The sequence below is a fragment of the Cygnus olor genome, chromosome 3, assembly GCF_009769625.2.
Source record: "Cygnus olor isolate bCygOlo1 chromosome 3, bCygOlo1.pri.v2, whole genome shotgun sequence".
In the NCBI taxonomy this organism is placed as follows: Eukaryota; Metazoa; Chordata; class Aves; order Anseriformes; family Anatidae; genus Cygnus; species Cygnus olor.
The window spans coordinates 80,472,368-80,604,172 of NC_049171.1; the positions used below are offsets into that span (position 1 = coordinate 80,472,368).

A 131,805-nucleotide genomic window follows, 5' to 3' on the forward strand; every position below is an offset into this window, starting at 1 on the left:
CCAAAGTTCCCTTTCCCAGTAACGGTTTGGAGACTTGCTCTCCTCTCCCCGCTACAAGTGAACATCTGGCTACTGCCTGGCCTTCTCTTTCTCACTATACATCTTCAGAGAGATCCCCAGATTCACCACAGAAATCAGATCCTGTGCGCTGTCAGATAGGCCTTGCCCCATGAATCTCTCCCAGACGTTGGCTTCCAACAGCAGTATCTTTGCACCCTCTGCCAGAACCGTACCAGAGATCCCACTCTTCACTTCCCACCAGCACTCTCTTCCTCCCCTAGCGATCTTTCTTTGCTCCATGAATCCAGAGAGGAGTTGCTGCTTTTCCACCTTTCCTCAGCTCAACTAAGTTTTCAAAAATAAGTGGATGGCTGGGAAGATAGAAAAAATGTCTGTTTAGGGACATCACTTCAAATTTTAGCCTCACATCCCCGGAGAAGGAGGGACACGTGCACACCTGTACAAAGTAACATACCTTAGGTTTCCCACTTCCACTCTCATAGCCCCTCTCCTTCAGTTTAGCAGCCACATAATGTAGCCCACACAAACAGAACTTCCCCACTTTGAGTATTTTAAAAGATGAAAGACCTGAGAACCAGCAGAAATGAAATTGGAGCAAAGCGATCAAGAGATGCCTGAAAGAAGAGAGGTGAAACTAAGCCAAAACCATGGTTCTACCCATCTCAGTTTGATACAAAGATCTGTTTATTACCCAACAATGTGACATTGTATACAAAGACAGTGTGGAATGTGACATTTACAGAAGTTTCAGTACATCATGCACACATACTATTGCAATGTTACTTTAATAGTTCCAGAATGTTAAGCTGAATAAATATTCCTTGCTTCCAAAAAATCTTTGATTTTTACATAAAAATATATAATATTGCACTCTTTACAAGGCCAGCAATTTTGCATATTGATTTGTAACAAGTGGAATTCTACCTTAGAAAAATAAGCCTTTGTGAGCAACACCCCAAATCAAGGAGCACGAAAGCACCCCCAAACCACGACATTTGTATTTTGTCTCTTAAATAAAGCACATCACTTCAACATGAGCCAAGAAGCTTTTCAGTCCGCATTTGGACCTTACATTAACATTTAGACAGTAAAAAACATGACTAAAGCCATCCCATACAATGCCACGACAATATATGCAGTTTAAAACTCAGTTCATACAGCCCCTTGCTTAATCGAACTAAACATCAGCCTTTGTTGTCATGGACCAACAAGACTTGAAGATTTTCTGGTTTGAAAAGTTCAAATCAGGAAGTCGCAAGAATTTCTGTATAGACCATTTGGAATTTTAGAAAGAAGTATACAGATTTCTTGTGTGCATGCTTTCCATAGTGTGACAATTTCATATACAGCATTTGGAAGGCAGGTGAACCTTTAACATAAGACAGCAGTTTGTATGGCAATAGGGGAGTATGTCGATGAGAAAGCAAAGCTATTCAGAAGAAAAATGGAACTACATTAGATTTGTGTAGCATTCTCATGTTTTCCCATTCACATGACTAGCAGGCATCATTCATGGTGTCAGTCAGGTTTAGAGGTCCTAAACATCAACTGAAACGTTAGGTTTTGATCTGGCCTAAGAATTCAAATTTGTTAAGCCTTTAACAATTGAGGCTTTTTTCCTCTCAAAAATAGCACCTAGGAATAAATAGCATATTTGCAGAGTGTATCTGTATATACTGTTCTGAACTACCTGATGCCCATGGACATGGATTTAAACATTTGGATTCATACATTTCACAGTGTATTGAAGTTCAATGACACCGGGAATAGGAACACATCTGTGCCTTCTCTAATGCCTTTTTTAGAGCTCCAGAAAATAAGCTGCGTGTGTATAGTGCATATGCAGTCTGCCACAAAATCACATAGCTTGGTGCTACAAATTTAGGGAGTTAATCCCACATGGAAAAAAAACAAAACACAATGTAACTATTGCTTCATGATGCTATGAGGTGTCTGCCCATCATTAAGACAAATATTTTGTCTGTTGTAAAGACTATTATGCCATCTGAACAGAGAAGACAGCAAAAGTTACAAAGAAAGATAAATCAAAAATTTCCAACATTACAATACCATAAGATGGTGCTAAAAGCACCTACTAAGTTCTTTGCTTCTCAAAAAAGCAATTTTGAATCATCTTGGATTTTTGAGTTTTCGGTCACTTATCCCGGAGCTAACTACACCGCCCTTAACTAATCAGATATACATATGCTGACATTTTAATAAATATTTACAGAACTTCACACTGCTGATATTTTACAGCATTGGAGGGAAATAAACATTACTGATTCAATTTTTGAAATACTTGTTTCCAAGAAGTGATTTAAAAAAATATTACATTTTATATTGCAGCATTTTGACTTGTAGATTTATTTATACACCACTGCTGGTATTGGAGTATACAACCAGAGCCTCCTGGTGACCTTGATAGGCTTCAAGTTTGCGCATGCACAGAATTTTACAACCGCCTCAGACTGTTCTTTTTTAAAATCTAGAGACATTCTGGAGACATTCAAACTATTTCAAAATCTAGTTAAATAAGATTCTTTAATCTATTTTGGATTTAAAGTGCATCAGAGACACGAGTTAGCAGCAAGAAGTCATCACCCAGCTGCATAGCTGCTAAGGAATGAGTAGAACATGGGTAACTTCAGGCGCTGCTGGTCCTTGCGACACCAAGCTATAACATTTCCATCACTGTTAGCCGTGAACAAGTGATGTCCATCACAGGAAAATGTAAGGCTGGAAAACAAGAGGAAAATCTATTTTTATATCAGATTTGGCTATATAAAATGCTAGAAGACAAAAATTAGTTACGAAAGACCCAGTGCACGCATTAACACAGTAATGTTTGCACATAGCTGGCTGCTCAGCATTGTAACGAAACAGGCTGAACCACAGCTTCATCCAGCACTTCAACGTGCCATATAATTTAGTACTCATTTATTTGCAGCATCAGAAGAAGTAGGCTGCCCCTTCTATCTCTGAAAGAAAGCACAGAACAATACCCTCTGAACTTACTGGCTGACAAAAGCAAAAACTAAATCACAGCACAGGACTTGGTTCAGTTGGGCATTTCTTGAGCTACAATGGTACTGACACCCTTCAGTCATGCCGTTGGTAATGTTAGAGAGCATGAGGGTCAGCATTCATTTTCTGTCACGTTTAAGCAGAAAACTAAGTTAGTTAATAGCTCTTAAATTTTACTACCAAAAAGCTTTCTGAAATAGCAGTTATTGCCATGCTGCTATTTATCAGATGGTTTTCATTTCTAGAAAATAGTGATTAGTAGTTTGGATTTTAAATGTTTCAGTAATGGTCACAACAAAATTCTTCAGAGTGATTTGTACCACACTAACATGAACTCGATAAAGTTTCGGCAGAACCCTGCAAGACCTCTGTGCAGGGTACTGTACCTCTAGGGATAAAGATTCCTTCCTTTGACTGTGTTCTGAAAGCATGTTGGCATGAGAATAATTCTGCTTATATAAACCCTCCAGGGAACGCTAGTAGGCAAAATTACATAAGCACTCTAAAATGGCAGCTGCCACGCTTCTGAGTCTCCTTCACTCCTTTCTCTGTTTTCCTCCAGTATCAGAAAATGGTCAGGGGAAAATGCAGTCCTTTCATTTATTTCTGAGGGAAGAAAATACTCTTCTATTTGAGTTTGCTGACGTTAAGATATTATCTCCTGATTTTTGAACAGATTCTGTGGAAAAATATTAAACTTAATAAGAAGGGTAGTATTGTTCAGCTCTCAAGGGAATCCTACTAATTTCTATCTGCTAGCAGCAGAACATAGTTATTACTGTCATTACAAATACAGTACACTTGTGCTCATTTTGCTTTCATGAATAATTAGTAGGATTGCATGGCTCTTTTTAAACATGGGTGTTCACCTCTTGTCTTCATGTCAAATCCATTTTCAATACTACAGGCTGTTTTTCTTTGTTTTGTTTTCCAAGAAAAAAATCCATTTACTGTATACGTAAAATCTGTTTACCTTACAATAGGTTTGGCTGACTTGGAAAATGTTATTTCCCGTACTGGCTTCAAGTCCCATGTACTCCACAGTCTGAAAGAAAAATCAATTTTCCTTCACATTTATCTCTGTAATTATTTCAGTGATAAACACAATGAGTTTAGTAACTACCTAATATTATAAACTGGACAACAGCTTGTCCACCTTCTTTAAATATCATACTGGTTGTTTGGCTACATGCTATCGAACCACGAACTTAAGTTATAAAGCATTTTACTAACTAAAACAAGTTTCAAATGCTTACCTTACAACTCCATTTTCAAGCCCCCCTGCAATCACATTGACAGATACTCCTTCAGGCTGGTTAGAGAAAGCAACAGAGCAAATACTTTCCCTGCAGTGTACGTGTCCCACGAGATCACCGTTAACTGTCCAAAGTCTCAAATCACTACCCCCTCCAACTGTAAGAGAACACAGCACATCAGTATTAAGAGATAAATCTGTACCAGAGTTAGGCCTATGCAACAGAATATTTAGCCATATTTATAGCCACTGCAAAAACGATTCAGAAGACATCACTTCATATATACGGAATGCTGTACTTTAAAAATGAATTCATGTAGTATTTTGTATGACCAATGTTCATGTATTAAAAAGGAAATCATACTATCTTCTTTAAACTGCTTTCTCATACCCTGGCTTGCATTTAAGCAAAATACTTGAAATACTAAGTGCAAGTAGCCTACCTGGTTATCTGGCATGATATATATGTATGTATATATATATAGTGTGTGTGTGTATATATATAGGTAATATATATAATATATATATGGTGTATATATATATAAGTAATGATAACCCAGCTACTGCTTTGTCTTGAAAGGGATTGAAACACATGTCCTTTACCAATTAAAGAATACAATATTTTCCAGCAGAAGTTGGCTTAAGAGCTACAGAAATGGATGAGTTGTAAGTCTCCGTGTCAGTCTGAAACCTAAACACAATGTTTCTGAAACCCCCAGAATAATTTCCCCTCATTTTTTAATACTATAAACTGTGCTATCTTGCCTTTTTTCCCCCTTCAGATTTGGAATGGCATTTGTTTTAATTCAGTTTATGGAGACCTACAGTAAGGAAAGCTGGCTAAAAGATATGTCATTATGTAAGACCTATCTTACTCCAGGCATAACAAAGGAAACTGGCTAAAGCAAAATACGAATTCAGTCAACGATCATCTTCCAACAATAAGGATAAACAAAGTTAAGCTCTCTTCCTTCATATTCTGTACTTCTTGGATCAACAGAAGAAGATTGGCATTTCGATGGAACCTATTACCCAACCCCCATGTCAAGTTAACAGATAAAGTACACACAGGTATTCTTATAGACATCACAACATAGTGTGAGGTCTCTGACTTGGCCCTGCTTGTGTTGTAGCACACAGGCAGTCTTTGAGTCACTGAGCACCCTAAATTATACTCAAAAAGATCTTAATGCCCTAGTCCAGGAACAGCACTATATAGGAAATACAATATAAAAAACCTGCTCTAAAATAAAATTAGGCAGTAACACAGGGGCAGAATTATTTCCTTCTATAGGAGCCCTAATACAAATACCTACTCCACCTTTATTATAGCTGTTGTTCCTCTTTGTTATACGCTGGTTTAAAGCAAAGCCAATCTGGTTGCTTCTAGCAATATGGAAACATTTAAATTAAGTGATGAACAAAAATCCTGTTACTCAGCAATACACTGTACTCCCCTTAAGATCTGTACCTGTAACAACAAATCCCTGTAAAAATGAAAAGCAACTTCACAGAATTTAGGTCTCCCAGAAATCTGTTCAGATTTCAAGTCCTTATCAAGGGACCAAGCTGTTTGCTTCCCTAACTCTCCATTTCACTCTAACACCTGCCTAATAATTCCTGGAGAAATTCATACACTAGTATGTAAAAACCAGAAAAGCACTCCTATTTGACCAAAAGCATCCTCAGACGATTAATACATACTCAACAAATATAAAAGCAAGTCTCATGATTTATCTGGTCTGCAAGTTAGAAGCCTTGACTGCCAGATATACCTGAATCACAAACTGTTGCAATATCACCAGTTGTCTCACTAGCTGAAACTGCCGTCACAGGACTCTTGTGTCCAGACAGACTCTGGACATAGCACAGCCTAAAAAAAGAGAGCAAAAACCTGAAGTTCAGATTAAATCATTTTTGAAGAACCTTTTCCTACATTTAAGACATTCATTTCAACAAACACTCTGCATAATGTTATTTTTCATTTTCATTCTAGAATTCCTGCATATTTCATGTAAAAAACCACTAAGTTGGCCTTCACATGAAAGATATGTATGAAGTAAACTCAGTTAACATTGAAGTGTAAAGATATCAAAACACTGGAAAACAAGTACTTAAAATGTTGCCGGTTACATATATACTCATACCTGTTCAAATCCCATATAATGCAGGTTCCATCTTTGCTGACGCTTATCATTATACTGTACGGTTTGCACACAAACAAGCTTGTTACCTCTGCTGTGTGACCATACAGATGGACTTGTGACTCCATTTCTATTTCTGAAGGCTGAAAAAGAGCAAGATGAAACAAAAATCAAACTAAGATTTTAATGTCTATTTTCTGAAAAGGATAAACCCTAGGGACAAGTTTAATTCTTGGATTTCCAAAGATGATTCCCTTTTACCATGATCACTTTAGAATATTGTTATTGATTTATTACCCCAATGTTTTTACAATGATATGCCATATGCATCAATAACATTCAACTTTTTCTTCCAGTGCTCTACTCTAAGCAAACATTTTGACATAATTCAGTAACTTCAAGAGAAACTCTTCTGCTGTCAACTAAACACCTTGAAATCAGCTGGTCTGCTTTGTGCAAGACTGCTGTTTTTCCATGGTAGAGAAATTACAACCTCAGTATTTCAGTATTGAGGCAGTACTTTGAAATAAAGACAAAATCTAGCTCAGCAGTTAATACTACTGAACAACAAATAAAAGCAGCAAGTTGACCACCAAATAAGACAACTTATTCAAATTACGTAATATGAAACAATTCAGACATCTTGAAAATGGTGTTAGCTGAAGGAGCTGCTTAATCAGAATACTAATGCTGTAAGAAAGCCCGCTGTACAGAGATTATTCTAATCTTTGTAAAAATGAACATTTCTCTGCTATGTTTCCTTGCACATCAGAGCATGTTGTAGGCCTGCTATACTTATCCTGTACCCTCATACAAAAACAGACAAAAAACTTTAAAGTAGCGATAGACAGAAGAAAAATACACTTAACTATTTGTTTTTCTGTGCTAAAAGTGGACAATTTAAGCTGTAATGCTGCAAGAGTCAATACAGTTTAAGGCATTTTTATAACATTCGAAGTAGTATTTCCTTTTTTTTTAAACCATCTTAAAGACTAGGAAAAAAACATCTGACAACGTGGAGCTATGTTTTGGATTCTGACAACATGGCTCTTCAGATTCCTATGCTGACAACAGCAATGACAATGACATGATACCCACATTATGCCTATGCGTGAATCGGGGCAAAATAGTCATGTTTCAAGCACTGTGTTATAACAGACTGTTCACTTTATCACTGAACAGCTGACAAGATGCATACAGAACAGATGCTAGGAAGCACATTTGCATTCCCTGCAGCCCTGACTTGGGTAACTGACTCCACAACAGGAGCTACAAAGTTGGCATCAAGGTCAATCTGCCTGAGGCATGTAAAACTGACAATGCTGAGGAATTCAGCAAAGAGTCTCAAACAACATCTGCGCAGCTAAACAAAAAAATCACTTGTTTCTAGGAAATGCAGAGAACTTGATCATAAGCCTACTACTGGAGTTTCTTTTCCGCACGTCAGATGGCAATGAATTTCTATTTTAGTACTTTTTTTTTTTTTTTTAATTTCCTTAGAACTGGAATACAAGTCCCAATATAAGTTATTTACAAGTGGTGAGCAGTTAAGGTGCTCGACTTAAGATCGAACTGACTTAAGCTGGTAGGCTTCAAGTTCTACTTAAACTTTTAAAGTCAAAGCTGCTGAGCTCAGGAAGCTTGAGTTGCAGATCGCCAGAAATTGAAAGAAAGCCAAGGAAGCAATTGCAGTATGTTCACGTTCTTCCCAGTCTAAGCATCTGCTGTTTGCCACTGTTGCAAGTGGCAGCAGACTGGGTAGGCACAGCAGATCATACCAAACCTCCCCATAGCCCAGCCTAATGTAGTAAATTCAAGAGCATCTATAGTACAATAATACAAACGTGTTTGCCAATACCTGTATCAAGCTAAATTTGATAAATCAGTTGGGTTGTTGCTATGGATAATCACACAGGCATTCCTGAAAATGTCTGTCAAGAACGTTACAAACTTCGTTAAAACTGTGAAAACGAGTAGAAATTACTGCTAGAGAAAATCAGACAAGCTCCAAAACTCAGTCTGAATCAAAAGATGAATTTTAAGTTCTGTTTATATTTTCATACCATGCTTATAACCACATAGTATCTGGGAGATTTCTACTAGTATCTCAGCACCTTCCACTAGCACGTTGAGGAATGTAACTTGTATTACTTCCCTCCACACCACTCTCCCCCTCAGGAATATGACAAAGTGATGAGGCTTAGCAGTTAGTATATACATTGTGGTAACTCTCTCTGGTGTAAACACCTCCTGCATTTGAAATGTTGTTTACTTTGGGGTGATGCACATTCTAGTTTCATTTAAGGTTTTGAAAGGCTGACTCTTTCACAGGAAAAAATACCCCCAAATTTAGAGAGCTTTCCTTGTGCCAGAACACTTCAATTCCAAGCCCTAGCCTGAACTGAAAGCTCTGTGTAAATCAGTTACACATCCAGATGGTGAGGGCCAACTAGAGGCTAGCAACACATGAAAACAGCAACATAAACTACACAAGTAAATATGAAAAGAATATTTTACTATGTCAAAGAGGAACCTTCAAAAATAAATACTAACCAAGCACTTGATCTTTTTAGTAAGAGTCCTGAATATAACATTCCCCTTCTCTCACTTTCCCTGTTTAAAAAAGGCTATAAGAGCAAATAACTAAACCCTAAATATCAGCTCTGCCCAACAGAACTTACCGTATTGCTCGTGAATCTGTTCATATATGCTGTGATGACACCAGACTTACTACCTGTGAAAAGCTGACAGCTGTCTGGGACCCAAGCACAACTGGTTACCTTGGAAAGGCAAAAAGCCAGAAAAAAATTAGAACAGGAACTGCTATTGTCATTATGCCATAGCACTTGGTCCAAATGATTTCTATTGGTTATCCTAAGAAAAGCCATGTAAATACTTAAGCTAAAGAAGAAATCCAGGAGTTAAAGATATATCTGCTTTACATCATATTTAGTATTACTCCAGAAACAAAGCAGAAAATGCTGCATTGCCCTGAGTTCACAGCCAAAGAGCACAGTGAATTTTTGCAGATTTCTAGATCTACAACCACATCAACCAGAGTATTTTCAGTAAAGTCTCAAACAACACTGAAGTGAAACAGAAGTTATACAGAGTTCTTCAACAATCTTTTAGGCAATCTTTTTTTTCCCCCCAGAGGAATCAAACTATAGTGGAATTCTACTTCCAGTGAGGCGCATCTATAATTTTTCCTTGTTTTCAATTTTTCTTGGTACAGAATTTAGCTTTCATAAATTCACACCAATAATCCACAGAAGAGAAAAGCTACAAAAATCAAATGCATTCAGAAGGGATCTTTGCCTAATACATGAACACATCCAGGAACAATATCCACTGGAACAATGAGGGACCCATGCCAATGAAAGAGAATCCAACAGACTAGAATGAAAACATTGGACAATTGCATAAAGTTGTGCTTGGATGCTATTCCCCCCCAAAATAAGAATTCTTGCTTGCTATAGGCTTTGCAAAAAATGAAAGCAAGAGTAACTACTGCCACATCAAGCCACTGCATAGTTAAACTAGTAATATTCAATTGAAGACCGAGAGACTGATTTTTACCTGATGGAACTGTGAACTCTGGATAAAATTTACTGGAGGTTCACTCTGCTTGCTTTTCAGTCGTAAAATGTTATCAGCATATCCCCAGCTCAGGATAGCTGACCACTGAATATCAGTGCTATGCATACTTCTCACACCTGAAGGAAGGCATATAAAATTCTGTGTCATATATGCAACCAAAGGCTTTATCACTTTGTTAGTCAATAATAAAAAGTAAGGTCTGTGTTTTATTACCAGCTAGAATACAGAAAATGATTTCAAAATAAGATGCTTTCTGCTAGTACATTACAAATGAAGACAGCCTACAAATGAATAGTGTTTTTTTCACAGACTACGTAAACATTCAGCATTCTCCAAAAACAGCTAGAAGGCTGAACAAAGCTTTTGAAGCAGCATTGTATCTAGTAGGAATGGAGAAAAAGGGATGTTGACAGTACTTCCCAGACAGAGAAATAATTACTACTTATTACACTTCTTTGAAGAGAGTATTACTTATTTTTTCACCTGAAGCCTTCAACAGATAATTTATAAATCTTTCACTAGCACGTTACAAAGGAAAAAAGCCATGAGAACCTGTTTACACATTATCAATTAGAATCCCTTCAAGAAGTTTACCTGAGAGCAGAAGATCCTTCACCTCTGCTTTTTACTGCTAACTTTCCTCATTCATTACCTTTAAAACCTGTTTTTAATTATCCCTTCCATTGCCACATGTTCTTTTCCTGTTTTTCAGTTCATTTTGGACTGAATCTGCTGGTAAGTTCTAAAGTTAAAGCTTCATGCTTCAGTCACCTTAATGAAAAATAACTTAATTACTGGATGCCTATAGGTAGTTTTGAAAATTACAAGGGAAATCCATCTGCCAGGAAAGATATCATACATGTGGAAGCTGTTCTTGGATGTAATAAATCGATTTAAATTGATCTTCAGCAAAAGACTAAATGTGGGAAATTTACTGGGTAATAGTAGCATTAGATTTACAGATATTATGGTTCTGTTTTGCATGTGTTGTGCATGTAGAGAATAATCACAAATCCATACCTTGCTCCTTGCTATATATCATCAAAAGGCAAAAGTTGCGGGACAGACCGCATATAGCTTTAGTTGGCAAAGCCTGCAGAGAGCCAAACCTTTCTCCATGTGGCTGGCTAAAACAGACAACAGGATCTGGAGCACTGGGGGAACCAACATATTCTCCCCACTTCAAGCCTTTTATCCACGGCAATGGACTCTAAAACAAGCACAAATAAGGTTCAAATTAAAAATGTCATAAAAACTATTCAGAAAAATATTTCATTAGGAAGGGAGAAGAATCATTCATATCACACTCCCATAAACAACCACATGCCTGTCCTACACAACATGAAAAAGCAGAGGACAAAGAAGCACAGTAAGCATTTACCTACCCTAGGTTTGCATATAGAACCCAGAATTTGTTGAAGGCATAAAACTAATACCCATTTTCTATAACCAACTTAAATTCAGGTCTATCTTACTTTATGACATAAAACAGTGAAAAATATTTTCATGGATTTGTAATATCATTTCATTCATTTTCTATATTATCTTTACAATGCAAACATGGGCAATAACTTGCAGTTTAAGGAACAGTCACTGAAGTGTTTAGTAATGAGAACAATCTGGTGGGCACCTGATCTTTTTGGTACCAAAGGCCATCAGGTATCTTGATCAACAGAACAAGAGGATTGCTACATCTACGTGCAAATGTACATGCAAGTCTAAATTAAACGTAAAAAAATCATAGAAAATGAAGGACAAAAAAGGTTGAGGATACGATAAAAAGCACTGATAAGTTAAAAAAATAAGGCCTTGTAAAACCTTAGACTAGGCAAATTATAGATACTTCAGATAAAGTATTATTCTGTTGACAGTTGTTAGAAGCAGAGGTACCTCTGGAACGCCTTGTCTGTGGTAATACACCCTGCATAATTCCTAGAGAAGAACTTAAGTGTGCAGTGACAGTTATTACGTGAGATAACTGGATGCTGGGATAAAGGAGGTATAGAAGGAAGAAAGCAAGAACCACATTTATTTTGGTATACTACAGAAGGAGGGACAAAACTCATATACACCAGTCTAGCCCCTCTCTGGTGAGGATGTATGGTATGCTGAGTAGCGCCTCTATGAAGTGCAAGCCTTGCCAGTGGTAGTAGGAAGGAATGAGGGAAGGGTCTGGAGAATGAAATGGATGCAATTCCAGTAATATTATTCTGAAGGTGAAAGAGTATCTAATTCTCCATTACTCAACTTTAAATATTAAGGGTACAACAATTACAGTATATGAATGTTAATTGAACCATTTTGCAAACAAAATGACATACTGGATATATTATTTCTTTGGTGTGCTCTCTGGTCTCTCTGAAAGCAAACTGCACTAGTAACCCCATGGCAGCAGGGAGCTCTCCTTCCATGATGAGCCTGGATCCAGGTCTGGTAACATGTGCTGTATGGAATAGCTGGCGAGGCGTTTGCCCATATGTTTTTATCATCGTTTCAAGAGCTCTTCTCTGAACAGGATCCTCAACAGCAGAAACATCCATCCCAAAATAGGTCTAGAGAGGAGAAATGAAAGGAGGGGTGAGAATGAGCTTGTCCAATATTTCTTTGGGAAAAATTTATAAACACACATGCAAATTTAAGAGTTGGACCCATCAGTTCTTCAGCTGGACTGGAATCCATCCCACAATGGCTATCCTGAATAAGGAGCCCCTGAGAACAGCAACCTTTTCAGCTCTTCTTTACTGCAGATAACTACCACCTTGAGACATCCTCTGAGCTTTTCCTACATGTATTCCACAATTTCAGTCAAAGGTTTTCTTAGCAGACTTTTACTAATCTGTGTGAAAGCTGAAGAGTTGCTGATAAACAAAAAAGCTTTGTGTACGTCTTTACAATTAATTTATTAAAGCTCTGGTTTGAAATGGGAGAGAGGAAGAATCTCTATATTCCAGAGAAGTGGGAATTCTTCTCTACTTTTCTTTCTTCATAATTAACCATGTCTCTAATTGAGTACCACATCCTTTTCATCAGTTGCACTGACAAATGCCTTCACTGCTCACTTGAAAAAAGTGAATGCATTCACACAAATTTAATGTTTTAAGTTGCAGAAAATAACTAAATCAGTACTTAAGCACAAGAAAGGAAAGGGAAGCAAAGTATTTGGATGGGTACTTAGAAAGTAAAAGCCAACACTACCAAACATGACTGCTATTAGCTCCTCCAACAACTATGGAACACACAGAAAGCACATATCCACTTGAAACCAGGACTGCTGGGCTGACCAAGCCTTGTGATAGTAATGATTGAAGCTAATGATTGAAGCTTAAAAAATATATATTTCAATCTGAGATGTCAGTGTTATAGCAAGTCAGTGATGACACTCTGGAAGACTTTATGTTAATGAAGACTTATTTGACTCTTCTGAAATTAAACTTACTGGAAGAGAAATGCTTATTAGAGAGGCAAAACAAGATTTTTATATATATAGACTATTTTATATATATATATATATATATATATATATATATACATATATATATATATAAGGGAAGAATACAAATACTGAGCACAAGAGAAAATGAACTATTTTAATCTTACCAGAACCTGCAGCAGAGTCTGCCTAAATTTAAGGCTTCTTTTCAATGAGAAGGCATTAGACCCTACAAACAGCTACAAACACCAAGCCTGTATACCACTGCAAACAACTAACTTTTGAGAAGGTGTGAAGTGTAAACCCGGTACCTGATCATTCCTTATACCCATCTCTAGGCAAGAAAGAAATTCACACTAGTCCCTGGGATCTTCTCAGTTCTGCTTAAAGCCTTTTCTTATTCTTTAAGATTTTGTGAGCAAGTGAACTTGCTCCATGCTGGACGTTCTCCAAGCAAGTTAGACTGAACTTTTCCCCCATTAAGTTACTAAGTACAATGAACAAACATGCAGCTTGATAATAAATACTTACTGCAGGATGAAAGACATTAATGGCCTGAACAGAGGCTTTGCCTTTTTGTTTATAACCAAACACCAAGTCAATCCAGTGGCAGATTGTCTGGGAAACATGATCAGACTCCAGAGCCTGACGATGGATCAAGATGAACAGACGAGGGTCATTACGAGCCCAAGGTGGAAGATTAACATGGTTAACTCTGTCACCATTTTGACGTACTCCAAAATCAAAACCTAGAAGCATGGAAGTAAATGTTCCAACATTTTAGTTTATAGGGAGTTCAAAGGAGGGTTTTTATGAAGGCTAACTATTAAGCACAGTTATTGCTAATCAGCAAAGCAGTACCCTTAACAAATCCCCTCACACACATTCAATCAGATAAATAGGAAACACTCCTTTGCAGCTTGGAAAGAGTTTAAGAAATTTCCCTTATGTCCTACATAACAGCTTTTGTAGCATAACCCATAAATTCATGCCAGATTTCTCCCACATATCTACTACTTAGCATATTCAATCATGGGATATAAGTGTTCTCAGTTTCAACCCAGACTCAACCCTCTGGCTGTTTTGGGTATATATTTTTGGTATCCTCATAGTATACCTTCTCTGTTAACTAGAAAGTCTGGAAGGTAGAAAAATTCTGGAATAAGTTCCTTTACATCAGTCATCGATTCATACGAAGAGAGGCGCCACGTTGTATTGGTAGAGTGAAAAGTTCTGTCTGGGATGTCAAAACTTTGATCTGTAAGGAAATCCAAACCAAATTTGTAACATCAACGATGGACATAAAAACACCTGCACATCCACAACTTCAAGAAGTTTACTGCTCTGGAATTAGCTGAGAACATTTAGAATTTGTCTACCTTGATTACTAAGTGTAAAACAAGGACTGGAAGTCAAATATGATATATGTTTAGAATAAAAAGCTGAGCTAAAGTATAAACAAATACGATATACAGCTCTATTCTCTAGCTTGATAATTTCAGAATAGGTCTATTGTGTAAGCACATCAGATTTAATTTTAGTGATCTCAGCTATTTGGAATTGATACTATGCTAAACAAGAGGTACATAAAGCTTTCCTGGGTTGCTGAGACAAGATTCAGATGCGAAAGGCAAGTGAAAGCAAAAAGTAATCTTACCTTGATAAGCTAAAAACATCTTAGTAAACGGCGGCAGCCTCACTAGGAAATGAAGCACAGTTCCACTGTTGGAATAATGAGATCCATAGTGATATGGTTGGACAGGGGGCATTGGATCATCCTCCCGTGCTCCTTTACGGTACTCTTCTTCTAAATACTAGAAAAGTAGTGGGGAAAAATATCACAAACCTCCTACTTAAACTTCAACAGACAGCTTGCTTTTATCAAGTCTAATTGCTGAGATCAGTTAGTTAGTATTTCAACACTTCAGCTCCTCAAAAACCTGAGATATGCCCAACACCATCACTTTTTTTTAAAGAAAACTTCCACCGTCAACACCTACTACAGTATACAACTTCCTGAAGTAGCCATTCAGTTTTACCACCTACCATTCAAATAGATATTCCAGCAATTGTTCTGAATGCCCATTCAAAGTCAGTCAGTCTTCTAAAAAAAAACTTCTAAATTTTATTCGCAGTTCAACTCCATTTTACAGGTATTTAACAGGACTCTTAACTTATAGAAAAAACAGGCAGTTTGGCACGTTACAAAAGCCATGAAAATGCTGTGCTAACACTAGAAAAATAACGGACAATCCTATTCCCTGCATTCTAGTAACAAAAGTAAAATCTTGCCTACATTGTTTAGGAATAACACGAACTTTTAGAGGAACAATACATTTAGAAGTGCTTTAGAATCAAATAGACTGTGTCCAGAGACATGTGACCACTTTTACAATACAGCTAGGGATCAAAGTCTTGAGCTAGTTTAACTGACTTGCTGTCTGTTATTTATTACTTTTGCATTTTTTTTCCCTTTTATAACACTGCAGAGAAATTGTACCGTCTTTTCTATATTGCAAATACTGTTTTTTTCCATGTAAATAATATCCTAGACCATTTCAACAGACATAAGTTTTAAGGTCCAGATACAAATGCTTTCCAGCCCCAGCAGTTTATTTCCTACACCCTTAAAAAGGCAGAACAGCAAAAAACCCTGAAGAGCACAATAATCATAACAGTCCAAGTTAAAATAGTGGAGTACTTGAGGGAAAACAGTTTTTCAGTTATCTAACAAAAACATTAGCCACAAGTTTAATTGAAACCATGTCAGTGAAAAAGCCACAATACATTTTCCTGATCTTTAGAGATCTTTAAATGTATATGTTCAGGTGTAAGACCGTACTAATTTAACCTCCTAAACAGTACCACATGGAAAGAATAAATTGATTTATGACATCAGGTACAGGAACAATCACAGGTTCCAAACAAAAAAAAAATCTGAGGAAATATAACACACTGGAGACAACAATTCCATAAACAAAATACTGTGTGTCCTCTTATCATTACATATTTTTAAAAGCCTCCGTATTTATACATAGGAAAGACAAAAAGCAGGTATCTTAGTTACCTTGTAAGTATCTACGTAACGATCCTCTTTTTCTTTGGACTGCACAGCTATTGGTTTGACCAGATTTCTGTAACAGAAGTAGCATCCATATCTTGTCATTTTATAAATGATCTTTGATTCACACCATTTAATGCATCATTAGGAATATGGAAAAAATCACACAAAGGACAAGCAAAACAGCATTTTATAAGAGTTCAGAAAATAAAATGGACACTTCCAGTTAGTGCTATGGAGGCAAACTTCACAGGCTGCCCATAGCACACTAACAGGCTAGCAAGTGCACTCAAAGTACCTCTGTCAAATCAGAAGCATCATTTAAAAGCAAAGACTTTGTGCATTAATGTCAAAAGCAGCTTAACAGGAATTTATTATGGTGGGACAATTTATGTGGATCTATTTACAGTTAAGACAACATTATTTTGTAATTGGCCAATTTTTTTTATGGTATTATTTTCTTCTGTTTGATTTTTTGCTATTTGGCCTGGTAGTCTTTAGTCATAAATTTAAACATATGTCTTTTATTTAAAATCAATGAACTATCATTATCACTTCACAACAGTAGGTAAGTCCAATCTATGACATCCTGTGAATATATACTCACACCACTAGGTATTTTATTTAAACATCCTAGGTGAAGCAGCCACATACTGTAAAAAGCTCAAGTTATTATGGATGAATCTTAGCCTTGAACAGTTGCATTCATGTATATTCAAGACTTAATACAATGAAGTTAAATAGCTACACTGAATAGTCAGTTTGAGTATTTGGAAATAACCAGTTCCAAACATTTCATATTACCTATATACTGATGGATCATTTAGGTCCAGTGTTTCATTGGTGTAGTCGGAAAGTATAAAGGGAAATACTGGATATTGCATGAGATCATTGAAGGAACGGCCCGCATGTTTGTTTAAATGAGTCAGGTACTCAAAGTTCGTAATCTGTCCTGTGCACCACAGGTGGGTCAAAGCAGTAATGTTTCCATACTCCAAAAGATTAGGCAAATTGTTAGTTAAGATGTTGTGGTACACATCATCACGGACCTAAAAGAAAATACCAGATTTAATCATATAGTTTTAAAAGCTTCAAAAAACCAAAGCTTAGTAAGTTTCTCACAAATTCCCAGAGATCTATTGTAACAGAGTAATGTTTAGCATTACTAAGATTTCTTTAACATCTTAATACAAAGATGTGTTTTACACCATGATTTTGTTTGTCTGTCTAGAAGCATAGCTAAGCAGAGTTTTTTCCAAAGATATTAAGCAGAATTTATTATTAGTTCATGCAACGGATCTCCTTAAAAACTAATACATGAACATGTTATGAAGACAGCAAAATTCTTTGATATCTTATTATGCATTGGTGCCACGTTACCTTTGTATTATCAAAAGCCAAGAGTAAAGTTCTGCCATTTGTTAGAAATATTTCCACAGCGTTGTCTCTTAGCTGCCACCAGCGCTTATGAACTTCCTTAATTTCCTCATAGGTCCAAGAAAATGATGCTGGTTCAGTTTCTCCATGAAAACTCTGAGGAAGATGCAATTGAAAAGTTAACCTAAAAAGTAGGTTTTCCAAACGAGCAACTTTTCTTCAGTGAGACCAGTTTATAACCATAGAGCATATCATAAAGCAAACTTGGATAATTTTGCTGTGATGCTTTAAGACATTCTGGTGACTTTTTTCATAGATTTTTCCCATCCTCCCCTCTCCTCAAGGCAATCACGTATACTTCTCACAGCCACTTCAGTACCCTATCCAGCACTCCAGACCAAACATATTTCACTAGCACCTAAACTAAAATATCGGACAGCCAGACTGAGCAAAGCTTTGCCATGAATCCCAGTTCTGGCAGTTCTACAAAGAACAAAGCAGTAAAACAGCAAAACAGCTGGTAGCATCTTAAACCGGAGTTGTGTTTAGTGAATGCAAGGAGGAGCTCCCTGAAAATACTGTAGGACTTTCAGTAGCATAACCCCTAGCTCAATAATTCTTAAATGCCTGTTGGACATACAAAGTTGAATTAGGTAATACATCAGAGCCTTTGTATATCAGAAAGATAAAGTCAGCTTCTATTTCCTGCATAAAACATTTTTTCTTATATAGGATAAGGGGGAGGGGGGTCGAGATTAGAACATCCTATGTAATGAAAAATTTAGGTAACAGATACTGTATTCAGGTAAGAGATGCTGTAAGAATACAGCACAATTCATACATTTGGTAGTCTCTATACATCACAGTGATCCAGCTTCCATTAAGTTATTTCAGGTGCAGGCTAGAGCAAGTTCTATACATTTAGAGTAATGGACAGAAGTTGCAAAAGACTCCCAATCCACAATTCCCTCCCCAGCCCCAAGTTGCTGGATTTCCTCTTCCGTTTTCTGCTACTATCACTGACACCACAGCCAGGCACAACAGGAACACTGAACCCAAACTAATCAGTTTCGCTGGTCTTGTCCATAGACATCTAACTCTAGCACTCAGCAATCTCGGTGACAGTAGACAAAAGCTAGTCACTGTCACAGTTTGGAAAAGTTAAGTATGGACAGCGTGCTCTAATACTTACTGTATGTTCAATCGTGTCTGAAGCATTGTCCTCAACAAAATACATGCCACATTTCCCTGCAGGAAGAAATAGTTGCGAAAAGGTACCACAATATTACCATTTGTATACCGCACCTTAATTCATACAAACATTTAGCATCTAGGTGTTAAGAAAACTAAGAACAGTACCTGGACAAGACAGTACTTGGCTGACATAGAACTTATTCGACAACTTTTGGCAAGTACCATGCAACTTTAAAACTAACTACAATCCAAACACCGCTCATGCAAATGCCAAAACTGATATATAAAATATATTATACATGACACGTCAATCAACAGTTTGGTTACTTAGCAGTAACATTCCTAATAACATATTCAAGAACAAAAATGTTCTTTAAAAATTCAGCCAAGTATACACACACAGCAGAAATCGTAGACAAGGATATTTATGAGAACCAGGAGTTCTACTTACCTAGCAACAGTTCACCAGCAGTCTCTCTAGAAGGTGCTACACTGATGCATCTTCGATTAACTCTGAAAGAATTCCAAGAGTAGTATTGCTTACTTTTGGCGTGTACCTAAAACTAACAGCCTCAAAGGCTACAACTGAAGGACTATGACCCAAAAGGTTTAAATCCCAAGGAGGTAAAGAAAACGGAACCTCAACTCTAGACTTGCACACAACTGTATCTGTATTTAATTTATTGCATTGTATGTTCTCCGCAGTCATTTTAGGTAGGATTAGACCCTGTAATGGGCAGTAAATTAACACAACTATAGAGTTGTATAACAATCATAAAAGCAAGGAAGACAAAAGAATGATTTGCTTTTGAACACTGAGGGAAAGAACTATGAGATCTAGTTGCACTGCCTGTCCTGGATATATAAGCAACAAATAAGTAAAGAAATCCCATCAGACTGTCCCACAGAATACCCTGATCCCTTTATAACACCAGATACTATATGCTTTTAGTGATTTTTGACATCATGGAGACTGTGTTTTAAGTGTCAGAAAACCTACATATTGGTAGCTCTGATCCCTTGTGCATGTAGCAAGAAAACACCTTCAATTTGACAATAGTCTCTCAACAAACATTAAGAGAATTGAGTAAGGTGAGACAACGCAAGGACTTATTTTGGGTAGGAAAAAGTGAAAAAGGGAGGTAAACCTTATCAAAAATTACCTTATATGTTCACTTGCAGCTTTGTCCTTAACAGTTGAAGAATGAGAAGAATATGTTTTGTCTTCAAATAGGTAAGATAAGGGAGGTTTTATCATGCCTATTAAAAAAACAACTAATAAGACACTGGTATTCATTATTATTCAGATCTACTCTCTTATAAGAGGTTATAATTACCTTCCTGCTTCTGTCTGTCTGGAAGAAGGTATTTATTTGGAATAGTTAAGTAGCACCTCTGCAAGCGGCGCCTCTCTCTGTTTGGGCCCTCTGTTGGATCCAGTTGCCAAGAAGTTGGGTAATAGACTGGGTCATACCAGAGTGCTCTGAAAAATCAAGATATGAAAAATCAAGATATATATAGAGCCTAGCAGTAGAGGCAGTACATATTGTTATTCATTCAGTTTTTGTTTAAATGGCAGAGACAGAAGTTCCATGGTAGTAGCACTGGATAGTTTTTCGGCAACAAAATTAAGATGGAATATTTATTTTCATGTAGTTTATTTTCATGGGCTATGACACTGACTTGCTCATTATGAACTACTACTGTAAGACTACACTTACAGTTACTAATTCTGATGAAAATAGCAATATGATGCGTCCAATGCAATATTATTCTGAAAACTCAGCTATTAGAAGCTTCAGTTCATCAGTGGTAAAAGCACCATTGTTTAATTTCTTGTCAAGAGTTAACATCTTGCTCTATGAAGATTAGAAAACACAGTAGCTGGATACTAGAGGGAATGACATGAAAAATATTTCGTTTCTTTCTCAGTGTAATGTAAAATATTAAAAACTTCATAATATTCTTCATTCTATTAAACACAGCAAAAATGTGACTGACAAGAAAACAAAACTGTCTCAGTAACAAAAATACTACTTGGCTACCCACCCTAAAAAAAAACGAAAAATCAAGAGTATTTTACAGACCTTTAACAAGATGAATAAATTACAATGATTTACTTTTGCTAATGTCATCTACATACCAAGCACTTCTAAGTAGTATGAAGTGCACATCAGGCAGTAAGCGTCTCCCCCTCTCTCAGATGAGAAAACAACTTACCGATCATGTGTAAGCTGCTGAACAAGTTCCTGCCAATGTCTACTGGCACTGAGCTCTGCCTTATACATCCCCCTGATGTGCTGGATAACTTTCTTCCTTTCCATTCCTTGTGACAGAGAGACAGCTTGTGTGATGTCTCCAGCTATTTTGGAAATGTCTTTAGATTTTGTATCCAGACGTTGAAAGAGACTGAGGGAAAAGGAATCATGTTTTAAAATGTCAAATCACACTGAGAAGGGAAGGCAAAACAGCAAGAAATCCATATAAAATGCGATCTGTTTGGCACTGGATATCTGTAGTTCTTGTTACAGCAGCTACAGAGCAACACGGCCTATATTCATATTTTAATGAGACATTAATACCTTCTGCTTCTTAGCCTTAACAAAAAGATGATGATTGCAACCAAAGACAAGAAAAAACAAATCAGAAGATCAATTTATACGCATTAATATTGTGTGCTTTCATTACAATAAAACTCTTTAGAACAGTAATTTACTACTACTCATATTTCTTAAGTTATTTAACATAGTGAAGTCTTGTTGCTTATCTGGACAGACTTGACTAAGTTGACCTTTACAGACAGCTACAGTTGCCTTCATTAAAGCACACTGTGTGCATCTCAGCTGACTTTATGGTATGGCCTGGAATGTACCTGGAAAGAACCTCTTAGTCTACTACAAGCTATTTCAATTTGTGTTACATCAAGCACCAGACTGCAGAGCTCATAAAAGTAATTCACAGATACTTGCTGAATATTATATTGTATTCACTGAAGATGAGGGTTAGTTGCAAGGAAGTTATGTTTAAAATATCACAGCAAGAGGCAAGCTGATTGGACACATACAATGGCTGTAAAACTGGGGGTAGAATTCCAAATATGCAAAAAAGTACGTACTCTCAAGATTATACAACCTACCCAAATGCATATACCCACAATCAAGCTGTTTATGTAATAGTAATATAGCTGAAAGCTCCTATCCACGTTAATTTCAAAAATCCCACACATTTAATAATTACAGAGGTAATGGCAATGGTGTTGCCGAGCAGACAGCATTCTAAGGAAGCTCTTGCAGCCCCTTCAAGAAACTACTTACTTTTGTCGATTATTAGCCATTGTTTTCTCCCAGGCAGCTTTGTTGACACCTTCTTCCATCTCATACTTCTTCTGATCCTGAACAGAAGTTTTATGTTATTTCTCCAAGCTCAGAAAAAAAGGAAGCAGATGCTAAAGTATATGCCCCCAAAAAAGGGAAGACTGGTAGAAAAATCACTGTCCTGATACCTTCCCACCATTTAAAACCAAGTCTTCACTTGAGCTGTCATTTTAATATAAAACTACATCTAAATTTATTTTTTGCAGAAAACCAGAAAAATTCATTTTTCTCCAGGCAAGGAAGTACTAGTAACTTATTGTGAGCTCTCACTTTTGCTTTAAGTAATATGCTTAACCAAGTATCATTAAAATGAGCTTGCTGTGAAGTGTGAGCATGTTACAGAAATATTCATAACTCAGACAATGTCAACGAACATAAGCCATGCTCAAAGCAAACAAAACCACTGTCTTCATTAAAACTCCATCCTCATATATTAAATAGATAGCTGTCTTAAGTATAACTAGTTTTTGAAGTAAAGTTTTTTATTCACAAACCTCTTTCAAAGCTTTTATTAGATCTGGTTTGGGTCGTGTGCTCAGAGGAATGCATTTATAGCCACAACATTTTAAAGTATTCACAAAGTCTCCTGCTGCTAGTTGTTGTTCTTTGGTCATTTCATCATTGTGATTGTGCATTAACTCACATAAATATAGCACTAATTTAGGTCCATGCTAAAAGACAAAAAGAAAGAAGGGAGGGTGAGAGCAGAGGTATGGTCATTCTTAATTGTAAAATACAACACTGAACTTTTTTCTTCCTCCAACTATATTCCCTCTTCTGGTAAGCCTGGACAGGTTTCTTCTTCGTTTTCCTGTAATTTAAAGCTTTGATGTCCAAAGACAAACTGTTATAGAACTGGAAAGCACATGCTGAATGTAATCCTCCACATTATAGTTTCCCCCCAGCATCTTGTGACTTTTCAAATGGCTTACATGAGAGGTAAGTTGCTTTTTCAAATACTCTTGCAATCTCATCTACGCTTCAGGAAATATGTGCCAGTGGCTCCTAATTTTACCTTGTTTGATTAGCCAAATTAGAATAGACAAATAATGAAGTTAAGCAGACAGAGGCAATAAACACACTCCACAAGACACACCAGAAGCCACTGTTACCATATGAACTACTACTGGTCAAAGTGTTGATTTAATTCAATAATGTTCATATGATAATAAGTAAGCATCATAGGTTCATTCAATAAGTACTTTCTCTCCTTAGCATACAGAGACTCAAACTGTGGCACATCTTATTTCATTTATCCCATGCTTGCAGCTCCTAAAGATCTCAAACGGAAACGCTCCCGTCCAATTACAACTCCTAAAAAATGCTTTCTCTCAAACTTGCAGTACACACACAACCTGTTAGGGGGCATAATCAAAAATGTTTTTTCCTGATAAACCCAGAAATGCAGGGAGAAGCTGTTACAATAACACAGAGTACATAATTCCACTTTAAGAGTAAAGGCTAAAGAAAAATAGTGCTTTGCTTAAAGAACAGCAGTGCTTTGATTGATGACTGACGACCTCTTAAACTATAGTGGCAATCAGTTCTTACAAGTTTCAGAAAGTCTACAGTTAGAGTTCCAAGGCAAGGATAATCCCTCATTATCCTACTTTTTCAGGGCACATCAACTTCAAGCATCTTCAGTCAAATCCTTCATGTTAAAAATAGTATCACCTTTTGTTTTGGCATTGCACAGGAGATGTGATGTTTGATGCGCTACACAGTTAACATAGCCCATAATCAGAAATAACCACACTTTGCCTCTTACGAGGCAAATCTATCTACCCTCAGGACAATATAGTAATTGCAGAGATGCATGCAAGCATTTTATATGATGTGACTGTCATTATGCCACGTGTCACTAAAATAGCAGTGAACAACTTCAGCCACACGGTTCTAGATAACTGTACAATTTAAACCAGAAATGCGAACCCAAGTTCCACAGGCTTTTCTCAAACACTCTTGAGCTTACTTGCAAAGTTGGGCTAAGACAGTCACGCATAATCTCTTGATGGTTCACTTCATGGAGCAACTCCAAAGCCTGCTTTCTTTCTTGTAGTGGTCTTGCTGGAGACAAGATGTGCACAAGAAGCCTCCCAAGTTGTGTACGGAAAGCGTCCTTACATGACAAGAGGATTCTCTTCCACTGCTGCTTGGGTGCGTTCATTCTGCTGGTACCCTAAGTAAAGGGACATTATTATTTTACTTATTTTTTTAAGTCTTCTCAATGAGATAGGGCTTCCTTTTACCAGATTTCTTTACATTGCAAAACAAACTTACTGTTAAAAGCAATGTAAAAGCAATAAATGACTTCTCCACCAAAAACGGTGTTTAAACTTATTTTACTGAATTCTTATTTATTAACAAGCACTCTACTAAAAATAAAAGGATTTCCTTTTCTAGTAAGGTAATTATTTTCCCTTGATCTGCCAATATCAGCGATGCAGCTCCTAGCTAAACTGGATGCTCAGTTAGAAAGACTATACAACAATCTAGAAGATTAACATCATAACAGAAGGTTTAAAAATCAAAGGAGTTTTGTTTAATACATAGCTCTCATGTTAATCACTAGTTTCAGAATAATGGATTACTTCATACAAGGTTAGAAACTGGGCATTTGATTGAGGAGCTGGAGCTCAAAGGAATCAGTAGTCTTTGAAAAATTCTACAAGTAAGACATGATGGGAAGACCCCACAAACTTGATTTTCCAGAATTAGGGAGAAAATTAGCTTGAGCTACTTTTTATAAAGATGACTTCAGAGAAATAAAGATGCAAGAAGCAGCAAGTTAGTTTTTCCAATATAGTCATTTCAAATTACTCAAGTGAAAGCTAGTCATCTTGGAAACACTGACAGGCTAACAACTGTATGATAGAAAAGAAACTCTGACCTTTAGCAATAATTAAAAAGGTTTGCCACCCTAGTTACATCACCAGTATTATTTACATTTATATTATATATAAATCACTCAAATTCTCCTTTTTATGCATCATCTGTGGATACATAGCAGACCTCCTTTTATAGCGTCCAGAAACGTACCTCAAGATTTAAGGGGAAAAACAAAGTTGTCGGCTACACAGAAATCTATTCAACCTTTGCATACTCGTTCAAGAATCAGAATTTTGCCAAGTGTTATGGTTAAATCAGGACAGATGCATTTATTATTTCACAACTTCAGAGTAACTGGGAAGCTGAACAGTTTTTAACAATGCGTCAGCTGAAGTGAGAGGCAGCAAGCTTTTATGCCTAAAGCTTTCTGTCCATAAAAGTTCCTACTAAATGAACCTTATGAAATATGCTCTAATGGGGAAAACATCTAATTAGTAACTTACAAGGGATAGTTTGATTCCTTCCACCAACATTTTGAACATGTCTTTCAGAAAAGGATTTGTTCCGTTAGGCAGTTCTTGCTGGTTTTCTTCCTCAGGAACTTCCAGCTGAGATGCTGAAAGTCTGCTTTGACTTGTGGTTTCTGTTATACCCAGTACATCAAGGCACTCTTCAGTAGACGCTTAAATTTTAAAAGGCACAAATAGGTCAGTACCATCTCAACCAAGCTAATCCCATGTTCCTTCAAGTGGCATTAAATCAAATATCGTCTTTACCCCATTGTTTTAAGTATCAACCTGTACTCTTTCTTTCAATTCCCTTAGGTACCAGTTCATTCGGCATTTACAGTTAATCATGGAGCAGTTCAACTCTTTGTCCCACTTGCTAAACTCTTGCTTCTGGGGAATTTTAACTAACCCTCAAAGTCATCATGTCTTGCTAACAAATTTAGCCGTTTCATAGAAACACGCAAACTGATGAATTTTAAAAGAGAAACCAAGAGCTCCCTTTGTCAGACTTAGGTCTTCAGGTCGTAATTCAGGCAGCTTAGATGAACTGATGTAGAACTACAATAGCTAGTTCAGTTCATTCAAATACTCAGATTTGATTGTCAGTTACGTAATACTGACAGACAAATTACTGAGAGTTTGATGTTTTTATAGTTAACTCCATTAAGCCAATATCAACAGCATTACATTCTTTAACACAAACTCTCCAAAAGCAAGTATTGATTTTTCATACAGCACTGCGCTGGCAAAACAGAAATACACAAAAAATCGTACCTAAATAAATGAGTCTGTTAACAGCTAGGACAGTTAGCCTCTGTAATCTTTGTACAAATTCAGTCTCGGTGGCTTGGATAGGATGCTCTTGACTCATTCTTCGTTGCATCATCATGTTGAACTCCTCACTTGCTACTGAACGCATTTTCATCAGCAGAGCATCAGACTGAGCGAGTGAAAATTTTCTGGAACCTTGAAGCAGAGAAACATTAATAGCATCCTACTAAAACACAGGATTCATCATTCAATTACTGCTTTTATCCAAAGATTTTGCATTATTTCAGTAAATCAAGCATTTGAAATATGCTAATATTAAAGGGAAAAAGTGTCATTTGAGTGTTTGCCACTTTCTTTTAAGACGTTTTATATTTAAAACCATACAAAATTCAAGAAACGGCACCATAAAATGAGTTAGTCTCAAGATCAGGTTTATTGTGCAACTTTTGTATTCTTGTGCAAAGTAAAAAGTCACTCATTCCATTTTCACTGTGCAATCATGATTAAGGGTTGCAATAGTTTTTAATATGGTATTACTCACTTTTAATATCAGAAGCTAACTACCAACACAACTGAGGAGTCACTATATTAACAGCATATAAACAAATGCATTTTGTACCACACAAGAACTATTTCTATCTTACCAGAATACTACTTGGAAAAACAATTCTTGAAATGAACTGCTGAGCATTGATCGTACTTGATTCTTTTAGAAATAACTACAACCACACACATACCCTTGGTGCCTTACTAGATTCACTCACAAATATTTTCACTGTATTTACTGGACTGATGGAGAGGAGTCTCATAGGCTGACCATATTACAAAAAAGGTTTCCATAGAAAATATGGAATAAAAGATTTTTTTTAAACAACTGAAATACATCAGGTTTTTAAATTGTATCTTCTACAAGTCTTAAACGCAGCTTCATTTAAATGCAACATACAAATTAAAGTTCCAGCCAGAAGACTCCAAAAGCTTTAAAGAATGATTCACAAACCATCCAATACAGAGACAGTATTATTGTTAAACATAGAACTGTACAAATGTTTTACGAAAATTTCCATGGTAGAATCCAGCTCCCTCACATTCCCAACTGAATTTGCAGTGCCAGATGTTACTTCAGGATAATCACTAATTAAAAGCTGTGCAACAGTGCAATCCCCACATTGTAGCTGCATTCAAGTTAGAAGCACTTTTTTTTGGTATTTCATTACTACTGTGAAGTTAGGTACTATGAATTACCTTAAAAATGTTTTTACTACACAACTTTTCAATTGATATTCTCTTCCAAAGGCGGCAGTACCTGCCTTTAGAGACTAATGAGAAAGTGAACTGAAGTTTCAACTTCATACCCCCATTCTCCCCTTGTAATACAAAACCAAGTTTAAAATAGGTATGTTACACTGTTCTAAAGTATGTATTAATATATAAAGCCAATAAATCATTATGTATTTTAGAGCAGTGTAATCTATACCCATTTTGAACTTGTGTTTTCATAGAAAAAGCAAAACAACAGGTCTCATTTGTAGTATCACTAAAATTAGAGATCAAAAGTAGATATTTCATTAGTAGCACAGAGACAAGAGTACAAGTATATTACACTTTTGCTCCTCACCAGCAATGCCTTTACGCTTTTGAAACATTGCACGATGTGGTGCAGATAGGGATGGGACTGATCCAGCCTGCTCCTGAGCATCTTGGTTTGCTGTAGTTTTTATTAATTCAATAGCTGCTTGAAGAACTCTTAACTGCAGAGCAACTGCCATATCTACAGAAAGGGGCATATAAAGACCAAATGACATGATTTGCTTACAAGTCTTCAAGAATTTTTTCCAGATGTTTGTTAGAAGTAAAAGAAAAAGTGTCAGAGGTAAAATTCTTGATTCCAAGAAGTCACATTGAAAGTCATCTTATCGTTATACAACTGCATATGATACTGAAGTGAGTTCTTCTCACAGAGAAGCCATAGAATTTAATTACTAAAAAATAAGCTCAATGAAACTTTACAGAAGGTTTCTATTTAAACATCCCGACTGAATTTTTATGGTCATTGTTCATTCATATCAGCAGTACACAATTCTTTACCACAAGACAGGCTTCCGAGGAAGAGTAGTACTTTGAGAACCACTTAAAAGAAGAAAGATTCATCACCAAAAAATGTCCCTTCACCCTCAACTGGAATAGTAAAAGATCAGCGGGGAATGGATGTACTTCTCCAGTCCTGTGACCCCCAAAAATAAGCAAATAACTTACTTCGCATTCTTCTATTTTTACTGTTTTGAAGATGACCCAGCAGCACAATGAGGTCTTCAATAACACGAAAATATTGCGAACCCGAGGAGCTGCAGGCATGAATTGCAACTGCTACCAGCAACTGTTGTATGTCGCATGCAAGCAACTTGTAGTCATTCAGGGGAATGCTGCAAAGTTGTAAATCAGAAACATGACAATTCTAGCAGATATAACCTGTAAGACGACCCATTACTATTGCTCTTGCTACTTCTGCCAGCCATACCTGCTATATTGTATTTCATATGAAATTATTACTTCTGAAGGTATTACTGCTATAGGCCATAAAATTGTAGTCTAAGACTTTTTTCAGCCTTAACTTTTGCAAATTGAATGCGTGGAAAATCTTTGAGATAGTGTAACATTAGGATTGTAGAGAAGTTTTACTGGAAAAGTAATTTTTTTTAAATGAGATTTATAAGTTAAAGAACAGTTCTGAACCCTAAATTTCTCAAAAGGGTGTCTCAAGAAATTCAGTTCAATCTCCTTCTGTAACCATGCTGAATTAAAACTATTGGATGATACAGCAAATCTGGTTACTTCTTCAGCATATGAACTAATGAAATAAAGGCGCAAAAACCCCACCTCTCCTTCCTTTACTGTATAAAATTTCTTCAGTAAGTACAGAATATTTATAATTAAATCATTTGAGCTACTCAGAATCTCAAATATTGAAAACAGGCAGCACAGGAGGGACGCTTCTGCAGTTCTGACATTGTCAATAGATACGGTAGAATGCTACCATCTCCTGGGCCTTTATCTTACTTTCGGGAGAGTTGTATTAGGACAAACATCTGAAGTGCACACAGTATGACAAACTTGCATTTTGAAATGTCTTTTCACCTGAAAATTTACGGTAATCAAAGGATACTTTACAACCAGTGTATTCTATTGTTTAAACTAAGTATCTAAACACTAACTTTCATTTGGAGGTATAGTTAAAAGCTGAAGACTTCAAAAGCAGTTTATTTTGTACATGTTCACTACACATTTAAAAAAATTAAATAAGGATACTATATACTTCAGTTTTTGCTGCTCTAAAGGTTGTGTCTGGGTTATTTCATAGCAACAGATAAAGTACTCACTTTGTTTCCAGTCCATTAAGAGCAGCCAGTGTATTACACAACACATACAGCAAACCATTATCAAGCAGCAGGTCTGCAACTTTTGAGCAGGAATTTATAATTTGCAGCAGGAGACAGAAGCAGTTATGCAGCAGAACATTATCGTACAAAGAGTTCTCTATTAGACCCAGGACAGGAATGACACACCATTTTTGAAAAAGTCCAACATTCTTGACGTCTTCCAGATCAAATCTGTTGAAATAAATACAAGTCAGTCTAACATCTTTACATAGCAACCTAGTATATGCAGCTATTATAATTAATAATATATTATTAATGCTGGAATACCAGTCTACACTAGCACTTTGGCAAAGATGTAAATACCAATTTCTTACATTTCATTGCAGTACCACAGAAAACAAGAGCAAAATAAAACACTTCGTAAGGAAACAGTATCTAAAAGCATATGTAGTACTTCACCTTCCTACAAATGATCTTTTATGATGAAATTTAACAGGAACATTTTTGGAGTGAAGACCATGCCAACACGCAGAAGCCATTTGGTTACAAATCCCGCAAAGAAGGCAACTGGAAAGGAGCTTTTTTGAAGATTTATGCACTGCTTGCTGACTGTACTTGGATGCGTGTCCTCCCTGTACAATCATTAAGTAGTCAAACTAATTCTAAAATATATAAATTGCTTAGAAAGTCTGCTTGAAGGTAATCTGTTCCTGCCAATATGGGGTAGCTCATCAGTTCAAGTAAATAGCACTACTGTCACATTAGCCCTAAAGAAAAACAGGGATTTACAACCAGCACCAATCCAAGGAAACAACCAGCATCAAGCTTTTCCTTAATCACTTACTAAAGTCCAGTAGCAGCAGCCTAGTGATCACTGTTTAAAATTCCCAAGGATAGAAATCAGAGTTTCACATAGGATCAGAGAAGAATAGGATGAGTTAAACTGACTACAGTAAATTCAAAGTGCAAAGGCCTTCGAGGTCCTCTGAAGTGCTGAAGGTTTAGAACATCCCAGTTGACAGCACCCATGAGATGAAGTTGTTTATCAACAGCTTTAAGTGGTTTAATGCACTTGAAAAATGTTAAAGCAGCAGCAAAACATGTAAAATATTTCAAGAACTTTGCTTTATGGAAGGAAGAAAATAGTACTTAGGAAGCTATTACATCTTTGCCTTCAGCAAGAAACTGCACTACTTTTAGTTCAAATGTTAAGTTACAGGATACAAAAGCAAAGCATTACTTACTCTTCATCCAAGCCAACGGAGCGGCCAAAGAGCATTTCCAAAAAGCACTCTACAACTTCCTGAGTCCCCTGGTGAAGGTAGAGCTGGTTAGCAAGCAAGGAGAAGCCACGATTCTTTAGGAATTTCTCCTTCTGCTCCCTCCTTGCTCTGTTGAAATATGCATCCAACAACTAAAAATAAATACATAATTACAATATAAGATGTAAATATTTAACAACTTGCCTAAAGTTAGTTCTTGCCTACAATTTAAACAGTTTGAAATCAATTATTTTTAAAATTCCAGATTAAAAACTAATTGTTTTTACATTGCAACTCTGGTCTAAACTGCCTTGCTACACTTATCACAGCTGAATTTATTTATTTTTTAAACTCCAAAGACTATTCTAGGTTCCTAGTCAAGTTCAAGGGAGATAAAGTCACATATATAACAGGTACAGAACCACAGAATGGTTTAGGTTGAAGCAACATCAAAGATCTAGTTCAACCCCCACACGCACTGCCCCTACCATAGGCAGGGACACCTCCCACTAGACCAGGTTGCTCAAAGCTTCTTCCAGCCTGACTTTGAACATTTCCACAGTTTCTCCGGGCTACCTGTTCTAGTCTCTCACCACCCTTATCATAAAAAGATTTATTCCTCTGTATCTAGTCTAAATCTACAGATACATTCAAACTTGGCGTATTAAGCCTTCCATCCTAGTGTGTAAGCTCTCTGGCTTAGATCACAAACTATATTTATCTGTTGAAAGATTCTTTTGGCTTGGTGGTGTTTTGTTTTAAACCATGGGGGTGGAAACAGATTTTAAAATTCAGAAGTCCACAAAAATGAAGAAATTGTTAGTATTTTTTATTTTGCTTTCATGTTTCTGACAAAATAAGCTAACAACTAGCTGACTTCTTAGTTGAACACATTTTATATTGGCCTACTTTAATGACGCCTTGCTGTATGAGAGGAGATGGGTGGTTCACAAGAACTACGAGATAATCAGGTTGGATAAGTTTGTCCATCACATCTTCCAGCATGACATCTGGTAATATTAGGAGAACTCCACGCAAGAGGTCATATAATCCACAACAGACAAGCACAATACAGTCTTCTGTACATCTGAACACAAAGAAATGCATTTTACCTCAGTTTGTCTACAACAGGAAACCTTAAGAAATGCGTAACTGCTGGTTACTATTCGGGTGGACAGAGTGGGGGGGATTTGGCAAATGTTTAACGAATAGTTCTATTACCACTCTTTACTGATATCTACTTTTGACAATAAATAACAAGAGTGTAATGTGACCAGAATGCCTACATAGGTTTTTGGGGAGCTACCATAATGAGTTCACACTTCTACTGTAGGTAGTATAAAAATCCCCAATGTTAAGAGTTTTCTATGTAAATGTCAAATTTGAAACAGTATAATTCTGTAGACTACTAAGAGCTTAATGAATTGGTTTATTACAGCCACTAAAAACATTCCCTTAATTTTTCAGACTTATTTATGTAGGATAGTAATCAAGAACATTGTGAAATTAAAGACTTCCCTGATATACTGAGCTACTGTTGATTTATTTTTATCTTCTTACCTCTCATCAGAGCTTTCATATGTTTTTCGGGTATTCTCATTAGATGAGGAAAAAGCAAGACTCTCCCATTCTTCAGGAAGTACATTCTTGTCAGCAAAGCTTGGCCAGCGAGCAATGGCTGATGACCCTCCATGAACAGAAAATGCTAAGCCCAACCCTGCAAAATTACTCTGACTCTTCTGAAGTGAAGTCAGTCCTCTCAGATGATCTGGACGACGCAGCAATGGCTCACCTGCAGCACCACCTTCATTACATTTCAGGTCCACATCTGCTTCTTTACTCTCAAATACATTTTCAGATAACTCCTCTTCTTTTGGAATGTCTTCAAATGTTTCAGCAGATGTTAACTCTGAGTCACAAACTGTTTTTGCAGACTCACAACTGCTAAGGAAGTCTTCTTGTACTCTTTTTATGTTTTCAGAATGTCTTACAAAACCAGTTTTACCCTGAAGATCAATGTAGTCACGCTTGCCAATATTCTGCAGGTCATCAATGCTCCTTCCCAATCTTTCAATTAGTCTTTTTTGATGTACTTGAGGTGACGAAGTAGGAGATGCTGGTAAGCTTTTGCATAGCCTTTTAGGTACTTGATAACTTATCTCGTCCTGTACAGTAGCTGTGGAAATGTTTCCTAGAGAAATAAGGGTATCTTTAGCTTCGTTTATTGCACTTAAAACAGGCTTTTCCCTCACTGTTACATTCCACGTGCAAATACAGCAATGTCCAAACTAGTCTTATGCAGCAAAATTGATTTAAAAACCGGCATAGCTCAGATTTGGCCAAGTGATCAAGTAGAGATACTAAGCTATTATGCATCCAAAAACTTGGCAAGTGTCCTGGTTTCAGTTAGGACAGAGTTAATTTTCCTCCTAGTAGCTGGCAGGGTGCTATGTTTTGGATTAGAATGAGAAGAGCGCTGATAACACGCTGATGTTTTAATTGTTGTAGAGCAGTGCTTACACCAAGCCAAGGACTTTTCAGCCTCTCTCTGTCCTGCTAGCGAGCAGGCTAGGGATACAGCAGGAGCTGGGAGGGGACAGACCCAGGACAGCTGACCCAAACTGGCCAAAGGGGTATTCCATACCATCTGACGTCATGCTGAACAATATATAGGGGTGGCTAGCCGGGGTGGAGGGGGGGCCGGCTGCTCGGGAATAGGCTGGGCATCGGTCAACGGGTGGTGAGCAATTGCATTGTGCATCACTTATTTCGTACACATTATTACTATTAATGCTATTATTATTATTATTGTTGTTGTTATTCTTTTCCCTGTCTTAATAAACTGTCTATCTCAACTCACAGACTTCACTTTCCTGTTTCTCTCCCCCATCCCGGAGAGGGAGGGGGGAGGGTGAGCGAACAGCTGTGTGGTGTTTGGCTGCCAGCCGGGCTAAACCACAACAGCAAGTCATGGATAAATCTGAAAGATGCATGAACTGCAAAATAGTTTTTGCATGTAAGCGAAAGTTCCCCAGATTTACATTCTGATCCTCTCAACCAACCCTCAGTAGGAATTTATTCGGAATCACAGAACCACTGAGGGTGGAAAGCACCTCCTGGAAACTGCTAGTCCAACCTCTTCTGTTCGAAGCAAATTCAAAGCATAGGTTGCTCTATCTCTTTTGTAAGAGGCCCAATCTACCAACATGTTTCAGTGGATACTAGCAAACTGCTCACCTACTAGTTTTAACCTTTTTGCACTAAGGCATTACGTGTACTTCTGATCTGTAATGAATTACTGAATGTTTTATTTAGCATAGTAGTCTGCTTCTAAGGGCACATTTTAGCCTGAAGCAGTCCTACTTCCATAGCACATTACAGATGTCACCCATAATATTTTCAAGAGGGAAAGCAGTAAGTATGCCAGCCTGGTAGAGGATGGCTGCTGGTAGTTTAGGAAAAGGAGACTGAGTTGGAAATATTTTGAAAACTATGCACTAGTTAGTACTAGGGCAATAGTTTAGACTAGTACTGATGCAATGACAACGCATCAGAACATTTTTGTGAATCATATATAACAGAACATATGAGTACATATACACATGCATACACAAATACACTCAGCTAGACTGAGCTGCCCTGTACATAATAGAAAGGATCCACATAGCTGCAGTCTTATAGCCAAGCTTACACACATTTGCAGATACTGTATACAACTGCAAACCCACAAGTATGTATGTCTTGTCTAACAAGAATGCCATTTGAAATATTTTATCTAAACTTAAAATAAATTCATAATCACAACAAACACCTACTTTCACAAAAATTTATGATGAGCATTCCTCTGGCACACATGAATAGTCTTCATTCAAGTACGACAGTTTGGTACTATTGATATGAAAAAGTACTGTTTAGAAGAATAAGATTTCGTATATCATCTAAATATGGGAGAATGACCAACTCTATACACAACTCTGTGGTCTGCTCTTCATATCACTGCCTTCAGTAAAAGATTTAAACTAAGTTTTTGAACACTGAGTTGAAATACTATTTGATTTCCTAAGCAAAGCACCAACAAGACGCCAATTGTACAAGTATTAAGTTGGTTTATACTGAGTATAGCTAACTCATACACAATCTGAAATATACTGCAGTTAAATCCAAGATCAGAGTCATCTTCCATTCCTGTTTTGTATATACTGACAAACTTGCTTAGACCATGCATTTTTATTTGGAAGATATTTCTTATTGTTGAAGAGTTTAAAGGCTTAAGCGTAAGTTACATGTTTTATCTTTCATTTCACAGGTGGTTTGTCAATTGTACATGCAAATCTGTGTGAAGTGTGATTAAGAAATTATCCACTAAGGCTGAAAATACCACACTGGGACAACAACCTAACTGACAAGTTACCAGTGTAAACTAGTAAACTTACACTACTTCAACATCTATAGTAGATTTTCTACAGTAGATTTCCACTACTTCAACATCTGTAGTAAAGGAAATCAAAACTGATTAAAGCAGCAATTTTCACAGCCCTTGACTGGCTTAGCATGCTATATAATGAGACTGTTTCAATAAAGCTATTCACTCTTAATTTATATAAAGCATGTAAAGAACAAGTTATACCTTGGTTCTCATCTTCTCTCACGTAGGGACAGTATATATACCTGCAGTATAACTAAATGCCAATATTTTAATACTAAATTTAGATGAGATTAAAAATTATGCACAATTAAAGCACCAGCCTAATACTTTCCACACAGTCAAGATAGATGCCTATAGCTTACTATTTTAACTATTGCCTAGTTAAGGCATTCTCATATTTATCTAGCAAGCCTGTATAACAAAAGAATTTGTTTAGCTGTCCCACTTCACTGCCTGAGCTATCAGCATAGCAATTTTTCTCAACCTGAGAAAAAAGAGCAGTTGAGGCAGCCTGTTGCATTCAATTCAATTCTTACTATGCTGTTCATACACCAGCCTCTGAGGGGTGATGGTGGCAGTAGGGTCTTAGTAAGAAAAACGCGGGAAAGTAACACTTTAAAGCACTCTACAAAGAACTGTCAACGTCCTTGTGTGTTATTCCAGCACTGATTTACCTTCCAGTGGTAAAGCTGCAAAACCAGTTGGAGTTGTAACCACAAATGCTGAACTGTCTACCGACTTCCCACCACTGCTGGAATTTCTCAGGTACATAAGGGATTCAACTTTCTCCTGAAAAATTTGGCCATCTAGAATGAAAAGGGGAGTAGTTACATAAAAGCTTAGTAAGTTCACATTCTTGATATACTAAAATTCATATTCAGGTTACATTTAAGTTGATCACTACAGGCTAGTGACAAATGCTTGACTCACTAGCATCTGAGGAAAAAATTTGAGAACAGCTTTTGTTGTTTATTTTAGTAATGTATCTTCAAATTTTACTTCGGAACACTGAAAATATTAAGCTGTTCTAGAGTAATTATCTTTAAAGATGGTCCTTACATGCATACAGCTAGTAATAAAAAACATGGACTTTTTGCCATGTCAAGACAGATGACTGCTCAGGTTCATCTAATAAAGCTCTAAGTATTAAAAAAACGGATTCTACTTTTACTCAATTTACATCTATTTATTTTACAGGATAGATAAGAAATACAACCATACTGTCTTTGGACAGACACCAGTTACTAAAACTGGATGTGCACCTGCATCAGAAGAAAAATTTTCTAACTGGTCAAATTTTCAATCTTTGCATAGTTTACAGCTGAAGTCATACAATGCTAATGTTAATCTTGTTATTATGTTGCTAAATGCCAAAACATTTAACAAGCAGCAATGATTACATAGAAGTGGCAGGAAAACGCTTCTTAATTGTAATTTACATCTGGAAACAGCTTGGTTGCAGTTTTCATTGACTTAAGTTTATAATTTACATGGAAAATTCTACAAACATTATAGGACTCTTGTGGTATGATGCTATGTTCTGTTCATCTCCCTAGATGAACTTTCTGTAAAAAGTTTTATTTACATTGGAATTCCTGATAGATTCTCAGAAACAACCAGTTAGTTTTTTTTTTTTTTTTAATGAGATAGCCTTTCATAACAAATTTGCATTGTAGGCCTACTGACAGCTGCTTCAGATCAGCTTCATCTGAGTTCTAGTTTTAAGTGTTTACATGCAGCAGCAATAATTGAAATCCTGTGAGGTACACTAATAAATGGAATTGGGCAACCTTCATTATTTTTTAAACCTGTAGTGCAGAATTACTTTTAGTTAACTTGGTATCTGTAATATAAAAGCAAATACACACTATGAAACACTCCAGCTAAACTTTTTCACTAGAACCCCAATTACCTAAATAATGATGTTGTCTTTCTTGGAAAGAGATGCTCAACATGAATGCATCATTGGTGTGTTATAGTTCTCTGAGCCCAAGCTTCTGATGCTGCAAAAGCATATATATCTAGGACTTATCAAATTTGCATGCATTCATAGGTATCGTGTCTCTACAGGCAACTGTTATGTATTACATCTAGCAGCATCAAACTTTCAAGAAAGTTAAAGACAAACACCAGGGCCATTATCTGTAGCCCTAGACAGAAGAAAGCTCTCCTAGCAAACCAAGCAAAGTCTAACTAGAATGTCTTTCAATACAGTGAAATACTTTAAGTCAGTAATTTTGTCAATAAAGTTACGATATAGCAACCAAAAAAAGATATTTAGAGGGCAGTAGTCTATAACAGTGATACATATATTTATATACACACACACCTCAGTAGAATTTTATCTTAATTTCCATTTCTAGTTAAACGCAATATCTACCTATGTGCAGTGAAAAGTAGAAGTTGGTAGGATTGTGACAAACATATGTATTAGTAGGAGGGTGAACGGCTAAGAGGAAATTGAAGACCAGTGTCAGCAATTCCAGGTCTGGGGGAGATCCAAGCACTTCTTCAATTATTTTCACAAATGACCTACAAACCTCCCGAGGCAGGGATGCAAGGTGCCCTTCTTTATGCTCCTAGAAAGAAAGAGCAGTACAACTAAGTTATTTGCATTTTTAATTTGAGAGTTTAACTATCATGCTATACCAAGAGAACAAACAGGTATGAAGGCAGTTAGAGAGACACTTATTTCAGATCTAATTGCCTTCAGATTGAGGAAAAAAATCTTAACTCATTAAAAAGTCTGCAGAGATTTCAGTAAGATTTTGGTCATCACTAACTAGGGACATGCTTCTGAAAATACAGTAAGACAGTTCGTGTCACGTTTACTTTGTGTGATTTCCAAGAAGGTTATTACTAAAGCATAAAGGTACTAGTTTCTAAGGACAGAGAGGCAGGTGGTAACATTCTCGTATGACCCAGATATATTTATCAGTAATGAGGACTTGATTATAATGATAAAACTAGTGAGATGCACCTTAGGTCTGCACAAAAGGTTCACAATTCGTTTCAGCTCCTCCTCATGCATGGATTTTACAAGTAAGCTAGTGTCTAGGCTTTTGACTAGTAGCAAATGGCTAAAACCACTTGTTCCTTCTGTCCATCAGTAAAAACAGCATCATGCTCTCATTAGGGAACTGTATCAGTTTACAGCAACAGTACCTGTTGTAGAGGATGAAAGCGGTCTGGAAGCACTGAGGACAGTCTACTGCGTTAATTTTTTCCTATAACATGCAGTTCCATATTTTTTCATTAAGTAAAACTGAGTACTTGCCAAGCACAAAATAGGATTTCAAACTGGAATTACCTGCAGAACCTGGCAAGTTAACAGGAAGTGATGTACCACTTGAGCTTTCAACAGCTGTTTAATGTTAAACATCTGTTGGTGGTGGTTAGCTCTGATAAGGATTTCTAGAGCTGCTAACAGAGTTTCCCAAACACCTTGCTGAAAAACAAACAGAACAGGAACATAGCTTAAAATCTATTGCTGAATCTATCCTGAGAATAAAAACAACTAACAGATAAGGAACATAGTCAAATTAACTTAGTTTTACAGCTGTGAAAAAGATTAAATGATTGCAAACAGTCAGGTCAGAAGCAGAAACCATCAGAAAAGTTATGCTCATTACAAACTAAGAGTTTGCAATTAATCCCATTCTAGTGATTAAAGCTACGAAAAAAGATACGTCTTAAAATAAAGGATACACAAAATGTGTTTTAGGTAACATCAGATGGTTATTTTCAAGTTCGTTTGTTTTTTTAATTCCAGGGGGAAGCAGAAGGTTTTCCTCAGTCATACCAAGTTTCTCTTGGAAACTTGTTGGAATGGATGAAAAACAATCCATTCAACTAACAAGTAATTTACATACACTATGTCTGTAGATTTTAATACACTAAGGCAGCCTGCAACATTGATACTGGGTTGATACTGGGAGCTAGAAGCTACTACCAGCTATTTAAAGAAAAATAAGGACCATTAATTTTTAGATGTCGGTAATTACTAAAGTTTCCTAACCGGAGAGATTCATTTCAGAGGTCATAACACTTGTTAAATTTGGCTTTCAGACTTAATCTTTCCAAAAAGAAAGTAGTTACCTTTGCTTTAGACCATATCTTCCAGTCAAGCAGTAGCTTTTCTAACAATTGAACATCTTGGATAACTGCTGTAGAACCTGTGTCAAGCATGAATTGCCCATTCTCATTTATATACAGAATCTCACCACTGCAGCATCCTTCAAGGAGAGTCTTAAAGAAGCAGAGAAGGGAATTTAGAATAACCACAAAACAGAACAGTTGTCCTATCAGATTTATCAAAAACCTTTAAAGACGTATCAACCTTGTGGCAGGGAAGGCACAAATCTACCTGGCCAACTTGCAAAATAATTTGAGTTTAGTAACCTCACTGGATGCGTTTTAGATTCTCATAACACTAGTACACAATTTTTGAAAAATATCAGGTGTTTTGAGTACAAAATAGACATTTTTGAAGGACACTTTTGATCGCCTTGATCAGGACTTTTCAAGTGAAGCTTCATGACTTGAAAATTACAGTCACACCTAAGCTCTTAAATTGCAGTAAGCTCAGCCTGTATTTTATTCAAAGAATTTTGTCCTCCAAGAGACACCAGTCTGAGACTGACTGTTCTTCTCCCCATATATACATCAAAATACTTCTACCAGGTGTTCTCATGATCACTGTACAACTAGATTTCTCATTAAAAGCAAACTTCTCAAAGAGTTATTGCCAAGATGCTTCAGATAACCAGCAGTTCATTTATTTAAAGATGCACTAGCACACTTCTTGCCACTTATCCATCTTACAGCATGATGGTACAAATAGAACAAGGTTAATTCACTGCACAGAAGTTTCTCTACCTGGCAACTATATCTAAAAACAAAAATAGAATCCAACTTGCTGTTAATTGCTTAGGAGTTAAAGCTTACTTGAAAGTCTTTGCCCTCTGAGCATTTTTCCCATCCCCTTTGAAATCAGGATCTTTCAACACTTCCTTTTTCTCCGCTCACCCATCAGTAGTTTCTAGTTCAAGACAAAACAATCCTGGACTGAACTGGCTCCAAATCACTGTTCTACTTTTGCACAGACAGCTTCAGATGTAGAATTAAAGTCACGGAGAAGTTTTAAATTTGTGCTAGCATTAACAGCATCAGGTTTAAAGAATGCTCTACCTTCAGCATGCAAAATCCAACAATGCATTTTGGTTTGATCAACACTCGATGAATCATGGAATAACCATTACAATTTTTCATCTCCTGTATTCTCTGTTGATTGTATTTTGTTAAAGACAGTATAAGTTGCAGTGCTAAAGCTTGAGTGTCTTCACAGCTGCTGATCTCTACAACCTGAAAAAGGAAGTTTAACAGAACACTTTACATGAGAAACATTTAGAAAAAAAGCCTTAGAAATGATTTGTGGTAGTCTTAAACCATAACTTCTGGATTAAAGACTGTCAGATGACATACATAACCATTTTTGAATATGTATGCATATTCAGTGAGGAAGCTGCAGGCCCTGCCATGAGGCCTCCCCTCAGCCTGCTCTGCTCTGGGCTGAACAAACCAAGGGACCTCAGCTGCTCCTCATACATCTTGCCCTCTAGACCTTTCACCATCTTCATAGCCCTCCTCTGGATGCTCTCATCGTTCTGCCTTTTATTTTTGAATTTGCTTAAGCTTTTAATTTAAGGTTCCTGGTGGCACAGACTACTCCAGCATGTGATTGGAAGTGTCTAGATACAAGTTTTATTTAGTCCATAAAGAGACAATTTGATAGATGAAGACAGACCATCCTCCACTGTTCACCTCTAAGAATTCTTGCAGCCCAAGAAGAATTTTTTTTTTTAAAACCGAAAACGTAGAAGGAAATCTCACATGAACGTAATTTCAATTCCTACAGGTGTTCTTGCTGTGTAGCAGTTCATGCTGCTGCACTTAGTTATACAAATGTATGCTAGTATTTCCAATCATTTCTAGATTGGAAATAGCATTTCCCATCTATTGTTTGCTTTACTAATGCAAATAAGGGTCTATAGCAGGATCTGCAGCATGTACTGGGCACAAAGATGTATTACATAGTGAAATCTGAGGAGAAAATCCTTATTTGTGGTACTATGTTAAAATTTAGCAGGCAGTATCTCCATAACTAAGTCTCAACACCTGTCTCTAGTTTAACATGCACTGGTTAATCTCCATGTGTACTTTTTAGAAAACTGTTTCCACAGACGCATACAAAACACATTTTAGGTCTGCATTAGTATCCTGAGTGAACTAACACTTCAGAGACTCCTAGCATGGATATTTGGCTTTCCACATACAGGCCCTAGTAAAGCAGCAATTAAGTTAAGCTTCATAGCCTTAGTATTTTGGAAATTAAGATTTCTTGGACAGGTTAAGCCTTGAACATGGCTAATGGCTAAAATACTTCCTTTCAAAAAAAAGCTCTCAATTTATTAGATAAAAGGTCTGCACACTATGTAGTTATACACATCTTCACACTTGCATTATGAATATCCCATGTTTCACGTGTTAGAGATGCAATACATTTAAGGACCTTTAAAAATATTAATCAATACTCAGACTTTAAAATTAGAAACCAAAAAAATATGGCCAGCTCTACAATACTCCTAAAAATAAGTTATTTTGACATTTAGAAGCCCCATCTGTAAATCAGAACGCATCTTGTACGTACCAGCTGTATTATAAAAAGCATTACATAATTCAATTAAGCTTCCTGTTTAAAACAACCTTATGATGCACTCTTAGAACAGATTCCTTCCACAAATTTCCTTTAAAACGAAAAAATTATCACATGCAGACTTGTAATTAACATGAATTAGGTGGCTGGAATATGTTACTTGCTACCCAAGATCAAAGGAAAACTTTATACAGGAAAACATATGCATGCATTTCCCCTCCTCCAGCTCCCTTACCCTAGCAAAGAGGAAAACAAATGCACCAGTTCCTCCAATTTCATGTAGTATACCCTGGAGAGTTTTATATTCAACAGGCTGAAGTGTTTTCAGGTGATGAGAATCCAATACATTGCTCTGAACTTCTTTTAAACTGAAGGGTCTCTGAGAAGGAACGGTCTTCACTTGACCTTTCAGTCTAATAACAGGTTCATATATGGTATACTGACCAGGACAGCACGTGGTATAAACAACAGCAAGACTTTCCTAAAATGAGAGGTTTATTAGCCAAAAATGTAAGATAGTTGAACCAATTTAATTAAAAGAACGTATAGACACCTAACAGCAAGTAGCAGCAACTTAAGCAATTCACTTCTGCTTTACCATTAGTATGCACTAAGTTTTGTACAAACACTCATGTACTAAAATGCAACAGAACTCCTAAATTTTAGGAAATCTTTGTGATAGTGTTTTCTTAACTTCCTTGGCTGTAGCTAAAAAACATACACCAAGGATCAGCTTCCTGTTATCACCTGAAAAATAACCACAACTATTTTGCAAAAAAGGTAACAAATTTGAATGAAAACAAACATACCGAAATATTAGGAAGGGCAACAAATTTGCCTAAAAGTGGAAGAATGACCAAGTCCAAAATAGAAAGTAACTCCTATTTTTCAAAATATCTCCAAAACATTTAGTTTTAAGTCAGTTCTTCAATCAACTTTACCATTAGTAAAAGGGTGTCAATAGAAGATTTATACATAATTTATACATAAGGCTACAGAAGTTGTTTTTACTGATGAAAAGACTATACCAAAAAAATCAAAGCTCCTATCAGAAGTAACCAACTCATTTTCACAGAAAATGAAAATTGACTGTGTCTATTTATTTCAAATAGAGGCTAAAATAGAGTAATTACATTTAAGGCATTTGTTCTACACAAAAGTACAGGGATGAATTTTTCACTTGAATATATAGCTTTACTCTGGTTACTCAGTGTAGTACCAGTTAGTTTACCAATTGGCACTGATGTTTACATGGACTACATCCAGAAAGATCCTTTGCCTAAAGCTACAGAGTTGCTGTAGAACTATATCAGAAAATTCCCTCTAGTGGGAACAATTCATACAACAGGAGTTACCTGCACGAAGACAATTTTCCAAATGTAATAGAATTCTCCAAATGTAATATGAATCAAATTTTTATTCTTTTTCTAACATAACTAATATTTACAACTGCATGCATGAGGGAAGACGTCAGGGAAGACGAAAAAAACTAAGATCTGCTAAGCTGGAAGATGACCATTCAGTCAGGCTTTCAGCTCTCAACACCACAGAAGAATTGGGATGAAGTTTTTTGCTTCCTGTTGAAGCCATACATCCTATCTTCCCTGTTTTAATGCTAAAAAGTTAACTAAGCTAAGCTGTTCTTCGCTACCTCTATGCTAATGAGGTGAACAGCTATCCATTAATCCTAGGACAGGTACTTAAAACACCTCTAGAGGTGCCTGCTTCTCAGACAGACAAAATATACATCAAGATGAACTCTAGACAGGGTATACGGTGCAACTCCCACTGAAATAAGTGGAAAGACCCCTGCAGTAATGTTAATGAGAACTGGATCTGCTCCTGCCAGCTTTTAGGAAGTAAAGCATTTTAGGAGGCAGCAGAAAGTTTCCCAGGTTTTTAATCAGTTCTAGGAGATTAGGAACCATTTTTAAGTAGAACCTTACAATTAAAGGTCCAACATCCACTTCCTTTTTTGCCATGAAGAGCTCCTTAATTTGTTCACATTGTAGAATATCTTTACTTATGTACTTAGAGCATTCAGTCAACGTTTTGCCATATTTACAAGGCATTACAGACGTGAAGTCTGGTCCACACGTGTATAAGTAAAATGCTTCCTCTGGTCCAATCTTTGCACCTAAAACACAAAAAGGACATTAACTTCTAAGTATATATTAGAGCAAAGTTTATACCTTGACTAGTAGGCTTAAGAAGAAAGGCTCTCTTTGCAGGACATGCTGATCAGAAACAACCAGTGAAATCCAGCGCTAACTACTGTAAACCAGTGACTTCTGCCACATCATAGGCCTGATTATTCAGTTCTGTTGTCTTAATTTAATACAGACAGTTTTCCTGATTTGTTTTCAGTTGCCTTTGGCACTTAATTAATCAATTACACTGCTTTTTTTTAAACTGAAGAGTCATCTATTCAAGCCTACTCAGTTCTCAAAGAATAGCACGATTGCAGATAGTAATAACATGCTACAACACCATGGAGAGTTGATTAGAGTGAATCAAGGATCCAATAATAATAGTTCACTACAACCAACAGGTAGAAAAAAGTATAGAAAATGAAAGGTCAAATGACATTGTCTAGAAAGTGAAGGAAGGTTATCCCTCAAGTCACCTGTTTGTGAGAACGCATCTTCAAATGAAGCATCTCTTATCAGTTGCTTAAGACTGCAGAAGGACTGAAGTCTATGATGTTTGGGTACATGACAGCTGGATTGCTGTATATCCATTGCCCTCTGGATACACCAATTATACTGGCTGTAGCCAACTCAGACCATAGAGATTCACCAGGTGGAGCTTACATTTACAACAAGCATCTTACTGCCTGCCCAAATATGCCATCTCTATACACAAAGCACATAAGACACACCACGCACCCCAGCAGACTGATTTCAAATGTACTGTGGTTCTCGCTAGACCACTACACATGAAGAAATGCCAGAATTATAATCAGCAGAATTCAAGTCTTTGGGGCTAACCAAACACACAGAAGTCCTGAACAAAACCTTCTGAAGGGGAAGAGAATTATATTTCCAAGAAAACCCTAGAGTAACTTCAGCAGTTTCAGAAATAAGCATGTTTAACATAAGGCATTTAGTGGTTTGGATTTATTTTTCTTAAATATGCTTCAAGTAATTTGAAATTAGTAATTTAGAAGCAGGTATATGAAATCTGTTTTCCAGCTGGCAGAGACTGAGTGCTTTAAGAAAAAGCAGAGCAAATATCGCCATCTCTTCCCCCCCCTCTCCCCCCCCCCAGTGTATTATTTAAAGAATTTAAGATCACTGAAGTAACTGGAATTGCCAGCTACAGATCAAAAAAAGACAGACAGACAATAGTGGGAGAAGCAGAAGGACACATTAGGAAGTACTCAATACTGCAATGTTTGCTTACTTCCTCCCTAACACATTGCACTTGTAAATAATGTATTGTTGCTTTTACTGTAATAAGTGGCATTGTTAAGAAACAAGGTTAGGTCTTTGATCAGGAAGGAGGAAATAAAGACTTATGCAAGAAAAACAAAGAATACAAAAGTACCATTAAAGAGAAGCAGATTTCCAAGATCCCATCTGCCTGACAATCGAAGCAATTCTTCCTGAGATGATGTACAGTGGCCAATCATACAAAATGTTTTATTACTGTCAGATGACAAGCTTGATTTCCTTGGTAGTGCATAATCTAAGTTGATCTCACATTTCCTAAAAATAAAGTGTAAGTGATCAAAATTGCTACCTCAGGTAGTCAGCTTAGACTTAAAATAAATTTTAATATTTAGTAGATGAGAAGCCACGTAGTTATTGACATTAAATTACTGAAGTCATCTTCAACTTCTAGGCACCTTGAAACTCAGTTATATAATGGCATATATATTCAAATACTGCACAGGACAGAAGAAAAGGGATGGAGTTAACAGCTAGTTTTGCCATAAAGTTCCTCCTCCCCTCTGACCTCAGTGAAGAAGCAACCATACACAAGCTACACACACACACCTGAATGGTTATAGCCAACTTTCAAAATAGCAGTTCAAGAATTTCTACTATTCCTAGAAAAAAATGCTTTTTAAAAATCTATTCCTGGAATAGTGAATTCCTGGAAGTGAAAGACAACCCTCTCCTACGCTCCCTTTCTCCCCCTCTCCCCCCACAAAAAAAAACACACTACTTCTCAACCATAACTTCAGCCTGCACTGAAGTATGTTTTTAAGAAAAAGACATAGATGTAACTAGTGTACATTTTACCTCTGACCAGAAACCCACAACAACAGCTTTCCATGGATATTTTTCTTGCCTTCTGGCAGCTGTAAATATGTTATTGCCAAATGCTGCCACCTGCCCACAAGGAAAACATTCTCTGGAGATTCAGCCTGTGCCAGAAGACCTGCTTTCATCTCATCATTTGGATCCATGCACATACTATGAAAACAAAAAATGGAAAACAAAGTGTTTTCAAGTTTGCATTTTCAGCCCCAACTATGCATTGTATCAGTCACTTTGAGGTTTCATTTCTCATCTTTCACATATAACTTTTTAGATCACAGAATTATTTGTTTAGAATGCTCAGCATAATCTATGCAAATATATTGTTTCACCTTAGTTATTTAACTTGCTTGCATGAATCTACTTGCATTTTAGATTAGGATAATCTCTATTTTACAAAGAAGTTCAGTTCACTAAAAAATGCAAATTCTTTGAACCCTATGAAATAAAGTACACTAAAATTCAGACTTTAGATATGTTTTAAGGATCCAGGAAGTGAAATAATGCTAAGATGTGTTCAGAAGATTAAGATGAGGATTGGGATTGTCATAGCTATTAAGAATTTTCACATCTGAGGTATGAAAATCTACAGCTGCAAAAGCTTTTGCCTACATTCATACATTTACTGTGTCACTTTATTAATACCTTGTCACCTTGCATTACACTCTTTATGGCTAATCTTGCAACTAACTCAGGGCAAGTATTTATATATATCCATATGAAACATGCAAGACCTGAGATGTAATAATAGTCCTGTAGATTTGTATACAATAAACTTCACTTGATGTTTCCAGCATGTACAATTGCTCTACTATAAAAATTAGTTTTCTATTCTACAGCAGCATTCTCTGCAAGCTGCTACTAGAAGTTAGATAGGACAACATGTTTAAAACATGACTTTTGGACTAATACACCATACCGAAATATGAAAGCTCCAGTGTTCAAGTCTGCCCAGATTTGTATCATCAATGCTTTGGAACCCAATGAAATTATATGAATGCAGCCATCTTCAACAAGTTTGTCTCCCATGCTTAGGTATTCCATTCCTATAGACTTGGTTTCTTCTAGAAATATAAGCATGTTTATAAACAATTAAAATACAATTCATTTTTTAGCAAGCTAAAATGTGCATTTTTCTTCAGAGACTTACGTCTTTTGTGTATTGAAACAGAGGTTAACATTAACCACTTGGTATGTTTTTGTTTGGAATCAGATAAACCCACTAAACATGTATACATTCTAATTCAACAATAGTTTTAACACACCATTTCCTTTGTTGACCTAGCAGTCTCAGTGCACCAAGTCTTTAGACTTGGTTCTTTACAAATCATACTACCCTTTAAACATGATCTTGCATCTGGTATTTTTGTTTGGCTTTATGAAGCCAAAGTACAGGCCTTTTAACAAAAGCAGTTCTAGTAAGTTCCAAGATTCAGCCCCCCAACACAGTTTTTTTCAACTGCATTGAATAAAAGCACAGTAGACAGCATCCCAAGTGTTGTGACTGGGAGGCATTTTAAATACCTCAAGTAATTTTTCCTCTTATAAACTACAATACAAGAGATCCAGCTCAAAAGAGTTTGGGAGCTAGCAAGTCTTCAAAAAAAATTATAGAGAAGTGTTTTTACAGCTACTGGTATTTATAATGGCACACAGGGAAATTTAGAGGATTTACACTGAGTCAGCCTCAGGCTCTTGATGGATTTGAAACATCTTTTAAGTAAGAGTTCCAGTATTTAAATCCTAAATCAAAAAGATTTAGTAGCTCTCTATTAAAGAGAAAGAACACAAAAGCCACAACACAAAAGCCACTTGCTTCATCAACACAAGACCAATTAAATTGGAGTCTTCTCCCATGATCTTTCAGCTGCAGCATTGAATATTTCCTTCAACATAACATGAAGCAGAATAAATACATTTTACTGAATTTAAAAATTCAATGAAAACACTACATTTTGAAGGAAGTAGACATGAATCTAACAAAGATAAAACACTCCTGGCTTAGTTAAGTAAAAATTTCTAGCTTAGTTCTTATGTATATCTTGCAGTACACAAAGAACAATCAGAAAGGCTATTATCACTTCTGTTTAATATTCATCATAAGAAAAAAGCGCAACCCTTTGTATATGACATCAATTAGTAATAAAAAATAAACTAGAATCTCTCGGTGCTGCCTACATAGAAGCACGTACTACTATATCCTCACCTGTGCTATCAAAGCTGTTCTCTCTTACAGAGAAGAGTCTGCTTCTTTTCTTGATTTTCTTCCCCTTCTCTGTTGAGTTTTCTGTTTCATGAACACACTCCAGATGAAACCACAGTGAGACACTGAAGCCTTCAGACATGTGTGGCCAACAGTTCTGTCCAACTAAAGGCAAGTGAATTGGGGCTACATGCCAAGAAGAAAGCAGCTGGTGACTCAAATTTTCACCATCTGCCTCTTTCTTATTCTGTGAAAATTTTGCTCTTTTTACTAGTCCAACAGTTTTGCTGTTGAAAGTGCCAGCAGATTTTTGTGAAGAACTGCTACTCAAGTTTGTGCCATACAGTAAAGGGAAAGCAAGGTATTGCAATGGGTTCATATAAATATTAGTTTCTATAATCTTCAATACACCCTTAAGCAGTATCTCCTAGAAGAAATAAACCAAACAAGTAAGTAAGAATCAAACTGTTTAATACCATGTACTCAAGCATCATCTCTTCACTACACAGAACCCCACTCTTCATTTAAATTTGGATTCATGGTTTTCCCAGAGGTGGATTAGATATCCAAACTGAGACAATTACAACAGTTAGTAGCTAGATCAGACTGCGGCCCAACAGTTGTGGGGATTTAGTTACAGCAGATCAATCTTCAAGTTACAATGCCTAGGAATTAGCTGAACCACTGTAGGTGGCCATTGTGCGGTCCTACCTCACATTTCTGACATGCTAGAATAGAAGATTAATTTACACCTCAAAAAAAGACCACACCTTTTACTCCCTGTTTGAGGGAGTGTGAGTGCACACACAGGCCATCCCTTGGTTCTTACATAATCAAGCAGCAAAACTACCTGAGCTGTTAGGCCAACGTTTCCTTAGGTACATAGCTAATTATTGCAAGCTACCTTTGAAAGATTGACTTGTTTCCCAGTTTGGTGCTATTTTATGTTCCACAATAATGCTTAATTTCCATGTGTTTTTCTGTACAGACTCCCACACAAACCAACTGCTAGTTATTTTAGCAGTATATCCCACACAAGGAGTAGATTCCAGTGTTAGACAAACCAGCTTAAGTCAGTATTGAAAGTAATTCCTGCTGTTAAAGCAGCACCCATTCCTGAAATAGAGATGCTTTATAACTAAGGGAAAGACTTCACATTTTGCAGTATTACAATACTCTGTCATCTATAACCGTGATGTCCATCTGCTTAAGACAAGTCCTGTTTTCTTGTGCTAAAGAAAGGAGTTTCTAGTATATTCAACAACAGACTTCAAAATCCTCTCACTTCTGTCTAATTTCCCTATCACGTTTTGAAAATAAGTTATTTCAACAACCAACATTGCTCTTTAAAAGTCCTTATTTCCCAAAATACTTGGGCACAAAAGGATCCTTTTTTCCTTCTCAATTTTGTAATGTGCTACTGAATACATACCGTACAAGGTGTCTTCTCCAAAAATATCCTTAGGAGAAGAGTGAGCTCTTCTGAACTTATTTGTGAGCTCATCAAAGAAACTAGCAGGTCTACCAGCACCACCTGACATGCTAAAAATAAAGAGAAAATATTCTTGAAGAGTAATTTTGAAAAACTTCATAAATTTATATTTGATACAACTATGAGGAAAAATTAACTTGGAATTCAGTGTTTTGTGAAAAGATTTCAAACTCAGGAAGCAGCAATGATTACAAGATGAATTCTACAGTGATCTACCTACTTCCTGACACTATTAGCATTTAAAGTTCCATTGAACAAATCTAGATCACTACAGCAAGTTGGGCATCCAGGTTTGCAAAACCGTCTGAAAATCTAAGAAACGTATCATCTATATTGCAAAGGTTCTCCCCATTGAGCCAGGGATTAAGTCCTGGGATGGTTTACAGAATTTCCTGCTGTGGAACAACCTCATTCTGTGAGCTACCTTAGGACAAGCTTTTACTTTGCTTCCACTTTCTTGGATTAGCTAGGGTATTTTCTGACTAGAAAAACACAATCAAGATAGTACTAAATTTTGGGTTATAAAGAAATTTGAAATAAAAGCTTATGTTGTGATGGAGTCAGATTTAATCAGTGAGCTAAGTGCTATTTTTCCCCAAGTAGTGTTTGTTAACATTATCATCCTAGGTTTCTGGTTTCAATTATTCTGTTCAGATCTGGCAGAACGTACATAAATAACAGCTTCTACTAGCTCAGAAATAGCCCTGTATTTACACAAATTAGATATCCATCACAAGTTAGAGACAGCTGCATTCACACGTGCCAATGAATTCAGTTTGTAATGTTTTTTTGAATGTGAATTCACAATGTTTTGCCATTCCGTTGACAGCTAAAAAATTGGGGCTATGTACATTAAGTTATAAGAAGTGCTTAAGTAACCTAGACTCTGTACTCACCATGAAAACTAGATTCTGTTTGTGTCAGTATGTTCATAAATCCTCCCAAGATGTGTTTAACAGCACCCTGTTCAAAAAAATACAGGGGAAAATGTCACATCTCAAGAATACGCACCAGCTCAAAGTAGTAACAAGTATTTTTTTTCAAACAGTTTTTATGCACTGTTGATTTAAGTAAAAAATAATTCTAGTTGATTCGCATTGTTTTTTTATTTGCTAATGAGCACGCTTTCATGATTACAGTTCAATTGCATCATATCAGAAAGACACTGAAATCCAGATGATTCGAGAAAGAATCCTTTACCACTATCCATTCAGCAACTGAGAACTACTCCCTTGTGTTCTCACCCAGAACAGAATTAAAAAATTTGACAGGTTGTGACAAAACACATGTTGGTATATAGAGATGCAATATTGAAAGCAAATTTAACCTTTCCCCAACCTTTTTGTGCAAGGCTATTTTAAAGAGTAATTAGAAAGTCAGTCATTTACTTAAGAGCAACATCCTTCAGAAATGCAATCTTAAATAATGTCACCCCAAAGTCTCTTAAGTATATTCAAAGTTTCTAAATTGGTTAGTTCAGTAAATATATACTTGCTTTTTTAAAAACAAACTGAAAGTAAAAAATATTAGTCTATTAAGTTGTTTCACATGCTGAAGTTCGGAAAATTTGTACTAGTGATTTAAAGCTAGTAATTCACACTATGACTTGAAGTACCAAAATAGAACATTTTCTTCCCGCTTTAGCCTCTCCTCCTGCTTTCAGATTAACCTGTCAAGCAGTAACTTCACTTCTTCACCAAATTGTTATACAAACAAACGCTAAGCTTAGATTACTTATATCTTTTATTTCTGAAAAATAAGTTTACTAAAGCTTAGTTATTTAAAAGCAAAACAACAAGCTAGCCTTCAGAAATTCAAAATTACCACAAAGACATCAACATGTGCTTAACTGATTTATAATATAAACTTACAAGGAGCAAGAGTGAAATATTTTTCAGACATAGCATTGAAAGTTTCTAAAAGTACAGTACAAAATATACATGTATCAAACATGTATATACATATATACTTTATTTGCTTTTTTTGTTTTCTATATTCAGTAGCTTGATGGTTTCTAAAACCACACGCAGAGCTTTCATTATTCAACGGTTTTGGTGAAAACAACTGCGTAACTCAAAAGCTCTGTAGGTCAACTGTCTTTAAATACATTAGTTAAGTATAGTTTCTCGTAACTTTTTAATGCAATGCAGCTTTATTGGCAGTCCTTTACATTGTTTCAGGTCTTATCAAATGCCATAACAACAAGTAATAATATTTCTGAGTTCACCTTATTAGCTATATCGTTACTATAGAACTGAATAAAAGAAAATATTACATTTCTGAAGCATTGCATTTGTTTAATAACATTTTTACCTGTTCTATAAGCACAATGGCATTTCTCTCCTTCTGGCTGACAATTTCCAGGCAGCTTTGGAATACATGAGCAAGCACATCTAAATTTGCATTACCAGCTGAGAGCAAGTTCAATTCTAACATGCAGATTTCAGGATATATTAATTCTCCTTGACTGATGTGTTCAGTTAGGTCATTAAAATAACTTGAAGGATCAGTACACCCTGGTTCTGCCTTCACATCTGGTCCTGAAAGACAGTCTTATTGAAAATTACTCAGTTAAATACAGTTTGCAAGACTTAAGTAGAACATCCAAGGACATACTTTCTCTAATCTTCTCAAAGGTACAAAACAAAAAACAGTCACTAACATATCAGCAGTTTTTCAGAAGTTAGTAGAGCCTTCTATTCTGCTTCACATTTTCATATTTTCCTGCCAATACAAAAGGGCAAAGATGCAGTTTCTCCCATTACATGTTCTTGAACTACATGCCTTCATTTCCTGGGAACTACACATGCACACAGCAATGATGAAATACGTAACTCAAAATATGACAGTAAAACTCAGTGCATCAGAACCTGAGCTTCTATAAAGAAGCTATGAGCCTGCCAAGAAAGGGCATAAATTTAAATGATCATTTTTTATGTTAAAAGATTGGGGGAAACAGTTGTTTAGTGATGTAACTCAGGAAGTATGCGTGGCAGAATATCTCTATGACAATCAAGAATCAAACATTTAAGCCCCCCTCTTACAACTTGGTGAGACTTTACCAAATCATACTAGTTTTGTGACGTTTTACAGACATATGCTACCTGAAAGTGTTTCACAGAAATATTTCAGTTTGAATTTTTAATTTAGAAATGCTTTTAAAATGCTGTATACACTTCTCTAGGTCACTACTGATAAAGCCTAGTCATACAGGTAAACAGTAATAGTGAAATGCAGTTCTATTAGCTGCCATTACAGTTCATGCTGACCTCATATTATACCAAAATATAAGTATCTAGGTGTTCAGCACAAAAAAATGTGTTCAAAGTTACACACAAAAGTAAAATATGTGCATATCAATTGTTGAATGAAAACAGGTAACACTAGACTATGCACTTTTTAGCAACTATAAAACTACGTAAAATTTTGAACCTTGATTTATAAACTGCCTACTGACAAGCATCTCTGGAGAAAACTGCTTCTAGATCACAGAAATACATTTCAGCAAAGACAACCCAACATGACTTCAGAGCAAGAATCATATAAACCAGGACAGAAACAGTTCTTTTAACACTCAGTGTAAAGACAGACATCTCTCCAAACGTAACTGGATCCTACCAGAACTACACCTTAGCTACCTGTATCTGTAAAAGACCTCCAATGCACACCCTATTTTTGTACATCTCAAAAAGACAAGCAAGCCTGTCCATGTTGTAAAGACTGCTTTGCATACTCAGAAAGTTCAAATTTACCTTCATCCTTGGTTTCACTGTCATCAGGGTTACTTTCACTATCGGCTTCATATCCTTCCTCTTCAGCAAAAAGTTTAAGGCTACAGCACTGTGATTCTTCAGCTTCTTCAGAAATATCTCCAGGTTGTGACACAGGCTCCTTTTCAGTGTAATGTGTCTGTTTAACACACCAAACAAATTTACCACCTTAGTTCAGAAAAGAAAGTAGCTTAGAACCTTCCAGAACCTTTCTCCATGCCCATTGGGGAAAGAAAAAAACAGATGACATACTTTCAAGAAACCTGAGATTCTTTCTAAGGATACTTCATTCTTAGAAAATGGATTCTGCAAAAATGAATTTTTCTTGCTAGCTACCCAAAGTTTTGAGAAATGGGTGGCCAATGCATTAAGAAAAAATGTCGCTGCAAAAATCACCATAAGTTAAGATTTTGACATCCACTCTTCAGTGAAGGTATGTCTGCAGCCCCTAATGTGAGTGAATATCCACCTTCTCATGCTCTCCTCTGAGTTTTTCCATTCCCTACTACAGAATGGAAGAGTGAGGAGAACTTCATGTATTTCTATAAAGTATAATATAGCTTGCTCCTTTTTTGGGCGCATGACTCATTTCAGAGCAGCAAATGTAAGGAGCATACGAATAACCATCATTCAACTTAAACACATTAGAATCAGAGAATTCATTTTCAACGACCACAACAACCAAACACTTAAACATCCTATCATTTAAAAACACAGACCTAAACAACATAAACTGGATCTGGCAAACCTTGCAGTATTTAGAATTAGACTATGTATTTAATGGGTGTTTCATACCTTTTCTATTTTTTCTTCAGAACGATCCAGATCAGCAGAAAAAGTGCCCAATGCAACACGGAGCAGTGAATCAAACAGAGGCTTTGCCAAGGCAGTTTCTAGCACTTTTGACTGAGCAAGCTGTTCTCTTATTTGGAGCAAGATATCATCCACAGAAGCATTCTACAGTTTGGAAGAGACAAACATTTTGATTCATGTTATTCTGTTTTGGCTAACTAAAATAGTCCACTATTCCCATTTAAGAACTTCCTTCCACCTACACTGATTAGATTTCCCAGCTAGAACTACCAGGCTTCACTGAGGTCTCCTGCGGTAACAAAGACTTGTCATGTTTGCCACGACAAAGATTTAGTAGTTTAAGCAATCTGCACATGGAAAAATCCAGGCAACTTGCTGTTTCCTAAAAAAGTGAAAGCACTATGGTTCAAAAATAAATGCCTCTGAAACAGTTTTAAGTGCAGAGTGCATTTAGACCACACCACGTTACTATTACTAGACAGGTCAACAAGATCAAGGGTGACAACACCAACTTAAGGAAAACAACAAGTGGCCCAGAAAAAACACCCATTTCTAGTTCTTACCTGTACCTACTTCCTCCTGCTTTTACAGTGAACCGCTAAGTACAATTCAAGATGACCATTAAACTAATAAAGCACAGCAAAGGTGTCTTCCACGAATCAACAGCTTTTGGTGGTATGCTGAATTAATTCACCTCTAAAGCTTAAGTAACTGTTTCTTCGCGTGTCTTAAGTATCTGTGCCCTCTAATACTCCTTTCCTCAAGCACCATGCTCTGCTCAGCATTTTCATCAAAACCATTACACGCAAGGTATTGCATACATTTCATGTCTTCCCTACACAACAATCCTTCAATCTCACCTATGTCACACATTATCCAGTGAAGACCCTTTCAGAAAAGAAGTCTCTCTCACCACTCTCACCCATCAGCTTGGACAGCCTCCATAGAGCATGGACTAGACAAAAGAACTACACAGGAAAAAAAAGTAGAAAGAGCAGGCCATACCCAACCAGAAAAAAATAATCGCCAGCAATTTACAGTAGTCAACATCTACTATTGCATTTATTGGCCAAGGAAACCATCCCTTTCCTCTAGTCAGGACCATCTTAGGCTACAGAAGAAAAAAATTCATCTGCTAAGATCAGTCTTCCCTTGGACTCAAGATGCATTGACCCAGAACAGAGCATACAATGTTCAGCTCAGCCCTTAGCCACACTGACCATGTTGGCTCAAACTGTAATAGACGAATGAAAAAATAAACTGGAAATACAATTCAAGAAGCCACAACGGTAAAAATATCATCCAGGCTGGGTTATTCTGCCATTCTAGAACACACTCCCTCAGCCTCTGAGAAAGTAGAAACTGGCACGAACACGGATCCAACCCAAAAGAGCAGAAGACAAAGATCACGTTGGAGGACAAAGAGACGCAGGGTACGAATCAGTATTTTACTGGGTACAGAAAAAGGGAAACAAGTTGACACAAGGGGAGATGCCTTCCCAGAAACAGCAACTGCCAGTTTGTCCATCTGCTTACTCCCATTCCTTCATGCCTGCTGACCACTACCACCAACTACAACGCCTACAGTTAAACAGCACACTTGATGCATGACCCATATTATGGTACCAGAGTAAGAACAAACCTCCTTTAATCTCCAAAAGAACTCCTGACTGAATTATTGTTGAAGTAATACCATACATAACAAATATGAGTAAGGTAAACTAAGGGGAGTTACACAGTACCTGGTGAAAAACCTCCCCTTCCATCTTCTGCTGGATGGTGCTTGCACTGTGTAGACAAATTGTCAGCAGAGCTTCCAGAAGTCTGATACCCTGAAGTGCCCATTCAGTCTCTTCTCTTACAGAGGTCTTAATCTCTTCAAGATTTGCAACTGATGTAACTGAAGCATGTTCCCTACTCACAGAGATGTCACAAGAGACACACTCAGGCACCAGCTGTTCTGCACCAGCAAGACGGTCAGCACTACTGAGCTCTGATTGTGTCATCTCCCTGCTCTTAGGGAACTGAACAGCGTCTTCCTTGTTGAGACGGTCAGCACGAGGACTCCCATGTGAACTTTTGCTTTCACTCTGTACTTTCTCCTTTTTTTCTTGTTCCTTCTCATTTTTTGCAAGTTTCTGAATTATGAGGATGAGTAGTCTATGGCATGCTTCAAAGCCTCTAAGTCTATGGAACTGTCTCTGGAAAACCGAGCTATAGAAATAGATGCAACGACACACGGACCAGATATCTGCGGCCCGGTGAATGTGTTCCAGGGAGGGCAAAGTAAGGCTTTCCAGTGACAGAAATGGTAATTTGTGGCCCAACGGCTCACTGGCTGTACTATCATATCCTGATGTATCTTCAGAGTCATTAGCTGAATCCAGATCACCATCTGCTTCTTTACTTACACACAAAAAAGCAACACAGAGGAATAGGTTTATTGTGTTGACATGAATGTCTTGACTCTCAAACTTTTTCTTTTTGGGGTAAGCCTCTTTCAGGCCAGCATAAAACTTGCTCAGGCTTTGGGGCACTTCTGAAACAATGTGCTGGCTACAAAGAGATACAGGCAAGTCAGGCATAGACATCTGATATTCACTGTTGAGGTCTTCTAGTTCTGGCATTGCTTGTTCTTTCTGCTGATCACCAAGACAGAGTATCAAAGTCTCTAACACTTTCAAAGAATGGCTTCTTAAAGTATCTAAGTAGTTTAACTCAGTCATTTGATTCACCCCATTACAACTCAGAAACAAGTTCCTAATTATCCTGTAAGAGAAAGCATAAGAGTTACCTCATAAAAGGAACAAAAATTCACATAGCTTGTAAGACCTCATGAGCTATTCATAAGATGAGATACCCAAAAATAATCCTCTGGTCCACACCTAAGTAACACCAAGGACAGATGACATTTACAGTAATTGCTATAAGTATCCCATCTCAGAAATGGGATGGCAAAATTCCATCTCTTTTTGGTAAGATACCTTTTTGGTAAGATACAATTGGATAACATTAGTTAACCACTAAAACACAGACCACATATATATGATATTCAAAGCATTAAAAAAGGCATTAAAAAAGGTGTTTAACTCTATAACATGCATTTTGGTGGTACTTCCACCTAACTTTTTATTAGCAACTGTAGCTAGTCAATATCTCCATGTCTTTCATGTCTGACTTCACTAGAAAGTAGCGAATCTCTCAAACTTGAGATCTTAAATAGACATAGGTAGTAAGGTAGTAAAATTTGTTAACAGTTGTAAAAACACTCTTGAATTATATCTGAAATGCCTTTGAAGCACAGCTTTGTAGGACTGTTGTGCCAGAAAGTTCAATATTAAAAAATTGGGGAGGTATTTCCAAGTATATTTTTCCATTCTTTCTACTCCCCACATATTACATAGAATTCAAACCGTTTGAAGTAAGGATCTATAAGTTTCTTAATGTACTATGTTGGCTTGCAGACATCCACCTTCCCTACTCTCCATCTTCCTTTCTGAAGCATCAGCTTTCACTGTAACTGAGATATGCGCTCTAGAATGAAATAAGTCATGTACTGACTTGTATATATACAAGTTTTAGGCCAGTGGTAGATAAGATACCTTAAAGGTTTTTTGTTTGTTTTATAAGTCTAAACTAATTCTCTTATCTCTTTGCCACAAAGGGCTTTTCACTACATGCTTCTTCAGAAATTGATAGTTTGACAGTTTAGATAAGGATAAATATTAGAAATGTATGAGGCAAGCCTTCATGAACATTGGAATGCTAGTCTATTCTTCATAACCATCTCAGGTAACCCTATTAAATTCATTTCAGTTTATCAAGACTCCAACAGAAATGATCAGAAACTTTAATGGAAAAAAGGACACATTCCTATTAATAAACATAAATGGAAATTTATTCAACAGCTACTTGATTGACTCCACAATAAATAATTTATTTCATTTCTTAGAAGAATGTTATTCTCCTTTTAAACCATTTTAAATGATTAGTGTTCTGTAAACAGTAGAAAAACGGAAACAGATCAGAAAATTTACTGGTTTAATTACCACAGAAAATTGACATGTTCAGCATTCCTGACTCACTTCAGCATGAGGAATTAAGAGTCAAAGAGTATGTCACATCAAAAATTGTGTTTCTACATGCTTTCATGCTTTGTTTTGACTTGTTAGAGGCCATGGCCCATCACTGCAGAACCCTCATTTGGCATGGCTTATGAATCTAGGAGTAAATCTTGTTTTGATCTTGTGTCCCACCTCCCCCCCAATATCCAAAGCAGACTACTGTCCAAAAAAGTTGTGTTCTACTCGGTGACAAATATATAAAGCTTTGTACTACATAAATAGCATGTTTTCCCATTAATAAGCAGAAAATCAACCAACCTGGATTTCAACAACGCAGGGAGTGTCTGCAAATAAATCTGAAGTACTTCATAAGGCAAGCACTGGCTATGGTAACTGCATGTGTGTTTATCAGCTGTAGTTATTCCCAGTTGTTGAGCATGGTAAGCTAGCTCAACACCTTTCTGAAGCACTGGGTTATAAATAGAGTTATATAGTTTCCATTGGACCACTGCATTTCCCTTTTGGATTAAGTGGCAGATATGGCTTGCAATCTGCATGCCACGTAGTTTGTCTTCTTCAAAAACAATGTCCCGATAAGCCTCTAATGCAGCCCATCTCAGTAACATATCTTCAGATCCACTGCTAGGCAGAATTCCCTGAACTCTGCAAGAGGAACTAGATGCAAGACTGGCATCATTAGAGTTGCCTTGCAAGGCATCTTCCAACTGAGAAAGCTGATCACAATCAACAGTACATATATTGCATGATGCCTGTAAAATTTTTGGAGAAATTTCTGCTCCACCCAGCTGATCCAATATAAACTTGTTAAGGATGTTCAGTATGTGCTGTTGAAAGTTTTTTAATATTGGTAACTTGGAAGCATGAAGCAATGGGACAATCACAGATTTTGGGTCCATACAACAGCATATTCCTACATTATGTACACCCGAGAGAATTTGAACACAAGTACTGCTCAAAGAAACTTGCTGCAACAAGTGCAAACACTGGTGTGCACAAACAGCAATGCAACAGCATCTGTCAGGATAATGAACTTCTCCATCAGCTGCCTCGAAGGGATTTTTGGAAGCTTGGTTTTTAAAAGCAGACACAGAGAGCCCGGAGAGATCCCTGTGGTGATGCATGAAGTGAGAGTACTCACATCGTCTGTGCCTCTTTCTTGTACACATTGATTGATGGAGCTGCTCTGATTTCACTTTTTTGACAGTGCTGATTATTTTCAAGATGCTGTTGATAAGGGCTTTCAGATGCTCTGAGGCCTCCCCAGTTACTCCTTCATTCTTCATACACAGCCATTCCATTTGAAGTACTGTTATTTCAAACAGCTTAAATCCCTGATGCTGTATGAACTCATGAACCAGATCTATAGCTTGGCTGAAGTAGAATGGATTAGAGGCTGCACTCTGTAAGCAGCAGATCAAAATCTGCAAGATTCCTTCTATAACCTCAGGTAGAAGCAAAGCTCTGTGATGATATCTAGAAAATACAAAGTCATCCTGAACCGGCTGCTGTAGTGTTTTCTTGTACCCTGGAACGAAAGGATCAGGTTGCTTTTCTAAGCAAATTCTGATTTTTAATGCTGCTTTAAGTAAGTCTGTTAAATTTCTTCGTAAATTGTCAGGCATTGTTTCTGTATTGCTAATATCTAAAGACATAAGATGCAGTACAGTTCGAAAGAGCATCCTTTGGATCAAAGCCACAGGTTCTTCTGTCCACCCTGCAGAAACTACTTCATTTTCTGTGTTACTTACATTGCAACAGTCTCCAAATCCTGACAAGAATTCAGTTAATGTGGGCACCACACTAGCTGAAAGAGCAGAACTGTGATTCAAACTAATATCAAATTTGCACACCTTCTCCAACAGTGACAATAATACATGGCATAGGTCAAAAGGAGAGTTATCCGTGTTGCTCTCAGCAATTCCTGCAGCTGGCTCATTCAAAATCTCTGGGTTGAGCTCATGTGCTGGAGTAATTTGGCAGGAGTTTTCTAGATTAGGGGCATCGAGATTAGAATTTGGTACCGTTTCAGCAGGTAAGTAGTCACTTCTACCTACAAGGTAGCTTTCCCTAACTGGATACGTTAAAAAAGGCTGCAGGAACTGGGAGCGTCTGTGTTTCATCATTACAGTAGTCTTGTCATCAGAATTGCCCTCTGAATCTGAAGTGGACAGCTGAGATCTTCTCGCATCTCGCACAGAGTAACGATGGGTGGTTTTGCGCACATGTCCACTTTTTCGGGATCGAGGATTTAGTTTTACAGAAGCCTGAAGAGATGAACGAGTGCTTCCATCTAATCCTAGTTTTTCCTGAGTAGATTTCACTGAACTTGAATTGTTCTCTTTGGTCAGGCATATATCTACTGTAGAGGGTATATTAAAACCTATTGCAACAGAAAAACAAAGGAACATTAAAGAAACATTCAGGAAAATTATGTTAAAAACAAAAGTAGAAAATACTTCAATACTTTTGCTTCAAAAATATGAAAGAAATTTTTATTTTAATATACCATTTTTTTTTGCCTATGTCTGACATCTACAGGCATGTACTAAGTCAGTAAACAACTGACATTTAGGAACAATACTGGTTTACTTTTAAAGCCTAGACAGTTAATTTTTCAATTAGGGATAGACAAAAACGTGCTAGAGTTTCCAAGAACTTATTTGTAGGCACTGCTATTCCTTTCCCTTAAAATATAAGGTTATATCAAGTACGTGAAAGGACTGTTTGAGGAGCAAGGGGAAGAAAACGTAGTTTGAAAAAAAATCTTTTTTGCTGTTACAGATAAGATATAGAGAAACAAAACCATAATCCATTACTTACACTCAGTTCAAGTTCAGTTAACTTACACTAATACAGCAGTAATAAAATATTAATCAGCAAGATACCAACTCTCAGATCTCTTCTATTACTTAGCTGTGGAAGCAGTTTTAGGCAGTAACACAAGTAATATTTACTGTGTGCATACCATTTTATATGTTCTAAGTCTCACAATAATCATTCTGAAACAACCCCATCCCACAACAATGAAAAAAAGCTTCTCTAAAGGGGAGAAAAAAGGTCTTCAATTTGATGACTCACTGTTGCTTTATGCATCTCAGCTGCTATAGGAGCTGAGTGCCTTCACTCATAGCCCTCTTATAAGAGCATATGAAAAACAATTGAGAGTATTGGTGGTAATAGGGAAAAAATACCTACTTAGAAATATTGCACATCTTTAAGTATACAGGCCTCAATCACTTCAGCTTTAATTGTTCCAAACAAAAGCAACCAACAAAAGTTGTAGACTTACTGCAATAATCAGGGACAAGAAGATGGAAAGGAGTACTGATTAAGGTGTGGAATGTTCCCACAAAAGCCAAGTCAAGACTGAACACCTTTCAGCTACTCAGTATAAAATGGCAAATATAAAATTTAAGTCTGATTCAATTGGCAAGATGACTGAAGAATAAAATATGAGTTTTTCCAGTTCTCTTGTACTGGTAGATTCAGACCATAATTTGAAAAAGCAGGTCGAAAAGATTGGTTGTGCTCTTGGATAAAGTCCATTATCATTGCTGATTAATGGCACAATGGTATCTGGATGCCTTGGGCAATAGAACACCTAGCATAAAACAACTGCAAAAGTTCATCATCCAGTAAGTTCAGTATTTAAAAAATGTGATAGTTAACAGTAACACCTCACCACCTCAAAAAAAACAAAGCCCCAAAAGCCCATGCTACAGATACAACCATTAAACTGAAAGAAAAGTGCTTCCATGTGCAAGAATGACTGTTCCTTGCTGCTTCACAGTCATAGTTGCTTAAGGATCATCTGTTTTGGAAGCAGGAAGTTAATTAAAAGTACCTAACAAAATAAAGAGTATTTTCTTTCACAGAAAGAAAAAAGTTACCTAATACAGATGGGTCAAGATATATTTTATTTCAGACCAAGGAAACCCAGCTCTTGGTGTACAACTGAATACAGCATCTTCACCGCATCAGTAATATAAGACAGAAGCTTGTAGTAGGAAAAATCGTGCATTATGCAAAGTGCAAAACCAATACATCTTATCCTATTAAAACACCAGCATTTTAAACTAAACTGGAAGAGTCAGTAAGCTATCATGAGACCAAAATGTTTCTTTAATTCTATCATGCTTCCAAGACCATGGAAGAAAGATGCAAGCAGGGTAGTTAATTACATGAAAGTAATATGAAGCTTGCATTTTAAATACCTTAAGTCTCCAAACATTAACAAAAGCTTAGATTCACAGGAGTTGCAAATTGCAGAGAACACTGGGAGAGCTTCAGGTGGGAATCCTCAGGAATCCTTTCAAACAGACCATTTTTTAATTTGTTTCATCATCTGTTTTATCCTCTAAGAAAGCAAACAAATGCAAAAGCCCCCCCAGAAAATGAAGTTGACTGCCATTTCCTGGTTCACTTCTTGTGAAGGCTTATCTTGTATCATCCCTGTAACTTCTTTATTTTTTATCGTAACTTTTATTTCTTTAATTTGCTTTAAACTGATTCTTCAGCAGTTGAACTCCCGTGATTTAACTCCTCTGTTAGCACATCAGTTTTTCTGACACAGAACATCCAACTAAGAAATACAACCTGGGTCTGTTCATCATTACAGTATTTTTCTATTTTCAGAGCCTACCTCCTTACCATTTCATTGCACTTATACTCTGTCTGATATTAATTAGTCCGTAAGCCTATTCTCTTTTTCAATTTCAGTAAAGTCTTTCTTACCCTACCTTTGCTCACTCTACAATGCCAGCATGTATCACTTTAGAACCAGTAAGTTTTTCCTCCTACCTCACCATGAAACATTTCCACCTCCGTGAAAATATCACTCTTTCAAATTCCTTTCCTCTGTAGTAATATACAATGCATCATTTTTCTAGGTCCTTAATACCATAACTCATAAAATTTACCTATTGCTTTTTCTTCTTGGACAGGGATTTTCCACACCAGTGGCAAAAGTGACAGAAGAAGAGTCAGAAGTTCTTCCCGACATGTCAGCTCCTATGTTGGAAACAAAGCAGAAATAAGCTTTTGTACTTTTTTCCTGAATAATCTTCAGGTTTATTTTTAAAAGCTATAAACGTTCAGTTCCCTAAGCCCTTCTTCTGTTTTATGCAGTGGAAAAATTACCTAACCACCAAGAATGCTACAATCATCACCTGCAGCCAATAAGAAAACATCTAAGATATTTATTATGCTTCTGCAAAAAAATCAAACAGGAAAACCAAGGAAGAAAAGTCAAAAGCAAGTAACTAGTTGATTTAGCCAAAGTCAACATGAAGCTCGGGAAAAGTTTAAAGTTTCTGTAGTTACAGAAATATAAGTTAAGAGAACTATAAGTTAAGAGAACTTTATGTGATGCTTTCTACTTTATCCAGACCAACACATTTAAACCAATGAAAAACTTACACTTATCAAGTGATGTTTTTGACTCACAATGAAAAGGTAAAAATATAAGAAAGAAGAAAGATGATTCTTAATTCAGAAAACAGACTACTTACTAAAATACCTCAAAATCCTACTTGGATTTTAAGACTTCAACTCTAAGAATTTTAATGCAGACAGAAACAGTAAAAGGTACAGAACTCTAACAATTAATTTACTCATTGCTATGCATCACTACCAGTGTGGTTTCAGTTCTAAAGATCAAGAAATCCCATCTTTTTCCTCTTCAAAAATGTCTGACTTGACCATTTTGGTAGTTACCACCATTCAGGGATATGCAGCGAAAGGAAAATCTTTACCCAAATATTCGAGGTAGCAATGAAATTAAGATGTGTGAAGATAAACAACATTGAGTAAGCTTGTTAACAAAGTGTTGTGACTTCTTACCAATCTGCTTTTAGTTGAAGCCTAGAATTTAAAAGTGACTTGAAATGTTTGTACACACCTTTATTTACACAGATTTTAGATTCAGTGTCCTTAGAAACACATTCGCAAATGTTAGGAGACAGGACTAAAGTAAAAAACCTGTTAACATGCTATCTACTTAAATATTTTAATAGATTAAGTATTCAGAGTACTTCCTGCTAAAGTTTTAAGCAATTACACAGCTAAGCTACTGAAGTCAATAGCTAAAATGAATTACAGCTTGCAAAACAGCATCAGCTACTTCTGCATACATATATCTAAATTTCTTCATGCTAGCTTATTCACTTGGTTTGGTTCAACAAACACCTCACTGATAAATCACTTGGTATTTCACAGAAAAAAAGTGTTCCTTTGAATGAAACCAACTGAAATAGTTCAAGCTTGAACATTCCAAAGATTGAATCAGAAACATGTCCGTCAATAACCCCACTACAAATTAGATTGATAATTAAAGTTCCATTTTATTAGATCCACTTTTACAAAGTGACTTGTATTTGCTTTCTTGTTCCCCACCTCTTTTCGTTCTTGGATGGAAAGTAGAGAACTACTAAACAATACAACAAATAAGATGGGGAAGAACAACGCAAATACATTTCAATCAAGTTTTCTGAATAGGCAAAGCTTAGTAAGATTTTGGACCCTTTTCTTGAAATTACACCATCAGTGAAGGATGGTGGCAGTTAGGAAAGAAGGATTGACAGTTTTTTTTTTTTAAAACACTACAGTTATGGCATATATGGGATTCTGGGATAGACTCTAAACAGGACAATTCAAATATCAATCATCCATTCACATGACAGTCAACAAGAAACTATCCTCAGAATTTTTGTTGAAAGATGCATGACATTCCTCTCCCCATTGCCCCCCAAAAATGAAAGATATATGTTATCTAATCTTATTTTATTGCTTTAAACTAGAAGAACCTTCTCAAAGTAAGAACTGCATGTCAACTGCAGATTCCCTAAAAAGACTCATTCCTTTCAAAAATTCTAACCTATTGCTTCTTTCCACCCAGCTGCTGCACTCAAGTTTTACACATGGCTTAACTAATCAAAAGTTTAATAGCCACCACTATCATCTGGCGAAGTTATATTAGCTATTTTTTGTTCTTGGTGAAGGACAGAATGTAATTGCAACTTAGCCTTCTAAACTTCTAGTCTAATTAACCTGCACACACACAAGAAGGGCAAGAAAACCAGCACCACGAATACAAGCCAGACAAACCCCTTCAAAACTCAACACAAAAAGGTTTATAATGAGGTAAGAAAAACTATTACCTGATCAATACTGGAGTTCAGTGTGGTAAGCAAAATAAACCCACGGCCTTGAACTAAGTATTGTCCCAGTGCTGCCATATGAGTTTCTTCCTCTTCATCTTCCTTGGCCTCTGCCCTCTGGACCACTGCATTGCACAGTCTGTTGACATCCGTCAAAAATTCCCGTGCCAGTGAGTTACTGGCACTGCTCATGTCTGAGCTGTAATTAGAGGGAAGTACAGAAATTAAATACTACAGAAAATGCATTCCTTATGGCAAAGACAGGGGGAAGAGAAGGGCAGTTCTTCACTATCTGTCCACTTCCCAAACATGAAAGATTTGAAGGACTGAGGAATCAATATACCAATATAAGGTAGAAACGAACAGGAAAGATAAGCTTTGAGAATTTATTTCAGTGAGACTTTAGCTAACAGCTGATTATTCCTAACACTCATTTTATAAATCTAACAGGTGAAGCCCATGATACACAGCATTCCTTCACACTGAATATATGAAAGTTAATTACTTAATTTCACTTTTTTTTAAAAAAGCGAGATGTGAGCTTCAATCTTCATCTGCTTCTAAAATGCATTTAAACTAAAAAATAAAGGGACAACAAGTAGCTATTAAACAGAATTTATACGAAATCCATTCTTAAATATTTTATTAAAAGACATTATCTTCTACCCTGTTATATATTCAAGCAATATACACCTTGCTTCAAGGGGAAAAAAAGAAAAAATAATGAATTAAGATGAATGTGGGAGCATTATAAATATAATGCTTTAGACTTACCCCAACAGTGTTTCCCCTCAAACAAAATCAACTGAGTGGGTGGCAATCACTACTATTATGTACACAATTCAAGATACTGATCCTGCTGTGCATGTTCAGGAGAAAATACTAAAAGCATTGATACTGATTCCTAAACTAATTTTACTTTACATAATGCACACAAGGCACTCATATGCTTTGCATATCCACTCTTATTAAATAAAGTTTTATCTTACACTACAGTTTTTCAATTGGTCAGCACTAGTATATGCTGAGAAGTTTAAAACAAACAAAAGCCAAAGGAAATGCAAGTAAGCTGTAGAAAACTGATTAGATCATTGATGAAGGCAAGACAAAAAAATCTGTGATAGCAACTGCAGAAACAAGAATATTTAATCCATATAAAACCCATTTAATGAATACTACAGCATATTTAACTCTTTATTTTTATGTAAACACTTGAAGTAAAATCTTCAAAACTCAAATATTTTCATAACATCCAAGCACAGAACTTCCATGAAGGGGGCCAAATGACTTAAGATCATTGAAATGTAGCAGAAAGATTAATGCTGCACGATCAGGAAACATTTAAAAACAAGGAAAAAATAGGGTAGGAAAGAACAAGTTTGTGAGTAGTAATAGAACAAAGAGCTTCTTTCAGTGGCAAGACTGAATATTTATACATATGTCATTCTCTGTAACAGAAAAGATTCTTACCAGAGTTACTTCACTAGCTTAACACATTTATCATCTATTTGGAAGGAAAAGTAGATATATTCCAGAAATGCCACCCTTGGTTCACCTGTTTGAAAAGCAAAAAAATGCATGATATTTAATAAGCAATTTCTTCGTTTCTAAAATGCATTTTATGATAGCTATTTGTAGTTCATGAAAATTCCTTGAGTTTTGAGCTTTAAAGCTCTTATTTCTACTTTTAGCTTATGACTCTGTATAACCAAAATTCTGTTACAGAGAAACAAACTGGTGCATGCAGGGTAAGTTAACGTAATAAAGTTCATTAGTTTTGAAAATAAAAAATGTGCTAGGTATTCAAATTTAAACATCTTCCACTAGAAGCAGTATCTTTTTTTTTTTTTAAGTGATGACTCTCCACATGCATAATACTTTAAGCACTTGCAGCTCTATATACAAGTGATGGAGAATCTGAATTATGCATTTACATCAGCACCTGACTGCACTTTAAACCAGTTCTTTTCTTTTGCCCTGACAGATATCCAAATCATTATTACCCTAATCACTGGAAAAGAGGTAGTTAATAAAATTGGAAGAGAACAGTATTGTATATGCTTTACTCTTTGTATCTGTAGAGCCCACTGAAGTAATGTAAGAGTTCCATCCTCCCTCCCCATGCCTGACTGCTCTGAGAAGAAATGTCTTCTCATTTCCAACCTAAACCTCCCTTGGTGCAACTTGAGGCCATTCCCTCTAGTCCTATCACTAGTTATCTGTGAGAAGAGGCCAACACCCAGCTCCCCACACCTTCCTTTCAGGTAGTTGCAGAGAACAATAAGGTCTCCCCTGAGCCTCCTCTTCTCCAGACCAAACACCCCCAGTTCCCTCAGCGGCTCCTCACAGGACTTGTGTCCCAGGCCCTTCACCAGCTTTGTAGCCCTTCTCTGGACAAGCTCCAGGGCCTCTATGTCCTTCTTGTAGTGAGGGGCCCAAAACTGAACACAGTACCTGAGGTGCAGCCTCACCAGAGCAGAGTACAGGGGGATGATCAACTCCCTGGCCCTGCTGGCTACACTATTCCTGATACAAGCCAGGATGCCGTTGGCCTTCTTGGCCACCTGGACACACTGCCAGCTCATGTTCAGGCGAGTGTCAGCCAACACCCCCAGATCCTTTTCCTCTGCACAGCTTTCCAGCCACTCTACCTTAAGCCTGTACAATTGCATGGGGTTGTTGTGGCCAAAGTGCAGGACTCGGCACTTGGCCTTGTTGAATCTGATCCCATTGGCCTCTGCCCATCAATCCAACTTGTCCAGGTCCCAAATTAATGTTTAAACTGAACCCAATTTCTATCAGTCTTGACATTTTCACAAGCCACACCTATTAGCAAATCAGACAGACAGATGAGCTGTCCAATCACACATTTACTGAAACATCGACAAATTGGGGTGCCAATGCTGAAAGCCAATCTAAACATTAAAACCTCATTCCCTAGAAGTGATTAAGAGCCAGAAATGCATTTGCCATCAGTGGGAACATGAAAGCTCAACACCAAGAAAAGACTGAAAAAACATTCAACTATAAAGGTCTCTAGGTGAATGCTCCAAAACCACTTATAGTCCATATTCCCCCCCCCTCCATTCCCCTTAATTCAGGGATAGAAAAGCAAAAAAAAAAGAAAAAGATTATGACTGTAGTAATCAGGTGGCAATTAAATGAAAACTTCAACTTTATCTTTACGATTGTGATGGAGTATGTGCACTGAACAGACCTCCAGCCTCCCCAGGCAAGCTTGTAGTAATTGGCCCGCCTTTGAGTGCTTGGAGCAGCACATTTCAACTCAAGCCTCACAGAAAACCATCTTTTCCATACAGCCAGTGTTCACAACTCATTGCAACTAAAGCAATAATAGCTTAGGCAACTCACGGTTTTTGTGCACTAGACTTTATTAGAAGACGTAAAAGACACTGTTCTCCATATTTCAGTGTCCTTCTTTCAGAAACTTTACTCTCCAAGTTTTCTGCATTGCTTGCACCGTTCCATGGATTTAAGTTGCAAAACTCTAACAAAAGGGTGAATTTTCAACATCACTTGTAAGATAAAACACTGTTTTGTTAACACTTATGCAAAAAGACATCAAGCATGCCATCTTAACAGAGAATTTCATACACAATTGCTAAGAACATCAGATGCTGTCAATCTAAAGCACAGAAAAAAAATTAGCGCTATCATGCAGGACAAAGCAGTTCTGTTTAGAAGGAATCATTTCAACACGTGCTAGCTGCTTATTTATACTCATTTCTTTCCCTGCAATTCAGTCCTGAAACAGACTGACACCACACGTCTATGGAAATGCAGTTTCAGATCACCTCAATGTTCAGCCTGTATGGAAGGCAAAGAATAAAGCAAAATCAAATAAGAAATAATTAAGAACTTTCCAGAAAAGTTGCATATGCAGAGCAAGCCTTTTGTGTTGTTTCCTGACCAGTCACCTAAGCCCTTAAAGCACAGCGCTTTTAAAACAAACTCACGGAACAACTTGCCTCACTGATGTTGTAACAAAGCAAATGCTCCACAGAGGGTTTTTTTTTCTTCCCCAAAAACAAACAACAAATCCACCCACATCCTAACGTTTCAGCCTGCTTATCACTTTCTCTTTCTGTTGCGGATAGTGGTATACTGACACTTCATCCCACACAGCATGGCATTGCCTCTTACTCTGAGAAAGTATGCCAACTAACTTGCTCTAAGGAGGAACTACTCTACTGCAGTATTTTTGTTTTAAGATGACATCTTTAATTGCTGTGATGCCTGGCAGTATGGAAGCAGACACTGTACTAAGTACCAGTAGCGTGGTAGAGTGTCTTAGCTTGTCTTTGGATTTCAGAGAGATTGTGTAGGTGAAATAAAAATCACAGATGAGCAAGACCATAAGAGAACAGCAAGAAGCCTACCAAAATCTTGGTTCACCAGTGCTGTGTACAATCCTAATGGGACAGTTACGGAATATACAGTGTGTCAGGACTTTGCATTGCTAGCCCTGAAAAAAATGCACACCCTTAAATTCCATACCACCCTCTAGAATATCATCTCATTTTATTTGAGGTGTTCTTTATGAATAGTAACCATGTCTGAAAGGAAAAAAATCCTCACGCATTAAAGAGAATAAATCACTTAAGCTGTGAATGACCTGATATGCAAATATAATCTCTTCACATCCATCTTTATATCATCCTCAGTTCAATTCCTATCAGTTCTGCCCTTTAGCCCCTTCCTGTGCCAGCTCTCAGGGGATGCACTTTCTATTTACTATTGTGGTATAGATATAAATATAGTATTGCACTTTACCTGCAATTGAAACTTGTAGTTTCTCTGGACTTTATTTCATTTTTATGAAGTTGCTCATCAGTTGAGCATCTTGAAGTATAGGAATGCCTTATACTTCAGTGGGCTTTGTATCTTCAAAAGAAAATATCAAAAGCTTTCTTGAAATAATTTAAGCCACAATGGAACTTAAAAATAATACCAGTTGTTGAGCGTTGAATACCAAATCATGAATATACTAACTTTATACAGCACTAATGATTAGGTATTATCTCCAACATCACTACAATGTGAGGGAATGATGAAAATGCAAAGAAGCTCATGCCCAGGACTAGTATTATGCATGAGAGTGAACTCTGCCTTTGAGTTGGCTGTGCTTTCAGCAATACATTGTCCAGAAATATCTGAAAAGTCCAGTAACACAATAAAAAGTACCAATTAGCAAATTACTATAGCAACACTGCAATGAAATATTATAGTAAGTCAAATGAAATCAAAATGCTCTAACATTAATTCACAATTACTTTCTGTAACTGCTGTCCAACAACTACCGCAAGGGTAAGAGACAAGGTGGAAAGTTTGGTGGTGGTCTCCAGTTCACACAAGAGCCTAAATTACTGCTCTGAAAAACCCACCTCCTCTCAGGCCTTTTAATTTTTATATTAATTTTACAGTACTAGCAAAGAACAACAACAGAAAACTATTTCAGTCTCCTGTTTCTTATGAAGTAGGTATCAAAACTTCTGCAAATTGCTTGTTAGTATCTGCCAGTCTAAAATGACCATGCTACTGAGTGCTATCCATACAACTGCATGACCCAGCTAGAATGCCTGAGTAAAGCAAAGTTACGTCTACCTGAGGTGTGCATGACATGCATGAGCCACTTGTAAGCCTTCATTTCCTGTAGCCCACTGTTATCTTCAATAAAAGCAACCAGTCTTGTATACAGGGTTATATGCTTTTAGCCCTGTTATACATTGCACTAAAGGAGCAATAGCCTTGTTTGTAAGAAAAAAATAAACTTATGAGAAGTTACTTTATGGGCTATTCAAACACGAGTAGAATGTTTGGCACATGCAGCTGTTAATTTGTTTACCTTCCCTAGTTTTCTGTTCCAGATAAGAGACAAACATTGACTAAGCTTTACACAAAGGCATGGCTGCGAGTCCTTTTGAGTACAGAGTACAATGAAGTTGCATTGTCAGTAGGTATGAAAATTAACACTTGGGAAAATGCTATTTATATAAGCCATTGTACAATACAGTTATTTCTGGCCTCAAATTCTAAAATTGGAACTGTTTTACTCATTCTCTGAAATAAAACATGGGAATGAGTCACTACTGGCCAATAAAAGCTATGTTTACATTGTACTCATTCCATTCAATAAATACTTGTCCCAGTCTTCTTGCCTGTACTTAACCTTTTTGCTTCGTAGAATATGCTTGTGACCTCTTCCATGATTTTAACATTAACGTGATTATATTAGCAGTGATTTTCAGGTTTACTTTGGAGTTAAACTTTCAATTTAAGCTCTGTTTTTTGTTAGCAAAGGACAACAGGTATGGTGAAGAGCACCAGCACATCACTGACAGAGACACTAACAGGCTTGCACAATTGTAACACACACATTGCCAGGTTTATTACAGAAACTGTTTATCTTGGTAGCAGCAGACACCAAAATTGACTCCTTGGTAGTGAAATGCAAGTAAAGCTTGAAGCTAATGTATTGCAGAAATTAGCATTCTTCCTTTTGTTCTTTTGATATTATTCCAAACTTTAAACAGGCTAGAAATGAATACCCAACTGGCACTGTCAAAATGGGCTATGAAACAGGAGCCATATGCAGTCCCTTAAGAAAACAGCACCTGTAATTCAAGCAGAGCATCAACAGAAAACTTGAGAGGCTTTCACTTTCATGCCTTGTTTTTACAAACGCAAGGCAATCAGCCAGAAGTGTAGCTTTAAAGCAGGCAGTGAACATTTGCTAACCATCCAACAACACTGATATTCAAAAACAAGAGCAAACAAGTGAAAACAAGACAGCTCAAGTACAGCTCATTCTCAAAACAGACATACCAGACAAGGCTCTAGCTCTGCAAAAGACCTCCTGCTTACTCCTTATTTCCAGCCACTTCCTGCTCTAACCTTTGCTCTCACTTATTAGCTATCTGGGGGGTCACAAAAGCAGACAAACTATGAAAATACATTAAGGCAACATTGTTCCAGCCATTAAGCTGCACATGAAAAGCAGCTTCGTAATATACAGAAGCTATCATAAGGCAACTGCAGGTAGACGTCAATTTCCTTGGCATGGTTTGATGCCTGGCAGTCTTTTATTTCATTAAGGACTTCAGAAACTGGCTTTTAGTCTTCTGCAAAATCCACTAGACCACTAATATTGCCAAAGACATTATTCAGACTCTCCCCCCAACATAAAGTGAAAAAATGCTTAGTATATTTGGAACAATAATATACACACTGTCTTCTTAACTGACCAGGGAAAAGTACATCGAGTTCATAATATGATAAACAAGTATTACTGCAATAAACACTGTAAGGTACACTGAGATCTTCAGAGCAATAGCACTGCTGTATACACAAGTGTTTGTGCATGTATAATCTTACTACTGCCGCTTTCACATAAAGTCAGAAGTGTATGCAGCTCCCTTCTCACTTACGTGGGATGCTCGCCTTGAAACACCACCACAAGACAAAGCCCTGCTTCTACACACATCTTAAGCCTCCTATAAACGTTGTCTACTTATGTTCTGCTGCCTAGATATTAAAATCAAATTTAAGCAGTGAAGCTCAATGTTTATACAACCTGGGAATTTGGGAATTAGATTTCTACTACTAAGTGGATGTGAAAGCACTTCATCTTATACTGAAAAAAGCTCAGAATTTTAGGGAACTAAAATATCTGTGCTTTCTGAAAAAGACAGTCCATAAATAAAAATGTTCCTTTTAATATGGTGTACAGCCAGCAATCCATGTCACAGTGCTTCCTAAATGAGTCATTTCTGTTGTTGAACAGGTATACCAAGGAAGAAGACAATCAAGATCAGACAAATGCTATGCTAAATTCAGCCAAACTAAGGAAATAGGCACTTTCCAAAATACCTACCACATGTGTATAAACAAGTCAGAAAACCTATAATCAGCAATATACCTAAGGATACAGGTACCTAGAGATATGAAATGACATTAGATGTCCAGACAAGTCGACTTCTCAGTTTCAGAAGTGTCATTCTTCTGATTGGGATACAGATCTATGAAATGCCACAGAATGTGAGGAAGTACAGACAAACAAAGCCTTTCCTTATTCCCAAATCATCATTTGCCATATATTTTCATGCCTCAGTGGTTTAGTGGTGGGTGTGGTTGTTCAGTGGTGGGTGTGGTTTTTTTTTTGTGGGGGGGGAGTTGTTTCAACAGTTGGAAAAATTGAACTCACAGGTAACTGGGCACAGAATTTGTTTCAGATTAAACTCCAGCAGATGCAGTTTAAGTTACTTCTAAAAAATATGCTGGCCAAGTAAAGTATAATCCAGTTTCTGGGATACCTTCTGACTTGTACTCTGCCCAGCAAGACTACTTCTACAATCTCAAAAAATTCCAGCACAATTATTTTTAACAGCACCTCTGAATGAATGATAGAAGCTCAAATCAAAATGGTATAACAGATTAATACATACACAATGTTCTTGTTTACATACAAAAAACATTTTCTTCATGAATTTCCAAAGTATAACTTTATGACACTACTTCCATTCTACAAACTCCAATTTACGTCCTTAGCATTTCTGCTACATACATTTTGTTACGTATCAGTCCCCGAGCAGAAAACCTACTAATGGCCATGAAATGCATCAGCTTGTTCTATCAGCTCCAAACAACCGGTTTCTAATTAATTAGCTGCCAGTGACTATAAAAGGATTGTAACTACAAGCTGCACATAGGGGACTGGAAATCAAGCCAAGAACAACAGTGAGGTATAATAAATTGCTCTAAGGAGGTTGCACAACCAGGGAGAACCAAAACCAAAAGAACTTGGCAAGGAAATAGCAGGTGATAAGGGATCTGAGTACCCAGAAAGGAAACCAGCTCACATGCAACCTAAACGCAGACTTGTCCACATACAAGCAATGCACCAGAAATATACAAACTGTATGCTCAGACCTCTAAAACATCATACAAATAAAACTAACTCCAAAGGTTAAAAAACAATCATTAAATTAAAAATTCTGAAATCCACCATGATGAAACTACTGGTAAAACCTAGGATTTCAGCAATTGTCCTAGTCTACTAGTGCCTCCTGTACCAGGGTATGGCAGAGGCCAAGCGTGTTATTCAAACCCAGCCCTCACGTTTTCTAAAGCATGCTAACACACCCCACTCATCTTAGTTCCTCCTGTGTATTAGTTGTCTTCTCTGCCACCACATCTGCAAGCTAACACCTCCTGGAGCACAGGAAACAGCTTCCCCATGTCTTCCATGAAATTCCTTGCATAATTCCATATAGTACATTTAGTTAATTGTTCTTTGTCAGGGGAGTCATTTTTATAAATGATCTCATTAAGGCCAATCCAGTGAATTTTGATGCATCACAGGCTACTGAAGTGTTCACAGCAGTGAAACACAGACCTCTTTTAAAGAACATTTAACTCAAGCTACAGCATCTTACCCAACTTGACCATGAAGCATTCATGTCATGATTTGTTGTTCATTTTCAAGTCTACTTCCAAAGAAATGCATTACCTGTTTAACTCATGACAGAACTTTTACAAGTAGAGTTTATTATGTTGCTGTAATTTCAAGATACTTAAAAAGTGAATGTTAAACTTAAGACATATGGCACCTGCAAATCCTACTCTCACTTCTGCAAATCCTACTCACTTCATATTTACTCTTTGGAAAGTATTATAATCTTGGAGACTAGAATTAAGTGTCAACTCTCCATTTGTAGAACACATCCAAAACTGATTATATTTCCCTTCCCCTTTATTACATGATGGTAAAATCTGTTAGTAGAAAAGTGGAATGCTTTAGTATTTCGGTTTTGTCTTGTCACAGGTTTTCCACACAAATACCTACCTGACTTATATGACCCTTACTTGGAAAAAGTACTAGATAAGAGTAAGAGCCCTTAGTGTAGGATTTTAAAAAGCGTCCCTTGTAATGAGGAGCTATGCAAGCTGCCGTAATGAAATGGAGCAGTGCAATGCTAACTGTGCTGAAAAGAAGGCACAAGAGATTAAGTGATCAGCGCAAGGAAAATTTTTCTTGCTGAAATTCAGCAGGTTGTGATCAGGTTCTGCCTTGAGCTACAAAGACCTGCATCCTTTTACAAGTTAGAGGATCAGCAACTGTTTCCCCCTTTTGAGTCTGAATGAAATAGCACTGATACAGTAAACAGCAAAGAGTCCCTCAGTTTATCTGCATATCACAAGTGCTTTGAGACAGCTTCTCAACTCAACATGGAATTTTGTTTAGTCATCAACCAATGTGAAACACCTGGGCATGCAATCTTGCTAAGCCTGCAATCAGGTTAGAGAAGATGAGTCATCGAGAAGATAAAAGTACAGCACTGATGAAAAGACAGGCTCCCGAACAACCACCTACACGCAAGTCACGCATTACCACTGTACATAGTATATGCTAGGCATAAGTTATGCTTAGCTTGTGGTTTTATACTATTCAAAGCAGTAACTATAGCCACATTGTCAGCCACATTATATGCATTCCAGTTCATTTAATTTTACATATTTCACACCAGCACATGCAGGTACTGAGGACAAACATTCCTTAGAGTAGGCACAGTGAACGCTGTAGGTTTGCGGAGATAATCACTGCTACATCAACTGTGTTAAAAACAAGTATGCTTACTGTCACGGAGACTGGCTAAAGTGCTCCAAAGAAGAATACCACCATGCTGTTACCAATACCATGAAAATGTTTAAGACAAGCTTGGCTACCACGGTCAGAGAAGACAAGAACCTGTTCAAGATGTTATCTCAAGTGCCAGAAGACAATGTCTGTAAGGAACACATGGTACTAGAGAAAGGAACTGATACATATGCCAACACAAGACAGAACTTATGTAGAAAAATAAACTATGAAAGACCACTAAGTTATTTCAAAAGAAAACCAGAGGATGAAGAACTTGATAAAACATTCAGCAGTGAAAAGGCTGAAGTTGCGAGGCTACCAAGTAAACCATGTTTGGAACACTTAGTACTAACAAGTTCTTCACCAAATTAAAAGATAACCAAGTAATACTCCAAAATGTGTTCTTCCAAGCTTTGTATTTGATAAACACCCCTCAAGAGACAAGAGAGCAAGTCTTGACAGCTGTGGTTGCGCAGTGGTGACTAACTCTGAAGATGAAGACTACATTCCACTCTAAACAGCAACAGGAAAGAAACAGTCTACTACAGAGGTCAAGTCGGAAGTTCAGGACCTCTCCAGCAGAAAGCCCACAGCGATGAGCCCCTGCAAAGCTAACCTGACTTTGAGAACATCCTCCTGCATTATTTGGCTGTACAGCAGATACTGTGGTCTCCAGTGCAACCAGGGAAAAATGCTGCAGTTGTGACCACACCACAAGTACACAGAACACACTGCATCTACCTGGAGACGATTTTAAACAACAAATGTCATCTTGACACAAATTGAAGTGTGATGTGGAAGACCATGCACGCTTCTCTGTAACCTGTGAGATTATACATTTTGACTGCACCAAAATACTCAGAGATGGAAGAAGCAAAAAGAGTTGAGCAGCATCTTGAGGCACTCTTGCTGAAGCAACGAGTAAAGGCTATTCCTGAAACTGAAAGCTTGGTAGTTAGAGGATTAGAACTAGAAAGCAAAGCGCTGAAGATAAACTTGGCCATTGCGTCTAAAGTACTCACCAAAAGCAGTTAAATAAGAGAAGATGGTCAATGATCAGAGTTAAAGAGGTCATTAACATGCAGAAGACACTCTGCTTCTGGGATTTTAAAACCAGTCTGTGAAATCCGTATTTTCTAGTCGTAATCACATGGGGACAAGACAGCAGGTAGCAACCTGAAGCTATTATGAGAAAATAGCATTTCCCAGAACAGAGTCTCACACTGTTGTTCCAGTTAAGCTCAGTGTGCCAGCTTCTTTGCAAAGCACAAGCAGCATCAGCTGCTTCTGGGGGCCTGACCCTGTACCTCTCCCAGGCTTTAGAGCAAAGGGAAACAAACCAGCCTGTGAACACCCTTGCCTAACCAGCAAGAGAACTACAGCCAGAAGGAGTCACACAACATCTCACTTCAGGTAACTTTTCTTCAGTGGAAATGCAAGTTGGGAACAAATCGGATTTTTGTTTTATTCTTGACGTTAAACTTCAAGAAAAAGCTTCAAAGCACTCAAAAATTAGTCAAGTACCGCAACACAGAAACTATAATCAATGATCATACTTTATATAATAATGACTAAGTGTGAAGTTTCCCAACATACCTACTAGCAAATAGACAAATATTTTAAAAAATTCTGAAACACTCTAGGAAACCATAAAGCCATTCAAAATACTAAAACCAGTCAAACTTTAAGATGTCCCCCAAACTACAGAAACCCATCACATGTACACACAAACAAGACTTGAAACTGTTATGACAGTTTATAAAGTGAATGAAGTGTGGCAGATGAAGACTAGATATACAGTGAAGAAGTATTTCTGGTAACCAAACATCACATGCAAATTTTTTTTCTGCAAATGCCAGGGATTTCACAGGACTCCAATAATGAAAGTGCCTTTGTAACTAAAGTAACTTAAGCTTTTAAAATAGTTTCTAATAAATTTAGGACCACCTTTTGGAGGTAAAGATACCCATGTAGAATTTCACCTAGATACCCAGATACATAAAAGTTTTCCTTCGATTTTTCATTATTTGAACTATAAATCAAGAGTGAAACTACACTCTTCTTCCTTAGATTTGAGAGATGCAGCTAATGCAAAGGCACATAATGTACATCAGGTAGCTACACGTTAGGTTTTATAGTCTGACAATTGTTTCATTTTCTCTAAAGCAAGCCATAAGAATGTTTGCCCCTAACTTGAGATTAGGATTGTTAGCCTCTTTCATCTTCTATTAGAAACAGAATAGGAAGTTGATACTTTTTAATAAATTATCTAAGTCTATTTTAGTGTCAATTACTGACTCAAATCTACAAAAAAACTACAAAAAACACCTGAAATATAGCATAAGTTTGTTGTACTTTTATTGATTCCTGAAACGCTACAAATGCTCAAAAATATTTCCTTAAATCTTTATATTTTCCTTGCTAATTCACTCTTTTCCAAAATTAAGACAAACTATTCATCCCTTCACAGTGCCATTTCTATCATTCATTCCTAATCTGGTTAGTAGAGTAAGGCTTAACCTTAGTGTTGATTACCAAGGTTAACAGATCAAGTTACATGTTTTTGCCATTCATCCCCCTCAAGAAGATAAATCTTCCGGAAATGTCTCCACAATACTAGAGAGGAATGGATAAAGTCATTTGCTGAAATAGAATTGTACAAAATTCAAAGTTTTAATGCTACCACTACCTGGCAATTCCCTTTTACATTTTATCTCCCCACTTCCCAGTTTTCTCTTAGAAAAGCAGACAGGCTTCTCTCTACAGCCACAAGTCCAAAGAACCAGGCGCCCACCCACTCCTGGTGCATCATGCACGCGTACTTTCCCTCACAGCACAATGATACTTGTAACTGCAGTCAAGAAGCTTACCTGGGGGTGGAGGAAAAGAGGGAAAAGAACAAATAAATGTGGGGATTAACTGAGACTGTTAGAATGGTTGAACAACTGCCTGACACAGACACAGCCTTGCAGAAAACAGTCTTCCAGCACCGCTCCCTACTTTTGTCCCCCACATCCCCACTACCCCACACTCCAGGCTACCAAAGCGCAGGCCGGTTCTTTCACAGGGTACCACGAAGTGATTCATGGAGTCCCTCCATTCCACGTGGCTCAAAGTGCTGTGCAAACAAGAGCTGCAGGAGGTAAGCCCCAGAAGTCTGCAGAGAACTACACAAGTTCAGAAGTGCACAAGACAACAGTTTCAGTGCTTACGTACCACATGGCCCATGCAAAATCACACCCGCAGTAGCAGCAGGCAGTAGTGAGCTATGTATGGCGAGGTAGAGGGCTGAGAAGTCTGAGAAGCAGAGCACAGACACAGAAGATGACAGATGAAATATGCAGTGGTGACTTCGAAAGGCCTACTGTAACTTCAATATGCAGGAAACCAAAACGTAATAGCTGTTTCAGCAGGTATCAGGAAATAGTACTATTCCAGGACTCCACTGGATGGACTACAGCATTACATACCTACCCCTTCTTCAACATACATAAGCTGATTAATTGTGTTAAATTGTTCTGCTTTGCACTTACCCTCAGCATTGGATTTAAGCTGTCTACCTGCAGAGCACAAGTCACACTAGCAAGACCCATGACTCTACCCTAATAGTTAGTACCAAAAGCCTAAAATCCCGTTTTTCTGGGAAGCTAATCAGACCCTAGGCTGTAAGCATAAGCCATTACAGCTGACAGTTTATAGCAAGAAAAACCTCTTCCACCAAGACTACACATGACATGCTTTTCTCTTTCCCCTTCCCCTTCACACATCCAGCATTGTTTCTGCACTGTTTTATCTGGAGGCAAGACAATCACTAATGAACTAATTTCAACATGTCACTGAAAGGCATGCTGAAATGCAGCATCTGAATGAGAAGTGAAGGGAAAAAAAAGTCTCAGTCTACTAAACACCACAATGCTTTATTGGTTCCTCCCAAGTAACCTCAGAAACTCAAGCAGATATCCTGCTCTGCCTAAGGGGGAGTCCCCACCTCCTGAGGAGCAGCTCAGCCCATCTGCAGCTCCCTGCTAGCGAGGCATGGCTATTCCTTCCCAGCAATTCTTCCTTTCCTCTTCCACCAACACTGCTGGTCCACTCAGTTTCTCGATGCAATCCATTTCCACAGGTTTGCAGAAAAGTTTTCTTCCAGCTGGCTTATGTTTGTGTTAAATTGCCATGCAGAGGTCAGTCGCTGCCAGAAAAAAGGAGAAGGCAGGAGGCAGATCTCCCCACAGCAACAAGCTGCTTGATCAGCTCAGGCGAACCAGAACCACAACAGAAGAGAAGTGCCCACAGATTCTTCTCCCTGATCTTGACACAACTTAAAACAGGTTTATCTCCTTCAGAACAGTGGTATCACAGGAGCTGATAGCTCTGATGATACCCACTCAATTACTTGATCCTATCTATTCTTCATCATATAACTGTGTGCAAGAGTGACTGACACTCACAACCATCTCCAACTGGAAGAGGTAAAACATAACCACAGGCATATACAGAGTCCTCCCTCCCTGCATATTACAATCCTTTTAAAACACTAAAATCTTTTTTTTGCTTTGTTTTAAAAAGGAACACCTTAAAGATGGCCCAAATTAACAACATCCAGTACTGACATCCCAGGCAGCAGCTGGTGCAGTTCTTCACTGAGGAAGCCCATGGAGCCTGATGCCTCATCGGAGAAGGATAAAACAGACCTTGGTGAGGGCTGATGACAGCTGTTTACTCCAATGAACCTTAATTTGTCTGCAGAAGGCAAGTGAGAGCATTTTCAGCAGCAAGTGCTTCCTGGTGCAACAGAATCCTCTTACAACATAATCTTTTCACCCTGTTTTCCCTCAGCTCCCTTCTACCCACAGAAGACAGGAACCATTTTTTGCTTCAGAATTCCTTCTATGTGCAATATTACCTATTTGAAGAGACTGAAGAGACAATGGCAAAATTCTTCAAATACACAGGAGTCCTAAGTCTCTGCACAAGCTACAAAGGTGTACAGTTGTACATTAATAAGGATGCATCATGGACTATGAAAGAAATCACTGACAAAAAATCAGAACTAGTAACTGCCTGAAGCATCTGTTAAAATTCATACTGCTTGCTTGTGCTCTTTGAGCTCAATTCCAAAGAAAGCTAAATAAAAGCAGCAACATACTTTTCCTGGGTGTTAAGAATGTACAGTTTCCCTTTCCTAATGTTTAGGTATCAAGTGTTTTACTTTCCAACACTGCTACTGTTCAAGGTGCTTAAAGTCTCTTCTTACTGTCTAGAACAGCACTACAAACTGATACAGAGGCATGGGAAAAGCCTACACAGGTCTAAGAGAAACAGAAGCAAAAGGAAGCATTTAAGAATCCTTATTAAATGGTTGCTGAACTAACAGAAAAGTCCTACAACAATTATTCAACATTTTAAAGATAAAAGAACAGAATTAGAACACCATATGAAAAGGTTGATCTCTTCTCAGCTATAACAATATATGAAAGCCTTCTCATTCTTCCTTCTCTTGGTATTTTAAGTGTCCAATAGAAACTCTCAGAGGCACCAAACAGCAAGTCTCCCAAGGTACCTAAGAGGATACTTTATTCTTTGCACTGTTGGCGATGGTCTGTCAGCCTACAGTTAAAGAAAAAAAAATGACGACTTTGATGACTCCTTACCATCCTGCAGCCCCACTATTATAAGCTCTCCTTGCAGACATTGTCTCCTGTCCAAGCAAGCAACCTCAACCAGAATATGTCAACAGACATACCTCTACTATCAATATTTCCTCCAGAAAGGGTTAAACGTTCCAGACATCTCTCCCCTGCTGCCTAGCAAAAGATCACGATACACATGACTAAAACAGACCTCCTCACTGCTTTTATGCCAAAGGCTACCCCCAGCAGTCCGCAGGCAGCGGCAGGATTCTGTTAGCGACAGAAGGCTGCGTCACTGACTCCGACTTTCTCCAGATGCTTTCATAGAAGCCTTCCTGATTCACGTGGCATCACAACCAGAAAAAGCGTCTCCCGTCCAGATTTTCTCCTCTAGCCAGTTTCCATTTATAACCGCGCTAGATGCTCTCCCGGCTCCTAGCTCACCACACGATGCTCCTCCTGAGCTCCTTCAGCCGCTCTGCCTCCTCTTACACAAGAGGTTTTGCCCTCAGCTCCAGCGGAGCACCTGCTGCCCCCGCTATCTGTACAGATAAGAGGCAGCTCTCGGTTCATTCCGGGATACCGGGCATTACCCGATCCCGAGGTATTTTCCCCCAGAGGAGCACCCCATCCCATCCCGGCCCGCCATCCGCCACCTCAGAGCACCACGGGAGCCCCGCCGCTGCCCACAGCGGGCACAACAACAACACCGCAGCGCCCGGGAGCAGGGGGCACGGCGGGGCGCGGCTGCCCTTACCGGGGCCCGCCGGGCAGGACCGGGGAGATCCAGCGCGCGCGGGGGCCGTTAAACGGCCGCCCCCGGAGCCACCGGGAGGGCGGAGCCACCGCCGCCGCCGCCGGGCCCCGGGGCTGGCCCCGCCCCTCCCGCGCGGCCCGGCCCGGCCCCTCCCGGGAGCCCCGCGGCGGGCAGGGCCCCGCCCGCGCCGCCGCCGCCGCCTCTTCCGCCTCCCGCTGCCCGGGCCCAGCGGCGCCGAGGCACCGGCCGCCGGAGGGACCCGCCTGTCCCGAGCGCCGGGGCCTGGGCCCGCCGAGCCCTCCGCACGCCGAGGCGGCGCTGCCCCGCTGCCCGCCGCCGCCCTTACCCGCTCCTTGCTCCGGCAGAGCCGGCACGCCCGGCCGCCCGCGCCGCTCTTATCCCGCCGCCGGCCTCCCGGCAGCCCATGGCGGGAGGGCCCGGCCCGGCCCCACCGCGCCGCCCGCCCCCGTCGCCATGGCAACGCCCGCCCCGCCCCGCCCCACCTGACGCCGCCGCTCCCGCTCCGCCGCCACCGGCGCGCGGAAGAGGGAAGGGGTGGGGGGGGGGGGGGGGGCGGTGTCACGCGCGAGCCGCAGCCAATCGGCGGCGCCGCCTGGGTGACCGGCGGGGAGGGGAGGGGGGGAAGCCCTCGGGGCGGGGCGTGCGGTCGGGGCCACGCCCATTCGCCGATAGACCACGCCTACTCCCGGCAAGCCACGCCCCCGGAGTGCTTTTCGGCCTGGCCCGGCCCCAGCCCCCCTTTCCTTTTCAGACCCTGTGCAGGTAAACCCGGCGTGCAGTGAAGTAACCACGGCGCTGTGCGCACCCTCCCCGGGAGGCCGACTGGCAAGGCCGGGCCATTTATTAGCTGTCTGCAAGGGGCAGCAATCCGTCACGGGCCATGTTAACAGGCGCACGCTTTATATATTGACATATTGACATATCCGTGCATAAGTGCCCTTACCCTAAGCCTGCCCGGGTCTGACAAGCCCTTCTTGTGCCTCAAAACCAGGCAAAGGCACGCAGGGTGCTCAGATGGCCTTACTGTAATGCACCCCCCTCACGCCTCTCCCTGGTGCATCGCCCCACTGCTCCCCGACCTCTGCCGCGTCTCCTGGTGAGGACTTTACCCGGCTTCAACTCATATTAGCGCTCCATTTGCTCTCTGGTTGCCTGCTGGCTACCACAATAGCAAATTGGTACTGTAAAGCTTAGGTCACGGTGCTGACAAGGGGTTACCCAATGCACAGGGAAAGCTTCAGACACCAGGCCCCATGGCCCACCTGCCACAGTGTAGTGCACGAGGTGACAGCTTCACACAGACATCCGGGAGTTTGCGCCCAGGGAAGGGCACCAGCGGTGCAGGGCACGAGGAGGAGGGTGCCCTTCTCTGGGCGCAAACTCCCGAATGTCTGTGTGAAGCCCCTGCGCTTCCTGCAGCCCGGAAGAAAGAGAAGTCTTCTTTACCTCTCAACCAGAGCTTCCTGTTTACCAGAAAGCAGAGATACCGCTGCTTTATCAGTCTTTCAGATCCTGCTGAAGCAAGACCATGCCTATGCGTCCCTCCGCCCTGCTGGCAGCAGCCGGTTTCTCCTCTAGCAGAGGTTTCTGCCATGCCATGAAACTCGTGCCCACCAGTAACTACTTCAAGGCTTGTCACTGGTCCCCCTGCTGCTGGCCAGCTTCCCCTGGCAGGAGGTGCAGTATAGAGCCAGCAGGATGCTCAGAGTTACGCGTTGTCTTTAGTTTTCTCAAGACCAGAGAAACGAGGCGGCCTGTACTTGTCATTGTGGTGATGTATGGCAGAATTTAAGCAGCAGCAATGGAAAGGAAGATGGCCAGATCAGAAGTACAACAATACATCAACTCGCCCTTGGAATATCAACTTTGGTATTCCAAGAATAGAAGCACTTCAGACTGATAACTTTTACTGAAACTGTGAGTTTTCAGATAAGAAGTGGCCACCACATGTGAATACTTGAGTGATTTTTGCAAGGCATCTATTGCAGTCTTTGGAAAAGAAGATGGTCATAGCCTATACGGAAATGCCCTGAAACGGCTCTCATGTACATGCTATAAAAAGATTATAAACTATTTGGAATAATAATAAAAATATATATATTGAGAAAGGTAAGTAAATGAAATTAAAGATTTTATCAGAACATTAATGTTCTTCTCTCTAGAATGCTTGAAAGTGCGACCTATCTTTCAGATATGTGGATTTTCTTTAATTACGATAATTAAAGCTCCTGCTGATATGGCAGCATGCCTGCTGTTCAGTTTGAAATCGGAGTTTTACCATAAAATACTATGCACGAGGGAATTGATTCTGAATTCATGTACGTCAATATAAATTTGCAGCAGCTCCATTAAAGTGAGTAACATGACCCCAGTTCATGCCTCAATAACTTTAAATCAAGTCTAGTTCTTTGTATCAACATTAATTCACTGCTGACTCCCTCTATTTTACAAGTATCATCTGAATCTCTCTTGAATCTGTAAGGTTTTTCAGCAGAATTCTTCCTAAATTGTAGTGTTCTGCTATAATTCTCCCTCCTCTGCAAACATGCAGGTGGTACTAACATGGAAAACAAGGAAGATACAAGACGATGAGTGGCATTTTCCTCTTGTTCCCTTGAACAACAGAATGAGCCCGCACCGCTGATACCAGCACAGGTAGCATCAGTACTCATATTCTTTAGTATGCGGTGTTAATGTTCACAGGCAGTGGATTTAAATCAGTGGTTCCAAAATTTTAGGGGTCAATGGGCCGCTATCCTATTCCAGAACTTCCTAAGTACCCACCACATGTTTTGTAAGCCACTGTCTGCTCTCGTCATCAAAGTTTCAGCTGAAAACAAAGGCAATGTAAGGCTGAGATTTTGTGGGCCATTTCCACAGTCACATTCTCTCTCTCTTTCTTTTCTAATGCCTATTTACTTGTCTAGGAAAATTTACCTGTGTTTTAATGGTATAATAAAGTCACTAATAAAAACTGTGGAGTGATACATACAATATGTGAGATGGCTTGAAACCACCATCTTAAATCAGAGAGGTTTTTGGAAAGGACATCTTAGCTCAGATTTGCAGAGGATGAATATTGGTCTGTTTTCCCAAGGAAGCACCATACTCCACTTTTTCCTATGCTTCTGTAAAAAATCTGAAAGAGTGAGAAAAATGGTAAAGTAGTTTTGCACTTGGGGAATCAATGAATGGTCTGAGAGATTCATTAAAATAACACGTGAGTTTAACTGTTGATATTGTAAAGTGTGTATATTGTGAGAAGCAGTCTGTGAGTTGATGCACTTCCAGATGAATGTTGGAGGAGGTAGCTGTAGAGCAAATTCAAGGATACACAAAGCCAGACTGGTTGTGCTTCATGCCTGAGTTCTTCATTTTTTAATAGCTGACTGTAGTGGTATAGAAATGGGAGAAAACAAAAATATTATTTAATGGGTAGAGCACAAAGACAAAAATAAATGAGGTTAAATGGTTCCAAAAGGATCTGAAAGCACAGAAGCTCTGGGAAGCCTTCTCTTGTTGCTCAGGCTTGCCTGCTGCAAGCAGGGCTGGATTCCCAGTGGTGCCTGACTCGTCACTGCAGTAATTCCTGGCCAGCACAAAGCTGACATCAGGGTGTCTTTACTGGTGGTTCTAGTTGCAGTTTGCAGAAGAGATGAGCTGGTAGCCAGAGAGCCTGGCTGTAGCACACTGCATGATCCCTTACATTTGTCCTATGTGTAGGCTCTATGAATCAGCGAGTCTAGTTTGACCAGCCTTGGCTTTGCCACTTGGAAGGAATTTCTCCAGTTTAAAGTTTACTTTAAAACACTTGAGGGAAATTGCTAATCGCATTGTAGGCTGAATTAGAAGTAAAATGCCTTTAGTGCGGTGAGTTTGAATGATATAAGAAAATTTGATTGAAATCAATTTCTGTAGGAATGATTAAAGTTAGAATAATTCACACTACAAAGACTGAGAGAAGCCAAATGAGAAATGCAAATAATATAATAGGATGAATGCATATATACAGCACTTTGAGCTTTAATTTGCACCTTCTCTTGGCTCCCAAAAGTATGAACCACACCAGATCATCACCTCATACAGTTACACATTGTCATGTGTCAGTAACAACGTCTACAGCCCAGTCCCCATTCTACAGTAAATAAACAGGCAAAGGATGAGCTCCTGAGCTGAGCCAGCAAAGCTGAGGTGAAATCTGAGGAAAATCAGCAAAGGTAGATGCTCACTGTTTACACAGACGGTTCTCTGTTGGTACTTAACACCACCTTCAGCTCTGGCACAGGAGATGAATTTGGCAGGAAGAATGATGATGCAGGGAAAGCAATGGGGTGCACTAGAGCCAGCGTGAACGGCACACAGGGCCCGCTTTGTCTGTCCTGGAACAAACACGGCTCTTGAAGCAGCCCCTGGGACAACGCTCAGCCTTTGTGCCTTTTTGCCTTTCTGTAGGAGGCACTTTCTCCAGATTAGCATTCTCGGACAGACACTAGCCCTGGAGACACTGCAGGCCACAAAGCTAAACTTCAGATGCTCTCACTTCCCCACAGGCAGCAGCAGCCTCTGCAGCAGCCTGGGCTGTCCTGACAGGAATGTGTCCATTCCCCTCCACACTTGCCTGTGTTTTCTGTTCTTTCTCCAGATGTCTCCAGAATTGCTCCAAGTCACTCATTTGATGCCATAAAGTAGCTTACAGAAAGAGAACATAACATTGATTCGAGGCCAGGAATTGAGCCAGTTTTGCAGGTTTTTGTAACGCGCGGCGGAGCTCCGCAGGTATTTAGTTGCATTAAATAATTCAGCAGGGTGGCTGTCTGAAGTGCAACAGTTTCTTTTTTCCACATGAAAGGTAATTCACGATTGGAATGCTTCAGACACATATCCAGCAACCGGCACAGACTTTTTTAGAAACATACGCATTTATGGAACCAGAGACTAGCTCCCAGCACCCCTCCAGGCCCTCTGCCAAATCTTCTCATTCTCTGATGATAAGGCCAAATCCTGTTTGCAGTTTTGTCAGCATTTACTGCTTTCAGCAGAGTCACCCTGGAGTCATGCTGGTGTAAAAGGGTTTGCTACGATCTTCAGTGTTTCCCCACCCCACACACACCTCCCCAGACCTTCCCCACCAGCACTCCCCTCAGCGCTGACCTGACACACGAGCCGGCACACAACCCCCCAGGCACAGACATCACTCCCACTTCTGACCAGTCTCTGACAAGCACCACAATACGTGCAGCAGCTGCTACTCACTCACTCCTGGCCCTTTGGTCCTCATGCCAGATGTGGAGCCTCTCAGGATCCCCACTACCAGGCTGCAAACCTCTCCAGAAACCACCCATGGCAGCGCCCCAGCCACCTCCCCTCAGGCTGGTTTTCCTGTACCTCATCCCACAGGACACCCTGGCACAAGGCACAAGGGAATGGCCCTCCTTGGTGACCTCTTCCTGTCATCGATCTTCCCCATCTCTATGCAGTTCACCCTTCCCTTGGAAATGAGGCATTACTCCAGGGAATAAAAACTATTTAAAAACCTGCAGGGCATACCTGGTTTCCTCAGAAGGCTGGAGCTACAAAGCAAGGGGACAGTGGCACAGAGTTATACAGGTATCCTCCTTCTGGGGATTCCTCTGCTAGCTTTGGATACGGACCCAGTCGGAGTGATGCTGCATCTGCACAAGCTGCTGCAGTGAAGCCTTGGAGTTTCTGCGGGATGAAATCACAGCTTCCTTGCTGCTGTGCTCTGGCTCCATTTCAGCTTCACATAAGCAGCCTTTTCTGCAGACATTTGGAATTTGGAGATTGCTTTGTTTTGCTTTTGTTTGGGTCAAAATAATAATAATAATAAAAAATAAAGCAAAGAAAGATGAAAAGAAAGACATCCAGGCTTTTACTATCAGTGGTATGGGGGGGATGAATAAAAAATGCAGACAGCTACAAAGATTGTGCTAAGAGGTGCAAGAGGCTAAAAGCTTTCCAATATGCCGTTCTATTGTGTTCGCTTGAGTATTGCATACAGGCATATCAAAAGGGAACAGTTCAGCCTTAAGGCAAAATTCATGAACTGAGAAGACTGTCTGAAGAACTCAAAACTCTGTCTAGTTTTGCCAAAAAGCTTTCAATGAGCAAATCTGAACTGATTTTCAAATAAAAGTTTCTGGTTTCCAATTGATGCTATTTCTCTAATCACAGCATTAAAAAAATAAAAGGGTCATCAAACTGTGCAACTCAAAATCTGCAGCTGCATCTCTGAGCCTGTAATTTTAGATGTCTCGTTTTGAATTTCCATTTCCATAACATCTGTAAGGACAGCAAGGCCAGGATCCCCTTCTGCTAGTCGTAATAAAGAAATTATGTTTGTTCTAAAACACCAGATTTACTTGATCTATGTGTGAGTGCATACAGTTGCATAGGCACCAACCAACTCTTTTGTGGCTAACACTGGCGTACTATTTTCAGCTAAAGGGGAAGAGACCCAGAGCCATGACCTCTTACAGACATTGCTCTGACCTTGCTCTGTGACCATGATGGCAGCTGCCAGGTGCCAAAAGCGCCGCTGGAGCGCAGAGGTGGGCAGCAATCCCTCGCTCCCTGTGTGCCTTCCCAAGCACTCAGCTGAAGGGTGCCCATGCAATGCTTGTTTGTCTCACAAAGTCACAAAGTCAGCCTTTTAAACTGCTTCCTGGAGCTCCTCTGCCACATATTACCAGGCTAATTTAGCCATTGGTCTCAATACACTGAATTACCTCTTATGAGTTCTTCCATCAGTGCAATATGGTCTTGGGATTTGCCACTAATATTTGCTGGCTAAGGTCATTTTTCTACATCCTGCAGTCACACCTACACCTCAGGGTGCTGAGCCTGAGTGCTGGGAAGGGAGTGCTGGTGCTCATCTGGTCTTGCATCCGGCTGGATCAGCCCACTGACCCAGCTGAAAAACAATCTGCTGCTTTTCTAGGGCAAGTTTTCAACCAGATCAGCTTGCTGACTTGCTTGATGGTATAGCCACGAATATTGTGCCAGCACAAGGGAGGAGGGGGGCATACACCTGCAAGATAAAGGGTAGCGCCATCCCTTTTGATTTCAGCCTCATAAGCCACTCCATGAAAGCAAGCCTTACCGAGTATTCTCTGAATAACCTCCGTGCAGGCTAAGTGCAATTGTATGGTGCTGGATTCTGCATCTACAGTCAGCAGGCCCACATCACCTTAGTTTTAGAGGGGTCACTCCAAATATATGGTTGTCTGAGGGGGAACTCAAGCACTCAAGCACTCTCTGTGTCTGTAGCAGTTTGTATAAAGGAAGAGGATAAAACTCACCATCAGTGCAATGTTGCTGGAAACATAACCACTATTTAATTTGACTTCTCAATTTTGGAAAGTTCTTGGAAAGTCTCCAGGCATAAATGTACTTCTTGTTCTTATACCAACAGAAAGCTTCTTCTCAGTTTCAGGGAGACAAAACCTGGCACAGGAGGCAATGAAATACCACAGCAAAATTTGGAGTCTGACACAGAAACCTAAAATAATCCCTTCATTAGTGCTGTGGCATCTTCCTGTCATAAAATGACTGACAAATCTGTCATAATGCCTGAGCATTTATGAAAAAATTGATGGCTCTTTAGAGTTTTTCTTAGAAATTCGACATCTGCAGTAATCCCTAGGCATGAGATTTGTCTGATCTAAGTTCATTCCCCTGTAAATTAGATGCGCAATCTAAAACAACATTCCTGTGTGGTCAGTGGGGACAGATAGGAACCAAAAGACAAATTATTCCATCCTAAAAGAGGTTTGAAGCATTAATGGAATGAACTGGCCCCTGAAAACGCTCCTCTCCCTCTACTAACTATGGAAGGAGCCTAGGCAACTGCCCTAAAGTGACTGAAGTTAGGCTAGATGCAATCCATCCTTGTTTCTTCTAGGCTCAATTTGAACCCACACACGTATACATGTTGTGGGCAAACTTACACTACAAACCAGCTACTTGAGTACATGCCTCCATCTTCCCCAAAAGAGGCCCTGAAAGCATGCAGGCATGTTCAGACAGTGTCTTGTGATAACCAGCAAAGAGTCCATGCTATGACAACATCCTCAGGATTCCCTGTTTTTTCTGGTGAACTGCAACAGTGCTGTGAAGTTGTGCATGCTCGAGCTGAGTGACAATTGCTTATACTGCTTTAAACATCTGGAGGCTCTAGCCGCAGACAGTGCTCCATCACAGTACAAGCTGTGCACACAAACACTCCCTGTTACAGGTTATGTGTGACATATGGGTTCCAAGCTATAGTCTTGTAGAGCATTTTAATGATTTTTATGATTAACACAAAGTTGATATGTGTTTACATGTGCCACTTTTCTTTGGCTTTTGTAACCCCTAATCTGTGTGCCCTACCAGAGTCCCTACGGTCACAGTAGCCAGCCCTTTAAAAACCTCTCCTTCCCTTTTGTTATAGCCTAAGGGCCAAAACTGCAAAGTGACCTCGATAGGTTTAAGTAGGAGGAAGCTTAGAATCAATAAAAAGGCATGAGAAAGTCATGCACAGAGGGAGATGATACAGGAGCAGGGGTGCAGAAGGCCAAAGGCAGGGTGGTGTTCAGCTCCTGCTCGCTCTGTGTGTGCCCAACAGCCTGGGAGACTGCCACAGCCACCTGGTGAAGGTTCAGCGGTCCACAGTACCGTAAGGTCTGAAAATGCTCTTCTGGCAGAGTACAAGAGCATCAGGCTTTCAGGTCTTCCTGCGTTCTGTACAGAGTCAGTTTGTCACTTCCTGACTCACGTCCAGATAAGACATAAATCCTAACATGATCACAATTTTAAACAAGACACTTCTGCTTGGACCAGATTGTAAGTACGTGCAATTTGGGAACAGAAAAGCCTAAATGCTGCACACACTCAGCACAGAAGTGACACCATGTACATGGCCTGTGTGTGTCACAGCTGACGGCGATGGAGTCGGATTGATGGAAATGGCTTCCTTCAGGCAGAACAGTCCTGTTGCTATGCCATTTCTGAGCCCTCTACTTCTGTTACTGGAAATGACTTAGATCGGTTTCTAAATCTGTCTCTATTGATTAGTACTTAGCGAGTGGCTGCATGGCTGAATACAATGATCATGACTCCCACGCCTTTTGTTATTCCTGATGCACAGAAGATTGTTCTTTCCTTTTTTAGTTGCAGGATGTTCTTGTTATCTCAGCTTAGGGTTGTGCATACCTCATAGCCCATGGTATTTAGGAGTTGCTTTTAAACTATTTTATGCTGACAACAAATGGAGGGGAAAAAAAGGGAAGAAGTGCGTATTGCTAATTTTGAATGAAGCTATGACTATCTTCCAAAACATTAAGGAGGTATAAAATATCACATAGCTCATCAGTTGTTATTGCACTAGGTATTTTACTGGCTATCTTTATTACTGAAAATGCTTGGGTTTCCTACAAGTATATTCGTTACACTTACAGATGATTTTGGTTTACACTGCTTGTAAGTCTATGCTTTGACTGAAATATAAACTTGATCTTTCATCAGAGGAGTCCATTAATATTTGCCTTTACATGCAGTCATTGCAAATATCACATTATACAGTCACCACTACCTGGCAAGCTGCTGGATCCTCTCTGTAATGATTTCTTGACTGTGGCATTGTACTTTTGGTGCTACTATGATTATAGCTCTAAATAACTTTTACTTAGCTCATGCATTCCAGCTCCTCTTCTGAGGAAAACTTGATATCAGATGTCAATTATTAGTAAATATAAATTAATTCGGCCATTTTCTTCAGCACAAAAAACAGTCATCCTAGTAAGAGTTAGCTGAAAACACAAGTAAAATTATGCATGATTACACAAGTGGTCATAAGTACTTCTCAAATTTTGTTGTATATGTTCAGGAAGACTCTCAGCTAAGACAGTAACAATAACTCCAGTGTAGTTCAGTGAAAAGAGAGTACACAGACCATTATGGTATGTAATTTGTCCGGTCATGCGATATTCATGTCCTAGCCTTTTCCACAACAGCCCTGTAATGTCTGCATCACCACAGATCGGTGTCAGTTATGGTTCTCTAGGGTTTGCTGGGGGGGATTAAGCTGATAGTTTAAGCTCCTATTGAGGTTTCTTGAAGAGCTCGTCTATCTACGCTGGTGTACCATTCACCTCTGTGTCAACACGTCACAGAAGTGCCTGGCACACGTCTCAGGGTGGCCTCACTCCTGTGCTTCTTGTCAAACTGGTGGAGCTGTGGTGCAGCAGTGCCAAGCTCCTCATAGGGGCACAGATACACTCATCTCCTCATCCAGCACTTCTGCAGTTGCTATTCTTCATTTTGGGACTAGGGAACGACAGTTTATAATCAGAGTCTTTATCTAAAAGAGGTTGCAAAGACCTGCTTTAAGCACAGCATGGATCCATCCCACCAGACTGCCATTCAAAGGTATCTGACAACAACATCATGAATTTGGGGAGCCATCTTCAAGTCTCTGGCTCTCCCTACATGGTTCTGGGGTGTCACAGACACCTCATCACCTCAGCTGTCTCTTAACTGTCCATGACCAGCAGAGAAGGAAAGCTGATCATTCACCTTCATCCTTCAGTGGAGAAAATGACTTAAAACTGTTGCTGGCACTGGGGGACTGAGTGGAGTAGCCCAGCAGGTATAACAGTACTCCGTCACCTCATGCTGTACAACATGGCTCCCGTTTGAAAACACGAGGCTACTGCTTCAAGTAGCTGCAACTGGTGTCCAAGTCACCACAGCTATAAACAGAATGGATATGAACACCGCGGACACAGAAGAAGGATGCTTGCATCTGAGTGCTTGCTGTGCACAGGTGAGGTCAGTTTTGCTCCCAGTAGTGCTGACCTGACGGGTGAGTTCTTGAATACAGATTTTCACAAGGCAGCATTGGACACCAGAGGCTCTCTCCTGTGGCATGCACTTTGCATACCAGCTGCTTTAACACATCCTCATGCTGAACACATTTAGGAACACATGCTTCAGATGTCACAAAAAGTGCCACCTCTGTACCACCAATATTGTCCTGGCCAGTCACAGCAATACTAGGCCCTGTGAGAAAGCTAGATGTCTGTTCATGTTAAGACAAAATCTCCAAGATATGAATGAGGAAGATTACAAAAAATAGAAGATAATACCAACGTAGACAGCCGATGCTGATTCAGCTGCAACATACAACAATTTTGGGTCCTTCTTTCAAGAATGCTAATCTTTATCTTGGCAGGCTGATATACAAAACCACAATCACAGGATACACAAATGACTCATCCCGGAGGGCTCTGCTTCTCCAGTGCCAATGCAATACTCTGCCTAAAACACATAAATGCAGAACATCTCTGAAGAGTCAACAAAGGCCGGGACAAGTATCCTCTGCTGCGTGCTCCACTGCTCTCACAGCAGTCTCCCCTGACCCTGTTTATACTTTAACAGCTCTTAGTTCTGCTTGTAGGACTGTAATAGAAACACAGTGTAACTCAGTCACAGATGCAGGCTGTCATTTCTATAAAATGGCCAGAATCAAAGTGTGCACCTTCAGGGAGAGACCCATTCTGAAAGGAGATGCTAAGAAAATTCCATTCCTTATCTTCACCCTGATCTACAAGAAACACAAGAAACAACCTGCATCTTTAAACTTAATATTTAAACAATTTACAGTGAAAGAGGCACATTTTTGCTTCATTTCTTTCCTTTTTTCCTTTTTTTTCTACTTTTATTACTAAAATAGGAGGAAGGATGGTCATGATTGTTGTCATAGGCTGCAATTCAGGAGATCAGTTTTTCAAAGTTTTCCTTGGTAGCTTTAGTCTCTGTTTACCTTAGGAAAGACAGGGTGACATTCTTCCTCAGCCTACAGGACTGTAAGAACTTTTAAGATGCAAAAAAAAGCTTTCAAGATCTCTGCCTACAAAGACAAATCTTTAATGCGGCAAGGCCTTCGATTTTACAAGCAAAGTTTTCACAAACAAACCACTTTGGTCTGAAAAGGAAGGCCTATAATGCAGAAATGAAAGGCAGAAACGTGTATGTTAGTGATTGGAGGGAAAGGGCAAGCCTGTAATTCTTTCACTGTGGACCAGATGTTCCAGGTCTGTGGAACCATCTGTGCACTTCTACCACAGAAATCAGTGTCAGGGATGATGAAGACAGCCCAGGTTGTGATCAACGCTGGGGAAATGTTGTTTGTACACAGGATCTATCCAGAAAGCCCTTTGGAGACAACGCAGTAAATTATCATTGCCTGTTGTTAATCTGATCAGTCAAACCAAGACCTCCCACGTGTAGGGGGACACATGTCTCCATGGAAATGTGTGATTGTGTCCTCTTCCCTAGACATTATCCATCCTTCATGCCTAGAAGAAGGCTGAATATAGGTTAGTGATCTAACTTCCCTTTATGCCCTTGCTGCAGTTTTCCTGAGAGCCATTGCCCTCCAAGGTTTGGCTCACAGACCTGTATTGAACCATACATCACCATGCAGGATTCCCTCCTGTCATCAAGCAGCAGTTGCATGTAAAAGGCAGATCTTGTGAATAAGGCTTAACTATCACCAATATGAAATATAGGGAATAGATCACTGCACACTCTCCTATACTAAACAAACATTTCAATTATAATATTATTTTCTTTTCACACTTCCTGTAATATTCCTCAATTGTTGGTCCAATTGTTCCTTGACTAGGTCTTTGAATTGTTCTTTCAACAGACCTGCAAAAGCTCAGAAGCATCTGTGATATAAAAAATATCAGATTTAAAACCTCATGATTGGATCAAATCTGGGGTATCTAGGTCTAGTTACATTTCCAGCGGAAAATTTGACTAAATGAGCGAACTCTATACATATAAATAAATATCGCTTAGTTATAAGTAAATAATGTATACAAGTAAATAATATATATAAGTAAATAACTTATCTTGCTTGGGATAAGCATCCAGTGGCATACCAATTGGCACATGGCTCACCTATGAGATGCCATTTTGAGGTCATGGTCATGTAAATACAAAAAAGATGGTTCCCAAATATATTACAGGAACAAACACGAGAAGCTGAAGCAGAAAGGGCTTCAGTCTGTGACAGCCCTGTTTGTCAGAAAGCAGCCAGCCCTGAGAGCGAGTGCTGGCTGCCGCGAGCTGTTGGAAACTTCGGAGAAGGCAGGCTGTGGCAGGAAATAAAAAAGCACATTGAATAAATCACTTGATGCTCTGATTAAGAGGCATGAGACTGTATATCATGTGATAGTTAAAGCTGTAAGCTCCAGCCTCAAATATATTATTTGGTACATGAATGGTTTGAATGGGCCGATAGCATTCATGAGCAGGATTACTATTTCTAGCAAAACAGGTCAAACCAAGTCACTTAGAAACCAAATTAAAATTTAAAGATCATTATCTCTGAAGGTGTGTGATTTTTTTAAACAGAGGTAATGAATCAGGCTTAAGCTCATTATAATCGCACTATTTACAACAAGAACTCATCCTGTATAACAGAAATGCTTTGCCTTTGTTTCCTTTCTGTCAGCTAACTACCCATGCATTTTCCAGCATGACATTTGCCTCCAAATAAGAAGGGCTCAGCTGGCTGGTACTGACCAGAAGCATTCGTTTCCCTAAACTACCCAAGAAGGCCAGAGGCTGAGTGACATAGTGAAGCGAATAAAAGCAAGTGCCACGAGTAAAGCACGGCTCACATACGGCAGCACCTGCCTCTCTGAACAGCGCCAGGCCTGACTCTGCACTGGTGTTTGTGATAGCCCACACTTCGATAGCCGTCCGGCCTGCCACCCGAGGCAGGGCCTGCAGCAGGCTGCGTGGGCCGCTCAGGGAGGAGACACTGCCCCAGGAGGGTGGGAATCGTAAAAATCAACCCTATGGCAGAGGTATAGGACTGGCGTAGGGCCCACACTGCTTCTCTCACGGCAACAAGGGGAAAAGACTGCTGCCTCCAGTTGCTGGCTGGTCAGGAGCGGAGGTTCCAGTGGCCCCTCGAAAAAACTGATCTGGCATGGAGGGAGGGGAAGTGGCTGACAGCCAGGCAGCTGCCTACAGGGGAAGGACAACAAGCCTGTGCACTGCCCCTAAGAAGGACTGGAGGATGCTCTGGGAATGGTCTCAGGGAAGGAGGGGTCCTTCTGCCTTTTCCACATGAGCATTAGCCCTTTGGGACAATCACTCATGGAGACATTCTTTGCCATAAGGCCCCCAAACTCCAGTACATTAGCAAGACTATAATAATCAAGAAAATTAGGACCCCTCTCTTCTCCTCACTGTGCTGCTCAGCACCTGCTCAGTCCTGGGAGAGTCTCCAAATTGCTTCAGCACTGGCTGACACCAGGCTCCCAAGGCAAGCCTGGGGAGTCTCACCTGAGCCTGAGTCTTGGCCCAGAAGCCTGGAGACGGTGCCCCAAAAGCAGCGCTCCAACAGGCTGGGCCAGCCAGAGCTTCTGGAAGAGGCAGGCAGCTCCCTCGCCCCTGGGCAGGGGAGGCAACAGCCTCATAAACCCAAGCAGAAGGAGGCCACCAGCCTGAGACAGCTCTGCTCGCTGGCGAGAAACAGGGTGGCTTGTCCCTGCTCCTCCCATGCCACTGCTGCACCACCAGACCCAGGAGCATGAGGAGATCGTGCCTGGGGCCATCACCCATCTTGGGCAAGAAATCAACGAGATTCTTGCTCCACTGGCTAGGAAGGCAGAGCATGGAGGAGCGTGGAGCTGCAGGAGAGCTGCGGTGTGGGAAAAGGAGGGGGATGAAGACTCAAGGGAGTTGTCACAGAAATGGCTGCTGTTTGAAGAAGGTGCTCATAACCCAACAGCTCTCATATATACACCTGTGAGCTCTGATTTCAGCTGGGTCTTCAGACAGTGTCTCCACCAGTCAAAATCACAAATTTATTACCTCCATATGGGAGGGAGGACACTGCCATCCACATACAGGGATGTTTAAGCAACACAAAGAGGGTTCAGACTGGAAAGGGACCTTTGTGTGGTGGCATTGCAGAAACTCCTAACAGCCTTTGCTCCAAGGGCCTTGCACTGCACATAGATTCACTGGTAAAAAGGAGGGGGAGAGAGGAGGCAAGAGAACATTACAGTTTTACATGGGGCAGGAAAGGAAGGCCTGTGGGAAACAAAGGCTGAAGATAGCAAACCACAGGAGAAGAACAAATGAAAGAAGAGGCAGTGAAGGTGGCTGGAAGTGAAGGGACAGGATTGAATGGATGGCAAAGAGTTTGTCTTGCTGGTTGATCTGTAGAGGAGGTGACCAGGGACACAGGTCCCATGCAAGCGCGTCAGCTGGCTTTCCCCAGCTGCTCTAGCTTAAACGCCATCCCCGCAGCAGCTCTCTCTGCTGCGGGTGCCAGAGACACAGAGGCTGCTAGGTGCAGAGCAGATGTCGATCAGCATGACCCTGAAGAGCAAGATTGTATTAGATCAGTATCACACAAATTACTGTGCCAGAAGGTGCAAACAACGACATATTTTGACCGATTGCTATATACATATAAGGATACAGCTCAGCTGACAATGCAGAGATACAGCTCATTCTGCGAGATTTTTTTCCAGGCCCGACCCTTCTGCAACTAATCAAAGTGTGATGCATGTTTCGTCTGCTCGTGCCCACATACAAATTTAAGACGTGTGATTTTAACACTTGTTATGATTATGAGAAACACCAAACGGAAGCTTTTGGAAAGTAAAGCTGCGTGCTTAACCACAAGACACACACAGCGTTAAGTGGAGCCTCCAGTGTGCCTCATTCAGCCCCACGGACGGCAGGGCCTGGGGGAGGCACTCAGTTCCCCTGTCACCAGCAGCCATCTTGTTCTCTGCGCTGTCTTTCAGCAGCTGCAGCAAAACCTGGCAGCTCTGGTGACATGCAGCACGTTGGATGGCCAGTGGCAGCTCTTCACACTTCAGCTAAAGGACATTTATTGATTCTGTGTCTCTTGTGTCTCCTTTTTTTTCTTTTTTTTTTTTTTTTTTTTTTTTTTGGTAGGCTGGAGAATGAGTTACAGAGAGCAGGAACTGCCAGAGGGAAACTGGTGACATCCCTGTCTGGCTCCTGGGAATCCGGCTTGTAAGCAAATATATAAGGACCTGAATCAAAGTGCCCTCATTTGGCGTTGTAAACAGGATTTAAATGCTGCATAAGCCTTGTGACTTCTCTTTTGAGTTCTACCATCCATAATTCATTATTTGTTGCATGTGACTCATTGGTTAAATCATATGCGTTTTTTGTGCTATGCACTTCCCTGCTAGTGAGTTTATCTAAAACTCTGTATGAAAAAAACCTCCCTGAAATTTGAGTAAAAAGAAACACTTTTGGCAAATGTTCATAGAAAATGAAAGGAAAACGGAAGTAGATCCAGTGTAAGCGAAGACAGATCTTGAATGGGTAAAAGATTTGAAAATTATTTATTTTGGTTTTCATTCAAGTCAAGCTGAGCCAATTTACCCGGAGAGATATGAGGCACATCAGATACAAAGGCCATGTCAGGTAGGGACAAACTTCTCTTTTATCATGTTATGTGGTCAGTTGCTGAGCTGTAATTTGAACTGTAGATCAAGTAAACATAGCAAAGACACAAAGCATTAGCCAGGCACCAGTGAGCGCAGATCCTGAGAGTCAGTTTCCAAACTTTCCAGTTTGTGGTATCAGATATCATAAGCCTTACATCCATTCTTGTGGAAGGATTCAGTGTTCTAAAGGGAACCGAAGAATGCCAGGGACCATTTACAGTATGTAGGTAATAAGGTCTGCTTGCTCCCTTTGCCTCTTTCCTCCCTTTAGCAGATTTTATTTGTAAGTTCTTGCTGGTCACTTCTGCCAGTACCTTTACCTGACAGCTCCCAGCAAAGGAGCAGTATGTGCTGGTGTAGTGGGTTTACGTGGCAAGGTTTTGGTAGCAGGGGGCCATAGAGGTGGCCACGTAAACCCACTACAGCTGGTTTGGCCCCAGCCTTTCAGAGGGATTCAGAATAACTTGAGCTTCACAGACACTGCACAGGCACATCCTCATTCAGACTGAGGTGTCGTCACCAGATCTTAATGCTGAAGTAGTTCAGAGAGGCTTTAGTATAAAGAAGCACCAGGCTCCATTCAGCAGCGTGGCTGGCTTGCAAATGAAAGATAAATAAATGACAACCTGTTAGAGCTTCAGCTTGCAGAGAGTCAAGTAACTCTCGGAAAGTATTTGGCACTTTCCATTTCAGGTAATTTCCAGGGAAGCTGAGAGATTTCAGTGCTGCTCCATCACTTGTAATGGTGAACTCTGGCCATGACCCATGCAGCCCTTGGCATTTCTGTGGCAGATAAATAGAGGTCCTCGGCGCTCCAGCCTCTGAAACATTGCAGATTAATTCCAAGGCCTTCTCTGTTTTGTTTGAGGATTAAATTCTCAGTTTCAAGAATAAATGTCCTAATGAAAACCTCCTTTTCTCCATCTCCATGGTGCAGGCAATGTGTTAGCCTATATGGCTAGTGTATGCTATAGAGATTACTAACAGGGCAAAGGTCATAAATTTAGTGGCATCTACTATACACACAGAGGAAAAAGTTCTACTTATGGTCCCTGTTTTTAATATCTGTACTGATTTATGCTAGCCGGCCAGGTTCATTGAGCAGAGGTGCATTTATCAAAGCTGATGTGTTTATTTAAGTGAATATTTACATACGTACTTCCATAGCAGCTGTGTTCATGACAGACTAAGTATCATCAGATTAACAGACCAAACAGAGCACAATACGAGGCAAAAATAATTCGCCATGCTGTGCTGTCCTGCCATCACAGGACTCCTATCATGTCCTTTAGTCACTTTGATACTCTTCACATGCAAGTAGCTTACCAAAAGGTTGGTACTTTTACGTCAGTTCTTCTCAAAGAGCTTATGTCTCTGCATGTCTCTCGGGCTTGGGCTCTCTAAGCAGGACTTGCTGTGGTGCCAGCAAGTCTCTGGGGCCATGCAAAGCCTCCAGCACGTTCTGTGGCCAGGACAGTCATCTACCTGCACAGGAGCCACCACCAGGTCTGGGCTCACCTATGGAAGAAGTGGGCTGGCAGGTCAGTCTCTGGTTAGGACACTCCTTTCTCCTTCACTGTGGAAAGCTGTAGCACTGGCTGTGTGCTACACTTCAGGGTGAGTTGCTTGAGATTTCACATCCCCTAAATACAATTGCATAGACAGGAGAACCCAGTCACCAAGCAGGAGCGCAGCTCAAGGGAGATAGATTTAACAGCACCCAGTGGAGGTGCATTATTAAACTGATACAAACTTAATAAACAGAAGAGCTGCTAATTATCTAAAGGAGTTAAGCAATGAAAAGTGGCAGAAAGCCAAGCAACAATATTGAGTCTTCATAATGCAAAGGGAAGCTATCCAGCAAATCCGCAGTTCATAATACGAGAGAGAGGAAGAGACGGATACCCTTAAAGATGACAATTTGCATGTTATTAGTAATCCTTTCATGATTTTTTTATTGAAGCTATTTATATAAATCCAGTAGATGGAGGATCGTCACAGAAGTCATGCTATTTTTAAAATGTACTTGGGAAGCCAAGTGATCCTCCTTCAGAATTAAAAAAAAAAAAAAAAAGGCTCTGAAAGTATTTAAAAAATGGAAGTGTGAACTACTTTCCTTTAGCCTGCCATGCTCCACGATTACAATATGAGGAGAACAAGCAAATTGTTCCAGGAAAGGGAGAAGACCCTGCAGGAGATGACCATTGCTCACCTGCTTGCGCCTCTGGCTCCTGGGAGTCCAAAGCACCGGGGCGAGCTGCTGCCTGGGCTGGAGATGTGAAGGCTCCCGGGGACCAGGCCGCCAGCAGCCCACAGACCAGCACCGAGACAGGAGCCAGCGGCTGCCCTTCCCCTCCTGCAGAAGAGGACACACACGGGGGTTCAGTGGTCTCTCAGACCTCAAGCCTGCCAAGATGGGACCCATATTAGCACAAACACTGCTGCCACGCACAGGGCTAGCACAAACGCAGCACACACTGTGGCTGGCTCTGAGAAGCTGAACGCCTCACTGCTGCAAAGGCAGAGGACAAAGCGGGCGTTAATATGCAGCCGCCAGCACCTACGCAGTGACCATAACCAAAGCAGCAATCTTCTTCAGAGGTGAGGCTGAAATGGAGATAATTACCACACCATAGGGCCACATCCTAGTGCAAACCAGTTCTTTTCTTGGTCTGTCATCAATAGATTTAGTGTTTGCATAACAAAAGTGTCTGGTCAACACAGCCACATGCAGACCCAGGTGTCCCAGAGTCCAGGGCTCTCTAGCACATGCTGTTACTGCCACCACAAGTGCGGGCAGGCGAGGAAGAAATCAAACCTGCCACAACCAAAGTGAATTTTGTCCTCACATAACACCATTTTTGGAAGGAGTCACTCCAAGCAATGCTGCCTTGCCTGTGTCACTTGTGCAGTGGGTCAGGAGGCCTCACACACTGCTTGTGGCACCCTGCCCGCTCCTGCCTGGGATCTGTCTGTGCGCGCATGTGGCATCACACTCCACTTTACAAATTGCTCTAATTGTGCTCTCTGTGAAATATATCATTAAAAATTTTCCCAGTCTTGTCACCAACTTGGTTAACCATTAATAGGATCACTCTTCACAAAGTCCTCGAAGTGCATGTGAGCACAAGAGGCGACATTCTTCCCTTCAGTAAAACAGGCTCTGCGGTTCAAGGATGCGGGTGATCAGCTGCAGACTATGAAAATGCTTCTCCATTTGCACACATGAACTAGAAATATTTAACTCATCGCTTTATGCAAAACTACTAGAGGCCTTGGGCAGCTCTTTTGTACTCTGACATAAATTCTGTGAGGAATGAGGAGCTTTACGTGGTGTTTTTATGAACTATATTTGTGCTTCTCCAGCTTGCAATGTGCTGCTGGCAAGGGAGAGGCAGGAAAGTAGTTAATCACTAGCCTTTACTGTAGAAAATGAACTGTGGGCAAACAGTACATGGGGCAGGCTGGTGCGAAATGGCCTGTCAGGAGCTGAATGGGCTGTTTTCCTGAGGTAAAAGCACCATGGTGAAGACAACAGAAGGTCCACTAGCTGAGGAGTAATTTCAGAAGTTAAAATTCTGAAAGGACAAAGCATAGGAGGCAAGGATGCTTACAAAGAGGCACACAGAGGAACAGAAAACAGCGGGATGGATCTGGGAAAAGCAAAGCATGCTGCATGGCTGCTCCTGCAGCTTTAGACAATCTGAAATTTGCCCTGGCCCTCTAATCAAAGGGCACTGCCAGCTATGTTCAGGAACATAACAAATGCTGGCTTGCTGTGAAGAGGGAGCTGCATCACTACAATTATTTCTGATAGCACTGCTTGCCCAGAAGGTAAGTGCCTTAAAAACAGACTCCTTGGCATGTCCCCAGCAATGAGTAAGAGCTTGACTCACAGACCTGGTCTTGAAGGATCTGTTGGATCTACCCTATAAAGAAGCTACTTTGTCTCTTGATTTAGGGTTTAATTGGCGAGACTGTAAACAGGCTGGGATCTTGAGATGAGACTGCAACAACTTCTTCCCTGAGAAGGAGCCTATCACAAAAGTCTTCTTTCTCCCTTCCTCCTCCCCTGGCCCTGTGCCACCAAGCCCCTGGGCCACACTGGCCTGGGGAAAGTCCCAGAGGCAGGAGGGGTACCAGGGCCGAGGGAGAGATGCGGAGAGGAAGGAAGGCCTCTCCTTCTGGTGGTGGGCAGGTGTTGCAACCGCTTAGTCACAACGTGCAACTTTGGGTGCTGAGAAATGTACAAACGCTTGGGTAAACGTGCAAACAACACAGTGTGGGGCACGGGGAAATCACTTCTTCCTCCAGCTGCCGTACACCGAGGCATGCAGAACTGGTGTGAGAGAGGCTTGACTTTTCAGCTGTGGGCTCCATGCCAAGCCCAAAGCGAGACACCACCATAAAACTATTAATAATTTGGAAACTGAAATTATCCCTTCAAGAGAGCTCTCACCCCGTGTGAGCGGCCTGCCCCTGGCAGGAGGTGTCACCCTCGTTTCCTGCCCTCACACCGCCAGCGGCCTGCGCGCCCAGCGCAAAGTGCCAAGCAAGACCCTGTGTGTTTTAAGTATAATGGGTGTTGAAGCTGTATGTACAACTTGCTCGGGAAAAAAAAAAGATGAAAAAAAAACCAAAAGCAACCAACGGTGAGGTTTCACAAGTAGTAAAATGAGCAGATGCAATTAAAAATGCATACTGAACCCAGAGAGAAAGCTGGTGCCTCTTTCATACAGTGCGTTGTCCTAGCCATAACACAGAGTAGGTATTTAGCATTCAGAACAGAACAAGAATAAATAAGGTTAGAGGCAAAAAAGCCACAAAGATCCATTTTACATCTAGAAGACGCAGGCAATAAAGCCGTGACTCACCCTTAACAAATCCATCTGCTATTTTGTGACTAATGCATTAAATTATATAATTCACTCATGTCCTTCTCTTAGGCTTTTACTAAAGGCCATTTGCTGAATTACAGTTAGAGATAGCAAAATGAAGTGAAAAAGCAGGGCCTTTTAGAGAAAGGGAAGCAATCAGCACTAATGGATTTATTGTGCAAAAGCCTATGTGGTTGAAAAACCACACACGTACACACACATCTGGCTGCTTCAGCTGTTGGCGGAGTCGTAATATAGCTTGCTGATGCCAAACAAAAATCCATATTAATACAATTCTGTATTTATCCATTATTATAATGTGGATGTCAAGATATTAACCACAAACGTAGCAACAACAGAAAACAAACAGCTAGGTTTTCCAAGAGAAAGTTAAATTTAAATGTAGGTTAACCAAAGTCCACGCTAAACAACTTAGCTAACAGACTGGCAAGGCTCACCTACTGCATCGCAGAGGAACTGTTCCAACATTTGCAATGACAACACTGGGGACATCACTTCCAAAAGAAAAGAAAAGCTCTTTCCCTCTCTGACCCAGAACTCTGGCCCCTACACATTGGTCAGAAGCGCGTGTATCTTTGTTAGTACATGTAATCAGCATTTTCAGACCAAGAGCATACTTCAAGAAATTATAACTTTAGCAATAGAGTTCGGGATACGTAACTACTAAATTTTTATCTAAAAGTCTATAAAAAGAAAAGTTTTGAGGAGAATAAGTGGATAGAAATTGACAGATAGGCTTGCCTTATGTAAATAAGCTAAATCTTTGTCCAGCAACGCACCTGAGCCAAGCCGATCATGCTTAAAATGACGCATTTAGGAAAACATTTGCTTAGGGCCTGCAAGAAAGAGGAACCATTAAGGTGAACTCTGGGTGCAGTACATGAATGTTGGGATGTGATACCAGTGCTTGGAATTATTTAGCTTCCCTTCACTCTGTCCATTCTGGTACTTTTCATGCTCTAAAGCTGTCTTCTTAGCCACACCATCACTAGTTTCATAATATTGGATTATCTTTCATAAAAGTCCAGCTCTTGCATTCATGTGGTCAATGAAGAAACTCCACTTCCCTTTTGAAAATTACTCATATCCTCAGAGTTGCACATCAAAGCATGGAAAATGAAAGCCCTAAAGTCTCTGAAAACAGAAAGCTAAAAGAGAAATGAATATTAAGTATTTACAGAAACACTGGGAGTTTTTAAGCAAATGTCATTATTTTCTATAGGGAGACTGATTCCTGGTTTGCAGGGCCCTGCTATTTATATAGAGAGAAGCTTAAGCAGCCTTTGAGAAGGCTCCAGTAAATGGGAGCTAAATAATTCTTTGTATTCGGAGGCCTGTTGACATTACACGCAATACAACAAGAATTTTCCACAAGAAAGATAGCTGATGACACATGTCCATTTTCTAAAAGATGAGAATTTACCATAAATATATATTTCCTTAAAGGCTGCAAAGTCTTGAAGACATTAGGTTCATTTACATTTCAAATTGTTAAACATTTGGTTGTGCTTTCAAAATATACAATATTTTTTTTTTCTCTGAAATTCTTCTTCCTACTCACCAGCACTGGTTGGCAGAGGTTATCAGAGAAAAGCTTTGAGAAGATTTCAACCTCTGATTATTGCTTTTTAAATATAACATCATTATATTTATAACAATGGGTTATATTATTATTATATTTATAACTGTTATATTTAAAAATCACATTTTTTTCAAGAGAAAGCTCTTGAAAAAAAAAATCACTATGCTTTCAAAATTCATGTTGAGAAGTGATCCTGAGTAATGACTTTAAAAAGTAATGTTTTGCAACCAAATTTAAAAATTCCTTACAGATGGCACAGTTATTCCCTGATTACTTGTGACCACACCATGAATAGAATGGGACCCTATGGGAAAAATAAATGAGTAATAGATTGTCAGCTTTAATGGGAAGATTGCATTTTCAATGGCTTATTTGCAAGGAAATGGGTTAGAAACCACTTTTGAAAGGATAAGTGAGATCATTTTACACATTTCTTCAAACCAAAGGCGTTGCGTGGAAGCATGTCTTGCAAGCGTGCAGTGTCTGACTCTGACAACAACTCTGGACACCCACAGAATTTGCCTCTTTTAGATCAGCATAGTACATTTCACACAACAAGACACAAAATGAGAAGGAGGATATATTCATTTCAGTGTAGAGTGGGCAAGTTGAGATGAGTTAAATGAAGCTATGACTCTATGCGTGGTATACATTAATTGTGGGCTCTGCCTGGAAAATAAAAGATGACTCTGTTTACCCAACATTTATATAACATCCTTCCTCATTAAGAGTTCATTAACAGCATCAGTCACTGAAATCACAAGGAGAGGGAATAAAACACCCAAAAACACACATTTTAACCTGCTAATTAGCTGGGCAATCTGATTAGACATTCACAACAGCTGTTGCCTTCTTGGGGGTTTCAGTGCTCAGCTGTGGAAATAAATGCACACTGCAACACATTAAAAGAAAGAAAAAGCACATTTGGGGGGATTAAAAAACAGCAGCTCAGAGATGGGAAAGTTTCATGAAGGCACGGCATACATAAACCTGCACCATTAAAATTGTGCTTGATTTTCCTGAGGGGCATCTGGAACAGAGAACGTCCCTTGTTCCTACATGATTTACTTCCCTGACAGAGAGCACTGAGTGCTTTCCTGAATCACAGCCATATCAGGTTTTACTGCATACTGCAATTCTTTGTTTCTTTTATAATTATCAGATAGGATTTGCAGATTTGGCCTTTGTTGCCCCTGAAGACAAGGGGAGCCATAATATTGATTTCAAGGGGAGACAAGCATTGGCAGCTATTCCATCCATAGTAAATACATGCATGCAAACACATGCCATCCTAGGCTCCAATTACTTAGTTAAAAGTTAAATGTATAGGAAAACAGTACATCTTTAACAACTCCTTTCTTCTTGCTCTCCGTGAAAAGATAACCAATAACAACACTGATTTCAATTTCCTGCGTTGTCTTCAGACATCAGCTCTTATGCCACTACTGCTGCAGAGAACCAGGCGCTGTTATAACTCCTGTGCAACTACCTAGAATGAGAGGATTTTGTGACCAAGAAGGCTTCAAACCTGAGGCCCTTTGAGGGATTGTGAACTTCATTCATTTTGCCATGCAAACAGGGTGACCAATTCAACTTCTCTGTTCACTGCTGGTGAGGAAACGTGACAACACGAAGCCAAAAACCAGAAACCAGCTATAGTGCAAATCACACAATGTTGATAGCTTACTGCTTCTAACATCGTTTTAGAAGTGATCTGTTCGTGCTGTGCTGGCTTTTATGTCTTAGCTGTGCAGGACATAGATTTCATGCCTGTTCCAGAGGGAGCATGAGTCACCATAACGTGATCCAAGTCTACCTTCCCTCCCCCCCGATGATCACAGTTTCCAGTACATCATTTTCATGCCATCCCTTAGTAGTAACTGGAGATCGACCACTGAAAAATTCTGCAATCCCAGCTCTTCAGGCAAGACCATATAGCTGGCGAGTCACATTTACTCCAAGCATCTCTAATTAATGAGCAGGGTTGGAATCCAGTAAACATGTTAGAATGGCACATGAGTTCTGAAATCACAGCCCTAACCACTGTCCTTCTGTGACAGCTCCCAGAGAGAAGACACGTCCATTCATTCATCATTGGTCAAACAGAAGTCAGAAGGGACAATGCTTTGGCAGTCAAAAGAGCAATGTTTTGTCCCTGGAGTTAGGGACTGTGGCTTTTAAAAACAAGCTTGTGAAAGAGTTTGACATTTCTCCAATATTACCAAATTCATTATGTATTAACATCAGAGGCTCGGAGAGCTTGTCAATCTGTTTGTTGGTTTGTTTTTAATGTCTTGGTTGTAAATTACTCATTCGACAGGCTGAAAAATGTTAAAGTAGTAGTTTCTGTACAAAAAAAAAGAAAACAAATTATTTCTAGAATGAGAATATAAGAGCTGAATATTTGATTTTTTTGATTTTTTTGAATTTGATTTTTTTGAATATTTGGTTTCTTTCCCAACAGAGAACAGAAATACCTGTGAGCACTGTTATCCTTTCTGTTCCTGACAGATTTAGCATCCTTGTCTAATAATGCACGTGCTAACAGCTAATGCTAATGCTGGCTAACAGCAGCACCTTGCAGTGAGCTTTGAACTGAGGTCCCTGTGAGGATGAATAAAGCAGAACTGAAGACAGAGATCTTGCTAAGATACTGAAAGGAAACCTAGGCAATAGAAAAGCCATTTTCTAAAAGCAAGCAATTAGTAGTACATTAAACTGTTTAGATAGTATTCACAATACGACAACGCAAGGCAGCTCATCCCCACAAAGCAGCTCTCAGTAAGAGTGGGAGCAGCCCCAAAGACATTTCCAGGAGTCAAGACTGCAATTCCTCTCAGAGGTATTCCTCTGCTGAAGCTGGCTCTGGAGATGGTGCATGGCAGATCCAGAACATCCCGTCTCAGACATGAACAACCACTTCAGTCACGCCAAGACTTTCTGATTCCAGGCAGAAGGTGTGCTAATGCTGGATTGCTTAGGCTATCAAAGATGTCTCTAAGCATGCTGTCTCAGTCTCTGTGGGAGAATGCAGCAAACTGAGGCAATAATATCTGTCTTTTGCTCCATTGTGGAAGCAGGAGACGTTGTGAACCAAAAAGGTCTTGAAACAAAAACAGTAAAACATGGGAAGAGAGATAGGGCTACACACCAAGATAAGTTACCTGGAGCCCCTCTCTGTGTGTTTGTATCCAGCAAACCAAAACACGCATGGCTCTGCTACCCATGGCTCTCCGCTAACCCCATAGTTGCGGTTGTCTTTCTGCTGTCAACAATTCACTGGAAATCCAGATTTTACTCTGCTAGTCACAGAGACAAATGAACAGAGGTTTTGGCTCTTGAAGAGCTTCCCCAGTTCCATCCACACGTCCTGCGCTAAGGCTAGAAACAGCACTGGTTGTTCATGAGGTGAATGAACACCTTTCTGGCTATCTGATGAAAAAGTTCAGCGGGGCCTTGAAATATACCAAATGACAAACATCTATGAACGAAATGAAAAACATCTATGCAGAAACAAAACTAAACCAAACCAGAAAATGCAAAATGAATGGGGGAGAAAGTTGGGCACAATGAAAATTTTTTTTCCCCATTTGCACAAATGTGTTCTTTCTTCTGAAAATAAGTGTTTTAGCATTTTTGAAATGCAACATTGTCTGTTCATTAACCATTCACTACACTGAACATTTTAGTATATCCCCTAGAACATTTTAATATACCACCTGACAAGAAGGAAGGAAAACCAGAGCATTTTAGTAAAAAAGAAAGCACAGAGCGGTTTCCAATGACTGAAGCAACAAATGAACACCTGCCTTAGAGCTGCAAGCCTGCAATGGTGTAATCTTTCCTGGAGGCTGCTGCTACATTATACAGTATAAAGAAAAAAAGACAACACGGGGAAGATTGTGAACACAAGATTTTATCAGCCTAGATAGGTTGCTGATTAGATAGGAAGACCTTTGACTATAAATTGTTCCTTTCAGCCCTGCATGAGTAATGGACACAATTCTTCCTTTCTGTGTACCAGCTGAACAGGAAGCCACTCACTTTATTTCACTTGGTTGATTCAGATTCTGCAGAGAGCAGAAGTTGGTCAGATGTGAGTCATTCTTTTTGCTTCCTGCTGTCAGCCCCAGGAGGAAAGTCTCTCTGCTGCTGCACCACCTGAACTTCTGAAGAACCACAGTTGTTAAAAAACATTGAACCTTGGAGACCCAAGACAGTCGATCCTGAGGTTTCACACAAGACAGAGGAATAGAGGGACTAACTCCAGAGGGAGTAGTGAGAAGCAAAGGTACTGATATGCTGGTAGTGGTCTTCCCACCAGGGTAGAGGCAGACTGACAGCACAGCGTAGGGAAGCTCATTTTGCAATTGTTCCCCAGCTCATCCTCACCAAGCCCGAGCCATCAGGCCATGGTCCGTGCACACCACTCCATCACCAGAAGATCCAGATGAAGAGGTTCCTACACCCAGATAATCATCCCTTCCTCTGCAGCAGCATGTGAAGCCACATCACCAGTACAAGTTCCGCCAGGCACAATTTAACATCCCATCACACAAACAGCTTAATCAGCAGAAGCAGGGAATATATTAAGGCAGTATTGGCATCAAATGTTTGTAACGTGAGAATCCATTCTCACCTACTCTGCAGTGTAACTCTGTGCAGCTCCAAAGTCTTATTGGGTTGCCACTCACATTTTACAAGCTAATTCGAGAAAAATTTGCTTGGATAGCAGTTTATTTGAATCAGTGCTTCAATGAAAGGAAGCACTCCGGTGCTATCAACGAGCTTCTACTCTGAAGCATGAAATGCACAGTACACCTATTTTATTAAAGCTTAATACTACTTCTTTCTCTTCCTTTATTCCATGGAAAGTATTTTCTTTATCCACAGACTTTGGACTCTGATTTTTATTGACAGGGAGTTACTAGTGCTTTGAATTTTATTCATTTCAAAACAGACGATACTATTAAACATGTTATGCCTAACATACTGAGCACTGTTAAATCAAATGAAAAAGATCTCGGTAAAAAAAATTGGTTAAATTCTCAGGGTAGCCAATGCTATTAAACTATTGGATGTGGACGGATCACTACAAATAGAATTATGTAACTGCAACATTTAAGAAAGAATAATAACCTCATTCTACTATTTCCTTTATGTGTGAAGTGACTGCAGTTTTGTATTCCTGCTTTATAAAAGAATCTCTTTGAAAGTCACACTGGAACTAAAATATTATATACACGGCTGCAGAAGAGGAAAGTCTTGTGATGTATGACCTTCAGCATTGTATATAATCTGCCATGCATTAGGAGATCTTGGCTCGCTTCTAAAATGAATGGCTTCTATGCATGACTTTAGCATGAACATCACTTAAAATTACCGTGCAGACTGTCTCGGTATACACCACTGGCTCCTAAGAGTTGTGATCTGTCTCTTCTCAACCAGATGAATGTCAGACCATTAGAAATCCGTGTTTCTCTATTCTGTTGAAAGCACACAGAGGCTCTGGCCTCAGTGAAGAGAATGCTTCTTCAACCTCTCTGCCATACATTAAAATGTAGAGAGAAAAAAGAAATTACAAATGCTGTAAAAACACGAGCAAATCCTTCAAAACTGTGGAAGACACTGCTTCCATGTGTGCTACATGTTGTACCCATAACCATAAACCCACAGCTCTACTTAGCTGGGCTGCTGGGAGAAGGTGGACTCAAGCTGGGTCTGAGCAGGTCACAAGGGGTAGATGGGCTGTTATTTGTCAGGTCTTAGATAAGGGTGTTCAAATTGAGAAGTACAGACGTACATGAGACAGTGCTTTGTCCCTGGATCTCTTTGGTTTCCATAAACAGGCCTTCAAACCCATGCAGCAGAAATGGTGAATCTGTGAGCATGGCCAGGGCGCTTCAGGTTCCTACATGGCAGAAGTCCTACCGCGCAGGTCAGCAGTTCTGCTGGCTGACAGTCAAGACTGCCTCCAGTTACCTCCGAGACAACCAAGTGTGCAGAAAGCAGGTGGGTTGCAAAGGTCTCAGCTGCACTTCTGACTGTCCTGCGAGGGGTGTACGAACATCACTAAAGAAGTTCAAAAGCATATGGGACTTAACCAGGTGGTAGGTAGAGCTTCACATGCCTTGATTACTGTATAAGTGTTGAATAGAACACATTTTTCTGCAAGTTTTTTTTTTTTTCTCTCCATACAGAGCTTGGCCCAATTATTTTTCTGAAGTTGGATACCAAAGTCCCTCTCCTACAAATGCAGAGTCAAAAGATGCAAGAGAAGGATGAGCAGAGAAGAGCACAGCAGTGGAGGTGCCCTCAAGGCATATCAGGGGCTGCTCTGTCAGCAAGTGACAAGCCTCCCCCAGCTCAGCAGAGTTGATTGTGCAATTTTCTTCTGGCCATAATGTTTCTGTGGTATGCACATCTGCATATTAACCACTAACTCTTTTTGTGTCATTGAACAACAAGAGAGTGGACAACAACCCTTTTCTTCTTAACTCTTTATCTCTACTAATGGGAATGCAGGGCTGGACTATTGGTGAGACAGCTTGTCTTGAGCCGGAACAGGAAGCAGAAGAAAGAGTCTTACACTCTGAAGCAGGAACAGTGCACATACTGTATAGCTGACCTCTACCACCCACTATTAGTAAACAGTAGCTTGAGACAAAAGCATATTTCTGAAGAAATCCCCCATAACCTTTTTTTGAAATGAAGAGCTGTGAGTTCACAAAGCGCAACTCTTTTCTTCCTCTTCCTTTTTGCCCTCTGTGTACATCACCACTGACATTTTCTGACTATCTGCAAGCAGACTTGCATGCAAAGCACTTTTCACATTGAGGTTAAAGATGGATATCATAGGAAATGTAATTTTTTTCAGATAAGAAGCAGTAAACCAGATTTGAAGTACTGCATGAGAAATCCTAAAGCTTCAGTAACCAGCAAGACACAATACTACTCAAGAAAGATGTTGTCCCACGTGGTACCAAGCCAAATTTGTAATGACATACATAGATAACGAGAAGAAACATGATGCAATTCAGTATGCCATTATCACATACATATAATATAACCAACAGAGTATCTGCAAATAGACATGCCATGTGTTTTGTTCAAAAACCATGTGGTTTTGTTCTCTCTCTTCATTTCCCCTACGGAAAATAAAAATAAAATTGTGATTCTACTTCCAAACTCCTATCCTAAGTAGTTTTGGTTAGTAAAAAACACCCATTAAACCACCCAAGAAACATTAACTGTTTTCCTCTCTAAAAGTAATAAGCACTCTATTAATATTTGGCATAGTACAAGGTAAACGTTACCTGATTTCTTTTAAATATTAAAAGTACATCAGGATCTCTGAAGAATTATCTATCTAAACACGACGGTGACTTAAATCCCGAGTTTCTTTACAGCAGCTCACAGTTTATTAGAGAATTACAAATATGTTGGAAAAGTTGATAAGGTGAAAAGTTGCATAGGCTAAAAAAATTAATTCCTTTATTAGAAACTTGAACTGCTCCTATTGTCCCAACAGGTATTATGCATTCAAGTTAATAGACAAGAGGATTCTCCTGAGTAGCTACAGTAGCTACATAAAGAGACTGAGTCACGTGGAGCATGCAACTGACTAGTCATTTTATGTATATATTTCATATCTGATCTTACAGAAGAACCAGACAGACATGTACATGCAGATTTCACATCCTTACCCCCAGCAAAGTTAAAGGAAAATGCAAAAGCAGCCCTGGTACAGGACATACCTACTCACCACATTGGGGAAAAAACAAAACCAACAACACAACAACAACTTAAGTGCAAACCTGAAATGATCAGGATTTAATAATGTCCACTGAAAGCTCTCAAACAAATTCCTCCAAGGCATGATGCTCAGAGAGTCAACTGGACTAGAAGGAGATAAGCTGCTTCTCTAACGTTAGCAAGGGCTCTAGGCAAGGAGCCCGAGGAGAAAAGTAGAAAAGTTATACCCACATAGATCCCTCTTCCCCCATCATTAGTAAGACTGTGGGCTGCACCACGAACAGTCTGCATTTCTAGCTGCTCAGAGAGCTGCAGGGGAGCTGGCTGCCAGCAGAGAGGAAGCTGCTGGCAGTGGCTGACCTGACCAGATCAGAGGGTAAAGCTTATGAATCATCTTCATTGATTTGGAGATTAGGTTTGCACTGTAGAAAAGAAGGATTCTCACCCGTTCTATGCTGTAAGACGAAAATTAAAGTGTAAGCCTGATGAAGGATAAGCAGTAAGAGTTCCTCATGCAGGTGCTTGTTAAAGAAGAGAAGAAACAATATGAAAGTGGTTGATCACAATGAACGTTTTCTTAAACTAGAAATTGTTTTTCAGTGCTCAGTACCATGGTCAGTTTTAGTTTGATAAATCCATCCAGTTTTAGAAGCTTAAGAGATTTATGTTTTCATTCATGAATTCCATACCTTGACCAACAACAGCTGCTGGTATTTTTTTGGACTGAAAGTTCGCCGGTTTCATTCTCACTGAAAATTACAAGCTCAATAAATTACCTGCAACACCACAGTTTAGAAGACAGAACAGAAAAGCTTTCTGATCCTTGTCAGGTATAGGAATACGGAAGTTCTGGGTTTCTCTGAGAGTTTTCCATCAGGCTGAGCTGGGGGTCAGTGCTTCAAAAGGAATGACTAGGAGACAGAGCAAGAGCAAAGAGGCCCTCAACTGTCCAGGCTGAGATTTATCACCCCCTTCAGAATTCTTCCGGAGAAGAAGCAAGTAGAAAAGGATAGCAAAAAGGAAACGATAATGGCAAATCTCCTCAAAGAAACAATCAACAGCTGTGTCTGTAGACTGCCTGGAGGTATGGGTCTTTGTAGCATTTACCCTCCCTTCTTGCTTCAAAGGTACAAGAGAGATTGCTGTGCAGTTTATCATCTGACAGTTTTCAGGGTGAGACCTTAATAACAGGAACCTTTTTTCTTCTACACAGACAGGAGCTATCTGGTGGTATTTCCATAACAGTTAAAGGTTTTCCAGTGCCCTGAAGTACCTGTTTTTGGCTTCTGTCCTCTGCCACAGAATGACTCCAGAAACACTGTGTTGTGGGTGACAGGATCTTGCTGTACTGCCTGTGAAGCCAAAGTTAATATTCCCATTTTGTCTCTGTAGAAATGACAGATAGCCAATTTCAACACCTCCTCCAAGTTGATGGTTTTAATACTAAAATGTGAAAAGTTCAAGAAGCTCCATGCTTTAGGGATTAAACCATGCTATAGGGATTAAACTAGTCCCAGTGTTTGATGTTCAAGAGAAAATCGTTATAGAAATGAGTTACCCCACACCCACCCATTGCTTCTGCTTCATCTCCAGCCCACACTGTCAGGAGCAGAACAGCCGAGTAAAGAAGCTGCTGGACTGGACTCAGTACGGCAACTCGCAGGAGAGGCTTTGCATGTGTGGGAAGCATTGTTCACTAACAACTGGAGTAAATCAGTGTCAATGATGTCATACAGCCGAAAATGACGTCCATCAGGCTGCCTGCTTGCCTGCAGACAGGCCATCTGTTTTAGTCAAGGGCACCGGAGACTTTAGTCAAAGCCCACTGAAGTTATCGGAAAGATTCCCACAAATCGTTGACTTTGACTCATCTGTAGCTTATACAGTGCACGAAGTGTCAGGCTCACAAACTGCACTCTGTAAGCACGACAGCTAAAGCTCAAAGAAAATACAAAGAAGCAGTCAGTTCTCCCACGCCACTGTATGTCAGGGTTTGATCTGCTGAAGCTATCGCAGAGGTAGTAATGTAAAGCAGGTGCGGGTAAAATGGACAGAAAATTCAGAGCTGGTACATGCTACTGGGGTGACAAAAGGAGAAAACAAAAGCTTCTCAGAAAATAAAACCAGTTATGTTCTCATATTTCTGGGGGATGCTACCATCAGTAGGGATGTGCCTAAAGTATTATTGGGATGATGCACCTAAAGGGAAAACAAGGGCTGTAATGCCTGAGGAAATCAAACACCCCAGGAAAGGTGGGAGGAAAGAGCGGCTGAAATAACATCAAGACCAGGCAGAATTCAACGGGAGAGTGACACAAAAATAGCCAGCTCTATCTGTGGATTCAAGTTGCCTTCTTAAAAACAACAGTGCTTTTCTTTCCCACACTTCTATAAAAGGACCCAATTCCCTGCATGGAGCTCCCACTGAAGTCAGCGTGAGTCACTCAGACAGACTGCTTGGAAATACGTCCCCAGGAGAGCTAATTATTGCATATATTATAACGAGCTCACAGAAGAGGTTTTATAAACACCTGCCACTGTTTCACCATCTCCAGTTCAGGAAGCAGAACAACTGTCAGCCTAAATGACATGGTTTGGTACTTTCCACTAACTCTGAAAGAAAAGAAATAAAGAGCCCAACTTAACGACACCTTTACCTTGGAAGATATTTTCAGGTAAAACCTGTATTGTAAAAAGCATGCTAATTTAACCTTCAGTGCCTCATTAGAACATACAGCAGTTAGGACCTCTTCTGTCGCTTTATGGACAAGAACAACAAAAAAATAACCAAAAAGCCCCAAGGGCTGAATTTCACCCTTTGGACCTGCATAAAAAAAAAAAAAACAAAAAAACACTCCATCAGATATGATGGTTTAGCAGAACTTGAACAGATGAGGAACATAAAATTTGATGTTATAAAAACAGTGGAACAGAAAGGAGGTTTTACAAGGGGTAATGCTTATGTGCTGTACTCCATAGCTTAAAGCACCTGTTGGCCTGAAATTGAACATGGCTGGAAAACAAGTTTATGACTACAATCTGTCCTGTCTGCAAAGACTTATTTACGTGTGTTATTTAGGGACCTTTTAAAGCATGAGTTGGACTGCAATTTAGTCAAGAACTGAGTAAACAAATCCTCATGTGGACATAAACCTCATATGTGAGGACTGAGCTTTCTGTCCCAGAATCAGCCATGGCAGAGTCTCTGTGACAAACAAGAGCCTTTAATTCTTTACTCAAAGGCCTGCAGTAGAGGACACAAACTCTTGTTTTGCAATTTCTACTCCTGAGAAGTAGAGACAGAGCAAACAAATAGTATGTTTTTACTTTCTTATTCCCAGGGTAAGATCAAAGGATTAGAAACAAACAAAAGGAAAAGGACTTCAGAGATCGGAGAGGGAAAATGTGCAGTGAAAACCTCAAGCAGAACACCTAATCTCAGAATAAAACTGTGGGATTTGCAGCAGAAGTTTTCTGGATTACCGGTTATTTATGTGCCTCATAATCAAGAATCCCTTCTCAAGTAAAACAAAAGGTGAGACAGGGAATAGGGATCATATGATTTTTTTGCAGGCTGACATTTCTCGGGGTCCACCAGTTGTTTTGTGCAGTCCCTCCTTTTGTACACTTTCATCAAAATGTATCAGAGGAAGATGCAACTACACACCTGTGTCCAGTACAGCTTGCCCTTTAGGCTGTGTAGGCTCCCATATGCAAAGCAGAGCTCATTGAGCAGAGCAAGGCAACAGGACAGAGTGACTGGCTCGTTAAAAATATTCACACTGCTCTATTAAGTTGTCATGAACTTTAACTTCTGGACAGTTTTATCTTTTCAACAGTTTTATCTTTACCAGTAGCAAAACAATTCAAGAAGGAAATGCAGCAAAACTGGAACTCGGTACATAAATGGAACAGGAAACACAGTCAAGGACTAGGATTACTGTGGATGCTGCCTTTTGCTGATGGTCACTTTAGGCTTAGCCATGCTAGCTTGAAAAAACACTGACCTGAACAAAATACATGATTTGCTTTTTGTTTTATCCAAACTCTCTTTGGAGTCTTTCCTATATTCACACATTCTGACAGTGTAAAAGAGGAACGATTCCAACATAATCAACAGATATTAACTAGAATAGACAAAACTGGAATAAAGCTCAGAAAAGCAGTAGCTATATACACCCCTTAGCGTATCCCCAACGCCGCAGCCTATGGTGGCCTTCCCAACACTGGTCACTACCTAGAGCTCCACACTTTCCATCTGGCACCGACTCAAAATCCTGCAAGTACAGAAAAGCATTTTCCCTGTTCCAGGAAACTCCCTGGACAGAGCAGGCTGGGTTACAATTCAGAACTAGTTATTTCCTATAAATGACATTAGTAGACCTGAAGCGTCTCAATTTAAAAAGATTCCTGAACAAAAGTTTTGTTCAGCACTGGACAGCAGGAATCTCAGATGCTTTGCTATATTTATTACTGCTTACCCAATCCGTATACCTCAAAATTACCTGGGAAAGCACTGAGATCAGACATTATCTGGCCAAACTGGAAGAACTCCAAGTCCTATCAGAAACATTGCACTGGCCGCACCTAGTATTTTGTGACTATATTTATAGGATGGGGATGTAGAACCATTTAATAAGGAAAAAACACCCTCTTATTATGGCTTAACCAATTCAGAAATTATAGAGTATATACTCACACTGCTTGAAGGACTGTCTGACGTGGCCCATCTGAGGGAAGATGGCTGAAGCTGATTTTCTTCCCCCTTAGTCCCAGTTGTTTTAATTCCCCCCTGCCCCCCCCCAACACACTTGCTTTTACAGCAGAAGGGATGGAATGACATAGGACACTCAGCTGAGCTGGGCTGGGCACATCTGGGATGATGGACGATGGGACTATTGCCATGCTGCAGCAATCTTGCAGAAAGCCCTGCACATGAATGCCACTGAGTGAGGCACTGCCCGGATGAGGCTTTTCCAGAACAGCGAAGAGAAATGAATGACTCACGCTCAAGAAAAATGAATTCATGCTGGAATGGGTGCACAGAAGGATGTCAGGAATCTCAGAGTACCTTCTAAAAAGAAACAGGCAGCTATTGCTATTGCTTGTTTGCTCTAACAGAGTCTGAGAGGACATATGATCGCTTCCTGGACACATACTGGAAGGAAACACAAAGAGGGAGGACAGAGGGGTTTAAGCAATGGAATAACACTGGCACAAGGACACGTGGCTGTGAACCAGCTACATACAAATTTAGACTGGATTTAGATGATTATTTCTACCCGTCAATAAGGTAATTCTCTGGAACAGACTTCCAGGCAGAAACTTTGGCTGCAAAAGAAGCCTAATCAGTTTTAAGATGAAGCTTGATAAATCTGTTTAAGGGATAACAAGACAAAGTTGCCTGCAACAGCAGACAACTGGGCTCCATGTTTTAGGAGATTCCCTCCAAGTGCTGAGCTGCCAGACAAATGTTCAGAACTCCTCTAAATGACCAATCTCTTAAATCAGGAATACAGTACCACGGCAGAAATCTGGAACCTCTCTTTGTCAGAGAAACAGAAATGCTGGAATGGGGGGAAAAAAGAAGGTTAGGGCAGCTATCTCAGTGTTGTTCAGCTGCTGGCTCAAGGACCAGTGATGATCCTGCAGAAGAAAACTTTTTCAAATGTTTTCTTTTTTGAACTACATCCCTATTCAGTTGGCACAGCTATTTCAACAGCCAGACAACGATTCCTGCCTGATGGAGAAATGTGGCCGAAACCTTAGGAGACGTGAAAAGCCAAGGCTGAAGTGGAACAGAATTCATTGCAACAGCTTCCTATGCTGGGCAGTTCTGGGCAGGCACCACAATTCCTCTCCCATGGAAGATTTTAGATTTATTTTTATTTTATTCTGAACTAGAAGAAATGGAGATAGATGGTTTATCCATGTGAAAAATATCTTTTGCAAAGATGCAGTGCCAGACGAATTAGAGAGCTGGACCTTCTCGCCCGGGCAGCTCTGATGGCTCCATGGTGCTCCGCGTGACCATGGCTGTGGGGACACCGGTGACCTGGGACACTGAGTGCCTGTTGTGTTGGTGGGTCCCAGACGGCCACCAGGCAGATGGTCTGACTGCTGGGCAGAACAGTATGCTAGAGGAAAAAAAAATAAAAAAAATCAGCCTGTTGCGTTTTGTTGCATGTTTTGCTGGAATTAACATTTTCACAACATGTTCCTTTGCTCTAATTTTGCTTCCATAGGGAAGCTGTTCATGAGAAGCTCACTGACTAGCCCTGATGTCACTGCTGGCTGTCGCCAGTACAGAGCAGCACTGAGGTTATTTCACAGATCTGAGCTTCTCTCTGCCTGCAATGTTTGAATCTCTCAAGTTGAACCTGAACATTGGCATTTATCATGCCTTTCTTCAAGGAAGCGACAGCAGTTGCTGTATTTTACTGATTTTTTGCTGTTTTTTTTTTTTTTTTTTTCCCCCCCAACATATTTTACTGATACAAATTCTCTAACTTAAGCCGATTTCATTGCAGCTCTTTTGGGAGATTTGCTGGGAAGCACAGTGCTGTCCTGGGACCCATACACTGAAGATTGCACAGGGCCTAGATGCCTCAATGCAGATGCATCTCAGTAGCATGTTAGCACCTATGAGCTCTAAGAGAAATTAAGACAAGAATAGCAGCTTCCTTGAAAAGCTGTTCTCTAGTAACCCAGAAATGTATTTGGCACAATGCCATCCCAAGGGGTACATCTCACAATGTTTGGACAGATCATACCACATTTCTGTTCGTTTTGCTCTTTTATTGCATGGGAGGTACAGGGTTTCACTCCCAAAGCTTGTTTGTTCATCCTTTTGTTCTGCTAACACTTGACTTTCTGAACCTTCTGTACTTCCTGGTGCTGTCTTTAAAATCCCCAATCACCACATGTTTTACTGGGAACTTTCAAGGTGACATCCCTTTACACTGTGAGCATCAAGGCAGAAGTTCTGCAGCTGCAGGTCCTGCCCAGCCCACCCTGCCTCAGGTTGGACACACTCCCAGCTGGGGGAAGAAAGCCAAGCTGTGTTGATACACTACCACCTAGTGGTAAATTCTGCTCCCAGCCACACTGCCACAGTGTGCTTTGTGACCGTGCTAGGTCCTCAGACGTCTGGTCTTCCTGCGAGGGTTTCAAGGTGAAGCCTTGGGCAGGGTCATTGCTTGTGCTGTGTCCGGGCATTGCTCAAGCAGGTTTTCTCGCTGATGTTGCTCCTTCATTTGGCCACCAGGAAAAGCAGTTTCAATTCTCGACATTGCTTTTTGGTAAATTGGCTGCCCACCCCTTAGAGAGCTCTGCCTTTGCAAACCATCAGTCCTTCCCCTAGGGACCTGCAGAGGTGGACCTTCAGCCACCACCTGCAAAACCAAAACCAGCAACACCAGCTCAGAAAGTGCCCTGGCTCATGAACTTACCTGCTAACAGTTAATTGGCCTATAATTAGTTCTGCCAGGGAATCTAGCAGGTAAAACTAGATAGACCAACTTTGAAAAGCTGTGTTTAGTCATTGTATAGTTATCCTAAAGCACTGGCTGTGCATACACCAATGGTGGAATGAACAGCTAGGGCATCTTTTTGACCTGCAGCTACCGCAGAGGTGGCACAAAGTGTATTTGCCCTGGCTGGTTAATGTGGGGGGTCTTCAACACCCTCATCCTGGCCTGTGTCAGTCCACTACCACCTCATCTCATCAGAGGGCCATTTCTTCTTTCCCTTAAACCAGGATTGCAAAGAACAAAGGAAGCAGAACACATCATGATCCTGCACTGACTCAAGGAGTTCAAAATGCTTCGGAAAAGTGTAACAAAACTTACACCGTCAATACAACTCAAGCCCTGCACAACATACCCATCTGTACACACACAAACTTGTGCACAGTCAGCTTTTAATCTCATGCCACTGGATTGCTTTGTCTCTTATTATGCCTTCTGCAGTAATTATTAGAGATCTGCATGATTAGCAGAGATAATGGACACACCTGTATTCAAATTCCTGCATATTAACCAAATGTGTCAGAGTTGCTTCCACCAGAAGGTTGCCTTCATAAAAAGTAATGCTTTAACATAAAGGCAGTGGTTAAGACACAGAAATACTGCTTATGGCTTTCTGCACGAATGTAAGAATGCAGCAAATTTTATAAATACAACAGGTACAAAGTGTGTCCCTTGTCCCCTGCCAGAGCTCAGTACTTACATGAGGCACCAGAGCAGTGTCTGCTAACAGTGCTTTCAGAGGTCATTTACATGAGGAAGCTTACCATTATACTATGATTGTGCCAAAATACCTGAGAAAAAATACTTGGAAGAACAGCCATCATTCCCCCATCTCCTTTTTTATTTATTTTTTTACATTTCTTCTCAAATATCCGTGGAGTCTGCTAGACTTGTATAATGAGATAATGAGAGCACTCTAATTATGCTCTTGTTGTTCCTGCAAAGTCATGCTCCTAGTTTTTTAAAGGGAACTTACTATACCTTTAAACAATTCACCATCTGATGCTTTGCAAAGGAAGAGCACCCAAAATGGAAGAAGTTAACAGCCTGCAGTAAAGCCCTTGGATATTCTTTTGCCATAACTCAAACTTCACAGAAAGATCATAACCACCAGAGCAAAAGCCAACACTAAGAAATATCATCAGCTGAAGGAAAGGCTTCTCATGTAACATAGTTCTCTCAAAAGCAGGCCTTACTCCAGAAGGCATGCGAAACGTACCAAGTAGAAGTCACTGTAACATTTTAACCTTTATCAATTTCTGAAGATTTAAGAATGCTATGCCTTATTACGTAGACCCTGAGAAACCAGAGATTAGGGGGTACATGAAAAATGGCCCTTCTTTCAGTACCAAAATACAGATATTAAGACCTTTCTGCAAAAAACAAGTGTCTCACCAGTACAAAACATGATATCAGATTCTGCTCCCTTGATTTGTCAGCGTGAATACACACAGTTGCAGAGCACTGCCATTTGCTGCTGAGATGAGGCACCTGAGTTCTGGCTTTAAGTATTTCCTCTTTGACTAAAATTCACTCTTTCCTTTTTTTTTTTTTTTTTTTTTACTAGATAGATTTTAAAACTGGAAGTGTGAAAGAAGCATTAACTCTCCCACCAGCCAAAATATGTGGTAAAAACATCAAATGGCACAGAGCTCTAACCTCAGCATTCCTTGGAAGGGAAGAAGTAGAGAATTCTTTGCAGAAGTGCTTGACATTTTGTTTCAGCTGATTTCACAACTCTGCAATTTTTCTTCTTTTAATTCCCCTTCTCCAGGGATCACAGCCCACTGGTTGGGGATTGCAGAGAACTATGGAGCAAGTATTGTTCAGGAGCTCTTTATGTAAAGTATTTTCTGAAGCTGAGACTGCCTTTTGCATATGCAGGCTGTGTAAGAATGTTTCCATTTGTGGGATCCATTTCACAGGAAGGTAAATCCTTTTCAAATTCCCAGAGATGGATTGTACAGGACTGGAGAAGAAGAGAAAGCCATTTAACATCTCAAATTCTGTATTGACCTGAATTACAGTGCATCCTAAACACATTAGCAGATAGCTTTCTCTGTCACTTATTCTGGATTATATCAAACTACTTAAGATGCTAAATCAAACCTATTCCTTATGTCTTTGTTCCATAGCCACTAAATATATGATCTTTTAAGCCTTTTGATCCTCCTATTGTACAACTCTTCCACTAACTTCCTTTAGTGATGCTTATGTGATTTTTACTGCTGCACTCAGGTAATCTCACAGTGCTTAGCCCTGCCTGCTACAACACCTCGATGTCTGCAGACTTTCACAATGAAAACAAAACACCAGTTGTGGACCTGTGTCCTGCAGGGTCAGGACACAACACCCGTCTCTCTTCTGAAGCCTCCCCCTTTGTCCTGCCAAATGCTCCCTCCATCCAGCCATATCATCAATCAAGGACATAATTAACGCTGCCAAACTTGTCATCCAAACTTGTTAACCACATGCTTTGGCAACTCACTTACTCCTCGCTGATCCAGATGGCCCTTCTGGGTTGCCTGAACTATCATAGGTACTCCTCTTGATTCTTCTTCTCACCACCCTCAGGTTTAACCCTCTCTTATCAATTTCTTGTCCTTTCTTCCAAAAAAAACTTTCACAGCCTAGTTCTGCCCTAGCAAGAGGCCAATTCTTTATTTCTCTTCCAGAGCTTTCACATGGCCTCCCATGTTACCCCAGAAAAACCTTCCTCTTGCAAACCACTAAATCCACCACTGGTGTACTGCTGAGCTCCTCTTCAAAACCAGCTCCTTCCCGAATGCATCCTGGTAGCTGCAGCCCAATAACAGAGGTAAACTGAAATTCCTGGACATATTTTTTTTTTTTTTACCTGTTTCTGTTTACTTTCCCCCGAGCTGTTCCCAGAGGCTGTATTTTAAGGTGCTTTGAGTAAAGATGGGTGTAAACTATGATACTTAATAAAGATTTCAAGTTTACTCCAGGAGTTACATGGATTCCAACTTTTCATGTGGTTCATTAGAGCTACTGGAAAAGGCAAGGACTATCTACTGGGTTTTCTGATATATGACTTTTGGGGCAAGACCCCTCATCATCTCTTTACACATTTTGTATACAGCCTGCCTGTTAAAACACACGTTGAGACAGAGATTCATGCCGAGCTTTCTGTGCATAGCCTAAAGCTAAGTATAAGGGTCTTTTCATAAAGGAGAATGAGATCCAGCTGTCAAGTGTTGGATTTCAGCCTGTCTCTGAAGTTAGTGCATTGCACTGGAATTCACACTTCCTGAACGCCACTTTCACATTTGGATCATGTACACTAGCAGCTGGTCTGTTTTTTATCAGACAGATCTTTTTTGTTGTCAGCAGCACTGATATTAGATGCCAGCTTAAGATCTTCGGGCTTCTAAACAGCAACCTTGTCTTGAATGTGAATGTCTCGAAGTGAATGTTTGTCGTAAGATGCAGCAAGGAATTGAAATACACTGATAACAGGTGGTGATCTATGGGTGTTGAGAAAACAGCTCCACGGAGCAAGATGCAAAATCCTTATCACCTTCCTGTGTTTGAAAGAAATACGGGTTTTAGAGAAGAGGATCATGAATTTCAAGTTTTCTTCTGTTCAGTTTTACCTTCTTTTGACAATTATTTATTCTTGTCTAAAAGTCCTTGCAGACTTCAGGAAAAGAAAGGACATATCACTGCTCTCAGTTTTAGTGTCTACTAACAATATATAACAACTCCACATAATTAAGCTTGCGATTTGTTCTTAATTTTTAAGTTCACCTTTATTCTACTGGGAAGAAAGCAATACAAGGACGCCATACTATCAGCCAAGAGCCTCCACTAGTTATCAGTCAGGCTGTATAGCCAACACAAAATGAATCTATTAGCATCCTGCTTGCAGTGCACTAGCAAAAAGTCAAAAAAAGTAATACCTTATTTGCAAAAAAGGGGAAATAGTATCAAATTATCAACTAATGGTATCAAATTAACAACTATTAAAAGCTTAACAACTTTTTGATTGTATAAAAAACAACCAAAACAAACACTGAACTATCTTCTGCCTTTTTAGACACTGCGCTCTCCAGAACAGCTGAATATTTGGGGTTTTAAGAAAATATTAGGGAAAGCCTGTGTTGCAAATATTAAGACAAACTTTCCTTGCCATTTCGTTCTTAAGCATTGAAAGAGACCATGCTTTTAAATCAGAGCAGAAAAAAACAACAATGCAAATAAAACACAAAACAAAACCACCACCACCACCACCCCACATACACATACACATAGAGCTAGGAAGTAACTGATTTCAAATATATTACTGAATTTTACACTTCAGACTACTCCTAAACAAGATACCAGTTGGTGGTATGCATTGGAAAACCATTTCAAATGATAAATGCCCTGGGAATGGTAGCACACTACTGACAGATGATTTGGCAAGAAGCTGACTTCTAATTTCCTGAATTTGTGAATCCCTACAAGTAATACATTTTCGTTCTGATCACAAAAGATCCTCAGCAAGAAGACTCAACATTTTGCCCACCATAAACACTTGAATAAACTTCAAAGAATGGATCAACATATGGCTGTAATCAGATTATTTTTGACCTTGTGCCACTAGCTGGTGTCCAGTTACACCACCACACCTGCACGAATCAAAAACCGGCATCCAAAACTGCTGAATGCTCACTCTTACAGCTTTTGCTGATATTTGGGGTAAGCCTCTTTCCCGGGAGATTTGGCTTTTCAAGTCTTATTTTTGATCTCTGTATGATCTTCTAAACTGGGAACGATGAAGTCTTTGATGTGGATTCTTGCATAAACAGAAGCAATGAACTACACAGCCCCTAACTGCAAATAAAAAAAGGCTAGCCAAGGCTGAAGAAATGTAAAATGTCCTTTTTAAAAGTAAGGGGGAAATGGAAAGGAGCAATTCAGGGAGCAAACACCATCACCACTGTTCAACCAAGCAAGCAATAAAGATTAAGAAAGCTGGTGTGGAAAAAAAAATGAAACCCTTCCTGTGTGTTGGGCAGCTTTATATGTGGTCTTGTATCTCTCATTTGAGAGCTACAGTAAAGCCATTATTATGTGAGGAAAAATGCAGGACAAAGAAAGTAAGAGAGCATTGAAGAAAAACAGCCAAATAACACTATAAATAAATAAAACTATAAAATTCAATTATTCAAAGAGGTAGGATCCAGGCACCAGTGTGCACTGGGAAGAAGCATTTTCTCCTTCTGCTTTACTTCTCTTTTACCCATATAATTAAACACGAGGACAAGCATGGAAAATATGCAATGCTTCACTCTGCGCCCAGCTGCTAATACAGCAGGCACCAGGGGGCCTCAGTCGTTCACTACCAAGCCAACGAGGGCATAGTAACTCTTTATGAGCTGAGTTAAGGCACTTCAAAGTCCTTATTTAGCAAGAATAAAAACAAAGCCCGCAAGGAAAATGAGGAAGGAGCAATGGAAAAAGGGCATTACAGCTGATCTATATAGAAATCTGCAGTAAAATGGCTAGAAAATGTGACTCCAGCTGAGTTGTGCTATTTGCATGGCAAGTCTCCAAAAGCATGCATGGTACTAACACAAGAAAACAACAACAACAAATTACTTCAGTGTCACAGCAGGGAAAGGAGTGATTTATAGCTGAACAAAACCAAGAACTAGCTTGAGACCTTTTGATCAGCTCTAGCGATAGATAAGGACAGGTGATTAGAGCTACCCATGTTGCTTGTAAAGGAAGCTCAAGTCGGAGATGAAACCCATGACTTCAGGGCAGCTTGACTGCAATTTAAAAGAGCACTCTTTCATGTCTTCTCAAAGTGATACCTGCACAGACAAGCAGAAATTAGTCTTACCCTGTAAGAGCATTACAAACCAGTGTGCCCACCACGAGGGATGTCAGTCGGATTACATGCAGTCTTTCTCCTGCAGACCTTGGGTTTAAAGCTGTTAGCGTACTCTAAAACATCCAACAGCTGTGTTCTGCCTTGCTTGGCAAACAGCGTAATTCGAAGTAGTTCACATTTTCTGCAGAATTACCTTGATTTTACTTGTTTGTTTTGATATAAAAGACTAGAATTAGACCCAAGTGAGTTGTTGTAAGGAGACTACCCAGCAAAGTAACAGGGCTGCAGGACCCAGGCAATTGCAAAGAGCCAAAAAACCTTCTCTGATGCCCAGTCTCTTTTTCATTTGATGCAGCTGCAGCTGGATGCACCTTGGAGTTCCAGTCAGCACACCAGTCCCAAGACACAGAGAACAAATGATTTTCTTTTGCTCAACAGTGAGAAACCTCTCAAACCATGAAGACGGACAAGCACTTAAAGAAACTCTACTTGAAGGCTTTCGCTTCAGAATCAGTAACTTCACCTGGCCACCAGACATGCTGAATCAGAAATTACTGTAAATTAAATGATACTAGGCAATTTTGTATTAACAAAATGATACCTAATCCATATACAACACCGTGGCTAACCTGAGGATGATAAATAACCACCGAACTGCACAGTTTAACTAATGATATCATAGAGTACTTAAAATTTAAAACATTGTTTGTACCCTACTTGATGACATACCTTGACATCAAGGATTAAATTTGGTGAGCTGCCTGAAGGCGTATTGCATTCAGCTGTAATTTGCTCCTGAATGATATCCTGTAACTGTAATGACTGTCTTAAGCATCTCACCAGCACGTGGGACCAGGAGCAACTCAGAACGGAACCAATGGACAATCTGAAATTCAGGCAGATACAGAAAATGAGACCCTATCTCTCACATAGCCTTCCACTACACATGACCATTTATTTCCACATTCAGTATTGTATTTTAGACTGCTATATTAATCATTATGTTTGTATTATACCTTGTCAGTCTTCAAAGTGTCAGAATCTTAAATTTAAATGTTTCACAAGGCTCCCTTTCCTGTGACAGCACCAATCCTAACTTCATTTCAATGTAATATAAATCTGCTAGATGAAGGTCTTTCTTGCACCATCAATCTTACGAGGAAATGCTGGGCTTCAGGACTTCAGCACTGAAATGGGTCAGTACTGAGATGCTGCCCAAAGAGAAGGCAGCACCTCCGTCTTCAGAGATTTCAGAAGTTGATCAGACAAGATCATGAGTAATCTGCTCCCGCATGGAAGTTGGTCTGGCTTTGAGCAGGGCTTTGGACTTGACACACTGCAGAGGTTCCTTCCAGTCTAAATATACTTAACCTAAATTTTGGGGGAAAAATTATACTGTGTGTTAAGTCTCTTTATTTGACTTCTAGAGTCAAGGTTATTAGGGGTCATGTGTATAAGATTTGAGGCTTTAGGAGAAAACATTGTTCCTGATAAATCTTTGAATAAATTTTTAATGTGTTCCCTAGCTGTTGTACATTTGTTGTTCATTAGGCAATGTCTTAAGGAGTTTTTTATACTAGAACATGCTGCTCTTCCCTCTGCAATTCTTCATTCAAGTAAAAATCAAGCTGAAAATGAAAAGTACAAATTGCATAACTGTAAGAGCATAGAGTTCTCAGAGCACTAGAGAACAAATGAGCCTAAAGCTTCTTGCTTCACTAGTAGTAAAATACTGTACCAGGACAAATGTGTAATTTACGTAAGTTTTCAGACTCTAATGGCTGCCCCCGAGAGATGACAATCCAGCAGACAAACTAAGACCTGGTCGGGCAAAAGTAAGTACTGCCAACTTGTATTCACAAAGTTTGGATTCCAGGGAACACCCAGTGGGGACTGAGATTTCACAAGGAGCACATCAATCTCTGGAAGCACTTCCCCTGAGAGAAACAATTTCCTCCTCTTTGTCTTAATCTATGGTTAACATTCAAAACATCTTTCCTGGCCAAGTCCAGACTCCTACATCCATAGAATTAGCAGTAAAATCTATCAGGCAGAGGAGTGTAAGTCACAGACAGCTGGAGTAAAGCACGTCCCTCTGACACTGCTGGAAGTTGTTCTTGCCATGGCAGAGCACAGATGTGTCTACCTGGAGAAGATAGATCATGCCAAACCTTTAGCCCAGGACCAAATGCATTTTATTTAACTGCTACAGAGGCCATACTAGACATCACCCTTATCAGTTGGGTGCTTGGAGATAAGCCAGGACTTAGACTGAAACAAATGAAAAGATTATTGGTTCTTCAGGTTAAGGTCAGCTAAAAATGGCTATGTGGCATGTCACTGTGAAAACCGAGTTACAAGGCTTTTAGGTTAACACAGACACTGATTGCAGCACATCAATCTCTCATTGTTTTGAAGAAGTCAGTGACATGGCTGCACTGCCATTTGGAAGCCAAGAACCTAGAAAGCTATTTTGTTTCCAAGAAAAAAAAAAAAAGCTGTGGTTTGCCATTCAAACATCAAGACTTGTGGCGAAAAGGACAACAGGCCTCTCAGATGCATGATTAAAAGTGCAATCACTTAAAAAATACATGAAATACATCTACTCAATGGTTAACAACCACTAAAACAGCCTCTAATACACTGCTAGAGAAACAATCTCATGCTTACAAATGTATTGTCAGGTTGCAGGCTTACAGGTTGCCCAGAGAAGTGGATGCTCCATCCCTGGAAGTGTTCAAGGCGAGGCTGGATGGGGCTTTGGGCAACCTGGTCTGGTGGGAGGTGTCCCTGAAGCTTGGGGACAGACCAGTGCTTTGTAGCTCTGGCTCTTTTCTGCCGTCTGCTCAGGTTTCTCCTCTGCATAAAGCAGGGAAAAGAGGTGAGAAGAACAAAGCCTTGTGCTCTTGATTTTCATGTTCAAGCAGAATTGGATGTGGGATCTCACAGTTTAGCCTGCAATGCCCCAAGAGAGTGCTTGGGGTCAGTGGGAAATTCTGGTACTAGGGGGAAAAGAGACTTGAAAGGTTTCTAAAATCTACTGTAACTCAGTGATTCTGTGGCTTCATCTCCCTTGCCCTACCCCCTGCAGTGTACTGACCACAAAGGCATTAAAACCTTCATGCTAATTGCTCCTCCCACCTCCCAAACTCCCCACACATCACCATTCACTGCCTCAAAATCTGTCTCTCCTTCAGTTGCCTTTCACCGCAATTGTGCTTTCTCCATAACCCTACACTCGGCTCCTGGGAAGATTTCCATTGCCATCCCCAGTACTGCTGCACAAGTTCCTGGGTCAGACCCACAGCTGCCACAAGGCACGCCCCACCAACATCTGTACAGCAGGCAGCGCTTCTCTCATGCTGCAGGCCCTGCATTACACAACTACCCTGTGTGCCCCATGTGTGTTCCAGATACCCCACTGTGTAGCAAACACTGCCTGCCCAGAGCAAAGGGACCACAAACTGAATTGGCTTTGGTGCATGCTTAAAACAAAGAAGCCAAAGGCTGAAATATACCATTTGGACTAATTACGAGACTAGCAGCTTTCCCCCATTCGTCAGCTCCAGAATTTTTCACCCAAAAAAAAGAAGAGCATCAAATGTTACTGCAGCTCCTCCTGCTTTGCCACAAAGCAGCAGGGAAGCCCACTCACTGCACTGGCAGCTGAGCATCATGTTGTTAAGCAAAGCTCCAGAGTCCTCAATATTTATATTTGTAGGAAAAAAATATTCAAATCTTTCCCCTATTTTAATGACAGACTATCCTAAACTTATTTATCGGATAAAGAACAGATTTCATATGCAGCAGAATTTAAATAAAGAAGGTGACTCAGTCTTTTAATGAACAAACTGCTGTCAGATCCCCAGCTGGGGACTTGCATACTGGACATAATATTCAGTACTTACAGACAGACCAAGCAGGGGGTGTCTCACAACTGTATTCTCTATAACCATATGCGTTTCACAACCATTTTTTTTTTTTTCTTCAGCAAGATCTCCAAGCAATACACTATGAAATCCTACACAAGAAATGGTTTCCACTTAACCATAGGTTAAACTGATGCACTGTGACACTGTCATCGAGGGGCCCTTATTCCCTACTAATCATCTGTCGTTCTTCATTATATGCCTGCAAGTTAAAAATGTAATATGTTGTGACAAAATTGTGCAGCTGGAGAACTGCGCAGTAAGCAGTTTGCCAGCTTGGAACAATACTGGACAGGATGCTGGGTTTCAGCAAGCCACACTGGACTTGAACCATGAGGAAAAAGTTCTTTAGAAGTTAACAAGTGAGTGAAGTAGGCTTTTCAAACACCCTTCAGATGCAAAGGTGGCTGAACCACCCTGTCAATTCATCAGGGAGTCGATACTACTTTCAGCCTCCAACTTTTTACATCATTGCTAAACATTAATAACTGTGTTACCGTTTAATATCTTCCATGT

General features: G+C 39.6%; 1 protein-coding gene across 3 annotated transcripts; it reads right to left on the minus strand.

Annotated features, from left to right (window-relative positions):
- Positions 1-693: 693 nt before the first annotated feature.
- Positions 694-83,665, minus strand: LYST (lysosomal trafficking regulator). 3 transcript variants are annotated; one of them, XM_040551118.1, is made up of 53 exons: positions 83,554-83,665; positions 67,631-67,715; positions 66,161-66,359; positions 63,923-64,013; positions 59,301-61,383; positions 56,661-57,687; positions 54,901-55,062; positions 54,088-54,244; positions 52,649-52,875; positions 51,232-51,298; positions 50,276-50,385; positions 48,847-49,270; positions 47,560-47,704; positions 46,623-46,796; positions 45,922-46,082; positions 44,319-44,509; positions 42,608-42,853; positions 40,848-41,021; positions 39,756-39,905; positions 38,968-39,105; positions 38,038-38,236; positions 36,332-36,463; positions 32,792-33,422; positions 32,141-32,318; positions 31,214-31,383; positions 29,970-30,200; positions 28,849-29,015; positions 28,211-28,363; positions 26,596-26,787; positions 25,816-25,994; positions 24,456-24,662; positions 22,978-23,154; positions 22,424-22,500; positions 21,330-21,518; positions 20,447-20,592; positions 20,273-20,369; positions 19,561-19,622; positions 19,108-19,163; positions 17,919-18,071; positions 17,343-17,587; positions 16,545-16,611; positions 15,135-15,291; positions 14,595-14,735; positions 14,009-14,226; positions 12,369-12,599; positions 11,068-11,257; positions 10,027-10,163; positions 9,129-9,227; positions 6,451-6,590; positions 6,079-6,176; positions 4,305-4,461; positions 4,022-4,093; positions 694-2,760 (listed from the first exon to the last, which is right to left on the minus strand). In XM_040551118.1, the coding sequence occupies exons 3-53, from the start codon at positions 66,350-66,352 to the stop codon at positions 2,622-2,624; spliced, it is 11,406 nt and encodes a 3,801-aa protein (XP_040407052.1). In that variant the 5' UTR covers positions 66,353-66,359; positions 67,631-67,715; positions 83,554-83,665; the 3' UTR covers positions 694-2,621. The 3 variants fall into 3 exon arrangements, with proteins under 3 accessions (XP_040407052.1, XP_040407053.1, XP_040407054.1); XM_040551119.1 differs by lacking the exon at positions 83,554-83,665 and adding an exon at positions 83,208-83,307; XM_040551120.1 differs by lacking the exon at positions 83,554-83,665 and adding an exon at positions 70,955-71,065.
- Positions 83,666-131,805: the final 48,140 nt, after the last annotated feature.

Bases quoted from the DNA above. Each gene is read 5' to 3' on its own strand.
- LYST (XM_040551118.1), bottom strand. From the start codon at position 66,352: ATGAGCAGTGCCAGTAACTCACTGGCACGGGAATTTTTGACGGATGTC. The intron at 38,237-38,967 runs GTAATTCCAGTT...CTTTCTTTCTAG, and splicing joins TAACTTGCCAGGTTCTGCAG to GAGCATAAAGAAGGGCACCT. The intron at 9,228-10,026 runs GTAAAAATCAGT...TGCCTTTCCAAG, and splicing joins AGAGTTCACAGTTCCATCAG to GTAACCAGTTGTGCTTGGGT.